The sequence below is a fragment of the Diceros bicornis genome, chromosome 9, assembly GCF_020826845.1.
Source record: "Diceros bicornis minor isolate mBicDic1 chromosome 9, mDicBic1.mat.cur, whole genome shotgun sequence".
Classification (NCBI taxonomy): domain Eukaryota; kingdom Metazoa; phylum Chordata; class Mammalia; order Perissodactyla; family Rhinocerotidae; genus Diceros; species Diceros bicornis.
Window position 1 is genome coordinate 25046657 of NC_080748.1, and position 144179 is coordinate 25190835.

General features: G+C 39.9%; 4 protein-coding genes across 9 annotated transcripts in view; 2 read left to right on the forward strand and 2 right to left on the reverse strand.

Moving 5' to 3' along the window:
* Positions 1-38309: 38309 nt before the first annotated feature.
* On the reverse strand, positions 38310-61077 carry THSD1 (thrombospondin type 1 domain containing 1). The gene is made up of 4 exons (XM_058548080.1): positions 60929-61077; positions 55024-55989; positions 45796-45954; positions 38310-39946 (listed from the first exon to the last, which is right to left on the reverse strand). The coding sequence occupies exons 1-4, from the start codon at positions 60984-60986 to the stop codon at positions 38568-38570; spliced, it is 2562 nt and encodes an 853-aa protein (XP_058404063.1). The 5' UTR covers positions 60987-61077; the 3' UTR covers positions 38310-38567.
* A 6745-nt stretch (positions 61078-67822) lies between these two features.
* On the reverse strand, positions 67823-99342 carry VPS36 (vacuolar protein sorting 36 homolog). 3 transcript variants are annotated; one of them, XM_058548092.1, is made up of 15 exons: positions 99216-99341; positions 90202-90270; positions 88698-88768; positions 85333-85447; positions 84179-84268; positions 83360-83446; positions 76945-76977; positions 76749-76826; positions 75965-76099; positions 74547-74612; positions 73083-73147; positions 72379-72463; positions 71118-71194; positions 70930-71025; positions 67823-70473 (listed from the first exon to the last, which is right to left on the reverse strand). In XM_058548092.1, the coding sequence occupies exons 1-14, from the start codon at positions 99309-99311 to the stop codon at positions 70932-70934; spliced, it is 1161 nt and encodes a 386-aa protein (XP_058404075.1). In that variant the 5' UTR covers positions 99312-99341; the 3' UTR covers positions 67823-70473; positions 70930-70931. The 3 variants fall into 3 exon arrangements, with proteins under 3 accessions (XP_058404075.1, XP_058404074.1, XP_058404076.1); XM_058548091.1 differs by having other exon boundaries at positions 67823-71025; XM_058548093.1 differs by lacking the exon at positions 75965-76099 and having other exon boundaries at positions 67823-71025; positions 99216-99342.
* A 14476-nt stretch (positions 99343-113818) lies between these two features.
* Positions 113819-132223, forward strand: CKAP2 (cytoskeleton associated protein 2). 3 transcript variants are annotated; one of them, XM_058548082.1, is made up of 9 exons: positions 113819-113954; positions 114922-115006; positions 119680-119758; positions 119865-120733; positions 121762-121966; positions 123486-123656; positions 125631-125700; positions 129838-130093; positions 130588-132223. In XM_058548082.1, exons 1-9 carry the CDS (start codon positions 113885-113887, stop codon positions 130841-130843), a joined length of 2061 nt encoding a protein of 686 aa, XP_058404065.1. In that variant the 5' UTR covers positions 113819-113884; the 3' UTR covers positions 130844-132223. The 3 variants fall into 3 exon arrangements, with proteins under 3 accessions (XP_058404065.1, XP_058404066.1, XP_058404067.1); XM_058548083.1 differs by having other exon boundaries at positions 119686-119758; XM_058548084.1 differs by lacking the exon at positions 113819-113954 and adding an exon at positions 115744-115804 and having other exon boundaries at positions 114960-115006.
* Positions 132224-138872: 6649 nt separating this feature from the next.
* NEK3 (NIMA related kinase 3) overlaps positions 138873-144179 on the forward strand; it is a 21630-nt gene continuing 16323 nt past the window's right edge. For both annotated transcript variants that reach the window (XM_058548085.1, XM_058548087.1), the window contains exons 1-4: positions 138873-139078; positions 141307-141480; positions 143038-143131; positions 143219-143316. In XM_058548085.1, the coding sequence (XP_058404068.1) occupies positions 141364-141480; positions 143038-143131; positions 143219-143316 (309 nt within the window). In that variant the 5' untranslated portion in view covers positions 138873-139078; positions 141307-141363. The remainder of the gene's footprint in view (positions 139079-141306; positions 141481-143037; positions 143132-143218; positions 143317-144179) is intronic.

Consider the following 144179-nt stretch of genomic DNA (forward strand, 5'->3'; position numbering starts at 1 on the left):
TAATCTTAGTAATTTTTATTTTATTTTCAAGAATAACTGATTGTTGGCAGATAGGGCCATGAACACACACTCGTAACATGGTGACAGCTACACAGGAGTGGTTAGATCGTGACCTCTTTACTCGTACAGTAAGGAGATAGAGCACGAGTCCCTACACAGGGAAATTATCCACCCCCACCTCACCCCCCCAGTTCTTGGCAGCTCAGACTTTGTCCTGCACTGAGGCATTGCCATGGGTCCTACACTTGCATGATAATCTACCTTTCTCCAGTGCCCAAAAGAAAGAAGGAACAGACCTTGCGACTCGGGGACAACGGCCACAAGTTCCTGAACTGCCACTCAGTCTCCCTAATAAAACCCAAACTGGTTCTTGTGACGCGGGCAGGCTAATTCAGGCTCTGGCTTCCAGTGCCCGTGGAAGTTCCAGATGACAGGTCTCCAAGAGAAGAGGTCCTTTCCTTGCCTGGGTCCCTGCCCTAAGCACGAAGACTCATATTCGATTCTCAGTGTTAGTAAGTGCCATGAAGGCTGGCGCTCCAGTGAGCCCAGCAAGAAAATCTAGTCCCAACAGCTGGGCTCTGGGCTCCCTGTTCGCACTCCACACCCAAGATGTCAGCCCATTCATGCGTTTTGGTTGCCCTGATGGTAGGTGTGGAAAGTAGGGCTTGGTATTGTCTAACTCCAGGGAGCCCTATTCCTGTTGTATTCTGTGTCAGCGGCAACTCCTGGAACACAACTCTTTTTGAAAAACAATCGATTCCAAAGATGTACAAAACTGTGAGTGCTAGGTGTGAGTTCAAAGTATGTTTTTGTGGGTAAATAGTTCCTCATCCCCTCTCTGTAACTTGGCTAATGAGTTTGGTGTTTCCCTGAAACCTCCTCCTTTCCCCATGGGCAGGAGGAGTATGGGACAGGGGAAACAGTGCTGGAAACAGAGCGAGAGTAGGGCTTCCCTCCAGGATGGGCCCCAACTTCACTTGGGATAAGTCAGTTACTAGCTCCCTTGTGTGTGCAAATCCTGATCGCCTCTTCCCCTGTGTGTCTCCAGAAATAAGCCAACACCTGCGAGTCAGGTATGCCTTGCTGTGTGACTCCATAAGCCCTTTTAAGACGTTACTTCTCTCGCTAAAAATTTCGGGGGCCATGGGCAAATCGGGGGAAAATCATTGGATTTGGGTTCTTTGGTCCTGTCTTTTCCATCTTTTAGGTGACAGCCTCCCTGAATTTCAAACTGTGAGAATCAAACAAAATGATGGATGTGCAATATTGTTAAAGATATTATTAAGAGCAGACATTATTCATCTTGCTAGCCGTAAGGTTTGGCTCTCTCTATACGAACTGAAGATTGCTGCTGTAGTCCTGAGATCTGAGAGCTAGAGCAGAGGAGTATGGGTCCAGAGCTACGTGCCCCTAAGTTGTACACCTCTCTAGGCCCAAAGATAAGCGATGTACAGGATCCTGTGGTTCCTTTACTACGTCTACATGCTAACCCCCACGTCATCTTTGCCTCCTTCTTTTGGTGTCTCCAACTCCTTTGATATCTTTTCCGCCCAGCTTTATTGAGATATAGACATATAACATTGTATCAGTTTAAGGTGTACACAGTGATGATTTGATACACATATGTATTGTGAAAGGATTGCCACAATAAGGTGAGTTAACACATCTAGTACCTCATATAGCTACTATTTTTTTTGTAGTGAGAACATTTAAGATCTACTCTATTAGCAAATTTCAAGAATACAATACAGTATTAACTATAGTCACCATGCTGTACATTAGATCCCCAGAACTCATTCATCTTATAACTGGAAGTTTGTACCCTTTGACCAACATCTCCCCCTTTCCTGCACCCCCCTAGCCTCTGGCAACCACCATTCCACTTTGTTTCCATGAGTTCAGCTTTTTTTTTAGATTTCACATAGTGAGATTATACAGTATTTGTCTTTCTCTGTCTGACTGATTTCATTTAGCATAATGCCCTAAAGTCCCATCCATGTTGTTGCAAATGACAGGTTTTCCTTCTTTTTATGGCCAAATAAAATTCCATTTTTTATATATATATAATATTCCATTTTATATATATATAAATTATATATAATATTCCATTTTATACATATATATAAATTGTATATAATATTCCATTTTACATATATATATATATATATATATACCACAACTTCTTTATCCATTCTTCCATCCATGGAGACTTAGTTTGTTTCCATGTCTTCGTTATTGTGAATAACACTGCAGTGAAGATGGGAGGGCAGATATCTCTTCAAGATAGTGATTCCAGTTCCTTCAGATATGTACCCAGAAGTGGAATTGCTGGATCATATGGTAGTTCTATGTTTCATGCCTTGAGGAACCTCCATACTGGTTTCTATAGTGGCTGCACCAGTTTACATTTCAACCAGCAGTGCACAAAGCTTCCCTTTTCTCCACATCCTCGCTAACACTCCTTATCTTTTATCTTTTTTTTTATAATAAGACATCCTAACAGGTGTGAGGTGATATCTCATTGTGGTTTTGATTTGCATTTCCCTGATGATTAGTGATGCCGAGCATCTTTTCATATACTTGTTGGCCATTTGTATGTTTTCTTTGGGAAAACGTCTATTCAGGTCTTCTGCCCATTTTTAATCAGATTATTAATCTTTTTGCTATTGAGTCATATGAGTTCCTTATATACTTTGGATATAATCCCCTTATCTGATATATATAGTTTGCAAATATTTTCTCCCATTCTGTAGGGTGCCTCTTCATTTCGTGGATTGTAACTTTGGTTGTACAGAAGCTTTTCTGTTTGATGTAGTCCCACTTGTTTATTTTTGCTTTTGTTGCTTGTGCTTTTGGTGTCGTATCCAAAAAATCATTGCCAAGATCAATGTCAAGGAGATTTTCTATATGTTTTCTTCTAGAAGTATTATGGTTTCAGGTCTTACATTTAAGTCTTTAATCCATTTTGAATTAATTTTTTGTGAGTGGTGTAACATATGGGTCCAACTTCATTCTTTTGCATGTGGATCCCCAGTTTTCTGTTGCCCTTTTTCTTAAACTGGATGCTTAGCTCGTTAATTTTCCGTTTTTATTCCTTTCTACCGTCAGCATCTGAAGAAATAAGTTCCCCTCTAAATATCACTTTCTCCACTGTGTTGGGGGACCCCAAGACCACTCTCGAGTTCAATAATTAGCTTTAAGGACTCACAAAAGTCACAAATTCTGTTACACTCATGGTTATGGTTTACTACATTGAAAGGATATAGAATACAATTACCAAAGGGAAAAGACACATAGGACAGAGTCCAGGAGGTTACCAGGCACAGCTTCCAGTTGTCCTCTCTCTGTGGAGTTGTGTGGACTTACAGAGCTTAATTCTCCCAATAATGATGTGCGACAACGTGTACAAAGTACCTCCAACTGGGGAAGCTCATCCAAACTTTAGTGGATTTTACTGGGGGTCAGACACATAGGCTTGGAGCCCTCATGTGACTGATGTTAACTACTCAGTCTCTAGTCCCTCCCAGAGGTCAAACCCATACAGCATGACTGAGGGCCCCAGGTGAACGAAAACAGGTGTTTACCATAAATCACATTATTTGCATAAACTGTCTGGCATGGCCCAAGGCCCCAGGTATACAGACACTCTTATCAGGCAAGATATTCCAAGGCTCATTGGTTATCCCCTGGGAGATTTCTTTGGAATGTACAAAGTTTGAACATCCTAAATATGCTGAGTTAAACATTTACTACTCACATTTTATGAGTTAGATTTATTATTCTACTTTTAAATTTTATTTATTTCTGAATCTATTAAACTATATATTATTTTTTACATTAAAAAATATAAGTATATATTTATACTATATACTAATATACTATATACTAATACTACTATACTGTGTACTATATACTCATCGACACTTTGCTTTTTTCACTTGAAGTTGTTCCATATCTGTAAAAAAAAAAAGAATTTTTTCATTCTTTTTCATAGCTGAATTTTATTAACCAATTTTCTGTTGATAGATGTTAGGAGGTTTTTTTTCTTTCAGTTTTTTGCTATTTCAAATAAGACTGAAATTAATAGTCATATATGTATAATTTTACTCATGTTCTAATATATTTGTAAGATATATCCCTAAAAGTAAAATTATTGGATAAAATTGTATGTTCATCTCTAATACTGATAGATATTGCCTATCAAAATAAATTGTTTTCCACAAAGGTTTCACCAACTTTTAGAGTCTCCTTCTAGCAATGTGAGCAAGTGCCTGCTTCCTCATGCTCTTGCTAAGTCAATGTATGGCAAAACGTATTTATGTTTGTCAATACTGTAGGAGTGATATCTTTGTAGCATTACTTTTCTTTCACTCATCATGTGTAAGGTTGAGCATCTTTTCACATGTGTGAGTCACTTTTATTCTCTTTCAATGAACTGTTTTCACATATGCTTTGTCTAGATTTCTGGTGGCTGATTGATCTTTTTCTTGTTGATCTGAGGGAGCTTTTTAACACCAGTGATATTGGCCATCTGTATGTATTGTGAAGTGGAAATATTTTTCCCCATTTTTTGTTGACTTTCTTGTTTATGTTGGGATTTGCTACACTTTTTTTTAGGTTTATATGGTTTAATTGACCAGTCTTTTATTTTTTGTTTTTTGAGTTTTTTTGTTATATTGCACTTTATAAAACCTTCTCTACTCTAAAATTATGAAAATATCCTCTCAGGGTTTCTTTTACTAATTTTATCATTTTATTTAAAAAATTTAAATCTTTGGTCTGGAATGTGTTTTGATGTAAGATATAAAGTAGAGCTGAACTCATTTTTGTTCCAAATAACTACCCAGTTATCTCAACACCATCTATTAAATAATCCATGTATTTTTCACTAACTGGAAAAGCCACCTTTACATTGTATAAACTGACACATGTATCGGGTCTATTTATAGACCTTCTGTTCTGTTTCGGTTGGTCAGTCTCTCATCATGTGTCAGGACCACACTGGAGGTTTTTTTTATGGTTGAGGGGATGCAGATGAGGAAGACTGATGTTGACTTCTGTGGGGTGTAAAATTTTGGTTGAGGTATAACAACATACAGAAAAGTGCACAAATCACAAGTATAAAGCTCAATGAGCTTTTACATTGTGAACATACAGTAGAGTATGTACTCAGTACGCGTAACCAGCACTCAGATCCAGAAGCAGAGCATTACCAGGACCTAGAAGCCCCCTTCTAGTCACTTCCCTTGTGAAGGTAACCACTATTCTGGATTAATTCTGACTTCTAATAGCGTAATGAGTTACACCAGTTTTAAAATTATGTAAGTTGAAATATTCAGTATCTACTCTCATGTCTGGCTTCTTTCCCATTACATCTTATTCAACCTTATGTTTGCGAAATTCAACTACACTGATTCATATAGTTGTAGTTCGTTCAATCTCATTGCTGTAGTATATTACATTGCATAAATATGGCACTTCTAATTTGTTCATTCTACTGTTAAGGGACATCTGGGAATTTTCAGTTTTTGCTATTATGAATACTGCTTATATGAACATTTTTAATACGTTATTTGGTGAATACGTTCATATTTCTATTGGATATGTAGCTAGGAATGGAAATAACTGGGTCTCAGAGTGTGCATATGCTCAGCCTAAGTAGCCAGTTTTCCAAAGCGATTGTACCAGTGTCTGAGAGTTTCCGTCACTCCACATCCCAGCCAATACTTGGTATTTATAGCAGAAGCTGTTGATGGCCCACCCATTACGCCTTAAGCTTTCCCACTTCGGTGCACGCCAGCATCTTAAACTCTTTCCCTCAGAGTTTCCCAGTCCACCAGAACCCCTTCGGTCTCCACTCAGAACAGGTGAGAAGGGTAGGGGAAGCCCTGAGCAGAGATCTCAACTAGCGACTGATGAGAGGTCAGCTCCTTTGACCTTTGGGTAGTGTAACTCAGAAGCACATCTACACTTGCTTTTGGAGTTCCCCAGCAGGATAAGCTCCAGTTGGCAACACCCTTAATCTCTTGCTTTGCTTTACCTTCCCTCTCTTTTCCACTCCCCTACTGGTGTTTTAAGTCCATGTCCCAGGGCCTGCTTCTGTGGGAATTCAAACTAAGAAAGTCTATTCTTTTTCATTTTGGCCACTGTGGAGGGGAGGTGATTGGGGGAAAAATAGGTCTCAAAAAGCTCCTAAGGGGAGGAGGTGGTAATGAAAAAAGGGTTGAGAAACATTGGTTTAGATATATGATCCATCTCAAATTTATTTTTGTGCATAGTGTAAGGTAGGCTTCCAGTTTCTTTTTTTTTGCTTATGTTTATCCAGTTTCAACAGTACCATTTTTTGAAAAGACTTTTTTTCCCCATTGAATTGCCTTAGCACAATTGTCAAAATAATTGACTATAGACCCAGCCCTGATGACCTAGTGCTTAAAGTTCAGTGTGCTCTGCTTTGGCAGCCCAGGTTCGGTTCTCGATTGTGGAACCACACCACTCGTCTGTCAGTAGCCATGCTGTGGCAGCAGCTCACATAGAAGAACTAGAAGGGATTGCGACTAGAATATACAACTATGTACTGGGATTTTGGGGAGAGAAAAAAAAGAGAGAGGAAGATTGGCAATAGATGTTAGCTCAGGGCGAATCTTTCCCAGCAAAAAAAAATTGACTATATATATGTGGGTCTCTTTCTGGACTCTATGCTGTTGCATTGGCTTCTTTGTCTATTATTATGCCAATAACACGCTGTCTTGATTACTCTAGTTCCATAGTAAGTCTTAAATCAAATAGTATAATCCTCTAGCCCTTTTCTTCTTTTTTGAGGTTGGTTTGGCTAATTTTGGTGCTTTGCCTTTCCATATTAATTTTAGAACCAGCTTGTTTTCTACAAAAAGTACCACTGGGATTTTTATTGGGGGGTATGTTAAATCTATAGATCAATTTGGGGAGACCAAGAAACTTGAGGCTTCCAATCCATCAATGTGACATACCTCTCAATTTATACATGCTTGTGTTTTTTATAAATAGTTTTATGTATTTGATGCTATTGCAAATGGTAATTTTTATTTCATTTCTCAATAGTTTCTTGCTAGCATATAGAAATACTATTGATTTTCTTTTACAATTTGATGAGTCATGCAATTATCCTTCTAGCTGCAAATACTGGATTCATAACGATAATAATATAGTTATTTATTTGTGTAATCTAGTAATGCAAAACAAATCCAAAATACAGATGAACAGCATTATTTACATTGGGTTTGGGGTTTTCATTCTTTATATAAAATATTGTTGCAGGAACAACTACCAATTCACACTAAAGTGAAGAAGAAAATACTACAGAACATTGTGTTCCTATAATATTCAACAAGGATTATTTTAAACTTTAAGTCTCTTAAGTCCCCATATGAAAGCATTGTAATTCATTTATCTCTTTTTTATGCCACCAGACTTTCTCCACGCTTTCATATTCAATGTTCATCAGCATAATATACCTTATTATATTTATGCACATGTATCTAGTTATACCAAACAATATGCTTAAGTTATTATATTGCTTAAAGTTTTAAAAAAAGTTTTAAAACATAAATAATTTTTATTGAAGCATATCATATCATAATGCTCATAATATTTATCATTAAATTTTGCCTTTATGAAAAACCAATATGTATCACACTTAGATAAGAGTACAAAATTAGGGTATACATGGAGCTTATGCAACAACTGTGTTCATTTCTTTCTTTTTTCTTTCTTCTCCCTTTTTTATGCCTAGGCTTACACACTGGTGCTTTGTTTCTGTAGGAGATATTCTCAAAAGTAGGATTACTGAATCACAGAATATGTGTGTCTAAATGAGGAAGCATAACAATAAAATAAACATCCATGAACCCATGACATCACATGGAGTGAAAACATTCCTAATCCTCTAGAAGCTACTGGAGGTTGCTCCCTGATCCATTCCCCTGGCCTCTCCATAGAGGTGACCACCATCTGAAGGTTATGTTCATAACCCTCTTGCTTTTCTTTATAGTCTAGAGATAGACAGATAGAGATGTACCTAACAATACATTGTTTTGTTAATTTATTTTTAAGCTTTATAAAAATGGGTATCATGATGAAGGAATATTTACCTTGAAGCATATCTTGATCACTAAAAAAACCTCAGTAAACATTAGTTTAATTAAATTGCTGCTATTGTTTCCATAGTTTACAAAAATGTTACTCTATAAATATATAAATAATATTCTGTGCTAATAAATATCAATAGCTCTTTGATTTAAAAGTGGTGGAAGACAGGCTAATTGTAAATGCTTTTCGTATGCCCACATTATTTTCCAGGGGCACAAAACTGTCCAGATACTTAGAAATAGGCTATTGTGGTGAGAAAAAACTTGCTGAACTCTGGAAAGCACAAAGTAGACACAATGGAAGGTTTTTGAACCTGGAGAATGAAGGATAATTTTCTGTAAATGATTTTTCACAACTATGTTTCTTGTATTCACACATGAATATCTTAACTGCTGTATTACCAGTTTGCTTCACTAGATGGAGATATGAGACATAATAATTACAAATGCCTTCAAAAAGGAAAAATAACTCGATATCTTGAGAAAATAATTATTCATAGAAGAGAAACTATTGCTTGTAAGAAGTCGTCTTAAAGAATATGATCTTCCATGTAATGAATTGTCAGCTCCAGGGAGAAACATTTGCTGGGCATTGACAATGAGTAGTTTATTAGTTAATAATTCATCAGTGAACTGAGTGGACTCCTTCATTTGTTCACCCACTCATTTGTTCATTTTTTCATTCATTGACAAAGCATTTATCAAGCACCTAGAGTGCCTAACATTGCTAGGCACTGCGGATATAGAAATAAGAGCACAATCCCAGTCCTCAAGGAGCTCACAGACTCAGTCAGGTAGGGGAGATCAGTATATAAATGATCAATTAGAGGGCCAGCCCCGTAGCTTAGCGGTTAAGTGCGCACGCTCCGCTGCTGGTGGCCCAGGTTCAGATCCCGGGTGTGCACCGACGCACCACTCCTCCGGCCATGCTGAGGCCGCGTCCCACACACAGCAACTAGAAGGATGTGCAGCTATGACATATAACTATCTACTGGGGCTCTGGGGGAAATAAATAAATAAAATTATTTTTAAAAAGTGATCAATTAGAGTACATTTGGGGAAGAACCATAGAATGGGTTAACGCAAGGTTCAGTGGTGGCCTCAAGAAGGAAATGGCTAGCTCTTATTGAGTAGGAAGAGATGCTTGGGATGAGTTTTAAGGGATGAATAACTCAAGGATAAGAAGAAGACTATAGCAATAGTCCAGACAGAACTTGGCGAAGGCCTGAACCAAGTGAGTGCCTGTGGGGATAGAAAGGAGGAGATAAATGTACAAGATGTGGAGGAGGCAGAATAGGTTGAACTTAATGACTAAACAATTGTGGGCATCAGAGAGGAGGAGGAAATTTCCTAGATAGTTTAAGGTAATGACTGTGGAGGTCAGGATAAAAATTCAACATGACTATCAGAAATTGAAAATATTTTAATAAAGCACCTCTGCTCATGTCTTAAATTGTAAACTGCCTCCCCACCCTTTCCCTCTTCTTGAGACCTCACCCCATTCTCTGTTTACTCTGGCGTGTGAACTTGTTCTTCCTGCCAAATGAGTCAGTCTCAGTTAGATTTGTGCTGACATGTATTAAATTTCCTGTAAAAGTAAGAAACTAGCACGTCATATCTCTTTCTCTCCCTCTCCTTCTCCCTCCCTCTCTCTCTTTCTTTCTTTCGTTCTCTCTTTCTCTCTCTCTCTCACACACACACACATTACACACACACACATATACAAGTACACATACACAGAGACAAGTTTATAGAAAAAAGTATAGTGTCATTTGTAGAAAATTACAAATAAAAAGATATGGAATGACTACTCATACAGTGGAAAAACAATCTTACACTCATAATGGACCCCAAGAAACTGCGATTTTTACCCTTAAGTGTTCTTAAATCCTGGAATGGAAAATGGGCCTTCCTGCAAGTATTTAAATCATGATACATACTCATCTATTTGGAATAGTTTTCTAAGTTGATTTTTAAGTTCTATTATTTTATGCCAAAGATGAGAAATCTAGAATTTTAAAGTTTCTGTTTTCAGTCTTCCTTTTAATTTCCACTGTGAACTTAGCTCTGTTTTCGTTTAACATCCGTATGTTGAATTTTATCCATCCCTAACACAGAGAGTATAATAATGCATCCTCAATGAGTGTATGAGACTCAGAGAGAAGCAGACTTGCCATGACTCCATAAATCAGCCCAGACAGCTGCTGGAGGCAACTTGAGAGAGTAAGAGAGAGGGAGGAGAAGCTGAAGTCACAAAGAGCACCTTCCGAACGGGCAGAGTGGATTGAGTGGATCTGGCTCAAGTGGATCAGCCAGAAGAAAATTAAACTTCAAAGATTCTGACTTGTGGTTGAAACTTTTGTGTTTTTTTTTGATTTGCATAGTGGTGGAGCAGAAAGAATTCAGATGCATACATTTGAATGCCAACCAGGGATGCTCCCAGGCTCCCCATTCATATCTCACCTATATCCACATCATCTCTGTCTATATCTACGTCCTTATCCACACTCAAATCCACTTCTATATCTTCTCATCTTCCTGCCACCTCATCCCAGCGGTACAAACAGAGTGGACAGAGGAGCACTGGGAGTAACCACAAGGCAACGCTGGATAATTAGAACAAACTCGACAAGTGCAAATTCCATCGACCTTTATGGTATATTTCCGAGAAAATTTATAAAGAGTTCAAGTCAAAATTGTTTAGGATATAACATGAGCTGGTGGAAGGAGCATAAGAGGTTTAGATCAAAATGTCTTGATTCATAGGGCTCCTCAGAGAAGTGGCTAATTCTAGAGCTGGGGTGGGGAAATCTAATTGAGCCTGGAAAATCTTGTGTCAGAAAATAAGGCAATACTCAAAACAACAACAACCCCACAATGACAAGCCATGACAAAAAGATACAGGAACCAACTTAAAGGAGTTCCCAACGGTCAAAGTTGAAACAATTTGAGCAACAAAATAAATAATGATAGTGTTAGGATATATCCATGGAATAAAATAAATATCTGTGAGTCCATACATATCAATATAAATGCATTACAAAATCTCCACTAGGTAAGCATCACAATATTAATTGTTGCAGGCAAGATCCACCGATAGATACTAAAATCGGTGGGTGAAAGTTTGAGGAAAGACAGGATATTAGCATAGTTCTCAATGTATCTTCTCCAAGATATTGATCAGTTACAAAGGAAAAATAGTAAAACAACAGTGGAGAAACCTGGCAGATACCATCTTAACCAAGTGATCAAGATTAACATCACCAGTAATAGGACATATCCACATGTTTATTTCCGGATATAATGCACTGAGCAGGACACTTCGCCTCTGTCGTATTCATGCGAACAATATATAATCTTAGTGTAATCGTGGGAAAACATCAGACAAACCCTAACTGAGGGACATTCTACAAAATACCTGGCCAGTACTCTTCAAAAGTGTCAAGGTCATAAAAGCCGAAGACGTAGGAACTCTCCCAGATTGGAAGAAGCTAAGGAGACCTAATAACTAAGTGCAATGTGAGAATCTGGACTGGATCTCAGAATGACAGAAAAAAAGACACTAGAGGGAAAACTGATGAAATTCAAATAATATCTGTAGTTTAATTAATAGTATTGTACCAATGTTAATTTTCTGGTTAGATAATTGAACTATGGTTGTGTAATTGTTAACATTAGGGGAAGCTGGATGAAGGGTCACTTGAACTCTATGTGCTGTTTTAAAAACATTTCTATAAATCTAAAATTATTCTAAATTATGAGTTTTATTTTTAAGAGCTTGATTCAAATCTCAGCTCTAGCATTTTTTAGTTCTGTGACCTTTCTGGTTCTCCTTTTCCTTATTAAACAGGGAGCTAGGACGATGATCCCTAACCCATTCTGGACAACTTTAGAAATGCTTTCTTACCCACAATGTTTGCCTTCCTTTACATCAGCTGGCCAAAGGACCATGATCAGCAGTTGTTGAAAGGCAGAATCTTGAAAATAGTTGTGAAATGATATTTGCAGGTAATTCGTCTCTGCAATTCAAATTTCCAATTTAAGGCAGAATGAATGATACAGGACTGGAGAATTGGAGAATTACTCCCAGCTTATTAGCGGTCAGAAGCTGCTTTAATAGATATTATGACCAAAGGAAACTTCCTCACCCAAAAGTATCGCTAAAGAAAGAGAATCGTAGTCTAGAAGAAAACAGAAAAATAGAATATTACCAGTTAAAGAGTAGTGGAATTATGAGGGGTCATTTTGTTTCAAGGTTTCTTTAATGTCATCACTGTCTTTTTAGAATTAAAAATACATCTGCCAAAAAAAAAATGCTTGTACTTGTAATGGATAAACATATTGTTGAAACTGGCCATCTTGCTAATCCTAGCATCCAGAGAGAATGTCCCAGGAATGCTTTGGCAGTTAGAAAATAAATCAGCTTGGCAGTGTTCATTTCCCTTGATACCCTCCCACACACCCACATATGCATTTCTCTTGACCCCTACGGACATTCCATGCTCGCTCCTTCCAAGGGTATCCGCCTCCCTGTTCTCATTTTCGGTGGCCCTTTCTTCCTGCAAATACACAGCATCTAATTCAGGCATGAATCTGAGCTCCACGATACAATACCTCAACTAGGATGAATCCCCTTTTCATTATGCTTTCCAAGTTCAGCCAAGTTTTCTTGGGTCACTGACAATCAGAAAATTTTGTCCTCTTGACCATTCCACCTTTTTCTCTTGTTTTGAAGTTCTACTCATCAAGGTTCTCCTTCAATGCAACAACCAAGTGTTTTTAATACTTTGCCCCACTTGGCACAATTTCTAAGTGTTATAGGAAGTTGAGTTTTTAGGTTTTTTTTTTAAGTTTACTGGAAAATTTCTGCAATCAAATCTCTGTAGAGTAGAAATCACCCAGAAAACTCTTTAGGAGCCCATTTAGAATGATTTACTTTCAGAAAAACTAGCAAGATCTTTTCCTGGGCCTCACCCTATGGAGTTCTTACAGCCATGTGCCCCAAGGAAGGTGCATGTTTTCAGCGTTACTCAGCATCATTATAGCGGTAGGAAATTACATGTTGGTGATAATGGTGTTAGGTCAGTACTTGCTGGGATTGCATGACCCCTTTCAGTTGCCTAGAGCTCCGCTCAGTTGTTTAAAGGTAGCCATCTACTCGAAGGGGGCTCCTTTGCCACCAGTCCTAGGTTTTACTAGGGAGTGGTTTTACTCTCTGACTAGAGTAATCCAGATATTTGAAGTTTTATCCCTTTGAGCACTAAAACAAAAATATTATTTAAACTGTTCTCAATGGAATGTTCATGTATTTATCCTTACTTGCATTTAAAATAGAATATATTGCATATAATATAACGTTTCTGGATGAAACCTCTTATAAAATGTGATGCTGTATAGCTAGGGGAATGTATAGCATTGTCTGATTTTGTTTCAATTATTCCAGGCCCACACTTTTGAATTTTTAGGTCATACTGTCAGTTTTTCTTTTTCTCCTTCACTGTGAGTGTGTCAGCCTGTTTACTATTACCAATGTGCCTGCCTGTGTACTTTTCAGCTACTTCTAATCTGATGTAGGCTTGGGAATGAGATATCTGGGATCATAACATCACATGTGAAATAAGAATCTACAGATCCAGGGCCGGCCCCATGGCTTGGCGGTTAAGTGTCATAGTTGCACATCCCTCTAGTTGCTGTATGTGGGACGCGGCCTCAGCATGGCCAGACAAGCGGTGCGTTGGTGCACGCCCAGATCCGAACCCGGGCCACCAGTAGCGGAGCGCCGGCACTTAACCACTATGCCACAGGGCCGGCCCCTACATAATCATTTCTTAAGTGTTATTGATTGGCTTTTAATTTTTAGAATTAACCTATAAACAAAGCAAGTGAAATATAACTATAATTACAGAAGAGAGAAAAGAGTGGAGAAAAGAGTATGGTAGGTAAAAGGAACAGTACATGCAAAGGCCGTGAGGAAAAAAATATTTGGTGTATTTGAGTGAAGGCCATGTGGCTGGAGCATAGTGTTTGAAGGGAATAGTGGCAGGAGGTGAAGCTGATGAAGATGGCTGGGGTCAGATTATGCAGGGCCTGGCAGGCTGCATGAAGCATGCTAGATTTTATCTTAAATGCACCTTGTGAATGGTTTCAGAAAGGAGAGTAATATGGTCCATTGTTTTCCATGGAGGAGATGGAAGTATAAAGGGAGAAGCAGACAAAGCTCCATTAGCAAAGCTTTGGAGATGCGGGCATGGCCTTTTGTAGGCTAGAGATGGCGAAATATGTGCATATTTGACAGATATTTTGGAAGTAGAATTTGAGCTCATGGCATCAACCAAATGAATTTCTATGTAAAAAATACAGCAAAATTTTAAGTAAATGTCCAGGCACTATTTTTGAAATCTTAAATTTATCATCTTTTTGGTGTGGGCTGATTTTCTGTGAATCGTTAAAAGGTACTGCCAGGACAGCTAAAAGATATGAGACTAAGGAGAAAAGGAAAATAAAAAAGCAAAGAATGTCATAGAAAAAGAGATTATTTATTTATTTAACTTTAAGTATTAAGAAGCCAGTCCTAAAACAGAGAAGTGGGGGGGCCGGCCCCGTGGCTTTGCAGTTCAGTGCATGTGCTCCACTACTGGTGGCCCGGGTTCGGATCCCGGGCGCAGATCCCAGGCACACACTGACGCACCGCTTCTCCAGCCATGCTGAGGCGGCGTCCCAGCAACTAGAAGGATGTGCAACTATGACATATAACTATCTACTGGGGCTTTGGGGAGAAAAAGGGAAAAAAAGGAGGAAGATTGGCAATAGATGTTAGCTCAGAGTCCGTCTTCCTCAGCAAAAAGAGGAGGATTGGCATGGATGTTAGCTCAGGGCTGATCTTCTTCAAAAAAAAAAAAAAAACAGAGAAGTGGGATATCAATGACTGATGCCTTTTTGCAGCCCATATTTCATTAAGCTTTACTAGAAGGATGGGCACAGAAACCTGTTTCTTCTCTTGGTTTCATATCTACCTCTTTGATGAAATGGGGAAACACTCAAGCCCTATACTACGCAGTGGTGTATAAATGTTGCTGTCCCCAAAATACATTTCATAACATGAACATATGCTTCTGAGATCACTTTAAAATACATTTATTTCAGTGAAATAAGTCAGACAGAGGAAGACAAATATTGTATGATATAACTTGTATGTGGAATCTAAAAAAGCTGAACTCAGAGATACGGACTAGAATGGTGGTTACCAGGGCCTGAGTGGTGGGGAAAAGTGGAGAGGTTGGTCAAAGGGTACCAACTTGCAGTTATAAGATGAGTAAGCTCTGGGGATCAAATGTACAGCATGGTGATTATAGCTAATAATAATGTATTTATATTCTTGAAAGTTGCTAAGAGAGTAGATCTTAAATGTTCTCACCACACAAAATGAATGGTAATTATGTGACGTGATGCAGGGGTTAGCTAAAATCATTTTGCAATATTTAAGTGTATCAAATCAACATGTTGTACACCTTAAACTTACACAATGTCAGTTATATGTCAATTAGATTTCAATAAAGCTGGAAAAAATAAGAAAACACATTTATTTCACTAGATGCATCCAATTTGGGATCTAGCCAGTGGCAGTGCCAAGGGATAGTGTAAGGAGGCTTTAGTCACCCCCATAATCTCCTTCAGTCCCCCATCAGGTCTCCCAATAAATATATAATCTAGAGAATAAGATACATGCTCCACAAATGAAGCTTCGTGTCCTATCTGCTAACCCCACTGAATTAGTTTTCTAGGGCTGCTGTAATAAATTACCACAAACTGAATGACTTAAAACAACAGAAATTTATTCTCTCACAGTTCTGGAGGCCAGAAGTCTGAACCAAGATGTTGGCAGGGTTGGTTCCTTCTGGAGCCTCTGAGGGAGAATCTGTTCCACGCATCTCTCCTAGACTGTGGCTGCCAGCAATTCTTGGCGTTCCTTTGCTTGCAGATGCATAACTCCAATCTCTGCCTCCATCTTCAGATTGCCTTCCCTGCTATGTTTCTCTGTGTCTTCTCCTTTTCTGTCCATTATGAGGACTTTCATCATTGGATTTAGGGTGTACCCTAAAGCCAGGATGATCTCATCTTGAGATCTTTAACTTAATCACATCTGCAAAAACCCTATTTCCAAACAAGGTCACAATCACAGGTACTGGAGGTTAAGACTTGGGCATAATTTTTTGGAACCACAGTTCAACCCACTACACCCACCTTCTAATCTGATTGCTGCCTCTAAGCCTCTCCTATAGAAATTCTGGAGAAGCCTCTGTGTCTGTCCTAGTTCTCATCTACAGTTCATCATAAACCATGAAAATGACTACCAACTACTGAGTCTTTACCAGTGACAGGCACTGTATATGTATATCTATATATGAAAATAGCATTTATATTTTAAATTAATAATTGTTGCTAAAATCATATTTGTACATAATTTTTAAAAAGCAAATAGTACTATAAGATTTCTGATGAAGAATAGCAGTCCCTTGCCTCATCCTTCTCTAATCCCATCCTGTTCCCCAGAGGAAACTGCCTTCAGTTCATTTAACTTTCTTCTAATATTTACATCCAATATTATAAATAATTTTATTTATTTATTTTTCCCCCAAAGCCCCAGTAGATAGTTGTATGTCATAGCTGCACATCCTTCCAGTTGCTGTATGTGGGACGCGGCCTCAGCATGGCCGGAGAAGCGGCGCATGGGTGCGCGCCCGGGATCCAAACCCCGGCCGCCAGCAGTGGAGCATGCGCACTTAACAGCTAAGCCACAGGGCCGGCCTGACATCCAATATTATAAATAAAATCCTTATGCTGCTATTTCTTGATTTTTCTATTTCAGACAGTATTTATTGACTTCCTATTATGGACTATGAGAATTTAGCCTCACCTCCTTCATTTCTTTTTCTCATCCTCCCAATGGGGTATATGACAATTTTGTTTACTTCTGAGCCAAGCAGAGTACTATGATCATGATGTTTTTTGCTTGTGCAGATTTTTTCCTGGAGTTAATAATTGCCTTGTTTTAGGTTTCTGTGTATATACATTTGCTATTCCCAAACTCTCAAAATCATTGTAAAATCCCTCTTCATACTATTTTTCTCTTGGCCAAACACATCAGATAATCTGTCAATTCCATTTTTCTTTAGGGGAGGGACTTTTTCCCAGAACTGTCCATTGTCCTGCTCAATCGAGGCCTTGTGCACAGTTGTCCTGGCACTTTCCTTCTCCACCTATTGGGAATTCCTTCTGTTTCTCTTCTATATTGGATTCCTCATTTCCTGCCCTTTGTGTCTTCCTCTATCTTGGTTTGCTCACTCCATTTTCATAAAGCACATTATCCAGTAACTTCTTGAGAAAGAAAACATAGTAAGTACAATTTCTAAGACCTTTTGTGTCTGAAAATGTCTTGATTGATAGTTTAATTTGGTATAGAATACTTCATTGAAAAACATTTTTCCTCTACATTTTGACAGAGTTATTTCATTGTCTTATTGACTGCAGAGTTGCAGTTAAGAAGTCTAATTCTGAGTCTAAATCTGCTCCAACACACATTTTTTTAGCCAGTCTCCCTGTTTTGAGCCCTTATTCCTCATCCTTGTCCTCCACATCCACCATGGTTTGCTGCTGCCAAATCCTGAGCTTTCCCAGTGTTCTCTGGAGCAAATCAGCTTCTTCTTCCCTGGAGCAAATCAGTTTTTTCCTCAGGCACTTAGGTTCAGCTTTCTTAGGTTTAGGTTTCAGCTTGCTAAGTCAGTTACATTCCTCCATCCAGGGGTAACCACGAAAATACTTAACCACTAGGAGGGCATGAGCACGGAAGGGACACTGCCTATGCACAACCAATAGGGTCATACTAGTGCAAACTGGTGAGTACCGATTTAATATCTGCTCTGCCTCCATCCAGTTTCTTTTTTCCAAAACTCTGGTAGCATTTCTTGTTTACTGTTGTCTCTTTTCCCATTCTCCTTGCCCCTAGGTGTGTATGCCTTTTTGTATTCCTTTACCACTATTTTGGTGAGATTTCAGCATGAGTGGAAATAAATGTACGTGTTTAAAAGCTATGATTAGCAAAAAGTCTACAAGAGACTCTATTCTGTTATCACATTTAATCCTTACACCAACCTTACCATGAAAGGTATTAGCTTCATCTAACATAAGGAAACCGAGGTACAAATATGGTTACAACTCTTGCTCAAGATTGGATAGGTAATTAGCATGGAACAAAGTTCAAATGAGTTGGTCTGGTTCTAAAGTCAGGCTCTTGCTTCCCAAAGAGCAAGCATGTCTCCAAGTCCATGAGTATAATTCCTATAGCCCTCTCTCCATATTAATATGCTTTTCTAACCTTCTGCTGGTTGTGTGGTTTTCAAAGTAGATCAGCTGTCCACTTGTATCAGAAGCGCTTGGGGGTGATTGTTCTAAATGTGGATTACTGGGTTCTACTCTAGACCTGCTGAATCTCAATCTCAAGGAGGCTAGGGATTGGGATTTGCATTTTAAATTAGTTTCCCAGAAGATTATGATTCCCAGACATTTTGAGAAGCATTGCTCTAGTCAATGTATGCCTCTCCAGAGCAGGAACATCCACTATGCCTTACTAACCAGAAATCCTTTTGCTGTTGGGTGAGTTAGGTAGGTCTTGATGAGTCCAAGCTGTTACACAGTAATATTAGAAAAGAGCATCTCAGATAATTGAGGGTCAATATTGAGAAATAAACATTCAGAGTCATTATTTCCAGTATAGAATATCTAAAAATGCTACTACAAAAAAATCTAAATATGCTACTACAAAAAGCATATTTTTAAAAGCTAGACTGGGATAAAAATAAGGCAAATGGTAAGAGGACCAGAAAGGACTAGAAAAAAAATCCAAAGGATAAGCTCATGTTTGCACTGATCCTGGTGGCTGGGACATCCCAGGGAGTTAAGAGACAAAGCCTGAGGACTGAGTGGGTGGAAGTCAGACTGTACCCCTCAACGTAAAGTCAGGCTAAAGAGGACATCTCAGTGAATGAACCAGATAGATTACCCACCACAGTAATGTTAGTTGTGAATCTGTTAGAAGGGAATATTGTGAGTTAATCTGCTGTGAGCCCTTTCAAGGGTAAGCATTGCTTAGACACCACTCCAGAAGCCACACATCAGAAAGGCAGTTCTAATCTGATGGTTAAGACTGTGAGCTCTGGAGGAAATTGCCTGGGGTATGATCTTGACTCCATCATTTTCTCAATGTGATCTTGGACAAGCTCTTTAACCTCCCTGGGTCTCAATATCCCTGTCTGGAGACATGTAGCTCACAAAGTGAGTGTAAAGATTAAATTATTAGATACACGTCAGGTGCATTTACCAATGCCTACACATAGCGAGCTCTCAGCAAATCTTAGCTTGGATTACATACCGTGGTTCCCTGACAGCAAATGCCAAGCAGACTAGTCTCTTTGGACTTAACCTTTTAATGTCCAAATCTCACCTATTTAGCTCTAATATTTAGAAATACAAACAGTGGTCCTGATTTCTGGTATAAACATTGGCAAGTTATTTCTTTAACATCCTAGAACACTGTAAGTATAAATAGTAGATGGGCTCACGGCTACTTCTTCATAGATATGTAATTCCACATGTTAATTTCAGGGCCTAGTTTATTCCAACCGGATCTAGTCCCTCCTTCTTGTTCTCTGTTCTCATCTCCTGCCATTGGTCCATCACTGCCAACTCCGGAGACACAGCCTCAACATGGCTTACGGCCCGTCCCAAACTCAATCATTCCCCAGTCCTGCTGCTGCTATTTATTACCAGATTGGCTTCTTTAATACTTTCAGACATTCTGCTTTGCCAGGCCTGTATAACTTCTACATACAGTCAACAAACAGCCGTTTGATGTTTATGGTCACCCACACCCTCTCAAACTCTAGAAAATACTCAAATTCCCTGAAAGTAAATTTTGTATTTAGAAATAGTTTTTAAATGGAAAAAAAAGCCCCCTCTTTCACTTGAGTGGTGTCTTATGGGATGGGTCATAAAACTTAAACTCAGTAATAGCACTTTGGATAGGTTATCCCTAGCACCATAAATGTATCCTGCACTATATCTAGTAATAATTCACTGATGTCACAGGCTGGAAAAGAACATTCAAAACTGAAAAACGGTGTTAGGGATCTGTGACATGTATTTTCTTCTTCAAAAGCTTCCTTTCGTCTTAAATCAAATTTTAAATATATGGAAATTAAGTTAAAATTACTCATTAATGACTTTCCTCTTTTGATTCATATAACTTTCAAACAATCATTATTTATGAATATCACCTTATGAATCCCCAGAATCAATTGGTTTTTAAAAAGTTAGGTCAAGTAAACATTCTTGTCATAATGTTATTTTTACAACTGTGAGCAAGGAACCCACAGCAAGTTCCTGCTACCTCTCATATTTTAGAAAGAATTTTTCCTATAGTATTCCAAACTTGAAATTTAAATATTTTTTTTCTGACATGCAAAAACGAAAGTTTAATGTAATGAATGAGGGGGCCATGTTACTAATTGAGAACACAGCACAAAAGCAACAGAAGAATTGTCTTTTAATAATAGATGGCTCAAAACAGCCAAAGTCCAACCTACATAAAAGATTGCTCTGCCTTGATTTGCTTGAACAAGAAGTTCCAATCAGAAAACATTCACTGTGGGGATGGTGCTCAGAGGATAAGAACATCTGGACTCAGCCATAGTAGAGTAGAAACAGATGGTGACTTCATGGAAGGAGAGCTGTGACTCTTCTACTGCTGAGAGCTGCTCATCCCATGTTTTTTTCCTTGTTTTCCTAATAATAATAAACAATTAGGAAAACAAGGAAATTGTTTAGGTGTCTCTATCTAATTAGCGTCAAAAAATATTTTATAGTTCTAGAACTTTCCAAAGAAATTGTACATTTGTATCACAAGATGGCATAGTAATAAAACATTGAATGCCAATCAAAATATCAATAAAGATCACATCATTGTCTTTATACCAGAAATATTTCATTGGATTTTGAATGCTGGCTAGTGCTTAATTTGCTGTCCCCCCCCCAATTAAATAAAAGTGAAATAACTACAACATAGTTTATTGTGTATGTATGAACTTTGAAGTTGGACTGCCTGGGTTCAAATCCTGGTTCAGCAGTTTACTAACTGTGCCCTTGAGCAAACAAGTTATTTAACTTCTTTATACTTCCCTTTCTTCATCTGTAAAATGAGAATAATATCTTACAGAGTTGATATGAGTATTAAATGAATTACCTTAATACATGTAAGCACTTAAAACAATGCCAGCACATAGTAGGCATTCAATAAATATTAGTTATTTTTATTTTGTTATAATCTTGCAACAGACCTTTCTTCAGGCTTATCATTGATAAATTATGAAATTCCTATCCTTCTTTTCGGTGCCCAATGTGATAAGAAATCATGTGTTGCCTCAGGGCCCAGTGGAAAGGACATGGTGTTGGGATCAGGAGATTCTTCCTCAGCCATGGTGACAGTTTGTTCCCTTGAGCAAGTCCTTACTCTCTGAGCCTCCCACGGCCACGCAATTCAATGAGACATCATTCACCTGTGCACGTAAGCTGCTACAGAGAACTCATACAATAAGCAGTTCTTGATTACTGGAAAAAATGCATATCTGTAAGCTCCTCTGGGAAATTACTCATAATGAGCCCTTCTTTTTTAAGTTTTTCACAAGTTGTATCAGTCAACAAAGCTCTTAAGAGAAATTAAATAAAGAAACAATGCCCATCAGTTCTAAAAGCTTGGTTAAACCAATTTTGAACTAGATTTTGAAGACTAGATTCTAATTTTAGGCCAGTTGGGCACCCAAAGGTTTCTCCCTGCTTTCTGCTCCCTGTAAGCCAGGGGTTCCTGCTTTCAGGAATCTCATGCGTTACATAAACGAGTGAAGCAAGATAATAGGGAGTGTTAGCAACTGTGGAAAACTGGATTGCGTAGGCCCCATCAAAGAAGGATTCTAATTAAAACATTTTGTCCAAAACTCATCTGTAGGTGAGAGTCAATCTTCAGACAACCAGAATCAGCTTTTGTTTTTTGTTTTTAACTGGTATACCTAACTGAAAGAGGTTTACATTAACTGGTATTTAGCCTTATTTGCAATTTTATGCAGTTCTTTGGTAAACTTCTCTTACTAAATTCCTAGATATTTATTTAGGATTGGCCTTTCTCCTCTTCCGTGATCTAGCAATCATGCTAACACCATGCATATCTTGCAGCTGTCAGCGCTAAGGCACTATTAAGGGATATGGCTAACTGCTCCTAGGAGCTCATTAAAGCCAAATCCAGAGGAGTAACTGGAATCATTCAACATTCATTCAACAGGTATTTATAGAGCACCTACTCTGAGCATAACCAAACATTACAAAGGCTTTTAGACAGGTTTTTCCATTTTCCAGCCCCTATTTTACTAAAAGGATTTGGATTTAGTACATCATGTCATCAGTTACCTTTCTTATTCCTTTAGATAAACTGGTGCCTTCCATTTATCAGAATCAAAATATTTTTTTCCTCGTTACTTATGAGTAAAATCACAGCAAATCTGCTCCTTTTTTTTTTTTTTTGTAAGGAAGATTAGCCCTGAGCTAACATCGTTGCCAATCTTCCTCTTTTTGCTGAGGAAGATTGGCCCTGGGCTAACACCCGTGCCCATCTTCCTCTATCTTATATGGGACGCCGCCACAGCATGGCTTGACAAGTGGTGTGCCTGTCTGCGCCGGGGATCCGAAGCTGGGAACTCTGAGCCGCCAAAGCGGAACACGCGAACTTAACCGCTACGCCGCTGGGCCAGCCAAATCTGCTTCTAATCTTGCCACTTCTGCATTTCTGAGCTTGCTCGAGAGTTGTTCTGAACTCTGTTCAAGTCGCCTCAGCCAGTATCTATGAAGCACCAGATACTCTGCTCAACCACACGCTGAGGGTAATAGGGCTCTTTGCCCTTCTGGAATTTGTAATCTAAAATGACCACCTGTGACTCTGGTAGATATAAAATGGATGAACAGAACTAATTGCAATACAAAAACAGACAAAAAACAGAGCTGATTTTAGAATGGTAAAGCTTGTAAATTGGTTGTCATAGCAGAATCATGGCTAACCGTTACTTTAGTCCCACTTAACAGTTTTTGCTCTCAGAACTCAGGTTCTTCCTGTCCTCATTTTATAGTTGAGGAAACTGAAGCCTGATGGGTTACATGCCTGTCAAGTCCATATAGAGGCTGAGCGACAAGAACTCAAGATCCTGACAGACAGGCCATACTCTGCAGTGCACATGGACGGCTTCCTCCTTTCTGCATTGAGTAACAATTGCCAATTGCCCAAAACCCGGAGAGTGTTTTAGGAACACTTTAAATAAGAATGTCGTGTTAGATGTGAGACGATGATGATGATGATGAAGAGTAGGGATTTTTTTTTTCAATTTAATAAATGTGATTGAGTGAAAACTCTGTGCCAGCCACTAACCTGAGCCCTCAGGTAACAAAGATGATTTTCTTGAGGAAAACAAACATGTGAAAAACAACTCCTGCAATGTAATCAGTGCTATAAGGGAGGTACTTAATGGTGGGAGGGGACACAGAGGAAGTTCCTCGTCTCTGCTGGAGGATATCAGGGAGGACCTGAGGAGTTCACCAGATGGACAAAGTATGGAAGGGCATCCGTGCATCAGGAACAGCATATGTGAAGTTGGGAAATGAGAAAGAGTGTGGCTTCCTTAAGGAACTGCACACAGTATGTGGGATATTTGTGTCAATGTAGGAAATGTGCCAGATCTTGAAGGGCCTTCCACACCATGCCAAGAAGTTTGGATGATTTCTGCAGACATTTGGAAGTCACTAAAGAGGACACCCTAAGTGGAATGTCACGGTCAGATTTGCATTTTAAAAAGAATGCTCTGGCTGCCATGTATAGGATGAATTAGAGGAGGGCAAGATAGATGCAGAATTTTAGAAAATTAATGACACAATACAAACAAGAAATGATAAGGCAGTGCAATAGGGCTGGAGCAAGCAGGGGTAAGAGTGACACAGTTTTTGATGACCTACTAGACGCAGGGAGCTGGTGAAAGAAAGGAGAAGTTCACAGCGACTCCTAAATTTCTGACTTGAGGGGTCAGTTGTGTGATGGTGCTTCCAGAATATAGAGCAGTTTGGGGAGAAAAGAGGATGTGTTGGGATCCAGGTTGGGATGACCATTTTGAAGATGGGAGGAGCAGAGTCAAGAGCTGGAAATACACATTTGAGAATTTTCATCTTATGAATGGTAGTTGAAGCTCTGAGTGTGGATAGGCTTACAGGGAAGAGTGTGGAGAGTGAAAAGAGAAAATTACAAGGACAATACCAGAATGGCCTGGTATGGAGTAAGAAGAAAAGAAGCTGACAAAGGGAAATAAGAAGTGATCTGAAAATAGAAGGAAACCCAGGAGAGCATGTGGTCATGGAAGCAAGGAGAAACGAGTGTCAAATGTCACCAGAGGCCAAGTAGGACACAATCTGAAAAGGAGACATGGAATTTGGAAACCAGAAAGTCATCTATTTGTTCAAGTCAGTGAATATGCATTAAGCACCTATTAAGTGCATATGCTGCTCAAGGCACTGGGGATAAATCAATGAACAAAATGGAAAATAAAAATCCCTGCCCTCTAGGCTTACATTCTAGTGGGAGACACAGACAATAAACAAACAAATATGTGAAATTTTAATATATTGGATAAGCACTATGGAGAAAAATAAACTAGGAAGGAGGTACAGAGTTGGGATTGGGAGAGGTGTGGATGCAACGTAAAATAGAGTGATTAAAAGGTTTTAGTGAGCAAGTGCAAAGGTCTTGAAATTAGAGTGATTTTTACTGGAATCAGTTTCAATCTAGTGAAAGTAAAAGTAAGACTGCAACGAATGAAAGAGTGAATGGGGAAAAAAGAAGAAAAGAGCTGATAAAAGAGAAGGAAATGGAATAAATAACTTCTCCAAGAAGCCTAATGCTAAAGGCAAGGGATGAGATCCTAAGCACAGGTAGAACGGACGGGGAAAGAGTAGACGAAGAAAGTTTGGAAACTGATAATTTCGTAGGTGGGAGGCCAGGAAGTGGGGCTGTGATGCTGCACAGTTCCAGGGACACCGTTGACTTTGTAGTCCATTGCTCCCTGGAGTTGTGAAATGGGGTGTTCCCAACTCTCTTGCTCCATTAACTCCATTTTTGCTATGAATTAGGAAGCAAGAACATCTATTTTCAATAGAGAGAGCACGGGGATATCATGAGGGGTTTCAACTAGTTGGGACACAAATAACAAAGAAATAAATAAGGAAAATTCATTGAAAGAGCTGATGTCAGAAATGGAAACGAAAGTTGAATCTAGGGACAAGCAAAATGGTGGCCAAATGGCACTGAGAGCTGGGAGGACGGTTGGGCCACATACCGCGTCCTTCACTCACATCATCTCACTTAATGCTGTCAACAATCTAGCAAGAAGAGCTTATTCTGACTTTATGGATGAGAAGTCTGAAGTCCACAGCAGTGAAGTACCAGGCACAAGCTCACGCAGCTGGGAGGTGGTAGAGCCAAGATTTCAGAGACAATGAACGTTCCCCTACAACATACTGCTTGTGATACTAAGAGGAATGGAATATACGGTCCCTGCTCTCAGCTCTCACACACTATTGGGAACAAAAGCATATAAATAACTATAAAGCAATGAGATTAATGTGAAACTGGTTTATGAGTGAAGTACTGTGGGAATACAGGCTTATAAATTCTCTCAGGCAGCTGTATATTTATGGTCGGCAGGAAGGGAGAACAGGAATGACAAAGGCAAAATATTAATAAAGTCTCATGATGGTACAGTGAGTATCCTTCACTGCCACTTTACATTAAGATATGTATTCAACTTTTCTCATTTAGAATCATCAATGTCTTTAGTTTATATGTAGTTGATTATTATGAGCCTTATTTTCAGGGGTTTTTTTTTTGTTTTTTTTTTGGTGAGGAAGAGTGTCCCTGAGCTAACATCTGTTGCCAATCCTCCTCTTTTTGCTTGAGGAAGATTGTCCCTGAGCTAACATCTGTGCCAATCTTCCTCTATTTTGTATGCAGGACGCCGCCACAGCATGGCCTGATGAGCGGTGTGTAGGTCTGAGCCTGGGATCCAAACTCATGAATGCCAGGCCATCGAAGCAGAGCATGCGAACTTAACCACTACACCACCTGGCAGGCCCCTTTAGTCGCAGATTTTAAAAGTGGAGAGTTTAAGATTTGTACATTTAAAATGAAGTGGTTCAAGGGGCCAGCTTGGTGGCTGGTTAAGCGCGTTAAGAGGTTAAGTGCATGTGCTCTGCTGCGGCGGCCCGGGGTTCGCCAGTTCGGATCCCAGGCTCGCACCAATGCACTGCTTGGCAAGCCATGCTGTGGCGGCATCCCATATAAAGTGGAGGAAGATGGGCACGGATGTTAGCCCAGGGCCAGTCTTCCTCAGCAAAAAAAGAGGAGGATTGGCAGATGTTAGCACAGGGCTGATCTCCTCACAAAAAAAAAAAAAAATATATATATATATATATATATAAAAATAAAAAATAAAATGAAGTGGTTCAAGATAACAAACTTTTACATTTTGTGTAAAGAATGAGGGAAAAAAGAATATAAATGTATAGATACAGACATATATCTAGTTTTTGCATAAACACTAGAAGGACAAATCAAAAACCTCTAGGGTAGAGGTATGGGGAATGGGTTAGAAGGGATAGGGGTGGAAGTGAAACTTCTCTGAGTACATCCTTTTATAGAGTTTTTATTTGTGATCCATGTAAATATTTTACATTTAAAAAAAAAAAGCAAACCCTAAAATTAAAGGCAGACTGAAACAAATTAACCAAACTGTGTATCAAATTGGGAAGATAACCATACAGAGACAATAATTTTGAATGCATTTTTTAACACAATGCTCTGATTATATATCTTACTCCTATATATTCTAAGGACAAAAAGAACTTTGAAGACATCTTAAACTGCATCCTATACTTCTATTTTGAGTTGTAATTATAGCATTTTTTGAGACTACTTTGTGTATATTGTAGAATAAAGCAAAACAGTGTACAAAACAGTATACAAATATCAAATTATAGAAGAAAAAATGTAATGTTAAAATCTGAATTGATCTGTGCATCAAAGGACACAATCAACAGGTGAAAAGGAAACTTATAGAATGGAAAAAACAAGCCAGCCCTGATGGCCTTGTGGTTCAAGGTCCGTGTGGGTGGCGGTCCAGGTTTGGTTCCCAGGCACGGAACCACAACACTCATCTGTCAGCAGCCATGCTGTGGCAGCAGCTCACACAGAAGAACAAGAAGGACTTACAACTAGAATATACAAGGGGCTTTGGGAAGGCAAATCTTTCCCAGCAAAAAAAAAATAAAAATAAAAAAGAATGGAAAAAAAATTTGCAAATCATATATCTGATATGGGATTAATATCCAGAGTATATAAAGAACTCCTACAACTCAACAACAACAACAACAACAAAACAAATAACCTGATAATAGAATGGGCAAAGGACTTGAAGAGACATTTCTCCAAAGAAAATATACAAATGGCCAATAAGCATATGAAAAAATGTTCAACATCACTAATCATTAGGGAAATGCAAATCAAAACTACACTGAGATATGATCTGACATCCATTAGGATGGCTACTATTTAAAAAACAATAAAACAGAAAATAACAAGTGTTGACGAGGATGTGAAGAAATTGGAATCCTTGTGCACATTGTTGATGGGAATGTAAAATGGTGCAACTACTATGGGAAAAAGTGTGGCCATTCCTCAAAAAATTAAACATAGGATTACCATATGATCCAGCAATTCCATTCCTCGGTATATACTCAAAAGGACTGAAATCAAGATCTTGAAGAGATACACCCATATTCACAGCAGCATTATTCACAATAGTGAAGAGGTGGAAGCAATCCAGATGTCCATCAACAGGTGAATGGATAAACAAAGTGTGGTATACACATACACTGAAATATTATTCAGCCTTAAAAAGGAAGGAAATTCTGACACATGTTCCAACATGGATTGAACCTTGAAGACACTGTGTTAAGTGAAATAAGCCAGTCACAAAAAGACAAATGATGTATGATTACACTGATATGAGAAACCCAGAGTAGATAAATTCATTAGAGACAGAAAATAGAATGGTGGTTGCCAGGGGCTGGGGGGAGGGTACAATGAGGAGTGGTTGTTTAATGGATATAGAGTTTCAGTTTTGAAAGATGAAAAAGTTCTGGAGATTGGTTGTACAACAATGTGAATATACTTAACACTACTGAACTGTACAGTTAAAAATGTCTAAGACAGTAAATTTTTTGTTATAGGTATTTTACCACAATTTTTAAAAATCTGAATCAAAATAGCACTATGAACTCATGATTTTTAAAAACATATTTCTTAGTGCTATCCTTTGAAAAGACTACAAGCAATGGCACCCTTGATCTTGGTTTCTAAATAACATTTCCACCAGAAGGAACCAGAACTCCTTAGAGAAATGCCTGATTGCAGCCCTGGGCACAGGAAACACATGTTGAGTCCAGGACATCTTAATGTGCCAAAAAGCAAGACAGCTCTGAAAGATGTATTGGGACGTGCCAAAAGGACACAGGCACCAGTCTGAAGAGGTTCCCACTGGACAGATCCAAACAATTTGGACATCAAAAGGAATAGTTGATTATAAAATACTAAATTTTTAAAACTCCATGAGTTCATGGAGACAGAAATTCTTACACCACCACCTTACTCTAATATTTGATAATTAAAGGGGAAGAATTAAGTATTTAGCCTACCTTTTGGTAAGGAACTGTAGTTCATTCCCAGTGGATGAGGGGAAGCTCTACAGAAGAATGCAGTTAGTACATGTGGAAAGAATAATAGAAACGGAAAATCACCATTTTGCTACCTCCAATAAGTTGGTTGATTCAGACAAAGATTATAAATGGAATCTAAAACCACTAGGTAAAATGTCGTGGGGGAACAAGATATTCACACAGTGCTGATGTATCACCCACAGATGACTCACTAATTGCAAGGGAAACATTATCAGGAACTGTGAAGGATCTGAGAAAATCCTACTTGCAAACTGACAAGGTAGCCTGCCAGTTTCTTGGATGCATTTAAAAGACCCAGGACTTCTGGCTTCCTTAGAGTTTATTCCTCACTGTATATCATCATTTTTGTTCTGATTCCTCAAAACCCGCGGGGCAAAGCAAAGAGGGCCAGATGACACCTGTACACCATGGGTTGTATGACAGTAAAAGAACCCTGAGCTTAGGAAACCCTAATCTTTTATCCTGGCCAGTAAGCATGCCTGCCCAAGGCTGCAGAGACTGACAGTATCTCTGCCTTCCAAGGCTGTTTGCTATCCAAACTTCCTTGAAAACATAGTCCAGGGGGGAAAAGGGCATTCAGTGCCTTGCTCACAAGTTGTCCAGAAAAGTGAGAGACCTGTGGAGAACTGTCTCTCCATACATACATAAAGCGGAGAGGCCTGGCCATTGCCACCTTAATCAAGTGTTCAAACTTAGCATCGCCAATAATGAGACACCTGTGCCTCTTGATGGGATGCAACATGAAGCACACAGACTCCCTATGAGTCTTCACATGGAATCGAATCAAGTCTTTAGACATAACGTCCAGGTTACAAGAAATACCGGGAAGAGAGGAACAAGTTACCACCACCAGGAAGCAACCAAACAAATCTACATTCGACAAAGACAACTGGCCCAGTGGATTAAAAAAGGTCAATGTTTTTTGTTAAAAAAGTGTACGTGGAGGGACAATCTAGTATAAAAAAAGACATAATCAAATGCAATGCATGAATTTTGATTGGGTTCTGAATCAGAAAAAGACACTTTAGGGACAATTGGGGAAATCTGAACATGGATTGGATGTTAGATCATTTTAGGGAATTGTTTTCTTAGGTGTGATAATATGGGTTTTGCAGATGAATATCCTCATTCTTAGAAAATACATTTTGAAGGGTTATGTATATCTGCAACGTATTTTCAAATTGTTCAGCAACACACCCACTCACTCACAGGTTAGATTGAACTACAGGAAATTTTTTCTATTCAACCATTTTCTGTTACAATTTCATATGATTTAACCCAATAAGTAGATAAATACACCAAGTATAACAAATGTTAACAGCTGTTGAAGTCTGGTGGTGGATATATGAGTGCTATACTATTCTTTCAACTTTTCTGATTATTTGAAAATTTTATTAATAAAATTTTGAAAAAACAAAATAAGAAAAAAGACAACAGTTTGACATAAAAACTCACTGAGGAACTGAATCCTGCCTTTGCCATTTATTAGCTATGTGACAGCAATGAAGCCAAAAGAACATTCTTGGGGAGGGGAGGGGAGGGGAGCTGGGGAGGCTTGATTCTATCCATATCCTCCTTAGGGCTCCCACCCATGCCACCCTAATAAGCATAAACCTACCTAAGAACAGGGTGCTTTAGCATTAGGTTCCTAAACACTAGATCTTGGCTCCTAAGGGCCACCCACGAGATGCTATGTGACCCGGGAGAGTTACAATTTCCCCAAGGACTTAGTATTGAGTAGATCTGAAGAATGAAGAGGAAAGAGGCGTTTAGGATGACTTCCAGATTTCTGGCCAGAGTGACATCTCAGGAAGAGGAGGCGTAAGAATCCCTGGAGGGTTGGGAGGTATTTCAGGCCAAAGGATTCAAAGAGGAAAGAGAGACCTTCTCTTTAGAAGTGATTTGGGGACCATTTAATTTTAACAAAATGAGGTTTCTTTCTGTACTTCAAGCTGATGAAGAAGAACAGAGCAATTATGTCTATTTTTGAAATGTTCTATGCTACGCACATATTGCTTTACTTTTAAAGAAAAATTATAAAGCAGTTCTGGTGTAAAGCTTAGAAACAGCAAAAACTGATACAAGGCTTTGTATATTATGAGCTATATTTTTAATTGAGTAATTATATGATTATAAGCTAAATAGTAAGTTTTCAAGTTCATGCATTTGAACTTATGAAATATATTTACATCAATCAATGTATAATAATAAGATGCAGCTTGGTGTGTTTTGGCAGCAGCTGAGGGAGAAACTGACAACAGCAATAACAGCAGGATCAGGGGCACCCACACCAGCAGCGGAGGTGGTGTCCGGAGGAGACGTGGATAGTGAGAGACAACTCACAGCTGCAACGCCAGGAGAAACAGAAGACATGACAGGGCAGCTGGGGGTATGAGCCGTGCAAGATCCCCAAGGCAGGAAAAAACATGGGTGGGGCAGGCTGGAGGTCCAGTAACAACACCAGGAGCGAATTCTACTAACAACAGCTACAAGGCAGTTCCCTGATTAGATTTTTAGGCATTAGTAATAGATTATCCCTGACCCTCACCATAACTCCGTAAGGCAGGATTGTTACGTTTGGTTTTTGTTTTGTCAAAGTTAAAAAAAAAAAAAAAAAAAAGAAGGCAAATAGTACAGGAGGATTTACAGCAAAAAGCAATGGTTCCTTGCTTTTTACTTTCCAGCCTCAGTCCTTTGCAAGTGTAACCACTTTTACCCTGCTGGCTTTTAATTCTCCTGCTGATGCTCTCCAACAGTGTATATATGATTGAGCTGTTATTTTATGACATTACTTATGGACTCTTGCAATGACAGATCAAGATTCAGCTTACTTAGTATCATGCCCGCACACGCAATAGTTACATCACTATTTTTAGTTCTATTGTTCACTTTTGCAACTTTGATTTCCTTAAACTTTTGTTTTTGGTTCTCTCAAATACAGACAGCATCTCTTGGCTCTCCATTTTGTGAGAGGAGGATATTTGAGCTTCCACTTCTCCTAGACTCCCCTCATCTACTTCTACCTCCAAACTTTTCATAAAGCTGGAATCTAACTGAGATTGCCACCACTGAGTACATTTCCATGCCATTCTGTAACTATAGTGAAGTCTTCTATAGTATGTCCTTAGGTTAGAGTCTGGTAGAGTCTAACAGAGAGTAACCAATAAACAGCATTAACACCAGTATGTTTACAAAAACTTTCCTTCATAGCAGAGCAAGAAGTGTGTTTCCATCTCAGTGTCACAATCTGTGTGCTGCCCAATTGCTCAAAATCATGGCTAGTTTGATTTCCTTTTCTTAGTGTTTTCTTCTCCTGTGGAAAGGGGACACCTGTGCCATCTTGTCGGTTCTATCTACTGGATTCCATTTTTTTTTTTTTGCTTTGTGAAGCCCATTGACATCCTATTCTAACTTGATTCATATTTGTATTGGGAGTTTCTTATAGTCTTTTTTTTTTTTAATTTCTAGTTGCTTTTCTTCTTTTCATGCATTCTTTGCCTACAGTGTATCTTCGAGTTCCTCCAACTCTATGTTCTATGAAATTTCTTTCTTTTCTGGAGCCCTATTCTTGCTCATATATGAACTGGTGGCTGAGTCACCCACCCAGATGACATTCTTGGTCACATCTGCTGTTTCCTGAATCCCACATCTTCATTGTGTTACTTTTTTGTTTTACTGATGGAGAATATGCTCAAATAACTTCTCAAGAAAAGGTGTATAGCAAAGAAGCTGCCTGAGTCTTTGCATCTCTAACAATGTCTTTGTTTCGCCCTTACAAGTAATTTGACTGGGTATAGGTTTCTCAGGTTGAAAATAATTTTTCCCCTGAATTTTGAAGCTATTATACCACTGTTCCTAGTGTAGCTAGTAAGAAATCTAATGCCACATGATTCTTGTTTCTTGTAGGAGTTGGTGTTCCCCTACCCCAGGAAAGCTCTTGGGATCTTCTCTGTATAACTTGTTCTAAAACTTCCAAATGATGTGTGGCTTTTTCCCTTCCCCCTAATGAAAACCCAGGAGGCCCTTTTTAATTGAAAGCTCACATCTTTAGTTCTGGAAATTTTCATTATATTATTTCTTTGGTGTCTCTCTCCCCTCAGTCTTCTCTGCTCTTTCCAGAGTTCCCACTGGTCTCTTATTGAACCCGTCTGGATTGATCTTGTGTGTGTGTGTGTACGTTTATACTTTCATATTTTACATATTCTTACTCCAAGTTTTGGGAAACTGCCTCTAATTTATCTTATAATCTTCTACTGAATATTTCATTTCCAAGGGTTCCTTCCCATTTTTTGATTCTTCCTTTTTATAGCATCATATTCTTGTTTAATAGATGTAATATCATTTCATATCTCTTTAGTAATAAATAATTGGTTTTGTAGGGTTTTTATTTGACTCTTCTTGTATTCCCTGAATTATATCTGTTTCCTCCAGGGTCAGTTTTTCTCTGTTTATCTTTCTTCATCATACTGTAGGCTTTTCTCAAATGTTTGGTGATTCTCAGTTGTCAGGCTATTCTTAAGAATGAGACAGGAGACAGGCTGACTAGGAACTCGAAGCACATGAGTGGAACTTGCTGACTGACAGGCTTCAATTTAGGGTAGTCAGAGATCTGATCCTTGTGCTGAGGCCTCTCAAATACCAGAATGTAGTTGGCTTTGTGCTGGGGTACCAGTGACGACTCAAGATGCCCAAGTTTTCTCAGAAAGATCTTTCAGTGTCTTTAGAAAAGTCCCCGCTGGTCATTTTTCGGTTGATTGGTTGGTTTTGTTTTTTTCTGTGGTCAAACGCTTAGTTGCAGGGGGTTCTTGACACCAGAGTTGAGGAGCAGTGTGGAGGAGGACCATTTCATATCCAGATTTTCACTGTCTTCCCTCTTCTCTTCACTCCAGTAACTTCTCTGAGTCCCCGGCCTCTGCAAGGTTCTACCACATAGGGAAGCTCCCTCGTTTTTCCGCAAGACCCTTCAATCATATCCCGCGCTATAGCTTCTTCTACTCAGTGTTCTTCCATGCACCTTGTTTCCCAGAAATTCATTGAAATCACTTATCGTCTTGTTCTGTAAACTGTTTTTGGTATTGTACTGTTTTGGTATTTATATTCCTTTACTCTAATTATAATTGAGTCTTAGAAGGGAGAGGAAATAAATGTGTTCAAGTCCCCATCATGATCCAGTAGCAAGGGTAGGTATTATTGTTCCCATTTTACATATGGAAAACAGATGCTTATGTGATTAAGTGATTTGCCTAAGATCACGCAGCTAGAAAGGGAAGGGCCAGGATTAAACGTGTATTCTTTTGACTACACCAAACTACTTATTTTTGTCCAAACCATGACTCAGTTGGTATGATCTCGAAAAATAAGAACTTACATAATACTATGAGTTTTATTTTATTTTATTATTTTTTTTTGTAAGGAAGATCAGCCCTGAGCTAACATCCATGCTAATCCTCCTCTTTTTGCTGAGGAAGACCGGCTCTGAGCTAATATCTATTGCCAATCCTCCTCCTTTTCTTTTCCCCAAAGCCCCAGTAGATAGTTGTATGTCATAGTTGCACATCCTTCTAGTTGCTGTGTGTGGGACGCAGCCTCAGCATGGCTGGAGAAGCGGTGCGTTGATGCGCGCCCGGGATCCGAACCCGGGCCGCCAGTAACAGAACGCAAGCACTTAACCACTAAGCCATGGGGCCGGCCCAATACTATGAGTTTTAAATATGCTGTCATTTGTGTAAAAAAATGACTCAGAAACTGCCCAGACTAAAAACTGTGCAACATCATTTTACAAATTACATATCTAGAATAAAATGAGACATCATCAAAGTCATAAAATAGCAATTTTATATTTTGTGGGTCAGGTTGAAGTGGACTAGAACTTGAGGAGAGAAAATTGGTAGGAAAGGCTGGATTATCATTTGGGTAGTGGTGGCAAGGGCTTGGAACACTGGAGTGCTCTCAGCTCTATCAAATCTACTTTAGAAGTCACAATTGGGGAGCAATTGCCCCAAAGAGGTGGTGCAGACTCCAGAACAGTGGCATGAATGGAATAGACTTGCTAGGAAGGCAGGGCACCCTGTCCACTTGGAAGCCACTCTCTCATAAACATTTAATTACTTATTAAGTGACTACTGTGTACAGGCACTGCAATAGACTGTAGAGACACCTTCACCTTCCGCCAGGGTAATATCTCCAAAAGATGAAAATCTCTTTGTTTTTGGAGACTTCTAGAAGTTAAAATCCCACAGTATCTCATAGGAACACATCCCATTCGTAATGGTTTAAGATTTAAAGCGTTAGAATTGTTCTAGTTCAACTGCAAATATAGTTTTGAGGGCTTTTGAATAGCTAGTCATTTATTCAACAAATCTTTATTGAACTCCTACTTAATGGCAGCCACTAGGGCTAGGACCTAGGGACACAATAGTGAAGAATAAGAGATTACTTCCAATGCAGTTTACCACTTATCCACCAAAGACAACGCTGAGGCATCTAGTTTTCTCTTTCTCAGAGGCAGAGGCCAAGTTACCTTCTAACCGTGAAATGCAGAGATTGATTCTTGTTAGACCCACAGAAAACTGGGCTGGATGGAAGGTTAACGTGTTATAAGCTGGTATTAGTTCACTGTGATATTAATTTAGATGCATGATATACTAGGGAAGAACAGAATTGAACAGAAAATCTTTCTGTTCATAGTGTTTTTCTCTAATTTTTACCTTTACTGTGACTGTTTTGGTCTCATTCTAACACTGTAGGAAAATTCACTATGAAATCTGGAACAAGTGAGCATGTACCCTCTGTCCTCAAAGGTTGGCACACAAACCTGTGAACTTGGAAAGAGAACAAAGTTTTCTAGTATGATAAACAAAGAAAATGGAGATTAAAAAGTCTGGTTTCCTCTTCTTTGCATCAGCACATACCAGTTGTCAGATACCTCTGAATAATCTATTTCTCCTGTTCCTGAAAGGTAAATAGTTATTATTACAGCATTTCCAAAAGGAAGTATATTTTAATTTTCAATAAAAATGGCACAAGTGAAGTAGTAATGCAAAGAATATAAGACGAACTTTTAAAGCTACAGTATTTACATTTGTGATTTTTTTCCCATCTAATTCCACTCTTCCCAATGATCCCTGAAAACTCGCCAGCAGGCTGACACCCTGATAAAGTCCAAAAGGAAGAAGGAAAACATAGTCCAAAAGGCAGGGAGGGTGTGGTAGCTAGAAGGGTTGTGGTGAACAAGAAGAAAAGTGCAGCTACTGAAGTGCATGTAGATAAGGCATTAGATTCAAGGGCTGAAAGGAAGTATGCAGATTGCACAGTGCCCATATGGTACTGCCGACAGACTTCTAAGGAAGGAGCCCAACCTTTGGGTTCTTTTGTTTAGCCCTGACTTCCAAACAAAGCAAGTTGCAAGTCCTAACATTAAGCAGCAGAAAGCTTCCTTCCTTTGGGAAAACCTAGCAAAGGCATCTCTCTATGCCCTCTTATTGCAAAAAGGGCCAGCTTTCTCCTGAAGTTTCTACTGTTAGAGAAGACTTGCAAAGGCTGTGACAGCAGAGTGCAAAGAGTTGGGCATTTAGAATAAAAATATAAGTCTATGTCCATCCAACCCTACAGGAGTTAATTCCCCTCCCTGAGCCTCAAATTCTTCATCTGTAAAATGTGGTCAGGAGATTGAATCAGAAAACAAAAGTGATTCTAAATTTCTAAAAGACTTCTCTATTTCCCTCTTTACCTCTTTCTTCCAATTAAAAAAGCTTAAGCTGTAAAATCATAATCTGGGGCCGGCCCTGTGGCTTAGGAGTTAAGTGTGCACGCTCCACTACTGGTGGCCCCGGTTCGGATCCCAGGCACGCACCGACGCACCGCTTGTCCGGCCATGCTGAGGTGGCGTCCCACATACAGCAACTAGAAGGATGTGCAACTATGACCTACAACTATCTACTGGGGCTTCGGGGAGAAAAAGGAAAAAAAAAAAAACGGAGGAGGATTGGCAATAGATGTTAGCTCAGGGCCGGTCTTCCTCATCAAAAAGAGGAGGATTGGCATGGATGTTAGTTCAGGGCTGATCTTCCTCACACACAAAAAAATAAAAATAAAATATTAAAAAAAAATCATAATCTAGTCTACCTACTCTCCATATTTTTTTGTTGTTAATGCTTTGGAGTCAATTCTGACTCCTAGTGACCCTGTGTACAGCAGAGCAGAACCATGCCTGGTTTTTTTCTGCACCACCTTCTAGCTCTATATTTGACAATGCTCTGCTGCTATTCATAGGGTTTTCACGACCAATTTTTGTCGGAAGTGGGTGGCCAAGTCCTTCTCCCTAGTCTGTCTTAGTCTGGAAGCTCTGCTGAAACCTGTCCACCATGGGTGACCCTGCTAGTATTTGAAATACTGGTGGCATAGCTTTCAGCAACACAGCAACATGCAGCCACCACAGTACAACTGACAGAAGGGTGGTGTGATTCCCTGACCAGGGGCCGTGGGGTGAGAGCACTGAATCTTAACAACTAGACCACGAAGGCTGGCTGCTTTCCATATACCTGAGATTAATTTAAGCACAGTATGAGTAACATGATAAAAGTTATCTTTAGAAACATACACACACCAGTTTCAGAATGACACCCCCTGGGGTCTCTGCTGCCAGTTTGGTCCAGGAGCACAAAGTCACCATCCTGACGCCAGGCAGTGTCCTGGCCATCACCCACTACTCATGTTTCAGTTGATGCTTTTGCAGGAGACAAAACCTTCCTTCCCAAAATGTTTACATTTTGCTCAGAACAGTGATGGATGCATGGATAGGTCTTCATTTGACTACCTGAACAATCAGCTTCTTACGTTATTTCTCCAAAGCAGAATTAACTCACATAATTTTGCGTCACATCACCAGGGCTCTTCCTGCATAAAAAAATTACGATATCACCAAACTCTGGCCTGAAAGTTCTTCTGGAATATCTTGTGGTTTCACCATTCCTAGGTGGCCTAGTACGTAATAGTCATAATTGACTTCATTGGCCAAATATGAAACCTGTTCAATACCGCCCCTGTAGGAGTCAAATTCTTATGTATTTATAACTTAATAAATTACAATTCAGAGTTGTGTTAGCAAGTTCACTTTGTTCCAGCCCTTTTATAGTTGAGGCTTACAAATTTCTGTTTCCGGTGGGAAGCTGCCAATGAAGTATTAAAAGCATTTCATCCTCACAAGTCACATCTTGTCATCTTTCATATCCACATGAGAGACCAAACCCTATTTCACTCTGGTTTAAATTTTATTATCGTTATTAGTAATAAACCAACAGAAATAGGATAACAAAGGGAAAGTCAGGATAAATAACTTCTTCCTTATGAATTAAAAGACCTGGGCACACACACATGCTGGTCTGCGTGAGTTATCCCCCCACCATTCTGTCCTACTGAACAAATAGTTATACAAAACAGTCTACAGAACAATGTGAGCAGCTGATATCACAACCTGAGCACAGGACCCCAGTTGTGTGAAGTCTCAGGCTGGTTCTTGGTCTAGATGACCAGCTTCTCCACGCTAAGAGTACTTGTGGTATCATCCTCTTCATTTGACCCAAAATACCCCGGGAGGTCCAGCATCCTCTGCTCTGCTTCAGTGAGGCCGAATGATGTATTGTCGTAGAAGGCAAATTCGGCGTGGGCCGGGAAGCTCTGACACTTGTCTTTCCGACATTGAGATGGGCTCAGAGGACTGACCCTCTGGTAGCTATCTTTGGGGGCCGTGGGGGAAGGCTGCTTCCTTGAGACACTCCTGTGACTGGGGGACGGTCCCCTCCGAGCTCTGTGAGGCTCCGTTCTCTCACCTCCTGCCACCAATCCCGCCTGGCGATCCCCCAGGTCTGGTTTCCTGGTGGGCTGCCCCAAGGGGTAGGATTTAGGGAGAGGGCTTAATGAACCACCGGTTCCAACTGCCCCTTGGAAATGGTCCAGTTTCTCAGGAAGCAGGGCAGCACCTCGACTCTGAGGCCGAAGTCTGTCTTCTGCCTGGTCCCAGGTCCGCGTCCTAGAACTGTAGGCCGGGGCCTGCCGCGGGCTCAGAGTGGACAAGCTCCTCTCCCGGAACGGCCGGGCCTGCTTGGTTTCGTGGAAACTAGCCGTCCTCCGGAAATGGGAACCCCTGGGGTGGCTCCGCTCCGACAGCCCCCCTCTGCTGCCCACGTGCCTCATCTGGGACTTGCGGATCAGGGTCTGGCTGGGGCTCACGGCGCAACTGGCCTGAGAGACGGTGAAATCCAGCCTGGAGGGGGGCCTTTCCCCGGCACTGACGGCAGGCTGGTCCAGAAATGGGGATTTGATCCTGAACTTGTTTGCGGCAGCTTCCTCTGGGCTTTCCAAGTCTAAGGGGGGCGCGGCGGCGGCGTCGATGGCAGTGTCCGTCAGGGGACTCTGAGACACGTGGTACACCTTAGTGGTTTCTGTCAGGCCTTTCTTTTTCATCTCCTTCAACTGCTGCTGGGCCAGGCGGTAGCTGAACAGCGGCGGGATTATCTTCTGGGCGTTGGACTGGAAGCTGTCACTGCCGGAAGCGTCGTCCTCGGGAGCGGCCGGCACACTCCGCCTGTAGGTCAGAGGGATGCTCATGTCCCCCGGACCCCCCGCAGGCCCGTCCCCCGCATCGGAGAAGCTCCCGCGCTGCTCGCTCAGCTCGCAGATGTTCTCCTCGTCCGAGTTCTTCCGGAAGCTGGGCGAGTGGATGGAGTTGTGCCGAGCGGGGGTGCTGCACTTGGGGGGGCGGCCGAACTTCCTCCACAGCGTGATGAGGACGGTGGCCACGATGATGAACAAGCACAGGGAAATGCCGGTGACCGTCACAATGTTGTTGGACTTCTCTGGGCCCTGGGGCTGAAGAGGAGACGGACTGGATGGCTGGAAAACTATTAAAAAAGGAAGAACAGATGTATTCTCTAGTATTGTTTTCTCCGGTGGTTTTAAGGTCGCTGAGTGGCTTGCTCTAATTATCTAGCAGATAAAGGAAGAAGTAAAATAAACAAGGACTAGGATTTCTGGTTCTGCTACGTGTATCTCTGCTGGCAGCTTAAGCCAAGCTAAGAAACAGAGACCCAGAGAAGTGAGGTGCCCAGTTCAGCCACAATCAAGGTGACTCCTGAGCTCCTTAGCTCCTGCTGACACTTGTCTCAAATTTTCTACATAGAAGCAGCATGAGGAAAGTTCCAAGGAAAAATCCAGGTTTTTGCTTAAGATAACGTAAACATGGGATATCTGAAGTTAAATGTACCTTCAAAATGCACATCAGAAAATTCTAACCAAGTATAAAACTTGGAATGCAAAATAATTTCGGTAGGTTGTACCTAAATTTGCACATCTCGAGAGACATTAATAGGTGAAGGAAGACTTTCGGCAATATAATACAACTCATTCCTCCCTTCTAATACCCAGGAACTGTCTTTCCTAAATGTTGAAATGTTCCTCTGCTTTCTCACTCTTTTATTTTCAGCCGTCCGCTCCTCTTGCTACCTTCCATGTGGCGTTCATTTTTCCTCTTCTTCTCTGCTTTCTCAAACTGGTTTGTCCTACAGTCATCAAAAAGTTTCACTAAGACTCAGAGGCCAGCTGGGGCCTCAGGTTGTACTGCCACTGAAATACCTGGGAACCTGAGACCACCTAATGCCACCAGGCCTCACCTCGCTTTCCTCCTTGGTCACTGTCCTCCATTCAAGCCCTTCCAGTCACCTGTCCTATCTCTTCTTTCCCACAGTCTTATCACCACCAGCTCTGTGCATCATCTCCTGGACCCATCCTCCCACCCTCCCCTCTCCTTTCTACTGAACTCTATAGGACACCTGATAACCAACCTCCTCACATCCACAGCCTCTCCACCAAATGCTCCCTTTGCCTCCTTGCCTTACCTGACGACTGAATAGCCTGCAGGGCACAGCTTCCCCCTGCCCATCCTCCTGGGTGGAAGCTGTGGCACATACTTTATAAGCAAAGAGGACCAGCAGCACAGCGTGTCCTCAGTCTCCTCATTCCTGATTGCCATTTTCAACCAACTCTTTCACCTCTGTATAAAACTTCTACTCTTTTGATGCCCATGCCATCCACTCAGACCAGCCCCCTACTCGTCCTTCAACCCTGTCATCTCCCAATCTTGTGGCAGCCATCAGTCACTACCACCTGGGTCCCAGTCTTCCTCACCATCCCATAGCTAGGACCAGCTGAGTGCTTCAGTGTCCATCCAACAGATCACGCCTTCCATTGTCTACAGCTGCTCCTCTTCTGAACTCTTCAACTTCAGAGCCCACTTTCTGGCTATATCCGGTCCTCTCTCCCACTCATGATTACTATACCGGGTATTCAACCTCACTGCAACTTCAGATTCCCCAACCCCTCCATTTTTTCCCAATCTGCCAGCCACCTCCTGGCCTCACTTCTCTCCCTACACCTGTGATCCATCACCTAAACCATTCTCCTGCCAAAACCTCAACTCTCTCACCGCTAGTACTGAGATATACCCCTTTCCCTGCTCTGCAGCAAAAGTCCATCTCTAGATAAACCCAGTCATGTGGATCCTCTGCTGCTGCACCCAGGCCCTGAGCTCTGGCGGAGAAAATAAGGCACCCACGCAGGCCAGCGCCTCTGCGTACTGTCAGCGCCCAACCACAGCTGCCCACAAATCCTTCCACGGGTCCCTAAGCGACTCTCTCTTCCATCCCCTACAGTACTGCCTCAAAGTTTCACCACTTTCCTCAAGCCCCCTACCTAATCCCCTTCCTCAGCAGTCTGCTAGGTCACAAAAAATAGAAGCTATCAGGCAAGCACATCCCCAGCTTCTTCTGCCATCCTCTCCTCCCCTATAAAACTTACGAGCAGCCACACCTGGATTGACCTCTTTCTCTGTGGAATTAGTGGGAGAAGTGTCTTCCTATAAAGCGAGTCCACCCAGTGCTCTCAAGGCCACCCTTCTCTAGGGGGATCGTCCCTCTGTACCAATTATCTCTAGCTTCTCCTCTGTGCAGCTCCACAGAAACACACTCGGGCTCTTCTCACTTTAAAAAGACCTTTCTAGAACCCTCTCACTACTGCCATAGCCAGATCTTGCTCCTGGTCTTCCCAGCCAAGTTCACAAAAAGAGGAGTCCACATTTGCTGACTTACTGCTTCACATCATCATCTCTGGCTCCTGCAACCTGCCCCCAGGATTCCAATGAAATGCATCCTGTCAAGGTCATTAACGATCTAATAGCTAAATTCAAAGGAGTTCTGTCCTGATATTCCTTGACCTCTGCAGCACTGGCTACTGTCTGACACTTCCTGTGACTTTTTCTCTGCTTAGTTTCAATGATAACATTCACTTAACTAACTGGAGGGAAGAACATGAACTTTGGAGCCAGGGAGACTAGATCCCATCGTGGCTCTGTTAGTTCTGCTCTCTCCATCAATGTCCCACCAACATCTTCACATCCACATGCCCAAGACTCATCCTCCTCCCCCCAGAACCTATGCCTCATGTGATATATCCAATCTCAAGGGCATGGCCCTGCTGTCCATGCAGTTGCCAGTACTAGAACCTTGGGTTTCATCCTTGATGCTTCTCTCTCCATCACTCACCACATCCAGAGTCTTTGAATCCGTCTCTCCTCTGCAACCCCACTGCCAGCTCTTCATTTTTCAGCTGGGTTCCTGAAAAACTCTTAACAGCCCTCGCTGCTGCCACTCCTACCCCCTCTGATTTGTACTCTACACTACAGCTGAGAGATCCCTCTAAAATACAGGTCCAAACCTTCAAGGCCCCTCAGGATCTGGCCCCTGCCTACCTGTTCAGCCTCATTTTTACCACTCCCTCCTGACACACTATGCTCTAGCCACATTAAACTATTTTCAATTCTTTGGGTCTCTTAATGTGCCATTCTCTTCCATGCTTTCATCCATTGCTCTCTTTGCTAAAATTCCCCTTCTCCCCTAGTTCACCTGGGTGACACCTACTCAGCTCTCAAACTTCAGCTCAAATATCGCCTCCTCCAAGAACGGAGATGTTCCCAGCACAGATTATCACCTCTGCAAGCATCTACAGCAAGCTGTGGGTACCTTCATCATTGCAGGCTCTCTATTGTACTCTGTATTACACCTGTTTATGTGTCTGTTGAGCTACTATATCAAGCCCCCTCCAGAGAGGGACATGTCTTATCCATATATTCCCAACCCCAGTCACAGTAACTTGCACAGAGTTGGTACTCAATAAATGGTAGATTAATTAATTTATTATTAAAAAGGTAACAGCAAAATGATCAATATCTCACCAGACAGAACATGGGTGCAATGGCGAATGGATCTTCTCACTCTTGTGTTGAACAAGATGGACCAAATTAATATAGAGCTACACTCAGATTTGGGCATAAAAATATCCTTTCAAAGCCAAACAAAACTCTAAACTCTCGACCAAGTGAAAATAGTTGAACAACGAAAGACTTGGTTCCTGACTTGTCACTGCTTCCATCTGCAGTGGCTGCTTACATCAGTGGGAAGCAGCATTGCAACTGCACACTATGGAACCCCTTACTTAGCTGTTATCTCTGACTCTGGCTAGCTCCCTGCAAAACCACGGCTGGAGAAAAGCCCAAAAGCTGCTGACCTCTCCCATCTCTGCCTCATCTAGTCTTTCCTCCTTCACCTAAAGTGATGGAGATTTCCTGATGCTAAGTAGCCCGCAAACAGATCTTTACATTTCCAAAGAGTGGAAAATAGGGTAAATAGGAAAAAGAGAACACTTGGAAGAAATGATCATTTTTACCAAGATAAGCACTTATGTGAGAACCACCTATAGTAGAAGTAGTGGTGTCTATAGCACTTACCCTTTTTGCTAATTGGTAATGTAAAAATTTCTAGTTCCCACCCGATATTAAAGAGTTAAGATACCACAACATGACATGAAATAATACCACATATCCTCAAAAATGATTGCAAATTCCGGGTTGTTGATGCTTCTAGAAAGCTAGACTGGCCTTTATATAAAGGCAAAGTAGTCAAGATAGGTAGCTTAGTATGGGGTCAGATCTATTCCCCTGCTTTCTAGCTTTATGGTCTTCAGCAGGTCACTTACCCTCTCTGGGCCGCAGAGTCCTCATCTGTATGTGGAGATCATGATGCACCTACTTCATATGTGCAAGGCACTTAGAAAAATGCCTGGCAGACAGCAAGCTCTCAAGATTTGAGCCCACCATAATAATCCTTACCTTGTAGAGTTATTGTGGGCTTTAAGTGAGATAATGTATTTAAAGTGCTGGCATATAGCAGATGGTCAATAAATGGTTGATACCATTGTCACTTCCAAAGGTGCAGTAGAAGCCAGTGGCAATTGATTTTAAATTCATTTAGTATTATGGAACTCTAGATGGAATATCTTAACACCATATGCTCTCCCAGAATTTAGAGGAGCAGGCGTATTTGAAGGAAGTTATACACAAGGAAGGAGCTGTGGAAAGTGAAGAGAACTTATAAAGAAAAGAGTAGACACAGAAGAGAGCCTTAGACAACAGCATGAAACATAATTGGAGAAAGAACAGATCTAGCGTGGGGCCCAGGGATTACGAAAGAAGGACAGGCTGAGGATTAGGAGAAGAGCCTAGGACTGAGGCTGTAATAGGAAAAACTCAGAAGTGAAAACATCCTCAGGATGCTAGAATAAAGGCAACAAGGTGTATAGCACTGCTGGAAAAACAAGATAGCAAGAATAATCTTCTAAGGCCACAGGCAGGGACATCAGCCAAGGTGTTGCTAGCTGCCTGTGGTTTCGCCTAAAAGGTGCTCTTTAGCCAAAAGGTATGTTGAGAGCTAAACAGAGAAAAACACCGAACTCCTCCAGATCCCAAAGGGACAAGGAACTAGGGATGGCTTTTTAACCTGGAATTAGAGAGTGGAAGAAGGCAGGATTTGACAGAAGGACTTTATCTAAGAGTCAGGACCAGAGCGAAGGCTGGCCAACTAAATAGGGGGCTGACTGTGTATCAGAAGGTGGGATGGTGTGTGGGACGAGCAAGGAGTCTTTGTTACTGTAACCTGTGGCAAACGAATGGGATGCAGCTCCATAAGCTGAAGCAAACCTAACTGAGCTATGTGAGCATCACATCTACGGACCATTCACATCAAACACTCATTGAGCACCTCCTAGTGTGTGCCTTCCAGATGCTCAGAGGATCAAGGAAAAGTTAGTCTCCAGGTGATGGAAAGAAGAAATCTCCCCACCTTCTCCTCCTGACTAGGGGTGGTAAAGAATATATGTAGAGCCATTCAGGGGATAAGGCAGGGTGTCTTCCCCCTTTTTGACAAATAACGGTTTATGTGGTCCCCTGGGGCTTCTCTGGGATGATGAGGAGAAAAAAATTTTTTGTATGTTTTTCCACAATTTTGGTGGGAGAAGTAAAGGAGGGAGAAATAACAAAATAAAACAAAACAATCTGGGGAAGAAATAACCATCTCTCCTGTTTTTGTATTTTTAAAAATTATTTAATATGTCTGAATCTTTAATTTAGATAGATTTCCTTGTCCTTTCCTGATCTTCTACAGTGTTAAATCCCCTGTCATTCCACTGGCCAGCTACTCCCAGTCATAGACACATTAAGGAAAATAGGGTTAGCACAGCCAACAGCAGTAACAGAGGGTTAATGAATCCACTCCTGAACTCAGACTGGTATTTTCAGGCAGGCCTGGGTTCAATATTCCCTCTGATGGAGGCTCTGAGGAGAGATTCCTGAAAGAAGAACACCTACCAGCACAGTCCTCCAGGGAACATGGGGAGGTCTCCGAGGAGATTCCGGGGCAGCCAGGTCTGGAGGAGAAGGAAGTCAGGCACACGCGGCGACGCTCTCTGACACCATCCCCACACGTGGCACTACACTGGCTCCACGGCTGCCACAGTCCCCAAGTTTCTGCAAGGACATTAGCCATGCTTTTAATGCTAGTTCATTTGAGAATCACCTGAACTGCAGCCAAATGAAGCAGCAAAACTCAAACCTCAGGCCTTGAAAAGTCAGTAAATAAAAACATTCCTAAAGATGTGAAAAATCTGGAAAAGAGTGCTGCTCCTATTCTTAAAACAAAGAAAAGCTGTATAATCTACAAATTACTAACCTTTCTAGAACCCACCACAGAGCTAAGGTCACAGGGCAACCAACTAACCCGAAATACAAGGAAAGACAGGATGCAAACACTGCTTACTGGGGCAGACATCAGGCCTCATACAAACTGGTGAGAAATCATCTAAAAATGTAATGAATTGCTAGAGGCCTAGTGTGGGCTATCATGAGAATATAGAACCCCTGGGAGCCACATACACAAGGGGAATGTGTACCCACTTGCCAGCTCTTCTCCATGGTTTTCACCAGATGCTCACAAGAAGGACTGAGCACAGGCACAAGACAAGAGAAAGCCTCCCTCATGGTGGAATCCTGAGGAGGGAAGGAGCAGCACTGTGGGAAAGATGCAAACCTCACCCAGATCCTCCTCTACATCAGCTCTATCAACAAAAGTCTCAACCACTGGGACAAGACAGCAAATACCTGTTACTCTAAGACCACTGGCTGAGACCCAGTGCCACTAGGGAATGGAAAAGGAAGAAAACCCTTCACCCCAGAGAGGAGCAGAAAATATCCTGGGCCAGACTATTAGAAGGTTTCTACCACTGGGGAGGGGCAGGATCATCAAGAAAGCCCCATCTCTGAAACTCAGGGGCACAGCACTTGCCTAAGATTTTAAGGCTGAACTGGAACAAAAGGTTGCTCTCCCATTCCCATAGCCCACCCCTACCCTGCACCAGGGCAGCAATTACCAAGTATCAAATAACAACTATCTACTGCTGAGGCAGGGGCAAGAGTGACAAGAAAACCTCTCTGATGTGCAGGCTCAACCCTAAAGCTGAGGGTGCAACAGAAGCATGGAGAAAACCCCTCTGGCAACCAAACTCCTACCCTAATCACGAAGTAACATTAGAAAATTTTGAACTCGGTCACGCACTGCGGGTAGCCATAGCAAGAGCAAAAACAAAAATGGCTCAATTTCTTACCACATTGACCCAATCCCCACAATAAAGACCTAGCAAAAACAAAATACGCCGATTTCCAAACATAAATACTATTTATCAGTCTCTACAGTTCTAAAAAAGATGTCCAACTTTCAACCAAAAATTATGAGATACACAAAGAAGCAAGAAAAAAACAAACTATCAAGAGACAAAGTAATCAAGAGAACCAGACTCAGATGTGACCCAGATATTGGAACTATCAAACAGAGAAGTTAAAATAACAATGATTAATATGTTAAAGACTTGAGTGGAAAAAGTGAACAAGATGCATAAACAGACGGAAAATTTCATCAAAGAGTTGTGAACTAAAAAGAGTCAAATGGAATGAAATGAAAAGCATGATAACAGAGATGAAGAATGCTTTAGAGGCTCATCAGTAGACTCAACACAGCTGAGGAAAGAAACACTGAATCTGAATATAGGTCAATAGAAATCACACAAACTGAAACACAAAGAGGGGAAAAAAGAGTGAATAAAACAGAATAGAATACCCAAGAGCTGTGGGACAATATCAAATAGTCTCTTATACAAGTAACTAGAATCCCAGAAGAGAAGAAGAGAATAGAATAATGTTCAAGAATTCTCCAAAATTAATGAAAGACACCAAACTACATCCAAGATGCTCAGAAAACACCAAGAAGGACAAATACAAAAAAGCAAATAAACAAAAAACTTAAACACACTATATGCAAAGTACTAAAAACCAAAAACAAACAGAAAACTTTGTAGGCTATGGCAGGAGAGAAGGGGGAAGGTGGAAATACATCGCATACAGAAGAATAAAGATGAGAATTACGGCAGACTTCTCATGCAAACCAGAGATAATACAGTAATATCTCTAAAACTAAAAGTAAAAATGACCAACCCAGAATTCCATACCCAATGAATATATCTTTCAAAAATGAAAGAGAAATAAAGACTTTTTCAGACAAACAAAAACTAATAGACTTAATTACCAGCAGACCTTCACCACAAGAAATGTTAAAATAAAATCTTTCAGGCAGAAGGAATATGATACCAGACAAAAACTTGCATCTATCTAAAGAAATGAAGAGTGCCGGAAACGGCATTTATAAAGGTAAAGATAAAATTCACTTTTTCTAATTTTTAAATGCTCTAAAATATAATTGATAGTCGAAAGCAAAATACTAACAATGTATTATGTGTTTATAGCCTATATAAAGTAAAATGTATGACAACAATCACACAAAGAACAGGAGTAATGAATTGGGAGTGTACTGTTATAAGGTCCTTACGTTACCGACTAGGTGCCTGGAGAAAGAGTAAAGGGGCATTTGGAAGCAATTAACTGTTTTTCCAAGTTGTTTCTTTTCCTTTTGTAAGTTAAGGTGATGTAACCACCAGCCATCCTGAAACTGACCAAGCCTCAGCACAAGAGTTATGCCCATGACCTTTGCCTTATTTTTAATGCAAAGATCTCTCCAGGAGGGGCTTAGGCCTCATGTGGAAGCATGTTCTCCAGCTGAGCCTGTGCAAGCAAATACCCACCTCTCCCTTTTGAATATTCATTCCCCAACTGAAATAAAAGTTCCTGCTTCCCTTTGTTCGGGGATGCCATGACTTTGGAAATGATTCCTCATGGCCTCCTATTTGCTGCAAATACTCTTTACTTTGTGGACAACTTCCACTGGTGTAGAGTCTTATTTAACTCACCAGGAGGCAAGCCTACTTGGTTCGGTAATACTTAACACTACATAGGAAGCAATATAACATTATTTGAAGGTAGATTGAAAGTAAAGATGAATATTGTAAACTCTAGGACAACCACTAAAAAACTTTTTAAGGTATAAACAATAAAGCAACAGGGTAAAGTAAATCATAAAAAATATTCAATTAACCCCAAAGAAGGCAGAAAAAAGAGGAAAAAGAAACAACGAACAGATGGAACAGATATAAAACTACCAAGATGGTAGATCTTAATCCAATCATATAATGATTATACTACATATAAATAATCTAAAGACACCAATTAAAAGACAGATTGTAAGACTGGATAAAAAAGCAAGACCCAATTATATGTTGTCTAAAAGAAACTCACTTTAAATACAAATACATAAGGGCTGGCCCCGTGGCTTATCAGTTAAGTGTGCGCGCTCCGATGCTGGTGGCCTGGGTTTGGATCCTGGGTGCGCACCAACACACCGCTTGTCCGGCCATGCTGAGGCGGCATCCCACATACAGCAACTAGAAGGATGTGCAACTATGACATACAACTACCTACTGGGGCCTTGGGGAGAAAAAGAGAAAAAAAGGAGGAGGATTGGTAATAGATGTTAGCTCAGGGTGGGTCTTCCTCAGCAAAAAGAGGAAGATTGGCATGAATGTTAGCGCAGGACTGATCCTCCTCACAAAAAAAAAAAAAAAAAAACAAATACATAAAAAGGTTACAAGTAAAAAGATGGAAGAAGTTATACCGTGTGAACACTAATCAAAAGAAAACTGGAGTGGTTAAATTAATATCAGGCAAAGTAGATGGCAGAACAAAGAATACTACCAGGGATAAAGTGGGACACTACTTAATGATAAAAGGGTCAAGTCAGCAAGGAGACTTAACAACCCTAAATGGGGATAAATGTAACACCAGAGCTTCAAAATACATACAAAACACTCCCAGAACAGTCATTATTGATTGATAAATGCAAACTTCTCTTCCACGCATAGATGCAATCACGCCAGATAGAATAATTGAATAGTCCCCTATAAAAAATTATTCTAAGTCCCTTCTCTATCAGCACCCATCCAACCCCAAGACCCATCAGGTCATGCCAACACTAGGCACCAAAACAACCTCTGCATAAAAGTCTTTCTTCATTCTTTATGGACAAAAACTCATAATGCAGTCAAAGGCATACAAAGCACTACAAAAACATGAGGAGAACGTGGAGGGCAGATACATTCTCAGGTGAGCCAAGTGGTGCAATCTTTGGAGTGAGTGAGTCATGGAATATGACTTCTTTACAGCAATTAAAAGTCTCCGGGATTTTCACAAGAGTGGGAGCATTACAAACCAGTATCCTGGACCAACATCAACTGAGGTGTGGTAATTATGTTCCATCCAGAGGTCCAACTGAACACAATATTGGTTCTGTGCCTCCCAGATCACACTGCAGCTCCTCAAACGGCAGAACAATGGGCCAGCTTTGTCCTCAAGCTTCAGAGCTGTTCAGGCACTAAGCTCCCAGTGCTTGGAAAGCTTTGGGACTCTCTCATATTAAAGTCTCTCTGAGTTAAAGTATTATGATTTATTTTTCAAGTATGTACTGGGAATTCCACTGCTGTGAAATCTAAACTGAAAATTAAGTCAATGTATAGTTTATCCTTCCTTTGTGCTCATATTTAAGACCACAAAATGTAGAATTACAAAAGCTGAGAATCCTTTTGTTATTCTTTCTTAACTCTTTTTTCACTTTACATAATTTATTTAAATACCAAAAGTCATTTGTCAAACTAAAAACAATAATTTCATTAGTAGGTGCCAGAAAAAAATCAAAGTTTTAATAAAAGCATGCATCTTAATGTCAAAAATCTCATTTTGAAATGTTGTGTCCTTTGCCCTTGAAAGTAAAATCATGGCTTGTAGGATAATCAACAATAAAAAATAAACAAACATTTAAGCTACGTTTTACGTCTTTTTATTTCTAAGCCAAATTAATCAAACAGGAAACACAGGAAAACATTCAAATAAAGCAATGGACAAATTTAATCAGGCAAATAAAAAAACTGCCGTAAGTAACTCTATCTGTTCCCTGAAGATTTCTGCTAATAACTTTGAGGGAAATACTTGGCAAAATGGGAAGTCATTAAATAACTGTAGTTTATGTTTTAGAAATGAAGAGCAAGATGACCAATATTCCAAACAGTCCTACTTCATGAATGAAAGGTTGTTTGTTTTGTCTTGTTTACATGGTCACACATGCGCTCACACTATAGAACAAACCTGTTTGGCCAGGATAAATACCTTTCAGGCCACTCTAGAGGATATTAATTCTGAATGAGCAAAATTTGTCTGGAATAGGAGAAGGGAGATTTGTTTCCACTCCCAAGACTATCTGAAGGAACACAGCCTATGAAATATTCACATCTGCAAGACATTTTGCTCAAGAGACTAAAGTAACTAAACAAAACATGCTTATAAGAAAATTCTACAGACATTAGTGAGTAGCTACAAGCAGCAGCAGGAGCAAAGTCTCCTAGATAAGCAGTTCAGACTTTCTGTGCACAGAACAAGACTCACTTATATTGGACAAATCATGTTTACACCTGGGCCAGTGGACTCCAAAGTGGGTTACATGTCTTTCAAGAGTGTGGCAGCACAAGATGAACCAGTGAGTTGAGGAGGAAAATATTAGAACTTTTTTTCAATCTAAAAAGCCTTATATTGTTTAATACACGGATTGACAGGTAATTGTATGGAAGGCAGTACAGAACAGTAGTAAAAGCAAACTCTCGAGCCAGTCTAACCACCAGTGGTAGTTAAGCCACTTAACCACCATTGACCTTGGGCAAGTTACTTAACCTTTCTGTGCCTCCATTTCTTCACCTATAAAATTGACAATATAATAAGCCTAACTCAGAGGGTTGTTATGAAGATTAAGAGGGTTGTTATGAAGATTAAATGGGTTAATATTCATAAAGCACAGTGCCTCATGCAAAGTAATCACCATATAAATGTTAGCTTTATTATGTCAGATGATCACATACCGTATGTCAGATATCCTAAAAGAATTCCAAAGGAAGAGCGGGAGTTCCACTGGGTGAAAGGTTTTAGGGGTTCATTCACTTTTAGAGAATTGTGGAGTATTAAAGCATCCAAGATCTGCTTACATGAATTTTTTAAACTATATTTTCTAGTTTTAGGTAAACTAAATCACAAAGTAGACAAGTGGCTTTAAAAGATTCCAGCAAAGAATTAAAGATAACACTATTATTGCAAACAGCTGCAAATAAGAAAAAACTGACAGGTGACAGTACTCCTATTCTTCGTTAAAAAGCTCCTATTCTATCATTATGAAGTTAAAACAGGATCATCTAACCAGAGAAAACAAAAAGATGGGCAAAAAATTTAAATTATCAAGAAAACTGTGTGTTAAATATAGACAATTTTTATTTGTCAAAAAAATAGAAGAAAACTATGTGAATATGAATTTATACTGTCTATCATTAATAATTCTCAACTTAAATATACATATTTTTTGCCTTGAGATACAGGGTCCATACTCCCTTATCAGAAACCCATGGGGCAGACGTGTTCAGAATTTACAATTTCTCAATCTAGATTTTTTCAAGTTATTACAGTCCCTGTGCTGTATATTACTAACACCCCCCTAGTGGGATCTCAGGCAGTATCCCATAACCAAACACATTAACATTTCTGCAGAGAAAAATATAAACATTTACACTAAATAGGATAAATGAAGATCATAAATAATCATTTTTTGCAATCTCTAATATATTTGCTGTAAATTGTTATTTACATACTATCTTCAGGCTCCAAGGAGACCAAATCCATAGGTCTTAATGATTTATTATTTATAGCAGCTGAAGGAGAAGGGGGGGCACTCCTGGGGTTTCTGGTTTGAACAAGATGGGTGGTGGAGTCCTGCATTGAGGAGCAGGTTTAGGGGGTAAACTGAGTCCAGTTCCAGGTATGTTGCCTTTGAGGTGCCTGGGAGACATCTGAGGGGTGACAGCTATTCAGCAGCACTTGGATGCAGGAGAGAGACGCCAATCTGGAGTCGTCAGCATCAGGATAGTAACTGCTTAGCAAGTATGTGAAGAGTAAAAAAATGCAGAAGTCCAACACTTAACGGATGAGACGAGCTGGTGGAACTGACAGGCAAAGGAGGCAGCCAGGGAGGTAGGAGGTAAACAAGGTGAGTATGAGGTCACAGACGCAAGGCCAATGAAGAAGACTGAAAAGCATCCCCGGATTTTGGGACCTGGAAGTCATGTGCTGGCTGCTTTAGTGAGAGCATTTTCCAGGGAGGGGTGTGGGTTCGGAGTGGGTTGAAAAGTGAATGTGAGGTGAAGAAATGAACCCCAAAGTACAGGAAACCTTTCCAAGAACGTGGGCTATAAAGGGAAGAAGAGACAGAGTGTTACCTATGGGAGAACCAGGGGTTGAAGGGCGGGGTTTGTTTCATTTTTAGATAACAGAATTAAGTAAATGTCAAAGCTGATGGGAATGAGCCAGTAAAGAAGGGATAGTGAAAGACAGAGAGAGAGGATAATGATTAACAGAAGTTTCCTGAAATGAGCAGAGGAGCTGGAATCCACAGCGGAGAGGAGGGCTGACCTTGTACTGGAGGAATGACACCTCTTCCCCGGTGACAAAGGAGAGGGAGAGGATGGCACAATGCCTGTAGGCCTACAGAGTCTTCAGCAGGAGGGTGAGGGCACTCACATCTGATGGCTTCCAGTTAGCCAGGGAATAGGGGGTGAGGTCCGCGGGGGAGGTCTGAAAGAGTTTTTGTAGAGAACAGGAGCAGAGCTGACCAGGGCGCCTCACTGGGTGGCACGGTGAGCCCAGCTGAGGGTGGAGGTATGACCCACCCATGGTGGCCCTGGTCTGCCCAGGTGTGACCTTCTCGTGCAGTCTGGATGCAGTGGACAGCCGCAGATTGCTGGATCCATGCAGAGCTGGGGTGTGGCCTGGCAGGTACAGCAGCAGGACAAGGGCAGAGGAGTTTAAGCTATTAGTAGGAGAGTGAGTAAAGGGATGGGCCTCATAATCTAGGCCAGATAGAGAGGTAAGTGCAAGCAGGGAAGTGGACAATGAGTGGGAAAGGAGTCAGAGGAAAGGGACTTCTTCTAAGAAGAAGAAGTGAGTGAATCTGGAGCAAAAAGACACTGGGGTTGGCTAGCCCTGGTGGCCTAGTGGTTAAATTCGGTGCACTCTGCTTCAGCAGCCCGGGTTCAGTTCCTGGGCATGGACCTACACTACTTGTCTGTCAGTGGCCACGCTGTGATGGCAGCTCACATACAAGATAGAGGAAGATGGGCAGAGATGTTAGCTCAGGGCAAATCATCCTCAGCAAAAAGAGGAAGATTAGCAACAGATGTTAGCTCAGGGCGAATCTTCCTCAGCGAAAAAAAAAAACACAACACTTGGGGTTACAAAGATGGTCAAGGCTTGGGCCGTCGAGGGGCACTTGGCTCAGTGGGGATGAATACAAGAGAACACGTAAGCGAACCAGACAATCTCTGCCAGATTAACCTCTTGCCAAGATCAGGCTTACACCCAGGAAAAGGAAAAGAAATGCAAAGAGGAGCACGGGGGTGGAAGGGATGGTGATAACCTCGCTTCCTTGTGATTAGGTAGGTCATTAAACAAAGAATTCAGAATTTGAAGTTTTTAGAAATCTTGCTTTCAGAAAGCTCACTAAAGAGACTTCATTCCTACAATGAAGAACATGAGAGGAAAGAGACGTGCTTAGAGGAAGCCGGAAGTTACTAAACACGATTTGGGATTTAGCTTTGAATTCTGATCATACCTGCTATGGATTTGCCATATGATGTAATAATAGAATTTTTAAAATATAATGTAGTAATGGCTAATGTTTATTGGTGTTTCCTACGTGGCAGGCACTATGCTAAGAACTGTATACATTTATTTCATTCAATTCTCACAACTCTGTGAGGTACATACTAATTATCCCCCTTACTGATGGGAAAACTGAGACCGAAAGAGGTTAAGAGTGAGCCGGGTACCCTTATCAGTACTCTTAATTTTTCAGATAAGGATGATAATACCATTTGAGACACTAATGGGGAGTAAACCATAAAAATGATCATATATAGTTCACAGAAAATTAAGTTCACCTAAATTCAAAATAATAATTTTGATTGCATGAAGGCATCAATGTGATTAAAAAAATTTTTTAATCTCAATACCAACCTATATTTCTCTGAATTAGCATGCACTCCTTCTCCTTTGCGGAAAAATGGCTTCTGCTGGAAACGCCAAAGTCAAAACAGTATTTATTCCTCCCCATGTCAAACAAAGTGCAGTTGAATACTGTTCTCCTCTCTCCCAAGGTCAGGCTGTTTTCAGCCAGTCGAATGGTCCTTTCCCCGGGGGGTCTGGGGGCCTCCTTGAAGACGGCGATCACTCCTTGGACGAAGACGCATGGCGGGGGCAGTACCATCACCTCCACCCCAGACTCACACGTGAGTTCCGGCACCATCACCAGTTTGTATCCAAATTTCTGGGCCAGGTCAATGGGTCCTGTGGAGGTAATGACCGAGTCTCGGCCAAGCAGCTTCAGCACCACAGTGACATAGGCTTCAGGCCCCACGGGTGCACAGCCAAACTCAACCCATTGGCCTTGAGAGAGTTCTGTCTTCTTGCTGGTTCTTATCTCCAGTGGCTGTCCCTGACTTGTTCTTGCCTCGGGAAGACTGTTGGTGAAGATCACATCCACCATGATGTCGGGTTTGTCCCCAGGGAATGGGCACAGTGGCTGATTGGTAAAAAGCCCCACCTGGAAGGTGCCTTCTGCTGCCTTGGATGTCCTATTCAAGTCAACGTGAAAGACAGGCCATTCCACCTTCAGAAGGGCACTTTTCTCCCACCAGGGGACTGGAGTGCTGTTATCTGTCGCTTCCAGAGTCATCGTGAACCAGTAGTTGCCAGCCTCTTTGAAGTAGAAGCACTCAAACTCGAGAGTCCCCTGGGACTGGTTGGTCAGGAGGTACTTAGTGGTAACAGTCTGATTGGTATTGGCCTCCAACAACAGGACAGATACATTCCTCAGCGTCCCATTAGCACCATCGAAATAATGGAAATCCACAGACACAGTGTTGTTGCTTAGCGCTACATGGCCTGGCTCTCCCAAGAGGAGGTATTCGGTTTCTCCAAGAACTGAAATGAAATGGTCAGAATGGGTTTTAAAAAGGTATATTTGAGCAGCACTATTGGTGACATCAAAGAAAACATCATTTTAGACACAAGAGAAGTTTGAACTGAGCCAAGAATGATGTAAAAGGATGCTGAGTGCTTATCCTGGGAGCTGGGCACTGTGCTGTTGCCATTCTAAAGTGGCTCTGTTCCTACAGGTCATCTTTCAGGGTTATGTTTAAAGTAACTAATCAGCGAAAAATACTCTGAATTCACAACATTCAGCAATGTAATATATTTGCAGTGAAAATCTACAATGCAAGAAGAACAATTGACAATTCTCAAGATGAAAATCCAACACCTCACTTTTCTCATTGTAATCAAATTCTGGTGTTTAGGTATTTGGGGGAAATGGATTTACAGTGAAGTGAGAGAAAGTCTGGTTTAAATGATATAATATAAACTGCTCTAGACTATTTAAAATCTAAGACCCTAAATATACTTCAAAGTTGTTATTTTCTGACATTCAAGACAAGTACTTGGGCATTTTCACCAGTGAAGGAACCAGTGCCCTCGGTTTATAGGAGGCAGAAATTTTTTTTTTTTTTTTTTGTGAGGAGATCAGCCCTGAGCTAACATCCGCCAATCCTCCTCTTTTTTTGCTGAGGAAGACGGCCCTGGGCTAACATCGGTGCCCATCTTCCTCCACTTTATATGGGACGCCGCCACAGCATGGCTTACCAAGCAGTACTTCGGTGCGCACCCGGGATCCGAACCAGCGAACCCCGGGCCGCCGCAGCGGAGCGCGCGCACTTAACCGCTTGCGCCACCGGGCCGGCCCCATGAGGCAGAAATTTTTAAAGGAATAAGAAATGTTGACACTATTCTCCATGGATCATCCAAGGGATAGAGTGAACATTTAGGAAATAGCCTGGCTTATCCTTGGCAATTTTAATGACCTTACAGTAACTGCTACTGGCCTAGACAGGAAAGATGACTACTAGCCCACAAGTATCACTCAGTTAGGATCCATCATATCTTTTTTTTTTTTTTGATGAGGAAGATTAGCCCTGAGCTAATGTCTGTTGCCAATCCCCCTCTTTTTGCTGAGGAAGATTGGCCCTGGGCTAACATCCATGCCCATCTTCCTCTACTTTATATGTGGGATGCCACCACAGCACGGCTTGATAAGCAGTGCATAGGTCTGCACCCAGGATCCGAACCTGTGAACCCAGGCCACCGAAGCGGAGTACGTGACCTTAACCACTATGCCACCGGGCTGGCCCCCAATCATATCTTTTTAAAAAAGACTCAGAGCAGCTGAAGAGTGGAAAAAACACAGACACACAAGAATCCTTGTTTCTATTCTGAACACTATCCAAATATATATCAAAGGAGACAGAATTTGGCAAAGCAACAATCAACTGGCCTATGCCTAGGGTAAGAAATAATTCTAGACTTAGGGACTGCAGCACCCTTTTGGTTTGAAAAACAACATATGTATGAATTTATTATTCTTATTGTATATACATAATAATACAATATGTTATATTAATATAATAATAATATACATATCACACATGTCCAAAAGACTTCAACATGTTGTTTGGGTTGGTAGTCTTTATTTATTTATTTATTAAGTTTTAATTAATTTACTTTTTTATTGCAGTAACATTGGTTTGTAACATTGTATAAATTTCAGGCATACATCATTATACTTATATTTCTGCATAGATTACATCATGTTCACCACCCAAATACTAATTACAATCTATCACCACAGACATGTGCCTAATCATCCCTTTCGCCCTCCTCCCTCCCCTCCTCCCTCTCCTCCTCCCCTCCTCCCCTCTGGTAACCACCAATCCAATCTCTGTCTCTATGTGGTTTTTTTTTTTTGTGATGAGATCAGCCCTGTGCTAACATCTGCCAATCCTCCTCCTTTTTTGCTGAGGAAGACTGGCCCTGGGCTAACATCTGTGCCCATCTTCCTCCACTTTATATGGAACACCGCCACAGCATGGCTTGCCAAGCGGTGCATCCGTGCACGCCCAGGATCCGAGACGGCGAACCCCGGGCCACCGCAGCGGAGCGCGCGCACTTAACTGCTTGTGCCACTGGGCTGGCCCCTCTATGTGTTTGTTTGCTGTTGTTTTTATCTTCTACTTACGAGTGAGATCATATGGTATTTGACCTTCTCCCTCTGACTTATGTCACTTAGCATAATACCCTCAGTGTCCATCCATATTGTCACAAATGGCTGGATTTCATCATTTCTAATATAATAATAATATATATATCATACATGTCCAAAAGACTTCAATGTGTTGTTTGGCCTGGTAGTGTTTTTTTTTTTTTTTTTTGCAAGGCAGATCAGCCCTGAGCTAACATCCATGGTAATCCTCCTCTTCTTTGCTGAGGAAGACCAGCTCTGAGCTAACATCTATTGCCAATCCTCCTCCTTTTTTTTTTTTTTTTCTTTTTCCCCAAAGCCCTAGTAGATAGTTGTATGTCATAGTTGCACATCCTTCTAGTTGCTGTGTGTGGGACGCGGCCTCAGCACAGCCGGACAAGCAGTGCGTCAGTGCACGCTGGGGATCCGAACCCGGGCCACCAGTAGCGGAGCGCACGTACTTAATCGGTAAGCCACGGGGCCGGCCCTGGCTTGGTAGTCTTTAAATATACCCTTACATGTAGTCAATCAACGATCATTAGAATGAGCACATGAATATATCGGCACATAAAAGTTTGGGTTTTTTTTTAATTAGTTCAGCACTTCACCCATTTCTTATTTAAGATGAGGTGAAATAAAATATATAAAACTTGGACAGACCTGAATGCTTGATCACCACTTGCTTGAAAACCATAATAGGATAAAGTTCTTTTTTTTTTCATTTAGTCAATACAGAAGTAGAGGGACACTCCCTTTCAGATGGAGACGACTCAAGGTTGAGGAAGGAGGCTGATTCTGGTACAGCTTGTGCACCGGTTCAGAGCCCACCTGGTACCTTTTTGTGAACCGGTGGCTAAAGAGACTCCAGCTCTCACCATAGCCCAAGGAAGGAGCGAAGGCTGAGAACAAAGGTCATATTAATTTGAATCTGATGGAGCAGGATGGTTTTGTGTTCGTTTTAAGGTTGAGAGGCATACACCACTTAGTTAACTAATGAGAGCCTACTGTTAATGACAGGAACTGTCAATGAGGCAGATCAGATTCTGATTTGATGGGCAGCCAATTACTGAAAGAGACACACATGCCCAGCTGGAAATGGAGAAAAAAGATACAATTGATGTATTCCAGCAGCAGCAAAGAGAGAACTTGCTACTTTACTCTAGAGCTCTTGTTTTTACAAAGAGGAATACATTCTCATTTAGAAAACTACAATTTGGTTTTACCATATCCTGCTACTACAGTATAGTCATGCCTCGCTTACCGAGGATATGTTCTGAGAAATGCGTCGTTAGGCAATTTCAACATCATGCAAACATCATAGAGTGTACTTACACAAACATGGATGGTATAGCCTACTACACACCTAGGCTACATGGTACTAATCTTATAGGACCACCGTCTATATTTGGTCCGTCGTTGACTAAATGTCATTATGGGGTGCATGACTGTATAGTGTTCTCTATTCTTTCATTTCCTCTCTCCCCATTTCTTTATTGTATTTAAAGTAACTCATGTCTCAATATAAGCATGTGGTTTAAAAAAAAACTACCTGGTAGTGATATATTTTGATCCATATCAAATGAAGGGAAAAAATCCAGCTCTATGAAAATACTTTCTTTTCCATTAGTAGCTTGTACATTCAACTTCTATGCTCTGCTCTATTTTACACTCATTCAACTTTTATTTTTATATTCCAGTAAGATATTTTGCTCTCAACAATGACAAACATCCTTGCAGACTTTGTTTAAACAGAAGATTATGATACTTTTATCATTTTGAAACCACACTCTTATAATTTTTTGTATGAGGCTGTTACACATACAACAATCTGTTTAAGTAGGGATAAATGATTTTAAAAGAAATGAATCCCAGATTGGTTTTCAGTAAATCAAGCATCTTCTTCTTGTTTAAATAAACTTCTTACAAAAAAAAGACTAAGGAAGGAGATTCACTGGACAAAATGAACAGAACACACTCTGGTCCATTTAAGTAGATTTGCCACTGATATTACATGAGCCAGGATTCTCTATCTCTTGGATCATAATTTCTTCATCAATTTGAAAACAATTTCCACTCTCATACCATCAGCTGCTTAGATGTCTATGAAATATTTGGAAATCATCAAAAGAAAAGTAGTGAGTATTATATTCTTGAATCTATTGGTTCAGTAGTTGCATAAAACTCTCTGAGAAACGAACTCGATTTTTAGTTGAAACAAAGTGAATGAAGAAAACGAACATTAAGCACCTACTATATGCTCAGACATTCTTGATTTTATTTTAACATCACAACTACCCTGTGAAGTCAATATTATTGCTAAGGTTTAAAGAGGTTAAGAAACTTGTCTAAGGCATGCAACTGGCAAGGACTGAAATTCGGATTGGTTCCAAAGATACTCTAGTGGCAAAATTCTCCTGTCAAGCGAAATCTTATGTAGAACCCCAAAATGTAAAACATCATTTCATGTGTATAAGTGGAGTTTAAATGTATAATACTGAATTACTAGGAAATCAATCAAAGAGAACTCAGAGTCACATGATTGTCTCTGATTTGTTAAAATGAAAGTGAGTTGCTTTTTAGTATTTTTTTAAAGACTTAAAAATATAAAGTGAAATTTGAAGCAATAATGCAGTACCTTAAGAGAACCCAGGGTTGCAAGGATCACAGTTTAAAATGTACTGCATGTTCTTCACGCAGGGTCAACATCATGCATTTATACACCTCACACTGATGTTTAAATAAACATCAATTATTGATACCTATAGCATTAAGTATACTCACAATACTCACCACAGTCACAGAGCACCACCAACAATAGATTTGAAAAGTCTTTCAACATTTGTTTCATTCTGATCAGCAAAATCCCAGGTCTTTGGTCTCCTCATGTCCTTTCTCACATCCAAATTGTGATTTTTTTTTTTCAAAAACACCTGAAATTAGAACCTGAAAAAAAATGACGGCTCTGTTCAATGTGATTCATATAATAGTAATCATAAAATGATAAAACCATTCTAAGAAGTCAAACTTCCTAGTTGATACTGAAAAGAAAGTAAGGAGGACACTAATGTTCCCCAGGGAAAAGCTCTGTAATTCTACACGCTCCTTTTCTTCCATTATAACTTGCCTGTTAAGAACCTGCAGGTATGGGGCCGGCCCGGTGGCGCAAGCGGTTAAGTGCGCGCGCTCCGCTGCGGCGGCCCGGGGTTCCCTGGTTCGGATCCCGGGCGCGCACCGAAGTACTGCTTGGTAAGCCATGCTGTGGCGGCGTCCCATATAAAGTGGAGGAAGATGGGCACAGATGTTAGCCCAGGGCCGTCTTCCTCAGCAAAAAAAGAGGAGGATTGGCGGATGTTAGCTCAGGGCTGATCTCCTCACACAAAAAAAAAAAAAAAAAAAAAAAAAAAAAGAACCTGCAGGTATGTCCAACACCAAGATTATCTTTGCGAAACACCGTCTCTTCTCTTTACAGCACATCCTTAAGTGGAGAGTTTGCTGTTATTTGCTTAATTTCATCAAAACTAATAGTCAATCTGGAGGATACATCTGCTTAGCATTTCACACTGATCAATTTACTAAATTTTTGTCAAACTTTCATTTTGCATTATGCTGTGTAGACCTGCCTTGCTTCCAAATGGGCTTATTAATACTGTCTTTCTTGCACAATTGGTGTGTTAGCTGGCTTGCTTCATTTCTTAATGCCTAGGAGCTACATCAAAACTATTGGACCTTTAAAAAAGATACCCAGAGTATTACAATTAAATGTGAACTCCCTGTGGCCCGGACTCCCTTGTTTAGGGCACTCTAAAGAGAAAACATAAATAACAATTATCATCTCCTGTCAGTCTTCCAATACTTGTTCCTGCCGGTATGCATCAGGAGATAGAGATGATTTCATGCAGCAATCTTCCCAGACCACCTCAGAGAGCAGGAATAGACCCTGCTGGCCTGTGGTTCTTGCGAGAGGAGGGACTTACTTTGATACAGACAGACTATTAGACGATAGAATAAGACTTAGGGCATTTAAGAGCCAGTTTTTTCCACACCAGAGTCTAGTAAACTATGGGCTACTAAACATAACCAAATATATATTTTCTTAATGTTTACATTCCCCATTATCCACAGTTAATATATTTTAATAAGTATACTATATTCCAAATATATGTATGTTACATCCCTTCAGATAAGACAGAAATTAATGGAATTAGAAGGACTGATGAAAATATATTTTTATTTTTTTGTGAGGAAGATCAGCCCTGTGCTAACATCTGCCAATCCTCCTATTTTTTTTGCTAAGGAAGACTGGCCCTGGGCTAACATCCGTGCCCATCTTCCCCCACTTTATATGGGACGCTGCCACAGCATGGCTTGCCAAGCAGTGCGTCGGTGCGCGCCCGGGATCCGAACCAGCGAACCCCGGGCCGCCGCAGTGGAGTGTGCGCACTTAACCGCTTGTGCCACCTGGCCGGCCCCAGGACTGATGGAAATAATAAAAAATTCAATGGAAAGAGAACTGGTGTCTCTACGAGCTTTCTTTCAATAGAAATTGGTTGAACACAGGAAATACTGGACTTCCTTAAGGAAAGCGGAGATCTGAAGTGTAATTATGCAAATGATTAGGCTCCCTCCCCTCCCCAACAGAAAAAGAAAATTCAATTTTGCTGGATGGAATTAGGCACAGATTTGACCCAATCCTTTCCTAGTACATGGACTGGGAAACTTGGCCAAAGACAGCAGGCAAGTATCATCATATCTCCTGGGCAAATGTGGCTGCTGAGGGCAATTTAAACACTCCCTTTAAGTCACTGATCCTCAGTAACCAAAGTAAGGAAGAGCAAGCGACCCCCGCTCCCAAAAGTTGCACTCGGTTCTCCCAATTTGCTTGCTTCCCCATGACAACCATTTCTTAAAGAAGCTCCTGATCACAACTGATTTTGTGATTAAATGACCAGTAAAACACAAAATTGTGTGATAATCTACATTTAGAGCTGAATGGAATTATAAAATAAACCAGCCTACCTGAAAATCGTAAGGATGTTTTTTAAAATGTTCTCAAATTTTTGAAAATAAATGCTGAATTTTTACTAGCTCAACAACTAATGTGAAGACATTAACAGAGCACCCCAGAACGGAATGGAATGCTAGACAAAAAGCACTACAATTTTTTTTTAAAAGATAGCGTGCTTCTTTAATTTTCTTTTCTTTTTTTTTACCTTGCTTGCTTTTCTTCCAACATGCTGTTTCCAGTACAGTACTGGCTATTTAACAATGTTTGGCTTGAGAATCGTTTTGAGAAAATAAAAACTCAGGAATATTTCATACACATTTTTAAATACTTCTATACAGTATTTACATAAACGTTTACAGGCAAATTCTAAAGGTATCAGTTGTGAATATTCTCAATGGCTAACAGCATCACGCCAAGCTCAGATACCATATTTTTGCCGAAACCAGCTAAGATAAACCCCCACAGGGTCTTCATAGCTGCAGAAAAAGAAAATGAAGTACGCTAAGTCCATAGGACCAATGACTTATCAAAGAATAAAACGGAAAATAAAAATAAGCAAAGTAATTTTTGACCCTTCTGACAAACACGCACACGCTCGTGTGTGTGTATATCTAATAACAATATTTATTAGGAGGAAATCCCTAATTCCAACGCAGCTCGTGTAAACAAGCTTTATATATTCGATCGGCTCTGCCCTGGTCCCACGGGCTGGATGCAGCTTCCCTAGGAGCTAGGCGCTCCCCACCTCCACTCAGCTTCCTAAAGGCCCGCAAGTCAAGTTCTTGTTTGGAAATCCAGCCCTGCCCGTGTCGTCAGCACAAAGCCCTCTTAAAATGAGGACTGTTTTGAAATGCTTATATCTCAAAAAGGATTTCTATTTGGAAAGACGCAAACTTGCTCTGAAACGCTTAGCATCCCTACACGTTATTCTTCCTGGGTCCCAACTCGGACTCAACACCCGTCTCCGGTCAGCCTCCATCCCTCGGCAACACCTGCGCCAGGGGAGAGCCGGCTTCACGTTCCAGCCGGGACGCCGAAATACGGAGACGCACACTTTTTAAAGCGTGTTCCTCGGCGGCAGAGGCTGAGCACCAAGAAGGGAGGCAAGGGGACTGGGTACGTCCAGGGAACGGCACCGTCCACCTGTGCTTTCAAGCTGCGGGGAGGGTGGGGGCGGCAGAGTCCGGGCGCACTGCCCGGCGCCGGCGGAGCCACCGAGAGTCCTCGCGGCACAGAAGCGCCGCCGGATCGCGGAAGGCTCTTCTTACCTCTCGGGACGGGTGGGCGCAGCAGCCCGGGCCGGGGCGAGCGAGGTGGCGAGGAGAGCGTCAGGAAGGAAGCCTCGGGGGCCGCGAGACAGCGCGCCGAGCATCCCGCGTCCCGGGACTGCGCGCCCTGGCCAGCTGCGCTCGCTTGCCGCAGCCCCACCCGGGCCCGCCCCCGACGGCGCGGGGAGGGCGGCACCCGGAGGGCGGGGGACCTTGGCGAGCGGCGAGGTCTGCCCCCCGCCCCCGATCTGGGCAGCGCATCCTTTCCTGCCCGCGCCCGGCTAGCGCGCTGCTGGACGGGAAACCGGGCAGGAAACGCGCATGACCGGCCAGGGCCTGCGGGAAGGGGGTGCAGAGCCCCTAACGCACACAAACCCACAGCCCGCAGGCGGAACCCGGGTTTTAAGGGCGAGCCAGCAGTCTCCCAATATTTCAAATACAGTCACTTCCCCAGTGTCACTTTCTTCTGGGGGAACATGAAAGTAAGTGATTGAAGTGCATAATCGGTGGCCTGTAAAATTGGTTTCCCAAATGTCGTTAAAGAGTTTCAAAAGGAAGCAATTTAGGTAAAGTGCATATTCGTTTTTCTTTCTCAGGAGCCAGAACTGATTATTTAATTAAATTTAAAATAGCATTTTAAAAACTCTAATCCACAAGCATTGAAGTTGTCTTTTTGAAAGAACACGGGAGGATAGAGCTCCACCGTGTTTAACAGCTGTGGCTGCTTTTGAGTACGCTGTAAGGTGCCATAGAGTTTTGCATTTGCTTTTCTTTCACACAAAATATACCACTTAACAGGCAAAACTAATGTGTGGTAGTGGAAATCACAGCACAGTGGTGACCTTTGGGGAGCAGGTGATTGGAAAGGGGCACCAGGAAACTTTTAGTAAGGATAGATCTTGGTTGGTGTGAGTTACATGGATTTATTATGCATTTGTCAAAACTCATCCAACTTAAGATCTGTGCATTTCACTGTAAATTTTACCTCAATTTTTAAAACTCTTAAAAAATATAGCATTTGCAGGTCCTTGAATCTATCACTTAATCTTTTAAAAGGTAGCAGAATTATTCAATTAGAGTTTATCAGAGGTATCAAACTTGCTAAGTATTTATCTTGTCAAATAACTAATTCTAGCAGTACTAATTAAATCTATCCAAAGTTTCAAAAAAGGCCTGAAAGTCATCTTCCATTTTCACTGACAGTAGAATTATCTAGTCTAATATCCATTCATCAGCTCAAGTTGGGATTCCTTTTCAAATGCATGCCACAGTCCCTGGCATTTTCAGTTTTAAAAGCAAAAGCTCAGTAGAAAGAGTGGGCTTTGGGATTAGATAAAGCTGAGATTAATTCCAGCCCTGCCTCTGTAACCTTGGGCAAATTACTTAGTTCCTCCTTTCCTCCACTGTAAAAGGCATATAATATCGGTTATATCAAAGTTGTGTGGTGACTGAGTGAAACATATAGAAAGCAACTTGCTCTGTATTAACCTTTCAGACACACACTCTCCCTAGAAACCCACTCTTGTGGGGTGCAAGGACCTCAATCCAGGAGCAAGTGGCTGGATCAATGGGTCATTTTTAAAATAACAGCTTTATTGAGATGCTTGGTCATTATTGCCTTAATTAGAATTCTTGCCAAACTGTATTACTGTCTTTATTGGACAGTTAAAATAGTTTAATCTTTTCTAAAAGAAGGCACATTGACTTGAAAAAAAAGCTTTCAAAAGAACAGTGGAGGGGCCGGTCTGGTGGCGCAAGCAGTTAAGTGCTTGCGCTCCGCTGCGGCAGCCTGTGGTTTGCCGGTTTGGATCCCTGGCGGGCACCAACACACCGCTTGTCAAGCCATGCTGTGGCGGCGTCCCATATAAAGTGGAGGAAGATGGGCATGGATGTTAGCCCAGGGCCAGTCTTCCTCAGCAAAAAGAGGAGGATTGGCAGGTGTTAGCTCAGGGCTGATCTTCCTCACACACACACAAAAAAGAACAGTGGTATTGTCAGTATCGAACTTAAACAAGCTGGCTGTCCATGTATCTTGAATTCTCCTTCTGGGTCAGTGACTGGTCTAATGATCTTGTGCAAGCTGTGTGACATTGCTTCACTATCTCAATAATGTCCTTTATACAAATGGAGAGATCTTTTATTTCCCTAGATAATACCCTGAGAGAAAAGCTTTAACTGACTCATGAATATCAGGGCACAAGGAGGAACACGAATGACCCAGTTTTCTCACTGTAATAACAAGTTCTTACATGTGTGTTAACCTGACTTTTTTGGAGTGCTACGCAAATCATGGATGTGGCCCATGTCATGGAATTTCAGTAAGCGTATCTCAGACAGGCTGAGCCCTGACAAGCCTGGTTGAGAAGCCTCTTAGGAAGAGGAGTAAAGGACACTGATTTAGGTTTGTGAGTCACTCATGACACATTATAATCCAAAATCACTCAATTTGGTTAATACTTAACTAGGATCTACCTTGTACAATCACTGACTTAGGCCAGTGGGAATTCAAAAGAAGTGTTGTGTGACAGTCCTTAAACTCAAAGAAACCTGATTTCTCTATTTTCTTATGGCATCAAGACAACAGTTAGAGAACAAGATAAAATATAGTCAAGTATATAAGACAGACAATAACTCTTATGGAGTTTAGAAATAGTAGAGTTGTGTACTGGAAACAGATTTTTCTAGAGTGGCTGGAATTGAGCAAAGTATGATTTTGATTAGTGCGCATGGGGGTGGGTGAGTGGGAAGAAGTAATGAAAGAAAGTCTGGATAGACAAGGGAAAGTGTCCCAGGAACAAGAAGAGGCACACCCCATGCTGTTCCCTTGACCAATGCCTTCCACCTACTGACCATCTCTTGGTCCTTGTGAGCCTAGTTTCCCAGGCTCTTCCTCTCCCACAAGGCCTTCCCAAGTCCCTCCATCAAAACTAAGGGCTCCTTCCTTGTCTTCCACAGCATGGTACTTGTACCCCCTCCACGGCACATACTTCATTTCATCTTGAATTAAGGTTGCTCACATGTCTACTGCCCCAATAGGCCAACCTCTTTAAGGGCTGGGGCTGTATCTTATTCACTTTTGTATCCCCACCAGTGGCACACAAAGTTCCTCACACAAATTCAGTATGTATTTTAAAAAAAAGTGTTTTCTTTATTGAATTGAATGGGAGATAAAAAGTAGGATAAGGTGGAGCCAAATTATAAATAGGTATATACATCAGAGTTAATTCATTCAGTAACTATTTACTGCGTCGTACTGTGTGCCAGGGCCCTGTTCTGGGCTCTGAGGATCTAACCATGAATAAACCAGAGAAATATCTCTTCCTTGTGGAGCTTACACTCTAGATAATGGGATGGGATTGGCAATAAATTTACATAAGTTCAACCATACTGTTGGCAAAAAAAAAAAAGACATGCATTTAAATAGTTTATTGGTGCTATAAAGTCTATTGTTCATACATAGTTTCTATTACATACTGTACCTACTAAATTCATAAAATATACTCATGTATCACACCACAGGGATTCTAATTATAAGACTATACAGAGAACTTTATTGGCAAGTTAAGCGATTTTCAAGGATCATTTTGAGCATGCATGATTTCATCCCTAGGCAGTCTTCAGCACAGTCTTTAAAACCTGACCACCTTATAAGTTGTGTCTCTACTGTACCAAAATGAAAACTCTGAGATTGCTGGGCAAAGGAGAACCATTTTAAGTATCTGAGCATGAGAATGATGACGATGAATCCACGTCTGGTCAGATTCGTCAGGTAACAGGGAATAAGAGACAGTACATTCACATGAACACACATGGTCAATCAACACTGGAATTCACAGCAAGAATTAGAAAAAACAGTTCATGAGCCATTTCCCATTCTTTTAAAACAACTAAAATAGTAAGAGCTTGAGATCAAAAATATTTATAATCAACTCTTGATTATAAAATCTAAACGAAAAAATTGTAACATATTCGCTTATTCTGACTAAAGGTTTATCATTTTCATATATTTTTCAGAGTATTTAAAAAGAACACCAAGAAAAATCATTTTTAAATTTTGCAATAATTTTACTCTATATACATTAATACCAATCATTTAACCCTGAAAGCAATCTTCACTCGTACAATGTAAAAAAAACTTTTGACAGTATCTGACTAGAAATATTCCATTACCATTGAAAGCTACAAACAGATTTATGCTCCTAAGAGCAAAGTTAGGAAAGCAAAAATAATAACCATACCAGTGGTAAGCACCAATACAGAAAGAACTTTTTTACACTTAGGGCCTGATTGGCTGTATTTAAACATAACCTCTACCAACAGAGGACCAAAATAACATCTTATTTGGCAAAAAAAGAAAAGAGATAAAAATATACATACAGAGGTCTGGAAACAGTGAAGAATGCCCACTTTAAAAATAAAACAGTAAAATCAATCATATTTGTTTTTTAGTTAATGTGACATTTGCAAAATATATTCATGTTACTTTTTTTCCTCTTTAGTTCACTTTATACTATTCAGATTGTTCCATTTTTGTTAATGCGTTGTGACACTAATGTAAATCAATACGTTGAATTATGGGAGTTTTCTATAATGAATCCAAACCATTAGAGCTAGATCCCGTAGCTCAAACAACCTCAGTGGCAACTCATTCCAACTGCTGAAACACATACTTATCTTTGTAATTTTTAAAAACCTTAGCCAGATAAGATATCATGTAAGTCTGTGTGTGTGTGTGTGTGCACACATGCGTGTATGTGCACGTGCAAGTATGCCAGAGCAGTGTGAGAGAAAGAGTGCAACCCAGAGAGAGGAGTGACATACAAACAAGCTTACACAATGGCCCAAAAGACTTGGGCAGCCAGACACCGAAATGTCCCCAAAACAAACCTGAGGCTGAGCAGTGGGAGAATTAGGGGATCTATCATCACAACGGAGAATCAGTGACAGATTTGGAGAACAAAGACTAAGGCAGGATGCCTCGGCCACAACATTCCCATGACACTGGCAGATGCGAAGCAGCGACAGCCACTTTTCTGGCAGGGATCAGGGACTGACTCTGGCTGCACTTGGAGGGATTCCCTGGGTCTGCAGCTCAGGGTCCTGCAACATCCCCAAAGGGCATCTGCAGTAGCCTCTGGCAGTGGCCCTCCACCTCACTCAGTGAGAACGTCTTAGGGATCCCAGACTGTGGACCTGGGTATCCCCTCCTCCCGGTCTCAGCAGTTCTCTCAATATAGATACTATCCCTTTCAGAGGTGTGGCCAAAAACCATCCCTACCTTCCACTACCAACTCAGTCTGAGAAAGAGGGTCTCCTCTGTCCCTGTGGGGTCCCTGAGTTTGAGGTAATGCCATCACACTGTATGCTGTATAGCGGTATCATATGAAGGCAGACAAGTCTGCTTAAAAACTCAATATAAATTCAATATTAGCTGGTTTTTATTACCTCAGTAATAGTTTTTAGCGAGATAGTTTCTCCACACAACTTATGATGTGTGGGGTAAAGAAAAAAAAATATTGCTAGAATATGATAGAAAGATTTTTAAAAGTTCAGTGTTGAAACTCCCTAAGGGAAGGAAAAGAAGATGTTACTTTTCCACTCTCTATGTTCCTGTCCTTGACTTCGAGGTCAAAGAGCACCAGGGTCCCTGGTAAGCTAGTTAAAGGTCCTCCCGGCCCCTCGGCCTACACAACAATCCTAGGGAACTCCTGAGCCGTCTACTCCCCAAATCTGTAATCATATCTCTGGGCATGTCTACACAGCTCTTTAATGCAGTTTCAAAATCCACCGCATTTTTTAAACAAAATGACATAGTTGCATTCTTTAAATGCCAGCTATGAAATCATCACTTAAAAAAAAAAGAAAGAAAGAAACTACTCAGATTATATATACGTAAGTCAAATAAAATTCTCTCCTTTTTTAAGTGCTTTATTTGGTCTGTTGAAGACATGCTTGTGACTGCTTCTAAAGAAAAGCCCTTAGGAGGAGCCTCATTTGGCACTCTGCAGTTTGATATTTTGTTCCAATGTTGGCAGGTTCTTCAGCTACACCATAGGTATGACCTGCTTATGAAAACCCCCCAAAATGGGCACATTAGATACAGAAAAAAACCTCATTTATAATTCAGTGAATTTTAGTCACACCAAAATAATGACCTAACCTGTCCAAACATGCAACTTCTCCTTTATTCCCCCCGTGAACTAAATTCCCTTCTTTAAAAAATGGTCAGATTTGAGGATCAAGTTAAAATCCATCATATTTCAAGTTAAACTCTGAGGATTCTTTACAACTGTAGCATGATTTCAAATTCACATTGGCATTCATTTTTCTGTATTTTCCTATATTTATCCTAAATAAACTTCCTGAACCATTATATTTATGGAGAAATTAAAAGGGTTTTATATTATACTGCAAAGTTCCAGTAAATGCTCAGTTTATCAGGGTTTACCCTTAGCTCAATGTCAGACAACCTCCACATGATGCAAGTGTATGGACAAGAAGTATTTCAAATACAAAACCTTTAGCTCTGTGTCATAAATAAATTCGGGTAAAATCGCAAGCCTTCCACCGAATCATCTCGGCAAAGATGGCCCATCTTCTCTGCAAGAAGCAACCTAGAAATCAAGGGAAAAACCCACAGTCATCTGTCCGTTCAGAAACACAAACACAAACACAAGGTGTAATGAAGAGGAAGGGCCTTACTTACCTTTCCTTGGCCAGGAGGACGGACATTCCTACAAGCTTGGCAAACTCTTCTGACGTTAGGGATCCCTTTTCTGAAACCTAACAGAAACAGAGCAGAAAAAATATGATAATGTAGACCATCTAGGTACCAACCTAGGGACAATGTCTACCAGCATAATCAAGAAGTAATTTATTGAATTTTCTACTAAATCCACAGAATATCCACTACAGAACTAAATCTTCTTCACTAATGTTTAATTCTACAAAAGCTGAAGGACCCAGAAGAAATAGAGAAGTTAAACTATCACGAAGCCCTCTGTGATGTAACAAAGGCACTGTCATAAAGCCTAAAAAGAACTATTCGATATTCTGAAAAGGAACATATAACAAATTCTAATTGAGTGCCTATTATGTGCTCCAGTGAGGAACTTTATAGGTTCAGTTTAAAATACGTGGTAGAGGGGGCCGGCCCTGTGGCATAGCGGTTGTGTGCGCACTCTGCCGCTGGCGGCCTGGGTTCGGATCCCAGGCACGCACCAATGCACCCCTTGTCAGGCCATGCTGTGGCGGTGTCCCATATAAAGTGAAGGAAGATGGGCACAGATGTTAGCCCAGGGCCAGTCTTCCTCAGCAAAAAGAAGAGGATTAGCATGGATGTTAGCTCAGGGCTGATCTTCCACACCAAAAAAAAAAAAAAAAAAAACATGGTAGAAATATCTAGACTTGGGGTTTTCACCTAGCTTAAAATAAGAAGCATAATAAATGTGAGTTATTTAAATTATTCGGGCTCACTGCAGAGGCTATGAAGGCAGTACTATTTCAAGTATCCTAATGAGTAATATCAGCAGTTTGGCCAGTAAAATCCATCTAAACTATAGTTGCTTTTCATATTTTTTGGAAGCAACTATTTTGCAAAACAACTTGTGATGTTTTAAAATGCTGCTTATGTAGGTATTATTGAAAGAAAAAGTTCAATCATGGGTAACATTCTAATTAAAAAATTAAAAACTTGTTCTCAACACTGAGCTTCAAACGAAAAGAGAGCACCTCACTAATTCTAATTCTCCTTACTTAGAAGATGTTATGAGTGTCGGTAAGTTTCAAAAAGCTTTTAAAGTATAATTTTGATTACTATTTATTCCTTGATAAACCATCTTTAATCGGGTCTACAAATATTACTTTTTAGTAAAGTTAAATTCAAAAGGAAATCCTGTTTCTCAAGTTTCTAAGCATTCGGGTCTTGGTGGCAAGGCCTAATAACTGGAGGAACCCGGTTCACATACTGTCTCCAAGGCTGAGGCCACCATTTCCTCTTCCTTGTGGGACTGAAGCTCGATTACCATGACGCCACTGTCAAAAACTCGGAGCCTACAAACCGCAGACGGGAGAACAAAGCCGTGAGTATCTGGGATCTTCAACCCCTGAGGAGGTGCAAGTATTTTTTACTTTCTCTTATGCCCAGGTATCAAGGCAATATTAACACAAAACAACATTTAAAACATAATGACCACAAGCAACTACAGCACAACTGAAAAGCTCATAAATAAACAGTTACTAAAACTATGAACTATAATCCAGATGCTAAATAAAACGTCTGGCTACTTTTTTTTAACCTGAGGATAAGGAAAATGTAATTCACAATTCAACATTTTACTTCTAAGTCTCCAGAGACTAACACAAAATGTCTAGGGGAAGAGGGGCTGGTTATTCTGACCTCATGGGAGGTGCCTCCATTCTTCTCTCACTGCCCTAAGTCGACAACAGTTGGACTACTAGCCCCCTCAGGCCACGCACAGCCCCAGTCAGGATGGAAGCCAGGATGACAGAGATGCGTGAGTGCCAAGTGAATTCTGTTCACACAGAATGTAATTTCAAGAGGGGCAATATGTTGGCTGGCCCCGCAGGATGGTGCCTGGCAGGGCTTGCCTGTCTACTCTGTGAGGAATAGTGGCTATAGCCGGCAAACTTCCCGCGGAGGTTCTTTTACCTGAGGGGTAATTTCAGCGCTTCCAGCATCTTGCATGCATTCACTAAATCTTCTGGTGAGAGCAACTAATGGGGGAAAAAAATCCAGTTTACACTGCAAATCAATAGAATGATGCTATATAATTATAATGATCCCTAAAACAGAAGAGGAAATTTAAAAATTATCACTTATCAAGGATTTTAGGTGCCTTAATCACTATAAGGCAAAAAGGACTAAGCAGACTTCTATTCATTAAAGCAGTGTTACCCAAGAGAAATATAATGCAAGTCATATATGTAACTTTTAATTTTCTAGTAGCCACACTAAAAAAATAAAAAGAAATAGGTGAAATTAGTTTTAATACATATATTTTATTTAACCCAACAGATCCAAAATTTCAACATATAATCGACATAAAAAATTATTTATTCTGAACTAAATCTTCTAAATCTGGTGTGTAATTTACAATTACAGCACATCTCAATTTGGATTAACTACACATCAAGTTCACAATAGTCACATGTAGCTAGCTAGCGGCTACCCTTCTGGACCATGCGGCCTTAACAATGAGCCCAAGTGGTGGCTGACAAGCACAGCTCTGAGTCACACAGAATGGCTCCGGAGCCAGCCCCGCCTGGGTCCAAATCCCTGTCAAACCACTGTCTCTAGGTGCGGTTTGGGTCAAATTATTTAATCTTTCTAAGCCTCAATTTCCTCATCCCCAAATTATCCCCCAGAGGGAGATAGTAAAAGTAGGTGCCTCACCGAGTTACTGGCAGGATAAATGAGGTAACCCATGCAGTGTCTGGTGGACAGTGAGTACTCACTGATGGCAGTTATGATGACTATTCAAATAAAAACAGAGCAGAGGCTTAACTCATGGGACCAGGATGAGTGCTGGAGAGACAGGTGTGGGTCATCTGCATGGACACAACTGCTGACACCACAAAACTGTATTTGACTTCGAGGGCACAAAGAGTGCACAGACAGAACCGTGGAGGCCAAGGGTATGAAGGGGCAATGAGAGGTGAAGAATGGCCGCTGCTGATTCAGAGCCAAAGGAGCAGGGCAGCTTCCCCTCTGTATCATCTACAGGCAATCTGTATCCATCCCAGTTAATTCAAACAGTTAACTGCCACAGAGAAAGGGCATCATGCTCAACCTTATTAATCACAGTACAAACACAGAATATTAGAGCTGAAAAGTATTGGTGAGTCCAAACCCTTATTTTAAAGGTAGGAAAACTGAGTTCCAGAGAGGTTAAGTAAGCTACTCAAGGTCACTCAGCAAATCACTGGCAAAACCAGGAGCAGGATCCACCTCCTAGACCCTAGGGCAATGTTCTGTTCACTGGACCACACTGCTTTTCAAAATACTTTTGACAGTCACAACCCTTCCTCAAATTGTATTCACTATAGGGGAATTTGTATTACATTAAGAAAGTCTATATTTAGTTAAAAGAATATCTAAATATTCTATTCTTACTTCCATTCCTCGAGCTCGGTTTACTAAGCAGTACACCTCTGTGAGTGACATTATTCCCCCTCGTTCCTGTTAAAATATGCAATAAAAGAAGTATTATGTTATAATTAGCACATTAGCATTTCTTAACAGAAATCATAAAATTTCTTAAGCTTTTAAAAACTATATTTACAAACAGGAGAACCTGTTCAGATACCACGAGGCACTTCAGATTCAATATTTGGACTTTAATGTCATTATTACTGTTTTCACATTTACTTAATGAAAAGAGGGGCCCTATACCATGTTTCAGAAAGTGCATTTAAATGTTTTAAGTTATTCCAGCTAATAAATGAAGAAGAAATCATAGAATTAAATAAGAATATCACCATTTTGCAAGCCCTAACAAAGGAACAGATCTAGATAATGACTGTCAATGGCTGCTAACATCACAAAAAAAAGACAATCAGACGTTATATACCTCCTGATGGAAATGCACAACACCCTCTATAAAATATTCTTGTCAGGAAAAAAAAGAACTTCTGGATATAACTACCAGTTTACAAGGAATACATAGGACAGGGAAGCATGTTAATATACAAGTCAGCAAAATCCAGACTCTAAGACACTCTATAAGATAAACTACTAGTCTCTTCAATAAATAAATTATGGGGGGAGGAGGGAGACATGGGAAAAGGAGAAACACATGGAATTAAAAAAACAACAAAACCTTGAGAGATAAATCAACCAATTGCTATGTATCCTGATTTAACAAACCAACTGTAAGAAAAAATGTGAACACTAACCAGATAGTTGATAATATTAAAAAATTATTTTTAACTTTTAGGTGTGAAATGGGATTATAATTACATTTAAAGGCATATTTATCATTATAATTACATACTGAAATATTTACACATAAAGCAAGGTGATGTCTTGGATTTGGCTTACAGATGAAGCTGGATGGTGGGCACACAGGGATTCATTATATTATTCTACTTTATCATATGTGTGAAATATTTCTTAATACAAGCGCTTTAATAAATAAAAGTTTTGACTGCCTGAATAATGTTAGACTAGAATATGAGTCTGTATTATGAAATTATTAACAGTACACTATATATTAAGACTAGATATATGTCAATATATCTATATATAGAGAGATCATAGATTTCCTTTTGAAAATAAGAGATAAAAACTTCATATCAAATAGATTTCGAAAGTTATAGATATCTGAAATGGAAATTGAAAACAATTTAGAAGATTATTGACAAAGAATTCATTAATAAGTACACTGAATTAATTTAATATTCCTGAAAGAAAAAATAACGTTCGTTGACTAGTAACCATATCATGAAAGGAGTTAGGCTCTTCTTATGATTTCTGATGACATGGAAATAATTTAACACAATTTAAAAAGACTATTTAGGTTTTGTTTGTACCTCTAAAGGCGCCTGCAATATTCCAGCCAGCTGTTTGGCCAGCTGCATGTGGTACTGTGTGCCTGAGCCGTAGGTTTCCCTGGTAACTGGGTTAGCTATTCCCATGCTCAGCAAATAGGATTTAAACCTGATGGTCTATAATGAGAAAAGAAAATACACAAAAAGACTATGTAGAATCAGTCTATCCACCCCAACTTATGAAATCCTTCCATCATAAATTCAATTCTACTCAATTATTTCTATATCTACCCATTTTCTCTACTGTGTTTCTCTACTGTGAACTATATGGAAGTGAATTTCTAGCAGTTCCCTGCATAAATCCTGCATAAATCTAATTATTCTTCTTCCTTCTCCTATTTTGATATCGCATACTCCATTTACCTCACAAGTTTGGTGGGAGAGGAGATTTAGATAACAACTATGCTATATTTAATGCCAACTAAATGATACCACCGAAAACTTAGAAAGGAAAATGGCTGTGATCAGATGGTAGAAAAATCTAATGACACAGATATCAAACTTAGGGATGTGTATAAAACAGTCACTCATACATTTCAACATCTCTGTTTTCTACACCCCAGGAAAAGGTACTGAATATCCTTTAATCCTACTAGACCTATCAAAGCTTTTTATGGTTGATTTTTTCTTTAGCACTTTCATATATCCTTAAGTCCTAAAAGAAATAAAACACTACATTAAGAAAGCAAACTGGTAAACTACCAAAACTTCAGCGTGTTATTTGTGTAACCTAGTTTCTAATGCCTTAAAAAAGCAACCTATTTACCTCATCTTCTGTGATGTCACCTTGCTTGTCTTTTATCTTATTAGCAATTGATTTTGATAACTCCACCATTTCCTTAGCCTGTCAAGAGAACAGTAAAAGACAGAAAAGAAATCATGTCCCTAAAGTGTCTGCTAACAAAATATATTTTCAAAACTGTATAATTGGTATGAATTCACTGGGTGTAAATGACATATACCTTGACCATTAGCTTGCTGAGGTCTTCAAAGGCCTGAAATGAGAAATGAGTCTTTACTGGAATCTGCCTAAAGAATTAAAATGTTTTAAAGCAATAAAGCACTGTATTTTCTTCCCTATGATAAAAACTTGTAAAATTCTCTTACAAATATCAATTTATTTATATAAATATGTATACAAATAATAAATCTACCTTATTCTAAGAATTCAATTTAGCTAAGAAACCATACATTTTCCAAAACAAACCATAAAATACAACTTTAAAACAGTTATTGATTAAACAAACAAAAGGTGACATAAGTAATAGTTCAGAAAATATTATTTATTGTTCTTTGACACAACTAAGAAAATCTGTCACTGGTTTTTCCCAAAACCATTTCCTGATAGGAGGTCAAGACCAAAGGCATTGTAAAGCTTTCCTGGTTGAAAGCAGCAATACGCAGCTGCAGGAACACTCCTTTGGGCACAACAATTCTGGCTTTAATAGCAGGCGTGATTTCCTGAACCTCGGCCTCCGAATACTGAATAGGTTATACTTGTAGCTTTGGTTATAGTAGATATCACAAAAGAAAAACACTCAAATACCACCAAAATGTGTCTAAATGAAACCCATCAATTGCTAATTTACTACAGTGAATATCCACTTCAAAGGCTTCTTCAAACTTAATCAGCCACATTTAAAATAAATTACGTTATCAACAATATACTTCTAGTGTAGAATATCTTACATCTAATAGATGTACAGATGTTATTTTTTAAAACCTACTAAGCGACTAATTGTTAATTGAAAAATCTTTCAGTCCACATAGACTAGTGGCCAACAGGCTCTGATTAGCTCATGCCCATCTTAATTACATGCAGGAAAGTATCCCCCATCTGCAAAAGGATTTTGCTAGAAGAATAGTGTAAGATTCTTATGGCCTACCCACTAAAGCTAGTACTGAAAACAAAGGGGAATGTGCACACACCTAACAGGAATTTCCTCAGATAAACAAAAGGCTTAAACACTGGATTCTTATCAGCAACAGCCAGCAGATCAGGAAACCTTTTGTGGGAAACTCTGGGCACCAGCTCTGAAACTAAGTCAATTCTAACATTTAAATGGAGGACAAATCACACACCAACCTAGTTTTCAAAAATAAAAGACACTAACACTTTACAGACTTAGATTTTTACTTTGAATACATAAAATATTGTATATTTTTTTACCTATGTAATGGAAACTTGTAAGACAACAGTTTTAAAATTGTATATGGTAGGTAACTTTATTTACTGTTTTATATTTTCATAGAAAAAATATGCTAAAAGTAATAGTAAGTCCACATAGAATATATAAATTAGTCCATACTGCTTATAGTCAGTGAGAAATAAATATATTTTAGTGCCTTAGAAGAATTACCTATAAAATATTTTAAATAATTATAAAACACAAACAAAAGCTTCCTCATTTCTCTTTCTATTATTATTCTAAAATTTGGAATTAGCCAACTATCCAAAAAATGGGTGGAGAAACTACCTACAATAAAAATGAAAGCAATACGTGTATAAATGCAAAACAGATGCACATCCCCATTCTATTATTTTATCTGCCAGTTTACAGGACCTTCTATCCCTCTAGCACATTCGTAGTCAAATTTCCACTCCAATTTTGAGAAAAATGGCATCTGCTTTAAAACCATGGGATACACTCTCAAGCTGATTTATAGCTTTATTTCTTACTGACTTTCAGTCATTACTTTGGTCATTAGTTTCAGTAACTATTAATATATTCTTGAATTTTCAGTTTCAATATTCTTGATTCTGTTGCCTTTGAATATTCTGTTCCCTCTACCTGGATTCTCTTATCCCTATGGTCACCTGCCAGCGCCTGCTCATCTTTCAGGCCTTCACTTCCATTACTTGTGCTAACAAGCCTTCTCTGCCTCCAACAGAAGGTAGGGACCATGTTATGTTTTCCTATTACAGCCACTCTTTTCTCCTAACACAGTATTTCTCACAACGTAGAGAATGCCTGTTTGCCTGCCTGGCTGGCTCATCACCATACTATCCAAAACATCTGAGGCATGGCTCACGCAAAGTGCAAAATTAGTTCACCACTCCATGCCATCTCCAAAAGAGTCACAAAAAAAAGGATGACAACAAAAGTCACCGAAAGAGGACAGTGATAGCACCTTCTGGGTGTCAAAGAGAGTGGCCATGATGTAGCAAACTACACTTGCCTGCAAATCAGGAGACCTGAGTTCTCATAACCCTGGTTCAAATCTAGTCATGAGCTCTGAGATGATTACTTCTCTGGATAGTAGGAACCCAGGACTCCGGGAAGATGGTGGCTGTGGCAGCACAGTTTTTGAATCTTTCCAAATCCCAACATAAAAACAGATAGGCCAACTAGATCTCAAAACCAAAAACCCACAGCCCACATATACTACAAAACTAAGGGACAAGACATCCACAAAAACCTCAAGATACAAACAGGTGGGGACAAACCACCAAGAGCCACAAGACCTGCATGACATCACCACCTAGGTCAGAGAAAGAAAAGGGAAGCAACAGGGCGACTGATAAGTGTGAGAAGAAGAGAGCCCCAAACGGGCCAACAGGTGGTCACTGGAACGTAAACCAGGCCAATCTGAGGCCAGCAACTAAAACTGGGAAGGGTTTGCCCACTTCAATGGTGGGTGGTCCAGGGTGTCCTCAGGAAGGGGTAAAGCAGCCTATGAACTCTTGAAACTGACCCTGCAGGCTTCCCTTCCAGGACAGGCACCCACTCTGCGGAGAAACTACTAAGAGAGGAATCAGAAACTGAGTAAGGTAGGGATAATCGAGAGGAAGGGAAAAAAGGTCCAGATAGAAGCAGGGGATGGGAACAGGGCCAGGGAATCAGAGAGAGCAAGCCATCCCTTTTAGAACACATGGCATGAACACAGCAGAAAGTGAGCTCCGTGGAGGAAGAAAAGCTAGCCTGAACTAGATCTTCCTCTAAAAGGTCAGGAAAACTAATTTCACATGAAAATTAGCAACAGCAAAGTATTGAGGTCAAATCTCACACAAAGTTATTGTAAGAAAATAAGGAACATAATGACGTTACAATGAAAGCATGCCAGAAAGACATGATCAAAGATCAGATCAAAATTTAGCCTTTTATTTCAAAATGAGCTAAAAGATGTTAATAAAATGACACAAGCTTTGAAAGGGCAATATAAATGAGAAACGAGATGCCAGGATTCAGGAAAGAATTTTTTTTTTAAATCATTTCTGAAATAAAGACTACACTAGACAGAACCCAAGAGTACATAAACTCAACAGATAATATCTTTAGAAAAACAAAAGGTGAAAAAGAGGAAAATTTTCTAAATAAAGAAATGGAGATAAAAAAGGTTTGAAAGAAAGTCACAAATAGTGAAGACAGGCAACAATAGGAGTCTCAGAAGAAAAACATCAGAGCAATTATTGAAAATTATAATATAGAAAAACGTCCATGAAATTAAAAGAAAAAATTTCTGAAACTAAATATTGAAGCACATTGTGTACCTGAGAATAACAACCCAGAATAACTAAAACACAGACACATTCTTGTAAAATTACTGAGCTTCATAAAAAAAGAAAAAAAAAATTGAGGGGCATCTAGGAAAAACAGCAAGTGACTTTTAAGGGGAGAAAAATTAGATTATCATCACTCTTTGGCAGCAACACTTCATGCAAGACAAAAACCTGAGAGTAACATATTGAAGGCACTCAAGGAAAGAAAGTATAAGCCAAAGATTTTAAATCCACCAAAACTGACTTTCATGTGTAAGGAATACAACCACGCCAGACCCAGGGAATACTGTTCCCATGAGCACTTTCTGAGAAATCTCCTAAAGCATGAGCTTCAGACAACTAAAATGAACAGAGCAGGGCAACATAAGGACTGTGATTTTACACATGCAGTTGCTTGTAAAACTGAGACTGAATGCGAGCCAGAGGGGAAAGAGTGTCTGTAGTGGCTGAATGCTCAGACGGTGTAGATACGATACAACTATTTTTAAAAGGTGGAAGAATGGGGAGAATGTACACAAAAAAATTCTTTTTAACTGCTTTAGTAATTATTTGGTAGTGTAGTCCTGAATTTGAATAGGAAGTATCAGTATGACCTCGTGAGCCACTTATATTTAAACAAACCAAAAAATCCTAGCTGTTTGCACTGAAAAGGCCTAGAAATAAAGATCAATGCAGCAGAGATACAGATTCCTAGCAGGTAGATTGTGGTTCTGAAATACCATTTCCTAGCACAAGAAATCAAAGCTTCTCAGATAACGGTTGATTCCAGATCTTGGGCAAGAAATGTACAAGATGGTCCTGGAACTTTTGTCACACCAGATAGTGAAGAAGCTATCAAAGTCCACCAGGTCACATCAAAAGCACTCAGGAGCCAACTTGAAGAGACTCCCAGTGGCCAAAGATGGGACAATTTGAGCTTTAAATAGGATAACTGCAATTGATTGAAACCCATCAAATGTGTTAAAATTTATAAATTCATAAAAATATGAAAAAAACCTAAGTAGTCACCTTTGGGGGAGGATAAGGAACCAATTTATTACCCTGATGATAAAGGAAAAAGCACTTATCCTGGCTTCCCTATATGAACTATATCACTGAGTAGCCACATAGTAGATGAAGGGAAGCATCTCTTTAAAAAGTATTCTAATAAATGAAAAATAAATCACAGAATATAACCATTTGCAACCACCAATGAACCGACAGATCTATGCACTGAACACTAACAGCCGCTAACATCATAAAAAAAGACATGATGTGCCTCCTGATCAAAGAATACAGCATCACTTCTAGTCTTACCAAAGGGATCAAACGTGAGTCTGATCATACCTCTGGATCCAGCTGCCAATTTGCAGGAAATTCATAGAGCTGAGGAACACGTACAATGTTATCATAAATATATAATCAGCAAAACCTAGACCACGGGCACTTGATAGGTCAAATACCCTTGGTTTCTCAACAATAATCTGTCTTTTCAATTAGTGGGCCCAGAACAGGGATTATGATGGTTCATTTTATGTGTCAACTTGACTAGATCATGGGGTGCCCAGGTCTTGATCAAACCTTATTCTGAGTGTGTCTGTGAGGGTGTTTCTGCATGAATTGCATTTGAACTGGCAGACTGAGTAAAGTAGACTGCCCTCCTCTATGTGGGTGGGCCTCATTCAGCCCACTGAGGGCCTGAAGGAATGAAATGTTGGAGGAAGGGAGAACAGCTTCTTTCTCTGCCTGACTGCTTTGAGCTGAGACATCAATCTTATCCTACCTTTGGACTAGGACTTAACACCATCAGCACTCCTGGTTCTCAGGCTTCCAGACTCAGATTAGAATTTATATCACCAGCTTTCCTGGGTCACCAGCTTGCAGATGGCAGATTGTGGGACTTCTCAGCCTCCACTACCACATGAGCCAACTCTTTATACTAAATCCCATTGTGTACATAGAGAGAGGGATATAAACATAGGGATATACCTTTATCTATGTATATATATAGAGAGAGAGATGTAGTTATCGATATCTATATATCTCCTACTGGTTCTGTTTCTCTGGAGAACCTTGACTAATATAGCTATTCAATAACTATTTGCAGTTTAGACTTTATTTGATTGATTAGATCTTTGAAATTCTATGAACAGCAATAATCAACGGAATTTTACTTACAAACTATTATAAAAACTAAAGAACTACTTCATACTACCATTTTATAAAAATTCAAGACCATTTTTATATAAACATGGAAAAACGAAGGATGTGTTTAGATGTATTAACTAATTGCAGAATCTAATGCATAACTGGTTTTCTTAACTAGAGTTCTTTCTCCTTCACTTGAATTTCCTCATATATGGTGAAGTTTCAGAAACACTGTAATGTACATGCTCAGGGTCATTCTCCTGTGGAAGTGATAGGCTAGTTTGAGCCATTCTTAACTATCTCTCTATCTGGTCCCTGAGTGGTCAGTCATCAGCATAAAATTTTATGGTGTCTGGCCAGGGTTAAGGGCCCCAGAACAGCATTTTTCCCTCAACTAAGTTAATCAAACATCCAGAATAATTATACAGAGGACCTTGAACTCATTAGGAGTATTCGCCAATCAATTCCATCTAGACTTTAAAATTTACAGACAACAATCATGATGTTTTCTAATATCACAGAAAACAAATTTGTGTCTCTTTTTTATTCCTCTTTGGAAAAGGTTTTTAAAACACGTTTTGGCTAAATTATGCCAATCTGAAATAGATCTGTTAAATGGAATAAGAGACCGTCTGGCTTCAGGCAAACTAAATATATTCCAATATACAAAATGGAATTAGTCAAAGCTGTATTCAAAAGAATAAATACAAATGGCTGAAAAAGACAGCTGAACGGAACTTGTGTGGTACCTCAGAAATGTTTTTGTCGGTTTCTTTTCTTTTTTCTTCCAGTTTCCTTTCAATACCTACAATTCCTACAGCTCTTATTCTTCCTGGCTGAAAAACAAAAGCAGAAAATAAAACATACAAAATAGGAAGGATACAATCTTTTATAACCCACCAGTTGTGTTTTCAATGGTGGGAAAGGACCCACAAAGAACCAAAGAAAAACAGCATACAATTACATTCAGTTTCCTTTCAAAACATTTGTCAGTTTCTTGCCATACATAATGACCTCCAAATTATTATATGGAATAACTGAACATAAAATAAATGGCATATTTTACTGTGTATTTTAGATATAAATTAAATTTCCTATTCCTTTTTGTTCTTTGGCAAGCTGTTATGTATGCATCAGACCTTTAATAGGGTCTCAAATGTGCAAAAAATGGTAGTTTAAAAGTTGGCACTTGACAGTTAATCAAACAAGCTACTTTTACACATTTGAATGTCTGTCTACAGTTGGTGGTTAATTTAGACTGGCCTGGAAACATCACCCAGTGGTACTGTCTGTTCTCTCAGATGGCACAAATGATTAGGAAGAACAGAATGCAGTAAGTGGAATCTAACCTCTACCACCCCAAGAATCACTCTAATAAGTAGTCATTTATTTTTACTACGTGTTTACTGTCTATAGAGCACTAAATTAGGTTCTGCGAAAATAAATTTTTAATCAGAATTTCATCATTTTGTTCCTGGCAAGTTCTATAATCATAGAAATCTTTTCCCTTAATGAAGATGCAAGTAAAATGCTGAAAATACTGAATTAAGAAACAATTTAAAAAATACCTGGGGTCCTCTATTTGTTTGTAATGACTGGGAAACTGGCATATTCTCCCATCTTCTCTGTGTCATTTCCTCTGACAAACGCCTGTAAAACTGTTATGCACATACATACACTTTAAATGAGTCAGTCAGGCTGTGGCACCCTCATACAAATCATTACTTAACATTTCTTTAGTTGAAAGGTCTGTTCAGTCACTTCCAACAAGCCTAGAATTCTCAGAGACATCAAAGGAAATCAAAGGAAGTTCTTTTCTTGGATCAACTTCAGAAAGCACAAAGGAATAAAAAAAGGGAACTGACCTTCTATAGAATGTGAGCAATTCTCAACAAAGAGATGAGTGACAATGAAATAAATAGACTTACTTTAAACAATCCTGCATATGTGGATTGTTTTCAATCTATAGGGAAACAGACACAGTGCCAAGAAAAATATACAACCATTATCCACGAAGGAAGCAGAGAATAATTTGTCTAGTTAAAATGTGAAGCCAGAACTTAGGGCCAAAACATGCCTATGCTCACAAAAAAATCAATGATATTTTTCTCCAACAGCGAGAATGACTTCAGTTAGTAACTTATACTTGCTTAGTGCCTACTGTGTGAGGAGCACTAGTTGAGGTGCTATAGAAAAAACAACATAAGTAATTTATGATATCAATGACGAGATAAATACACACTGGCAAATGTCTAAAGAATACTTATACAGCAACTTATTAATCAGGACATAGAACCTATTATACTATGGAATAAGTACTGAAGTGATTAGAACTGTATGGAGTTAATCAAGATAGACCGCCTGATTTAAGGCTGGTGAGCTTTCAGATATTGAGGTAGTTTAACATTTCACTGCATTATACTCTGTCCTTTAATCAAACTATACCACTAAAAACTTTACTAGTAGTCTAATGGCATGACTTCGCATATTTCCAGCCTCTGCTCTTTCCGTGTGACCACACCCTCCTGCTTCCTGTTCCCACTGAAACCTAAACTTCATATTCTCCACTGATAAGGCTTAAGATATAATAAAAATTTTATTGTAAAAATATGGTGAAACCTGGTGTGTTGTACAATATTGCCCTCCATCATAATAACAAACAACAACAAAAATACATACAAGCACACATTTCTAGTCCAACTTTATTCATATAGAAACTTACCTCAATCTGGCCATGTTCTTTGAAGGAGAGTTTGATGTAGGAGTTCTTACTACTCTGGAATGGACCAGGTTCTTTGTTCAGAGGAGCTGGATGAAGATGAACCACTATTTTGGCACTAAAGAAAGAATGAATATAATGTATTTAATTGTCTTTTAAAAATCACTAATTCTATTTTCATAACTTTTAATATATTCCAGATCACTTTTAAAGTTCAGGTAGAAACAAAGAACATCCTAAAAGGAATCCTTTTAAAGTTGGTATTCATTCAGTATTAATGAACTTTTCAAAAATATCTCTACTTAAAACTTACAAGCTATGAACCAAAAAGTTCAAGTTACTAGCTCTATAGATTAATAAAAATGTGGTTTTAGGAAATAAGTTCAAAATAAATTTGCAAAACTTGGGGTGGTTTATGATTTTGGTTTATGATTAGTGATTTCCATCCACAGAGTCATCCCCAGAGGTTAGCAGGGGGCCTATCATCTCTGCCAAAGCATACTACTTTACTCATTTGAAAACAAAATGTGAAAACTTATCTGGGTAAAACCGGCCAGCTGACATTTTATTAAAACTCCATCCAAAACTAACACTCTACAGTGTCACTTATGGAAAATGCCACTCAATCAACAGCATGATCTAGAAAGATATCCAATAGCAAAAACAATTCTCAAAACACTGCTGCTCTAGGAAGACAAACTACCATAATCTTTATGACTACCATTATCTCCTATTCTATTAAAAATATCGTTATATTTGTTCAGTTTTACAAGTCTTTCTTCCCAGCCTGCTCAATAAACAATCTTCTACAAAGATTAGCAAAACCAAAAAGCTCAGTCAAATACCTTGGATACTTAGCTTAGAGCTTTTTCTTTATGACCACGTTATAGATTCACCTATTACTCAATTTTATTTTGTTATGGTTACCTAAATATCACTGTAAAATTGAAACACCATGCGTGGGGTCTCCTTAATGTAACAGATGCTTTGGTTAGTGACCTGGGGCCTATTCCTTCATCGCTTCCTTTGTGGTGAATATCTTTTATTTTTGGTGAGGAAGATTAGCCCTGGGCTAACATCCGTGCCCATCTTCCTCTACTTTATATTTGGGACGCCTGCCACAGCATAGCTTGATAAGCGGTGTGTAGGTCTGCACCCAGGACCCGAACCCATGAACCCCAGGCCGCCAAAGTGGAACATGCAAACTTAACCACTATGCCACCAGGCCGGCTCCTGTGGTGAACATCTTTAAGTGGAGTGAGTAAACAAACCGTGCAAGCAGAATCACAGGACTCTTTGAAATGCACTGTCAAGTACAGCAACAAAACTATGACAATTAGGATAAAGTGATTGAGCAAAAGCATTACACAATCTTTAAAACTATCAGATTTTGTCAAAGAATTTTGAGCCCTACTATCAGATTTCGTCAAAGGAAACCCAAAGGAAAGCTAAAAGATTATGCTATAAAGTGAAGTTTAAAAATCCCCAAGTCAGCATAAAAGAGCCAGGCCAATTTTTTCATGTATCCATTTCTTGGGTCATTCAATTACCATACTTCATCAAGTTTAAAATCTTCCAAATCAAAGAAGTATCTTGGGTTCAGAGATGTTAAAAGGTGAAAATATATATATACCTTTGAATCAACGAGATACAGAAATTGTTTTGAGGGGAGGAACTAAAGAGAATATTTGAGGAAAGTTAACCTGGCCATATTATTGAATTTCTCCTCATTGGAGAAATAAAAATAAGACACTAATCTGAAGGTAAATATTCTAAATATTTTTGTTATAGAGTTTATATTTCCTTGGAATACAACACAGAAAAATTCAGATGATCTAGAACACCCTTAGTTTGTTTTTTTTTTTTATAATTTTTTATTTATTTATTTTTCCCCCCCCAAAGCCCCAGTAGATAGTTGTATGTCATAGCTGCACATCCTTCTAGTTGCTGTATGTGGGACACAGCCTCAGCATGGCCGGGGAAGCGGTGCGTCGGTGCGCGCCCGGGATCCGAACCTGGGCCACCAGCAGCGGAACGCGTGCACTTAACCGCTAAGCCACGGGGCCGGCCCTAGAACACCCTTAGTTTTACTTTGAGAACTTAATAAGAAAAGCAATATATACAAATATCGAATCATTATGTTGCACACTTGAAACAAATATAATGCTGCATGTCAATTATGCCTCAATTTAAAAAAAGGAACTTAAGAAGATGGAGAAAAGTAACAAGGGGGAAACTATAAATTAGAGAAATAGCCTACTCTAAGAATCTATGCCTTATTAATCTTTCCAAAATGTTGGTTAGTTTCTTTTATGTCAAACAGGGAATCTTTTATGCTAGCTATAGCATTATAATTAAGGCATGCACTGCATTTCCAGTGAAGTTCAACATTTGTTTAACCTAACGCAACTAAAGCTAAAGATGAGCTTAGAAAAAATTTTCCTTATCAGCAATATTTGTTCATAAATTGCCCTCAATTACATGCACTTAAAATATGAAGCCAGAATTTTTGATATACTTGAATAAACAGAAACATTTTAACCTGTGGCTTTAAACCAGGGGGACCACATCTCCTGGGCTGCCTGGGATAGAACCATTTTATGCTTGCCCTGGTCTAATTGTAAACAGCTCCCACTATTACTCTTATAAATGTACCAGTTTAGACAATAACTATTATGATACTCTAACACTGATATCGGAAAAAGTCCAAGTTGAGAAACTTAATGATCAACTAGAAATAGGAGCAAAGTCAGTTATTTTCCTCAGATGAATCATTTCTGATTTTAAGTACTCAATGATAGATAGACATGTAAAACCACGTCTGTGGAAATATATATAACGACACCTGGCCCACATTTATTTATTATCACCCAAGGATATTATAGCAAACCTTAGTACTTGATTCATGCTTTAAGAACGACTTCCAGGGGCTGGCCCGGTGGCGCAGCAGTTAAGTGTCTGCCCTCTGCTTCGTTGGCCCAGGGTTCGCACCAACACACCATTTGTCAAGCCATGCTGTGGCAGCGTCCCATATAAAGTAGAGGAAGATGGGCATGGATGTTAGCCCAGGGCCAATCTTCCTCAGCAAAAAAGAGGAGGACTGGCATCGGATATTAGCTCAGGGCTAGTCTCTCTCACAAAAAAAAAAAAAAAAGAATGACTTCCATTCATCAATGAGTTGAATGTAGGAAAATACGTCTAAGGGGAACTCCTGACACACAACTGTTATTTATAAAGCCCCAAAACACAATCCTTAGATTCACTCCCTCATGTGCAGTCGTGGCACAGCAATAGAGCAACTAAGTTAGCAATAATAGCTTGACTGGAAACATCTTTTGTGAATAAAGCCTGTAATATATAGACCTTACCTTTTCCCAATTCCAGCTGCCTGTTCTTCAATAAATACAATTTGGGAAAGAGGAATGGCCATGCAGCATTCCTAGGAGGAAATCAATAGAAAACATGATTCATAAGACTCATCAGAAATCCTTGTTTTATAGCATTTAATACAGTGCCATATACCTTTAAGGTACTTAATAATAAAAACAAAAAATAATGTTATTTTATTCCTTAAATAAACTTAATGAAAAACTGTATGAAAATAATACTGTGGTGTCATTTTGCTGCATGAAAGAACACACAGGTTTAAAAGCAGCTGTAACTACCTTTTACGGTATGTACATCTTTTAAAAAGTAGTATTTATATGAAAACTTTTTATATATAATATATTCTTATATAGAAAACAAAAAATAGAACAAGTAAATCAAAACAACTTTAAGGAGTATATTATAAAGGTGATTTTTCTTCTTTATGATTTTCTATACTTTACTCATCCACCCACAATTCATTTTTAACAGAAAATACTGACGTAGCTTCCCTTTATTAGTACATTTAATTTTAAAAATTATTATAAATGACTGGCATTTAACAGGTCTAAAGGATTTCTAAATTAGCCTCTTTATATGATAATCAAAAAATTATACTAAGATTAATTAATTTATAAACATGGTTTAAGGACACTGATCCCTCCAAAAAAGATTTCTTTCCTGAATGTATATTTCTTTTAAAAGAATTAGACAACATTAACAGTTCTAAGATATACTTATCAACAAGGGCAATATCGCCAGTAAAGGGGCAAAAATTGGTTCTTGAGGGGCAAAAAGAGTCAGATTTTGCAATGGTTAGTGGCCTTTCAAAAAGCCTCAGTATAGTATATAGCTTATCTGTGAATTAAAATTTCACGGGGAGGGGGCAGCAATTATGAAAATAATGTAAAAGAGATTGTTTAATTTACTGGCAATGCTGAAATTTACACACACACACACACACACACACACAATTTCAAGTTAAAGCTCTTTGGAATAAAGATATCAGTTCCATACACATAACTTGTTCTCTCTTCCTCAAAATGAAAAAATGAGGGGGTTTCTCCTCTTGCTGAGTGACTTGAAGCAGTTCTTAATATCTAGGTAAAAGCATGCCCTTCACAGCAGACCTATCCTCCTAATTCTCAACAACAATCAGGGAGAAAGGGTTGTTTTGAGGATGTATGAGTTTTTTTAAGGACCCCTGACAACTGATGGGAGAATCATTCCCATTGCACACGGAACATGCATTTATGAGGTAGGATCTGGCTGGTGTCACCGTGATTCTCTATTCAGTAACTACAGACTTTGCTGGAGCTGAATGAGGGACACCTACTCTTCTGTCTCTACTCCATTCAGCGAGATCATATGGGTCACACTCTTTCAACATTCTGAAAATGAAAACTTACTGCATCTATTTATAGTTTTCCCAGAAAGGAAAAAAAAAAAAAAGAAAAACTTCAGTGATTTAAAACTTAGAACAGATGGAAAAAACTATTATCTTACATGATTTTTTTGATCTCTCCAAATTAGCCGGTGTGTACTAAGAAGGAGGGTCCCAGCATCAAATTTTATCTAGAAAGACAAGATTATCACAAAATATTACTAATATATCACTCAATGTGGTTCAGATTTTCTTCCTCATGGATTACACAAAAGTAAATCATATAAATAAACATTTTAAATGAGGCTTACCACAAATTAAAGAGAAGCAATGCTACACACTTCATAAGCTATATATACAGCCTTGCTAAAATCAGGAAAAAATTCCCAACAACCTACAAGTATGACAATAGGTCAGTGGTAAATCAAGTATGATACATTCATGTAAGGAATCCATGCATGTTAAAAATAAGAATAATGAGGGAGAACTGCATGGACTACCACAGAACTCTAAGACATAGAGTTAGGGGGGGGAAAAGGCAGCTTGCAGCAAATTACATGTGATAGGATATGATAGATAGGTATAGATAATCTCCATATTCCCCCAAATTACACGTGAGATATATATATACACACTTGTGATTTATACACATGTGTACACACAAGAGTAGTAGAAAAAGGTCTAAACGGAATACTCACTGATCTGTTAACAATGATTATCTCAGAAAAAGCAAGAAAATGGGAGGAAGAGAAGCAAAGGGCCCTTCTGAGAAACTGTACACTTCACCATTGGTTGCACTTTTTTACCATGAGATTGAATTCATGTATAATACTCATATAATTTTTTAAAATAATTTTTAAATAATAAGAAAATCCAGAAATAGATACGAACACATAAAAATAAGTATGGATGGATAAAGAAGGTGTGGTATATATACACAATGGAATACTACTCAGCCATAAAAAAAGACAAAATCATCCCATTTGCAACATGGATGGACATCGAGGGTATTATGTTAAGCAATATAAGCCAGAAGGAGGAAGACAAATATCATATGATTTCACTCATATGTGGAAGATAAACAAACACATGCATGAAGAGAACAGATTAGCGGTTACCAGAGGGGAAGCAGGGGAGGCAGTGGGCGAAAGGGTTAAAGGGGCACCGATGTATGGTGACAGATAAAAACTAGACTATTGGTGGTGAGCACAATGCATTCTATACAGAAACTGATATATAACAATGTACACCTGAAATTACACAATGTTATAAACCAATATGACCTCAATAAAAAAAAAAATATTGGGCCGGCCCTGTGGCTTAGTGGTTAAGTGTGCGCGCTCCACTGCTGGCGGCCCGGGTTCGGATCCCGGGCGCTCACTGACACACCGCTTCTCCGGCCATGCTGAGGCCGCGTCCCACATACAGCAACTAAGAAAGATGTGCAGCTATGACATACGACTATCTACTGGGGCTTTGGGGGAAAAATAAATAAATAAAAATTATAAAAAAAAAAAAAAAAAATAAGTATGGATGGAGATTCAACCAATGGCGCTGGGACAACTGGGTTGCCCAGTAGAAAAAACAAACAAACATAAGGCTGGATTTATACCTAACACATTACACCAAAATAAACTCTAGATGGATCAAATATTTGAGCTTAAAAGAAAAACATTATAAAAGCACTAGAAAAAATCATGAGAGAATTTTTTAAATAATCTCAGAATGGAGAAAGACTTTCTAAGAAAAACATTAAACCCATTAGCATCAGAGGAAAAGACCGATAAATTCAACTCCGCATACACACAAGCACACAAATTCTTGGTGCTTGCACCAAAGGCAAAGATGGTAGACTGGAAAAAATAATTGTAACTCACATCAAAGACAAAGGGCTAATTTCCTTCATATATAAAGTATTCTTATAAATCAATAAGAAAATAGCCTGTAATCCCTTAGAGAAATGGGCAAAGACTATTAACAGAAAGTTCACAGAAGAGGAACTACAAGTGACTCTTTTTTTTTTTTTACTGCGGTAACACTGGTTTATAACATTGTATAGATTTCAGGTGTACATCATTATATTTCTATTTCTGCATAGATTACATCAGGTTCACCACCCAAATACTAATTACGATCCATCACCACACACATGTGCCTAATCACCCCTTTCACCCTCCTCCCTCCCCCTTTTCCCTCTGGTAACCACCAATCTAATCTGTCTCTGTGTGTTTGTTGTTGTTTTTATCTTCTACTTATGAGTGAGATCATATGGTATTTGACCTTCTCCCTCTAACTTATTTTACTTAGCATAATACCCTCAATGTCCATCCATGTTTTCACAAATGGCTGGATTTCATTGTATCTTATGGCTGAGTAGTATTCCATTGTGTATATATACCACATCTTCATCCATTTGTCCCTTGATGGTCACTTAGGTTGCTTCCAAGTCTTGGGTATTGTGAATAATGCTGCAATGAACACAGGGGTGCACGTATCTTTACGCATTGGTGTTTTCATGTTCTTTGGATAAATACCCAGCAGTGGAATAGCTGGATCGTATGGTAGCTCTATCCTTAATTTTTTGAGGAATCTCCATACTGTTTTCCATAGTGGTTGCATCAGGTTGCACTCCCGCCAGCAGTGCATGAGAGTTCCCTTCTCTCCATATCCTCTCCAACATATAAGTGACTCTTAAACAAATTAATAGATGCCAACCTCACTGATAATAAAAAAAAAAGGCAAATTAAGAAAACATCAAGATACCCCTTTCATCCATAAGTTTGGCAGATGTCCAAGAAGTTTGATAACATTGTGCTGGTGAAGCATTGGGGAAATAAGCATTTGCACACATTGCTGAAGGGACAAGCTCTATGGAGGACAAGGTATTAACATCTATCAAAAATACAAATACCAGGGGCCGGCCCCGTGGCTTAGCAGTTAAGTGCGTGCGCTCCACTACTGGCAGCCCGGGTTCGGATCCCGGGCGCGCACCAACACACCGCTTGTCCGGCCATGCTGAGGCGGTGTCCCACATACAGCAACTAGAAGGATGTGCAACTATGACATACAACTATCTACTGGGGCTTTGGGGAGAAAAAGAAAAAAAAAAAGGAAGAGGATTGGCATTAGATGTTAGCTCAGGGCTAGTCTTCCTCAGCAAAAAGAGGAGGATTAGCATGGATGCTAGCTCAGGGCTGATCTTCCTCACGAAAAAAAAAAAATACAAATACCACATATCCTTTGATCCAATAATTGCACTTCTAGGAATTTATCCCACAGATGAATTCACACGTGCACAATGATATACTGCTGGGTTATTCACTGCTGTCTGTCAAAAGCAAAAGGTAGAAAACAGGGGCCTGCCCAGTAGCATAGCAGTTAAGTTTGCGTGCTTTGCTTCCAAGGCCCAAGGGTTCGCAGGTTCGGATCCTGGGCGTGCACCGATGCACCACTTGTCAAGCCATGCTGTGGTGGCGTCCCATATAAAGTAGAGGAAGATGGGCAGGGATGTTAGCCCAGTGCCAATCTTCCTCAGCAAAAAGAGGAGGATTGGCATCGGATGTTAGCTCAGGGCTGATCTTCCTCACAAAAAAAACAAAAAGTAGAAAACAATTTAATGTCCATCAACAGGGAAATGTACATCCACAAACTGAACGACTACTCAGTCATTAAAACGAATGAGGAGACTCCTTACGTACTTACTGTATTTGACAGAATCTAAGATGCTAGTGATTGTAAGATGCATCCTGATTCCAGAGTTGTTAAAATGTGTGTGTGGGGGGGGAGTGCACATTTAGAATTGATGAACTATGGTAAATTTTCCACATAGATTAAGTGAAAAAAACAAGATCAGAACTTCGTGTGCATAGTATATTACAAATTTATATTTTAAAAAGGAAAAAACAATATATTTTATACAAATACCTATGTATGACATATATGCACAGCTCTCTAGAATGATGTGCTGGTGGCCTCTGGGGGGGAACTGGATGACAAAGAGACACAGGTGGGAAGGAGACTTAACTTTATACTTTTTGTGGGTTTTTAATTTTTATCATGGGATTGTGTCCCTACTCAAAATATAAATGTAAAAATGTTTTTTAAAACCATAACACAATCACAAAAAATGCCAGCTAGGTCTTTAGGACCAAACCTTTAATCTTCATAATTTGTTATTATGCACTGAAAATATATAAGGAAGCAAATTTTAGAGTTGGAACCCAAGAGATTAATAAATCAAATCACTTCATTTCTGTTAAAAGCAAGAAATATATTGGAAGCGTCTATTAACTCTAATTACTAGAAAGCAGAATTTGCCATAAGGTAGGACTTGTTTGTATCCTTTTGAGAGTAATTAGTTATTTCAAAAGTTACAAGGTTGGTCCCATTTATAATGCCACCTTACAACAAAAACTCAAAGGAAGGCATTTTAGAGAGAGTCTAGTTTATTACAAATAATCCTTTTGAATTTAAAATAATCTGATTAAAAACGTTGGTCAAGTAAATAACCAATTAGAACATTATTATATATCATTCTTAAGTAAAAATAATCATAAATTTAATTATGTATGCAGCTGACAAAATATATTACAAGATACTTATGATATTAATACAGAAAAAAGTAGGTTTGAAAATAGTATACATAGCATGATTACACACACACACATACACAAACAGAATATGCCAAAAGTAATTGTTTACGGATAGTAGGATTACTGACTATTTCAAGTTTCTTCTATTGGCTTACCCATATTAAACAACTTTATTATTTGTCTAATAAAAAAAAGATAAAGAAATCTGTTACAGGCATATATAACTTCATGTAACTCTGAAACGTATATACATTATTTCTTGTTAAATCAAACATATGCAGAAACACTTTTTTTTGCCAAAAAAGTCTTTGTATAATAAATAACCAACATACTTTTGACATGAATTTTAAAAAATTATTTCTATGAGTAAGGTATGACTGTATTACTAATATCTTAATATTAAATAACATGGTGAATAAGCTTTAATGGTAAGAGACCTCCTGAACCATCTGGTTGAAATACACTCTGTGAGAGATCATTCCACCAAAGCGCTTCAACACTTCCCAGAAAAGACTTCACGAATTCTATGTTTTCCTCTGAATCAGAAGTAAAACATACATACTCTTGGCACTTAAATCAGTCTGGCTTCAAATGTTTTGGTTAACCTTGTGTCTGAAAAACTAAATAATTGAGTTTAAGATATTTTAAAAATCTCCTTATTGCCAATGAGTAAGATTTCCCTTTTCCAAAAGCAAATATTTTATCAACTTGAGAGTACATGATGCTACATTTGAGCATAATAGTTCTGATAAGAACTCGCACTTCAGTTTACTGAAATCCAAGCATAAGGATGTGAATTGAAAGCTGAAGCCAGAGTATGTTCCATTGCTGTGTCAATTAACAATGTGCAAACGTAAAATGTTGCTGCTCTAAGTGAAGACATTGTGTAATAGTTCCCTTCAGGGATTCCAAGGGATTACGAGCTAAACCTGACAGACAAGTTTAGGCTGGTTTGCTTCCACCTCTCAGAGCTAGAATAATTTTAACTACTTAAACAGTTGATCTAATTTAGACATTCGCTGAATAGGCTTTTACTTTGTATGTTTCGTTTTTTATTTAACAATTTTCTTATAAAAGTAATACACTGTTGAAAATCTGGAAAATATTTTTTAAAAGTCTAAAAAAGAAAATGAAATCACTCATAATCAAACTAGCCACACACGTATACACATATATGTATACACACATGTGTGCATATACACACATGTGTGTATACATATATGTGCATGTATATATGTGTACATGTATACATGTGTGTGTGCATGTGTGTGTATAATCTTTAAATAAAATGAGGCCGTGATATTTAGTTTTATAACTTGCTTTTTTCACTTAGCCGCCTATCATTAGCAATTCCTCATACTGATTAGGGCATGTCATATTTAATTAACCAACCGCTATGGTGGACATGTAGATTGCTTCCAATTTTTCCCTAATAGTATATAATATATGATACCGCTGAGATGAGCATCCTCATTCATTACCTTTTTATGCATCTCTGATTCAATTTCCCTAGGGTGAATTCCTAGAAGTAAAATAGCCAGCTGAAAGAAAACAAACATTTTCTAAACTCTCTAGTATATGCTGCCAACTTGCCACTTTACCCACTACTAACATTATTTTAACATGCTTCTTACATTATTTTTTCACTTAGCTGAGGCTATAGAAGCTTCTATGAATTGAAATAAACAACCTGTCCACGCTGCTTATGCAAACCACACATTATCTGGTCATGATGGCCCCACGGAAACCGGGCCTCTATAAACAAGCAGGTGCGCCTTTATTCACAAGAGGCACCTGGGCAATGGGAAGAACACAGTCTACTCTCGCTCCACCAGTTACTAAGCATGGACCTTGGACGGGTCACAGTTTCCTCAACTATCAACTGAGGGTCTCTGTCCTCATCTTTGGGAGGATTAGCTATATTAAACATTACATAAAGAGGCTAGCACTGGTGACTGCTGTATTTTTTTTTTTTTTTGGTGAAGAAGATTCACCTTGAGCTAACATCTTTTGCCAATCCTCCTCTTTTTCTGCTTGAGGAAGATTAGCCCTGAGCTAACATCTGTGCCAGTCTTCCTCTATTTTGTATGTGGGTCACCACCACAGCATGGCTGACGAGTGGTGTAGGTCCGCACCCAGGATCCGAACTGGTGAACCCAGGCCACCGTAGCGGAACTTAACCACTATGCCACGGGGCCGGCCCCTGACTGCCGTACTTTTGAAGCACTGCGGCACAGTGAACAAAGCTTTGGGAGTCTGATCAATAGAGATTTAACTCCTGTCTCTCCTAATAATTAATTCTGTGGATCTTAGGCAAGTCACTTTCTCTCTGAGAGTTATTTTTCTCATTCAGTAAAATATTCACCTCATATGCCCATTAAGAGGATTAAATGAGATCGTACATAAAGCTCCTGGTACACAGTAGGTGCCCTAATTATTCAGGGTTTTTAAAAAATGTATTTCATACCCACAATAAGCCAGAAGATACAAGGATGAGTAAGGTACACTTTCTGCCCTCCAGGAGCATCCAACTGGTCTACTAGACAGCCACTGCACCCTTGCCTGGGGAATGTGTTGGGCTGCAAAGCTATGAAGGCTAAGCAGTGTGGATGGCAGTGCCTAGATCAAGGGAGCCAGAGAAAGATTCTGCAAGGGAACTTGATCAGATCTGGAGGCTGATGTCCAGCTTCCTAGAGTCCTCAGACCACGCGAGGTCTGGAAGCCTTCCAGTAGCTGGAGGAAGCCAGAATGCAGGACTTTCCCTAGGAATCAGTCTGGCCCTCAGTCATACTAGAGACAGGTCAGCAAGTGACTGAGTAGACCAGCCTAGGGACCACAGTGGTGAGCAGGCTTGTTTGAGAGCTGTGCTTCAGCTCAAGACACCTACACCCTTCTCTCACCACTCCTAGCTTTTGGAACAGTTAAGAATTCTTGACTAGATCAAAGGGTCTCAACTAAGTGTTTCCCATGGCTTTTTTCTTAATCCTCTGATACCTATATCTACTTATCTGCTAAAAGAAAAAACAAAAAACTTAAAGGGAAAACTAGAATTTGCTGAAAGGGAAAACTAGAATTTGCTGGTTTAACAATGGTTTTTCACATACAGGTAGCAATGGTTTTGATTTTTTATTGTTTTAAACAGATCATAGTTACATTATGTGCCAGCCAAGGTGTTCCTAACTTGCATACTGGAATTGCAAAGAACAAGAGCGTGGTGCTCTGCGAGAGCATGACTTCCTGCAGGGAGTGGCTTTGGAGAAGTCTTTGAAGACCCATCACCGTCAGCATCCACTTCTGAGAGTGAGGGCATATTAAACCCGCTGATGGACGGGAGGTTGATTATGCTTCCCATTTAAAACAGTTCCAAAGCTGTAACCTTGGTTTAAAAAACAAAAACACTTAACTTGTCACTCCAGCCAAAAGATGCAAACTCAATTTGAGAGCAAGTTAATACAAGTGCTGAGGCCATAAATGGAGTAAGTCCAAGTAAATTATTTAAGAAAAAGACCTTAACTCAATAATGGAGGCAACACAGTACACAGAAAATGCCCTAAGGGAGGCGGAGCAGCCGGGTCCCATGTCACCTCAGCCCTGCCTCTAGACAGCAGTGTAACCCCTGCCCTCCATTACCTAGGAGGAAGGAAGCCCCAAGCTTCTGCAAGCACCGACCGGGAAAAGCTATGGGTCAACGAACGGATGCAGAAGTACAGAAGGAGTTGCATTAACAAACCTGCAAGGAAGGAGCGGGAGCAAGTGAAAACTCCTGGCAACTAAAAGTGCTGGTGAGTAAATGCGGTTTTTACGTTTTTCCAATTCCAGCTTATACATTTCATCCAGAATAAGATGAAATTTTGTAGTTTGACGGAAGTCTCCATCCAATGTTTACATACAGTTAATACTTCTCCTCTCAATGTACAAATGCATCTCCTAAGGTTTATGCTTGGATTACAAGGTACAGCCTACTACATCACTTGACAAAACTCCTTTCTAAAGTAATTCCAAAAAAAGTCCTTATCAAAGGCGTCCCAACGAGACAACGACACCGCTTTTCAGAACTCCCTTCAAAGTAATCCGTCACCCGCCCTGGCCACGACTGGGATCCCGCCGGCTCCCGCCAGGTCGCCACCGCAGAGCTGCCCCGGGCTGGGGAACGCAGAAGCACGCCGGCTCCGCAGGCAGGAGGCGGGGCCGGCCTGCCCCGGCCGAGACGCCGAGATCGGGGTAACAGGGACCTGAGACCGTGCCCAAGGAATCTGCCGTCGCTGTGGCCGCCCCGAACGCGCGCGGCACGCGCCCTCCCCGGCCTGCGCAGGCCCCGCCATCCTAAGGGGACATTCGGGGGCGGGGGGAGCAGCCGCCGCCCCGCCCGCCCGGACGGTTCCGAAGCCGGAGCCGGCGCCGAGCGCTGGGCGGGCGCCGACGGCGGGGGGGCGCCGACGCTCAGGCCGCGGGCCGGGGCCGGGACACAGGCGGAGGCCCTGCGGGCCGGCCTGACTGCGCGCCGCGGGCCGGGGAGCGGGGCCGGGCCGGGCGGGCCGCCCTACCTTCTCCTCGCCGTCGTAGATGCGCACCCCGCGCTGCTGGATCACCAGGGTCTCGTTGATCTCCAGGAGGCCGCTGGTCCACACGAATCGGTCCATGGCCGCCGCCAGGCCGGCCTCCGCCGCTCGCCCGCCCGCCCGCGCCGGCGCTCCGGGGCGGAGAGCCGAGCGCCGGGCAGCCTGCGGCGCCCCCTGGCGGCGGGCGGGGCGGAGGCCGGCAGGGAGGGACCCGGCTGCGGGAGCGGCGCGGCCCGGAGGGCGCCCAGGGACGTGGAGACGTGTTTGGAGCGCCCCCTGGCGGCCTGTGCGCTCATGGCCCGACCGGGACGTCCACCCCATCCTTCGTCCAGCTCAGAGCTTACAAGGTACTTCGAGGGAGTCCAGACCGCAGCTTGGACTTCCTTATCGTGCATTATTCCTGCATGTTTGTGCCGTTTTCTTGTCAGTGCCCAACATGTTGCCATCTTCATTAAAGGCTGCAAATAATACCTTTTTTCCAAATGAATATTTATAGCCTGAATTGTTTTTACATAGCTGCAATCAGTACCTAAGTACTATTTTGTGCCCCTCTTTTTTCTTCCCATTCAGATCGCTTTTGTTTAAACATTTCCAATATTAACGCAGACCTCATAAATTTACTGTAGACAATATTTCAATATATAACTCTCCCATAATTTGCCTGTGGGTTGGTCCCCACAAAACAGTCAATGGCGGCCGCTCCCACCTGCTGAGCGTCTGCTGCTGCCTCTTTCATATTATTTATATATTTTGCATTACAAATGGAGCACCTATATTTGTACTTCTACAACTGATATATTTTTTTTCCTTTAGGATTATTTTCTTAGAGTGTCTTCCCAAAATAGAATTACTGCTTTAAAGAATTCAAACACACTTTAGAGAGCCTGCTACATATTGGGGACTGACTTAACCAGGATGCAGTGCCACCAGCAAATTGGTGTTTTCCCAAGTGATTTAAGAAAATTTTTATATATTGAGGTGTATGGGGAAGCCATTCTGGTTTAAACTTGAAATTTTATTTGAAGCAAAAGGCCTGACTTGCAGCTTGTCAAACATTCATTGCACATCTGCTTTAATCATTATCCTAAGAATGTACTCTTTGAAGAGAATTGATGCCTCCCTTCCTATGACGTCAGCATTCTTTGAAGATAAGTCTCCCTTCCCTTGACTCCCGAGTCATGTTGGCCTGCTGTGTAGGTGCTAATTTGTAACAAAATATCTCCTTGAACTCTTGAAAGAATGTACTCCTGTCATGCTTGGTGTGTGTCTCTTTGTTTGGAAATGTATATAACTGTGCTGAAAATCACTCTTCTCTGGAGCACTTTCTTCCTCGCAAGGGCTGTGGCTCCCCGGCTACAGTCCTCAGTTTGGCTGGAATAAAATTCTCACTCCCCTTTTCTTTAACAATAGAATGATTATTGATTATTTGCATTGACACAAGCCAAGTAACCCTGGCTACATTAGCCATTATCATTTTTGTTATTTTTTTCCCACTTGACAGTTATTTTATTCTTGTTTCTTCTTTTCATTTGCTGATGAGGCGATTTCTCAATACCTTTTAATCAAAAGAAAATCATTGTGCTGAAGAACGTCTAACACTGTATAAAGTTGGACGGCCTCCACTGAAGAACATAGGAATATTAATTTAAACCAAATTAAAACAGGTCAGAAGAAGAGGCGTGGAAAAGGAGATGGGGAAGGAGCCGCTAGTGAGGTAGGAAGACAACCAGGAGAGTGTGGCATCCTGGAAACCAAGGAAAGAGAGTAAACAGGGAGAAGGAAAGGTGGACCGTGGGGTCAAGTGCTGTGGGACTGAGGACTGATCACTGCTCTCACCACATGGAATTGGTGGTGGTCTTGACAACAGTGGGTCCAATGGAGTGGTGGAAGAAAAAGTCTTAATGGAGTGGTTTTAAAAGAGAAAAATAGGAGGAACTGTAGAAGGGGAATATAGAGAACTGCTTTGAGGAGTTTTGCTGCAAAGGAGAGCAAAGAAATGGGTTGGTAACAGGAAGGGGAAGTGAGGTTGAGAGGGAGGTTGGTTGGTTGGTTTTTAAGGTAGAAGAAGTAATAATATGTTTGAACGCTAATAGCCGTGATTGAAGACAAAAAATTGATAAGACATGAGAGAGGGGGGAGGCTTGCTTGAGTGATGTCCTTCAGTAAGTCAGAGAGAATGCACAAGAGAGGATCAGACATATTTCTAATATCAGAGGAGAGCAGAGTATGTGGTGCAGATGCTGAAAGGTGGCTAGATTTTATGGTGGGAATCTGCACAAATTCTCTGGATTGTTTTAGTTTTCTTAGAGGAGGAAGCAAAGCTGGGAGAGGGGAGAGAGGAGGTATGGATGCACGAGGGAAGGACAGTATGATTGCCTGACCCACTTGAAGTTTCCTAACATGCAGTTAAAGGGAAGCCAGAGTGGGGATACTCCAGCCCCGTTCAGCGGCAACACTGAGTGGGAGAGTAGGAGAGATGTGGATGTCTTTAGGCATGTGGTGTTTCCACGCTGTGGATTGAGAGAGGCAGGGAAGGGTATGAGCAAGCCCAGCACCAGACTACTTCTTCCTCTGTCAGTGACCTGTTCTTTCTGCCTGGAACCTGTAAGATTGTCTCATTATCCTTGAGGTTCAGAAATTTCACCAGGTGAAAGATTCTAGGTGTGTATCCTTTCTCATTGTCCTGTTTGTGAGTTGATGATGCTTTTCAATATGAAGACCCAAGTTTTTGTCCTCTTCAGAAAAGTGTTCCTCTATTACTTATTTGATTATTACTTCTGGTCTGTGTGTTCTTTTTTGCCTCTTTGGGACTTTTGATTATTTGTGTATTATAAGCCTGTCAGAACTGTCTCCCTCCCATGACCCCTACCTTTTTCCTCATTGTGTTGATTTCTATATATTTTGGGGCTGAATTTGTGTTTTTAACAGTGACCATTCTCTTTTCTAATTCTTTTGTTGAATTTTTTTAATTGGGAAATTTTTTTAAGTTCTAGAATATTTTTAAGTTCCAGAAACACTTGACAGAGTGTTCTAATTACATCTACTTAGAGTTCTCATTACATTTTTAATGAAGTTTTCTTCTACTACATCCCTGAGTTCTGCCCTCCACATTACCCTCCTGATCTAATTCATCCTGTTCCTTCTCCTTTAAGCTGCTCTTTCTTTGAGTGTCTCATGCTCACTTTGCCTTTATCTATCAGTGTATGTGAGGTCCCCCAGCACCTGTGCAGGGCAGCCTATTGGGGTCTCACATGACATGGGTTGACAGGTGGTTTTTCCCAGGGGACCAGAGGCGATTAGGTCAGTAAGCTGAGAACTCTCTTCTGAGTCACTTCAAGTCAGGCCTCTCAGTCTCAACCTACTCACTCATTCAACAAATATTCAAGAAACATTTATTGAGTACCCACTATGTGTCAGGGCCTGTTCTAGGTATTTCAACTCCTCTCCTATACTGGCAAGAAAAGCTGCTGGTTTCACTCAAGTTGGATAGAACTGGGACTAGGGTGAGGAGATGAGGCACAATGAGGGAAGCAGGTGCAAAATTTAAGGGGTGCCAAAAAACTCAGTGATCAAGATAAATAATATTTTAAAGTAATATGCTTAAAAAATCAAAATGAATTCAAAAATCCATGATGAACAAAATACCCATTTTAAATAAAGGCAGGATCCAACAGGCCGGGATTAGGGCAAGGAGAGCGAGGCCAGGCCAGGCAAGTGAGCCCGCTTGCCTCACCCGAGTCCCAATCTTTCGAGTCCCAAAGCTGCCTGCCCACGCGGGCACAGGGGTGGAAGGCAGGCTCCCTCCCTGCTCCTGGGGCTCCACGTCTCCCCAGTCGTGGCGTCAGGGGTCTGTAGCGCAGGCTTTATGAGGAAGACAACACTTTTTCCAATGAACGGAAGTAATCTTTTCTCCACTGAATTAAATTGCCACCTTTGTCATGTTCTAAGATCCTGTGTGTTCTTGTCTATTTCTGATCCTTCTCTTCTGTATTCCGTATTTTTCACTTTATACCATGGCCATAGCCCATATCACTAAAATTGTTTGACTAATATGCCATCATTACATCACAATTTACTGTCATTTCCTGGTTTTTGAATTAGATTATAATTTTTTAGTCTTTTTTTCTATTAAAAGTAACATCATGTGACCTAAGTGTCCTAGTCCCCTGTGGAACAGTGCAGATTTTTCCTGGGCTTTGCGATGATCAAAATGCTGGGCAGTGGGGTCATAAAAACAAGGTATGTGCCTTTCTGCCCCCGAGGGCATAGAGTCTGTAGTAAACAAATAAGAAGCCTGACATATGACAGCTTCTGGGATAGACAGGTGTATGAGGGTTTTCTGTTTCAGGTTGGAGCAAGGAGAAATGCCATGTGTCTCATCTATGCCACGGAGTATGCCAGAGCAGCTGCCTGGTGATCCATCCGGGCACGAGAACAGGGCGTCCGTATCAGTCAGAGTTCTCCAGAGAAACAGAACCAACAGGAGAGAGAGAGAGATCTATTATACAGAATTGCTTGTGCAGTTATGGAGGCTGGCAAGTCCAAAATCTGCAGGGTGGGCAGGCTGGAGACCCAGGAGAACTAAGGCTGCAGTTCAAGTCCAAAGGCCCTCAGGGCCATCAATCTGGAGAACTAAGAAGAGCAGAGGTTCTAGTTTGAGTCTGAAAGCCATCTGCTGCAGGATTTTCTTAGCTGGGGTGGGAAGGGAGGGTCCACCTTTTGTTTTATTCAGGCCGTCAACTGATTAGATGAGGCCCACCCACATTATGGAAGGCAATCTACTTTACTCAGCGTCCACCAATTTAAATGTTAATCTCACCCAAAAACACCCTCACAGAAACACCCAGTATAATGTTTGACCAAGTATCTGGGCACCCTGTGGCCCCGCCAAGTTGACATATAAAATTAACCATCGCAGCATCTAACAAAACAGAAAGACCTTGAAATCCAATGGACAGGGCTGTCAGGATTCCCATGGGTCATTCCTCAGATCCCTGACTTGCGAGAAATGTCCACAGATGAGAGCCAGGGAGAAGGAAAGCTGAGAGGCCAGCAGGGACAAGAAAAAGACCCTCTCTTCCTCAGGATGCCGTGATCAAGATTAAGTCTGTCCACCATGGTCAGATCCCTAAAGAGAAAAGAGATAATAAAAGTATCATGGGTGGGCTCTGTTATCTGAGCTTCCCACCACATATGGGGAAAATGGTACAGGATTCCCCATTTCCTGTGAAGGAACTCCTATGGGAGAGAAAGCCCTAAAATGCAATCCTATGACCAAAGCTATATATATGACCTATATATACCCATATAACCTATATATATATATAAAAAAACTTATATAAAGCTATAGCTATAGATATAGATATAAACCTTTCGAGCTAAGTATCTTATATATCACAGCTCATAAATTTTGAGACCAAAACCAGAGCAGAGGTATGAAGCTAGAGATACTAGAAGTAAAGCTTAATTTTTGAGTTTTGTTTTTTTGTAGGCATTTTATTCTCCTTCTAAAATATAATTTTTAAAATTATGATATTCTTTTGTAAGAATAGTAAAATGTTTAAAACAAGTGGTACATATATTGCTATTATTGCTACTTAAAATTATTCCATGATATGACTTTTTTTTTTTTTGGTGAGGACAATTGGCCCTGAGCTAACGTCTGTTGCCGATCTTCCTCTTTTTGCTGAGGAAGATTAGCCCTGAGCTAACATCTATGCTAATCTTCCTCTATTTTGTACGTGGCACAGTGCCACAGCATGGCCTGATGAGCAGTGCACACGTCTGTGCCAGGGGTTCGAACCTGCGAACCCCGGGCTGCAGAAGCGGAGCACACAAACTTAACCACTACACCACCAGGCCGGCCCCCACATTATGACTTTTTAAAAGTATATACTAGGAATTTTTTCTTGTTATTATAAGACTGTATAGATCATCATGGTTTGTATATTATCTGGAACTCCAGTTCTCAACTGAGATCATGATGTGTTTTTGCCTCCAGGAAACACTGCCATTTTCATTCAAAAAGAAAGGAGTCTCAACATCACTAATCGTCAGGGAAGTGCAAATCAAAACCACAATGAGATATCAGCTCACACCTGTGATAATGGCTATTATCAAAATGACAAGAAATAACAAGTCTTTGTGAGGATGTAGAGAAAAGGGAACCCTGGTACACTGCTGGTGGGAATGTAAACTGGTGCAGCCACTATGGAAAACTGTATGGAGATTCCTCAAAAAATTAAAAATAGAACTACCATAAGATCCAGCAATTCCAGTTTTGTGTATTTATCTGAAGAAAATGAAAACACTAATTTGAAAAGATATATGCACCCCTATGCTCATTGGAGCATTATTTACAATAGTCAAGATATGGTAACAACCTAAGTGTCCATCAATAGATGAATGGATAAAGAGATGTGGTGTATATATATACATGGAATATTATTCAACCATAAAAAAAATGAAATCTTTCCATTTGAAAAAACATGAATGGAACTTGAGGGCATTATACTAAGTGAAATAAGTCAAAAAAAGACAAATACTGTATGATCTCACTCATATGTGGAATTTAAAAAAAACAAGCTCATAGATACAGAGAACAGATTGGTGGTCACCAGAGGAGTGGGAATGCAGGGGGAGGGTGAAGTGGGTGAAGGGGGTCAAAAGGTACAAACTTCCAGTTATAAAATAAGTCACAGGGATATAATGTACAGCACGGGGACTATAGTTAATAAAACTGTATTGTATATTTGAAAGTTGCTAGGAGAGTAAATCTTAAAAGTCCTCATTACAAGAAAAAAAATTTTTGTAACTATGTATGGTAACGGATGTTAACAGTCATTTTGGTGATCGTTTTGCAATATATACAAATATTGAATCTTAAGTTGACACCTGTAACTAATATAATGTTATATGTCAATTATACCTCATTTTTTTTAAATGTTAAAAAAAACACACAAAAAGAGGATCCAGTGCTTTGTTTTGTGCTTCCCTTTTGTTGACTTGTGTGCTACTGCTTGATGAACATGCTTTTCACTGGACCAGAAGTAAGGTCCATTTCTTAAAAGGCAAAAAAAATAAGTAATAATAGTACTGATATTGTATTTGAGTGGGTCAAAAACAAGTAGCATATTTCAAACTTGATTTTGAAAAGATACTTTCAATACTTGCAGGATAATGAATCTCTTCAAATCTTTACTCAGAAACAGCCTGAAGAGCACACTTATCAATGATTTCAGCATGGGAATACCAAGGCCTTTGCATGACGCAGTCTCTGCGTCTTATTTATAAAATTCCTTTGTCTTTTGTGGGTCTTTGAAAGAAATCCATCTGTGTGGAAATAAACCAAATCTAAGAGATCTTCCTTATTGAAATGGCAGTAGACTTTTCCTCTGTAACCTTCCAGTTTTCTAAAAGAAGAGATGAAACAAGTGAACATTAAAAATTGCTCATCTTGGTAGCTACAAAGTGAGACTAATTACACAAAGTACCCTCAGATAAAAGTTTTATTCAAAGAGTTTAGGGGATTAAAAATAATAACAACAATTTTCTCAAAATCACCATCTTCTTTAGTTCCAGTTGAGACGACATAACCCAGAGTAAAACAAATTTTTACTCTGATTTTGCTAACATTTTTCTCTCCTTTTCTCAGGTTCGTGTCTGCTTCTCAAACTGGCAAAAATTAAGACCCTTCATTCAAGTTTAGCAACCTGGAGCTCCTCCTGTTTTTTTATTTGTAAAACTAAACTTTCATCATTAAAAAAAAAGGTAACATAAAGTATATGCACCTTATCTAGTTCAGTTAATTTCTTGATGCCTTTCCCAGTGATAAATTCTATAATCTGAGTTTCAGAAAGGTGAGTTTTTTTCTTTTTTTGTTTTTTTTGTGAGGGAGATCAGCCCTGAGCTAACATCCATGCTAATCCTCCACTTTTTGCTGAGGAAGACCGGCTCTGAGCTAACATCTATTGCCAATCCTCCTCCTTTTCTTTCCCCAAAGCCCCAGTAGATAGTTGTATGTCATAGTTGCACATCCTTCTAGTTGCTGTATGTGGGACGTGTCCTCAGCATGGCTGGACAAGCGGTGCGTCGGTGCGCACCCGGGATCCGAACCCGGGCCGCCAGTAGCAGAGCACGCGCACTTAACCACTAAACCACGGGGCCAGCCCAGAAAGGTGAGTTTTGACTCAATATAACAATATGCTTTATCATACTTGGAAATTCCAAGATGGGAAGGGGCTGCCTCTGAAAGTCCTCGATTCCTTTTCTAGGGTTATGTTGTCTCAACCTAAGTGTATTCAGCTGTGAAGGAACTAAAGCAAGATAGTGACTTTGACTCCTTCTCCCAGGCTGTGTGCAAGCACAGCCCACATAGTCACTTATGGAGACCCTGTAAGTGACACAAACTCAGACTGAGCGTCTGTGCTTCTCACAAAAGATGTCTCGCAAAGCCCTGTGCAAATGAATATGAAAACTTGATTGAAGTGGGTGTTTGGAGAATACGAACATTCAAATTAACCCCAGAAAAGAATTTTTAAAACCTAAAATTGAGGGCCGGCTCCATGGCTTGGCGGTTAAGTGCGCGCGCTCTGATGCTGGCGGCCCGGGTTCGGATCCCGGGCGTGCCCCGAGGCACCACCTCTCCGTCCAACCCAAGGCCGAGTCCCACGTACAGCAACTAGAAGGATGTGAACCTATGACATGCAACTATCTACTGGGGCTTTGGGGGGAAAAAAAATGAATAAATAAAATCTTTAAAAAAAAAAAAAAACCTAAAATTGAGAATGTTATCAAAGAGTTACCAAAAAAAAAAAAAGCCACTTCCATACCAAACAATTTCACAGGCAAATTCTTTTAAACATTGACAGAACAAATAATTATATTACCACTTAAACTCTTCCAGAGCACAAAGAAAGAATGTTTCCAAATTCTTTTTATGAAGCCAGAAAAACACTGATTCCAAAACCCAACAAAAATACTATTAGAGAGTATATAGAAAAGGGTCACTCATTAATATGAAGGCAAAAGCTTATATAAAATATTAGCAAAAGCAAATAAACAGGATATTAAAAGAATAGTATAGCACAATCTAAGTGCAGTTTATCCAAGGAGTGCACATACAACTCAATATTAGGAAATCTATCATCAAAATTTAACCAATGAATGGATCAAAGAAGAAAAAAATAAATAATTAAATAGTAAAAGACATTTGGCAGAATTCAACATCTATCCCTAATTAAAAAAAAAAAATCTTAGGAATAAACAAATACTTTCTTAACACATTGAGAATCTCGTCCAGGGGGCCGGCCCCGTGGCTTAGTGTTTGAGTATGCGCGCTCCACTACTGGCGGCCCGGGTTCGGATCCCGGGCGCGCTGACGCACCACTTGTCCGGCCATGCTGAGGCCGTGTCCCACATACAGCAACTAGAAGGATGTGCAACTATGACATACAACTATCTACTGGGGCTTTGGGGGAAAAAAAAAAAGGAGGAGGACTGGCAACAGATGTTAGCTCAGAGCTGGTCTTCCATAGCAAAAAGAGGATTGGCATGGATGTTAGCTCAGGGCTGATCTTCCTCACAAAAAAAAAGAATCTTGTCCAAAAACTCAGTTGGGCACAATTCCCTTTCTTCCTTCTTTCCTTCCTTTCCTCTTTCCTTCCTTCCTTCCCTCCTCTCTTTTGGGTTCTTTTATTTATTTAGGGATAATTTACATACAATAAAACATACCAGCTTTTAAATATGCAATTTGATGAGGTTTCTCTACAGTCATATAAACACAGTCATTATATACAGAACATTTTCATCACCCCAAAAAGTTTCCTCAGCCCCTTTGCACTTAATTCCTCTCCCTACTTCCTGGTCTCCAAGAACCACTGATCTGCTTTCTATCACTATTGTATTGCCTTTTCTAGAATTTAATGCAAAAGAAACCATAAGGTATGTAGTCCTTTGTATCTGGCTTCTTAATTGTAAAGCCATGTTTTTGAGACTCATCCATCGTGAGATAATAGAAAATATATATTGGTCTCTACCGTCAGTTCCAGGCACAGAACTCCTAAAACACTTGTAAATTCCTAAGTGATAAGAGCACTGGGAGCCTCTTTTGTTCTGTTGAGGTGACTCTGGGTGGGCTCCTAGATGGCTCCTGGGTGGGGGCTGGTCACCAAAAAGACCAAGCCATGAATAGAAGCTTGGAATTTTCAGCTCCCCTCCCCCACTTCTCTAGAAAGTGGAGAGGGGCTGGAAATAGAGTTAATAATGGATCATGCCTACATGAGGAAGCCTCCATAAAATCCCAATAGCAGGGCGTTCAGAGAGCTTCCATGGCAAACATATCTGCACCAGGAGGGTGATGCACCCCAACTCCACAAGAACAGAAGCTCCTGCACTCGGGACCTTCCCAGACCTCGCCCTATGGATCTCTTCATCTGGTTCTTCATCTCTATCCTTGATAATACCCTTTAATAAACTGGTAAACGTAAGTAAGTGTTTCTCTGAGTTCTGTGAGCGGCTCTAGTGAATTAATTGAACCCAAGGAGGGGGTCTTTGGAACCTCCAAACTACAGCTGGTCAGACAGAAGCACAGGTAATAACCTGGGCTTGCCACTGGCATCTGAAGTGGGTGTGGTAGGATGACAGTCTTGTGGGACTGAGCCCTTAACCTGTGGGATCTGACACTATCTCCAAATAGATAGATGATTTTAGAATTGAGTTAAATTATAGGACATCCAGCTAGTGTCACAGAGAATTGCTTGTTGTGGGGAAAAAACCTCCACACATTTGTGAAGTGTCAGAAGTGAAGTGTTCTATGTAAAAGCAAAGGAGACACACAGGAAGGAAGCACAGTAGGAAAGAACTGGGTTTTTCCCTACTTTAGGAAGGAAAAAACTGAGGTTTTCTGTTTTATCCATGTTGTTGCATTTATCAGTAGTTTGTTCCTTTTTATTGCTGAGGAGTGGTCAGTTGTCTGGCTATGTCACAATTTGTTTATCCATTCATTAGCTGGTGGAGATTTAGGTTATTTTCTGCTTAAGGCTATGATGAGTAAAGCTGCTCTAAACATTCGAGTGCATATGTTTTCATTTCTCTTGGTTAAGTACCCAGGAGAGTAATTGCTGGATCATATGGTAAGTGCATATTTAATTTTATAAGAAACTACCAAACCGTTTTCTTTAAGTAGCTATATCATTTTGTATTACTACCAGCAGTGTATGAGAGTCCCCGTTCCTCAGTGTGGAGTGGCAGTTCATTGTGATTTTAATTGCATTTTCCTGATGACTGATGATGTTAGGCATCTTTCCATGTGCTTATTTTTAGTTCCTATATCTTCTTCGGTGAAGTGAAATTTTTTTGCACATTTAAAAAATTGAATTGTAAGAGTTCTTTTATATTCTGGATGAAAGTCCTTCATGAAATATGTTTTGCAAATATTTTCTCCTACTCTGTAGCTTGCTTTGTAGTTTTCTAAAGTGCCTTTTGAAGAGCAAAAGGTTTAATGTTGATGAAATCCAGTGTTTTCTTTTATAGCTCGCGTTGTCTCCTACTTAAGAAATCTTTGCCTAACACAAAGTCTCCTATTTAAGAAATCTTTGCCTAACACTGAGATTTTCTCCTTTATTGTCTTCTAGAAGTCTTATAGTTTGGGTTCTTACATTTAGGTTCTTTACATTCAGAAGCTAGGAGGTTTTGGCAAAAACATTCTGTGGAAAAGAGCATAACATTGCTGAGAGAAATTAAAGAAACCCTAACTAAATGGAGAGATATATTATGCTTATGGATTGGAAGACCTTATATAGTTTTATGTTCCATTTTGGGCTTTATTTTTTTGTGTTTTTTGAGTTTTGTTTTGTACAAGGGGTGAGGTGAGGCTTACGGTTAATATTTCATATGTGGATATCCAGTCATCTCAGCACAATTTGTTGGAAAGATTATCCTTGTCCTCCATTAAGTTGTCTTGGAAACTGTAGAAAATCAACTGGCCAGAGAGGCTTGAGTATATTTCTGGAATCTCTATTGTATTCCATTGATTTCTTTGTCTTTCTTTACACCAATACCACGCTATCTTGATTATTGTGCCTTTATAATACATCTTGAAATCAGGCAGTGCTAGTCCTCCAACTTTGTTCTGTTTCAAAATTGTTTTGCCTCTCTAGACCCTTGGCATTTTCATTTAAATTTTAGAATCCAATTGTCAATTTCTATAGAAAAGCCTTCTAGGATTTTGATTGGGATGGGACTGAATAGATCAACTTGGAGAGAATGGACATCTTAACAATATAGAATCTTCTGATCCATAAGCATATTATATCTCTTCATTTAGTTAAGGTTTCTTTAATTTCTCTCAGCAATATTTCATACTTTTCCACAGAATGTTTTTGCCAAAACCTCCTAGCTTCTGAATCCAATGGTCTCCTTCAGTTCCAATCCTACTAGACGTCTTCAGCGCCCAAGACTGGACCATTCCCTCTTTCTTGAGGCTTCCTCCTCCCTGGACTTTGTGTCCTCACCCTGTCTTTGCCTTCCTTCTATTCCTTAGATCGTCCCACTCTGTTCTCTCATAGGCCCTTCCCTGTTCCAGGTGACCACAGGAGAAACAACTGAAGCAGATCATCGATACGCCAGGTGGCTGCAATTTCATGGTCAACTGTGTTAGCAAAGACAGCTGGAAGGAAGTATTCTCTTTGAATTTTCTAGAAAACAGTATGCCTTCCCTCCAACAATTGTGGGACGATGATATAAAAAAAGTATCTTAAAAAGATACCAGTCTTCAAGTGGATGAGTCTGGAGATTAGGGGAGAATTGCCACGGTGGAAAACCTAGCAGTTTTGCAGGTTTTCCTGCTCACCACCTCAGTCTATTGAGATCTCCATGGTTTTCTTTGAGTCACTTTCTTTTTTTCACCATGCCCACTTATAAAAAAAATACTGAAATTCACATAACATAAAATTAAGCATTTTAAAGTGAACAACTCCGTGGCATTAATATATTCACAATGTTGTACAACCACCACCTCAACCTAGTTCCAAAACATTTTCATCACTGCAAAGTAAAACCCCTAACCTGTTAAATGGTCTCTCCCCCTTCCCCCTACCCCCAGCCCCTGGCAACCACCAATCTGTCTTATGTCTCTATGGATTTATCTATTCTGGATATTTCATATAAATGGAATCATACCATATGTGTGACTTTTTGTGGCTGGCTTCTTTCACATAGCATAATGCTTTGGAGGTTCTTGAGTCACTTTTTAACTGTTCTATTTTGTTTAACTGTTCTCTGTCACTTAATGGGGATCCCTGGTTACCCAATCTGTCTGTTGAAACTTTAGTAAATAATCAACAATATTAAGAGTACTATGTAAACAGCAGTGATGTCTTAGGGATGGTGATGGGTGCTGTTTGGCTGTTGGTTCTCCCAGAGTTGACCTTAAGTATAGGCAAAGATACACTAAGAATGGGACGTTTCATTAAGAAAAAAAACTACAGAATATCTCAAACTAACTTTCTTATTAGCAAGATGCCACTATAAGATGTCCGAAGAAAAAAGCAGAGAAAGATGGGGAAAACTGACCACAGTTGAGAGCCAGCTGTGAGGCCCTCTGACCTGGGCAGGGGAGACAGAAATTACATCCTCCCGTCTCTATCTCCATCCTTAACACCTGTCTGAAACAGTCCAGCCCAGCCTTACTCAGTGATCAGGCAAGACAGAGAAACGCTGGGAACCCACTGCTTAAAAACAGAAAGTCACTGCCCAGAACTCTCTCTAGCTTTCCCCCACCGCCATCCCCCAAAACCTTCTAGCTCTGAGCTGTTTCGTTTGTCTTGTGGATTGGGTGTTTGCTAGGGTTTTATGAAGGTGCTATTTTAGATGAGGACTGAAAGATTATGGCAGCACACAAACTCACAAACACAAAATGTCTGCAACGAATGCTATTTTATCTTCACAAGAGGATTATAAGGGAACGGTCTAGCCTCATTTTATCCCTTTCTTTTCCTCTCCTCTTTTTTGCATCTGATAATTGTGTAGTACAAAGGAAAGTAGACCCTCATTTCAGTTCCCATTTGCAAGCTGTGCAAATGTGGACAAATACCTTCTGAGCCTGTCACCTTATCTGTGAAACAGGAGATGATAACGTCCCACTTCAGAGCTGTGATGCGGCAGTGAAGTAATATTTGTGCAAGGGAAATACACATGCTCCCGGTACAGTAGTCAGCGATTATAGCTTCCTCCTCTTCAGTGACCACGCCCATTTTTAACAAGCGCATCCAAACAACACTTTTCTCGTCCGCCTTCCTCAATGCACTGTGAGCGTCTAAAGACTAGTCTTATCTGCTCCATAGCAGGGACTCTGCAGGCCGACTCCTCCCTTGCATGCCCAGGACGAAGAGCGGTGTTTAAGTTTGAAACCCTAAGGACTCAGTCCAAAGGGCACTAACCGAATCCGGCAGACACAAGACCCGCCCGGGCAACCGCAGCCCAGGCTCCGCCCCCCTGCGCCCATTGGCCCATTCAATTCACGCTGGGCAAATGGGCGGAGGCGGCGGCCGCGCCGCCTAAAGGGCTCCCCGGGCTGTGAGCCCGGTGTGCGGCGGCCTCAGCTGGAGGGAGTCGGGGCGGCCGAGACGCAGACGCCTGCTGTGCGCCGAGCGGCGATGAGCACCCCAGCCGTGCCCTGCGATCTGCAGCTGCCCCCGAGTCAGAGGGTCCAGTCCGCGTTCAGAGGTGAGGCCGCGGTGGCGGGAGCGCGCGAGGCGGCGGGCGGGTGGTTGGCCTGAGGGCGGGGGGCGGGCGTGGGGGAGATGGCCGGGGCTCAGCGGTCAGGGCCTTGGGTCCGCAGACCAGCCTCAGCCCTCACCAGTTGTGCGAGCAGCCTGAACGGGTCTCTCGGCCTTTCGCAGCCACATTTTTGGCATTTGTGAAATGGACAGAGTGGTGCTGGGTCGGTGGTGTTAGCGTGCGGGTTGAGCGCCTAACGTGCGGTCGCTACTGGCGGGCGTAGCCCATTGGCGGCGGAGACGGGCCTACACTGGAGGAATCGGTTTAGGGAGGAGGCGTGTGCGGGACTCAGGCTGGGACCCGCGTTCGGGGTACGGGGCTCGCGGGGGCGGGGCCGCATCTGCGCCGAGAGCCCACTGCGCCTGCGCGAGGCGCTCCCCCCTCCTGAGACGCGAGTGAATTTCTGGAGGGATGGGATTGCCTCGTCGGATGCTTCAAATTTAACGTCTTCGCCTTTGACTTTACGGAAATCCAGGATTGGCTGGTCTTCAGAAGTAATGTTGTTATTTCTCTGTCCTACACATGGGAAAACAGAAGAAAGAAATTCTCACCCAACCCAATTCTCGTAAATTAGACAGAACTTGTAGTCTAGTGTCTCATCTCTACAGTTTAGTTTCTTAAAGCTTGGCTTTCAGTAACCGTATGTTGAAAATGATGTTCTCCAGATTTTTCACTTCCACACAGTAGAGAATGTGATTCTTGTGCAGAGTGCTTGTGAGGACCCTTTATGGTAACAATCTCTTAAAAATGGGATTATTTCTCAAAGGCAATACTGAATTGGGAAATTTTCTGTTATATACAAGATGTGTGATCTCACGTAGAACATTTTTCGAAGTAAAATCTTCATTTAGTCAATATTAATTTGATACTATTGTTGTAATTAATGTTGACTTGTAGCTCTTTTGTTATTTAGAACAAAGAAGACAAAAACTCAAGGAGCATCTGTTAAAAAGAAAAACTTTTTTTGCATCCAAACAGGAAAATCGGATATTATTCAGGTAAGGTCACATTTTTTCATTTCAGATCTGTAAAATTATATCAGAGCTGCCTAATAGAAATGTAATATAAGCCACACGTGTAATTTAAAATTTTCCAGTAGCCACATGGAAAATGTTTTTTTGAAAGATGAAATGAATTTTAATGAAATTTTATTTAGTCCAGTATATCCCATGTTATCATTTCAACATGTAATACTTAAGAATTACTACTGAGATATTTTACATTTTTGGGTGGGTACTGAGTTTTCAAAATCTGGTGTATATTTTATACTTTCGGAAAATCTCAATTTAGACTAGCCACATTTCAAGTGCTTTATAGCCACATGTGGCTGGTGGCTGCCTTATTGGATGGCACAGCATTAGATCATTGTTTCTTGTGTAAATTAATTCACACTCTAAGAGGAAACAATTTTAAAGCATAGTGTGAGTATATACCAACAATTGGCTTATAGTTTATACGGTATACAGTCTTTCTATAATGTAGCAAGGTTTTTACTCAGTTGGGAGGAGGGGGCTTGTTTTTTGGGAGGTAGCCCTCCCAAATGTTTGGAGACCATTTGTTTTAGTCTCAACCCTCCATAGGAATATTTTTGTATTATTTTGTTAAAGTTTAAAAAATAGTACCTGGTTGTGGCTGAAACAAAAACCCATGAATGTACATAAAATGTACATAAATGTACAGAAAATCAAAGGGTCCCCTCACTCTCTAGAGATAACTGCTAGTAACATCCTTCCAGGTGCTTCCTGTGCAGTCAAAGAGCGTGGGCTTTAGAGTGATAGGGACCTGAGCTGGAATCTGTAAGTCTGCTGCTACAACTATGTAACCTCAGGGGAGTTACTTGGCCTCTTTGAGTCTGTTTACTTATATTGAAATGGGATAGTAATACATGTTTCTTGGGGATTAAATGAGATAGTGAATGCATTGTGCCATGCCTGGTACATAGCAGGAGCCCAATAAGTGGTAGCTGTCATTTCCTGATCTCTCAAGTGGCTTTACACACAGTGGACGGTTTCTTGAAATACTTTATTCTCCCGGTTTCCCTGATTTCCTCCAAAGATCATTGCCATCCTCATGGGTTAAAAAAAAATCTTGTTTTAATTTGCATTTCTTTATGTTAGGTACTTTACTTATTGATATATTTTGTCTTTATGAGTGCTTCCTACCCTTCCTCATGGTAGAAAGTGTCAGATTTTACTTATATTTAGGAGATAGAGCTGACAGGACTTGGTGATGGGTTAGATATGGGATGTAAAAAAAAAGAAGAGTTAAAGATGATCCTGAATATTCCAGATTAAAGGAGGCTAAAGAGATGTGACAACTAAATTCAATACCTGACCCCTTACACTGTATCCTAAAGTAGAAGGGGGAAGTGCTGTAAAAGACATTTTTAGGTCAGTTTTCTGAATAGAATGTGGACAATAGATTAAGATGGTGTATCAAGGTAAATTGATGAATTTGATAACTGTGCTGTGGTTATGTAAGAGAAAATCTCTATTTTTAGGAAATAAACACTGAAGTATTTAGGGGTAAAGGGCCATCATGTATATAACTTAACTTGAAAGGTTCAGGTAAAAAATTGTATATGCTCTACACACATGTTTAGAAAGAGTGCACATAACGCAGATGGGATAAAATGTTAACAAGAGGCAAATCTGGGGAAAGAGTATATGGATATTTTTGAAATATTTATAATTTTGTAACTTTATATGTTAATTTTTAACTTTACATTAATAAGTTGCTTTACTTTGGAGTAAACATTTTCTTTCACAGATGGCATATTTCAGATGACAAAAGGATGATCCTAGACTTTTGATTTGAATAACTGAGTGGATAGTGACACTGTGTATTGAAATGGGGAAGACTGAGAGAGGAGTAGGGGAATCAAGAGTTCTGTTTTGACCATGTTAAGTTTGAGGTACCAGTAAGACATCCAAATTGGAGATGCCAAATAGTTATGTGTCTGAAGTTCGGGGGTGAGATTTAGACTGGAGGTATAAACTTGGGAATTGCCGATGTGTAGGTGATAATTATTTAAAACCTTAGGGTGTAATGAGATTACTAGAGAGTAAGCAGAGAATATTAATTTAAATAAGACCGTGACTCTTAACTACATATTTAAATAAGGAATCTAACTGGGTCATGGGGTTTGTAATACTCTTATACACAATGAGAAGAAAAAAATTTTTTTTAACTCTTTTCTGGCTTTACCAAGAAACCTCACAAGTACGGTATTTACTCCTTTTGAAAAACAGATGTTGGTTTAAATATTATTGCTTGAGCAACAAATTAATTATTAAATAGACGACCAATCAGAGTTGCAGCTTCTCAAAATTAAACAGTAGTAGTTTACAATCGCTAGTGTATTTATTTATTTATTTATTTTTGGTGAGGAAGATTAGCCCTGAGCTAACATCTGTTGCCAATCCTCCTCTTTTTGCTGAGGAAGACTGGCCCTGGGCAAACATCCATGCCCATCTTCCTCTGCTTTCTATGTGGGACGCCTGCCGCAGCATGGCTTGATAGCGGTGCATAGGTCTGCGCCTGGGATCCGAACTCACAAACCCCAGCCCAGTGAAGCGAAGTGCCCGAACTTAACCACTATGCCACCGGGCCAGCCCCCTCTAGTCTATTTTAAGACTCCTTGTTCAGATAACCCTTGAGGGCAATTTTATCTTAACAAGACAGAATAGGATTATATATTTTCCTATAAGTCTTCACACTGAACAGGTGAATAAGTGGATTCTTCTTATCATCCTGAGATTTTTAGCTAGCGGTTAGAAAGGCCAGCAATTTCAAGACTAAGCACTAGAATTCTGTTAACACTGACAGAAAAAGAGGAGTCCCTGAGAAGTATAAAACTAAAAAGGCAGAAGAAAAGTTTAAAATTTGTATGCGGCTTTGAGCCGCAAGGTTAGGAAGAGAGAGAGACTTAAAAGAAGTGGACCACTGAGGTAGGAGGAAAAGTAGAAGAGTTGGTGATCCAATAGCAAAGTGAAGAAAGTGTTTAAAGACAGAATGACTACCTGTATCAAGTGCTGTTGAAAGGTTCAGTAAGATGAAGACAGAATTGACCATGAGTTGTAGAAATGTGGAAGTGAATGGCGTTAGGAGTTTTAGTAGGGTGGTAGGGGCAAATTCTTGCTAGGCATAGGCTGAGGAGAGAATGGAATGTGACCACATGGAGACTGTGTGTATAGATATCTCCTTTTGAGGAGTTTTTCTATAAAGAAAAGAAAAATGAGGCAGTAGCTGCAAGGGAATGTGAGGTTTAAAGCTTTTTAAGATGAGGTGTAATACATAGTGTTTGTATGCTGATGGGAATGACCTAGTAGAGAAACAAGTTAATGATGGAAAAGAATGAGCAGATAATCACAGGGAAAAAGTCCCTGAGAAGGGAAGAGGGAGAGCACAAATGGTGAGTTTGACCCTAGATCAGCATGGTGTCAGTTTATCCATTAGACTAGGGGGAAGGCAAAATATATGGATACAGAGGCAGATAGGTTGGTAGTCTTTGGTGGAGGAAAGATAGGCTAATTCTTGTTAAGATTACTTCTGATTTTCTCAGTGAGATAACATCCTAGTCTACAGTAAGCCCAGAAGTAATAGAAGCTGAAATCAATAGGGAGCCTGATTAGTTGAGGTACCACATTGCGGGCAACCTGGCAGGTTGTGAGCATCATCTCCTCCCACGCAACACCATACAGCAGGCCAGGGAATAATGAGACAAGTTTTCGCCGTCAGGTAGTGGATGCAGGAGCTTAAACTGGGGAGACACTGCTATACTCTGGGCGACTGGCAATGCCTGGGAGGAATAGGAAGCACCTACGCTCAGAAGATAGCCTGTTAAGTGGCATGTTTTGACCTTCTCTGCCATCATTCAAAATGTGTAGTACAACCTGTGTCAAAGTTCTGCCCTTTCTCCAAGCAGACTGAGCAAATAGATGTTAAAGGCACCGTAACCAAAATTATCAACTACAGAGATATCAAATTTTGTTGACTCTAAAATGTCCGTTTTTTCACATTTTAACATCTTTGAACTTGGGATCTGTCTTAGAATCAATGGCATGTCTAATTGACCCTGTTGTTTCCTTTCTTCATGGAATGCAGAATCATCATAATCACTTGCCAAGAGATTTTCTCGGCCTGTACTAACCAGTCTATGTCTTTGAAAAAGAGTTTAGGTCAAATTCTTGAGGAAGCATTTGCTTTGGATATATATTCTAAATGCAATGCCATCTAGAAACTAAAGTCCATCTTCTTGATAAATTAAGCTGTGAGTGTACATATGGAAAATTTTGGTCTACTTTTAAATTTTTTTCAATGTAAATCTGTTACTAAGTACTTAAAACTAACCAAAGAAAGTGTCTTAATAAAAATTTATGAAGACTTTTTTGAATGACTAGAGAAGAATGGTTTGGAATGAGATTATCAAGTGTTTATATATCCTGTTGGGGGAGAGCGTTAAGACCTTTAAGAAAATATCTTGCAATTCCTCAGCCATCTTGTTTACATTATTAAATCACCCTATAATAGAGAAAAGTTTTGCTTAGGACAAATAAATCTCAGCACAGTTCTTGCCTCAATTTAAAATTACACAGTCAGGTAATTGTTAATAGCCTTCTCCCAAAAAAGAAACTTCCTTGGTACGGGGTTAATTTTTTTTTTTTTTAAGTTATAGAGACCAGAAGGTGATGACATCTGAGGGCCAGGTCCGAGAAGGGACAACAGCTCTGAAACTTAAAACAAAAATGGTAAGACATGGGCATAGCCCTCATAAACTGTCCCTTTCCCTTTCCTAAACTCTTTCTGAAAGAAATCAGTTCTGAAATACTGATTTGTCTTCAATAATTCTTGTAGGCTGATAAAGAAAATGTCAGTGGACCCACAGGGAACAAAAATAATATAACAATGGAAAAAAATTGTACTCCTTTAAAACCTTCTAATGAATTAACCAATTCAACTATAGCAACTGATTCACATAATTTTGAGAGTAATAATCAAACTCTGCAGTTGTTACCAGTTAAAGATGATACCCAAAGTCAACATATGACATTAAGCCAAGCATTTCACTTCAAAAACAATAGTAAAAAGAAACAAATGACTACAGAAAAACCAAAGCAAGATGCTAACATGCCCAAGAAACATGTGCTTGGATCTTATCGTGGCCAGATTGTTCAGTCTAAGATTAATTCATTTAGAAAACCTCTGCAAGCCAAAGATGTGAGTTCTGCAACGACAAAGGAGCGTACAGCTACTGCCTCTGAAGCTGCTAAGCCGCAGCCTGTCGGCACCAGCAGTGTCCCAGTGAACAGTGGTAAAGCCTCAAAGCTGATGACCACCACTAAGCTTGTGAACACTGCATCCCAGAGCACACAACTTGTGCGACCTCCTCTTAGAAGTCGCCATGATGATACCCAGAACACCATGAGACAAGGCATCAGTAGAACCTCTGCCAATGTTACCTTTCAGAAAGGGCCTCATGAGAAAGAATTATTAAAACCAAATACAGTTGTATCCAGTGTCAAAACCAGTTCTTCTCAGGATGTAAAAAGAAATAAGACACTGCCAAGAAGCATGACTTCTGAAATGGTGGTCAGGCCTGCTTCATCTTCCAATATGAAACCGATAGAAAAGTCAAAAACCACTGACCAGCGCAGACATACTATAGCAAAAGCAGCTGTTGATAGTAGATCGACTCAGCCCAAAGAAACCGCAGAAGAGAGAAGGTAAGTAGATGTAATTGTGTTTGCTTAATTTTCAATAGAGTACCATTTGTGAATTTGGCTTATAATTTTCTTGAATGTATTATTCGAATTTTGTGTGTGTGGATTTTCTTCTGTCATATGCAGACAGATTTAAGCAAATTTATAATTTGGAACACGATGATCTAAGTTACTGTGCTTGAGTGCGTTTTATTAGGTTGTTTTATATAATCTAAATTAAAATGCTTAATAAAAATGGGAAATATTGGAGCCAGCCCAGTGGCGCAAGCGGTTAAGTGTGCGCGCTCTGCTGCGGTGGCCCAGGGTTCGCCGGTTCGGATCCCAGGCGTGCACTGATGCACCGCTTGTCAAGCCATGCTGTGGCGGTGTCCCATGTAAAGTGGAGGAACATGGGCACAGATGTTGGCCCGGGGCCAGTCTTCTTTGGCAAAAAAAGAGGAGGATTGGCAGGGGTTAGCACAAGGCTGATCTCCTTACCAAAAAAAAAGGAAATATTTTATAACCTCTCTATTTAAAATTGCATTCTTGGGGTCTTTGAGCATATAATTAACATTGATATGTTCAATATTTCTTTTTCTTTAAGCTTGTGAACTGTGTATGTGCCACTGGCATGGAGCTACTTAAAGACCTGAAATTTTTTTCTTTTTTTTTGTGAGGAAGATCAGCCCTGAGCTAACATCCATGCTAATCCTCCTCTTTTTGCTGAGGAAGACCAGCTCTGAGCTAACATCTATTGCCAATCCTCCTCCTTTTTTTTTTTCCCCCAAAGCCCCAGTAGATAGTTGTATGTCATAGTTGCACATCCTTCTAGTTGCTGTATGTGGGGGACGGCCTCAGCATGGCTGGAGAAGCGGTGCGTCGGTGCGCGCCCGGGATCCGACCGAACCTGGGCCACCAGTAGTGGAGCGCGTGCACTTAACTGCTAAGTCACAGGGCCGGCCCAAGACCTGAAATTTTTTAACTTTTCCTCTATTTGACAGAATTCTATAATCAGTATCACAGTAATGTTTATATCCTGCTTCTAACTGTAGAGCTCGTCTGAATGAGTGGAAAGCTAGTAAAGGAAAAGTGCTGAAAAGGCCTCCCAGCTCAGTAGTTACCCAGCCTGAGCCCAGAGAACAAAGTGAAAGACCAGTTGGGTCCTTTTGGACTACCATGGCAGAAGAAGATGAGCAACGGTTATTTACTGAGAAAGTAAACAAGACGTTTTCTGAATGCCTAAACCTGATTAATGAGGTAGAGTCTTTATCTTATATTTATGTACTAGTTTATAGTTTGCAAATTACCTTCATAAACATTATCTCATTAAATTATGTTGTCAGTTGTTTTTGACCAAGTGATGTGTCAGTGGTGTTATGTAGACTTAATGTTAATTGTGAGATTGTTTCTCTTGAGCCTTTTATGGACTGCATTTTCATTGTTCATGTAAATATATCAAAGGGATCATTAGATTTTTTACTTGAGTTATAAATATTGTATTCCTCTAAGGTTAATATATACAGTGGGCTAGGGGTGGAAATTCACTGATATTTCTGTTTCTTACATTCATTCGACATATTTACAAATTATTTTTTCCACTCATTACATATTTTACTAAAGACTAGCAACACAGATTAGTGAGTCATTGTTATCACAGATTACATTCAAGTTAACTAAAATATTTGCAAACAGAATCCCATTAATCTAAACCAACATCATTATGGTCTTGAACTTATTGTAGAGTTCTACTATTTGGACCAAAATCCTATGGAGTATAATAATCAACTCCAGAATGTTTCCTTTATTTTCTGACTACTCTTTAATTTTCCTTTGGTCACCCACTAGTGTCTAAGATCCATAGCAAGACTGAATTATATAGACTATGATTTCAAACCTTACTCTAGTCTTCATGAGCATCTTTAAATTTTTGTGATTCTGATGACCAGTGAAAACTACAATCAGAGAAACTCTGGTTCTATTCTTATATCCTGCTCAGCTGGAGTTTTTGTTGATGCTAGGGAATTTTCCTGCCCTACTGTTTAACTATATATATTTCTTACTTACATAAACCCTTCCAGATTCATTTTACCCTTAATATCAAATAATATCAAAACCTGACAAAGGCAATTTTTAAAAACCATTATTACCAATAATATCAAAACCTGAAAAAGACAATTTTCTTTTTTTAATTTTTATTTATTTATTTTTCCCCAAAGCCCCAGTAGATAGTTGTATGTCATAGCTGCACATTCTTCTAGTTGCTGTATGTGGGACGCGGCCTCAGCATGGCCGGAGAAGCAGTGTGTCGGTGTGCGCCTGGGATCCGAACCTGGGCTGCCAGTAGCGGAGCGCGTGCACTTAACCGCTAAGCCATGGGACCGGCCCTGACAAAGACAATTTTTAAAAACCCCTGCAAGCTATTCTCACCCATTAAACATTTGGTAGATGCAAAAAGTCTAAATAAAGTATTAACAAACGGAATCCCACAATATATGAGGATAAACAACAAGACCAAGTAGAGTGTTAGTCATTTTTTGCTAATATTTTTCTGAGCTGGTATTTGATTTTTTTCTGCCTTATACTCATGATTGATGTGCTTCTTGCTAACCATTCAGAATAAGTTTGGAGTAAGGAGGATATTAGTGAATATTTTTATGAATAATTTTCTATCAACTTTTTCTCTCTTTATCATTGATCTTGATTATAGTAAGCTTACTTAATTGTTCGTAGTTTGTAGGCTAAAAGATATCACTCACTTGGTTTCTTGCTATTTTAGGGATGCCCAAGAGAGGAAATATTGGTCACACTGAATGACCTGATTAAAAATATTCCAGATGCCAAAAAACTTGTTAAATATTGGATATGCCTTGCACGTATTGAACCGCTCACAAGTCCTATTGAAAATATTATCGCAATCTATGAGGAGGCCATTCTGGCAGGAGCTCAGGTGAGATTAAAACTTACTGATCTCTATTATTACGGTGTAAGTGATTCAGCATAACTTGATAAAACTGTGGTTATATATGTAATAGTAATGAATGTTTAAAGGCCACAAGGATTGCATATGATAAAAGCTGTTTCTCAACCTCCTAAAACTTGCTCATGTACTAGGAATAATCAAACCTTAGAAAATGGATGTAAGCTGAAATGTACTTTTAATGCAACCTGTTGTGAGAAATATTTTAGCACACCACATCATGTAGCACATTTCCTAGTTGAGAAATCTACTGGGAAACTGAATTTTTTTTGTGAGGAAGATCAGCCCTGAGCTAACATCCGTGCCAGTCTTCCTCTTTTTGCTGAGGAAGATTGGCCCTGGGCTAACATCCGTGCCCATCTTCCTCCACTTTATATGGGACTCCGCCACAGCATGGCCTGACAAGCGGTGCATCGGTGTGCGCCCAGGATCTGAACCCAGGCCGCCAGCAGCGGAGCACGCGCACTTAACCGCTACGCCACGGGGCTGGCCCAAGGGAAACTGAATTTTTAACGTTAAAATTTATTGAATATAAGCAAACGAAATCATATTAACTTTTAAATGTTAGCAAGCTCTGACAGCTTTGTGAGACAACTCTCCTTCACTTTAGGAGTGGATCTTAATGTACTCATATTTATATGCCCTATGTTTGGTCCTGTCCACATATAGAAAATGGCAATGAACCAGTTTCTTGGACATTGTTACCACCGTGGGGTTTAATACCGTGCCTCTCACCTCTTCCTAGTCTGTTGCTACAAAAAGCCCTGGGTGTAAATAAATTGTATCTTGATGTTTTTTTGGTATGGTTGGTTTTTATGGGCAGATGTTCCTAAAATGTGTTTCCTTTTGACCAAGTTTCTCAAAAATGCACTCTTGGAGATTCTTTATGAAGTGAGTTTTAAAAAAATTCTTCTTTTTAGCCTTTCCATAAGAATTGTCTATTTACTTTATCCTCAGCAAAGCCAACAAATGCTATTTGGCCTTTCACCTGAATCAAAAAATCAAATATTCAGCAGATATTATCTCAGTGGCTATTATGTGTAAAACACTTTGCTGAGGAGTAATTGTGTTTGACAGAAGCACTCCTGGAAGGGAGTTTTAGGTCCCTACTGCGTTGAACCAGAGGAGAGGTTACTCAGGGAGGCTTGTGGCAGCGTAGCTAGGATGCATAACTGGACCCAGGGCTCACACAGAAAGCAGTAGTGCAAAGAGAAAGATGTGACACCGGAGCGGAAATTGGAAAACAAGGATCAAAATTAGCCAAGAAAATGGAAGGCAGGATGTGTAAGTAGTCCAGGACTAAGTTCTAGAACTAAGGCTATGAGCCAGGGCTTCTCCTTTATACGATACCTTGAATATGATGCATTAGTAGGCATGGTAGTTTAAAGGGACATAGTAGGTGCGTCTCATCTGGAATATAATGGACACAGTGAACTGGTGAGTTTTTGAATGAGTGAAATATGTTAAGCTGATCAAGCTTGAGCTATTCAGAGATGCATTTAATAGCATGTGAAACCAAAGTACAACCATGGACTTAAATGTAAGAGAAAAGGAGTAAACTTAATATGAATTTAAAGTAAACTTAATATGATTAGCTCTTGAATAGATATTAATAATGTTAATTTGCTACTTGTTCATTAATTTTGTTCGTATCAAGCAAGCAGTAATAGTTACCAAAGGCTTAAGAAAAATTACAGGGAAAAAATTTAAACTGAGAAAGTCTATCCCTTAAGTTCAATTTTATTCTATAGATTAGAAGACAGCCATTTTTTCCATTTGAGTGGCAGAATAAGTGTTCTAAGAAACGTGGTCTAAGAACCATTGCCTTGTCTTAAAATATGAAATTTAATCACTGGTTTTAATATTTTCAACTTGAACAACCTAGTTAATGTCTGAGAATATAAAACTTATATGGGTCTGCTTTCTTCATTTAAAAAAATTAAGCCTATGGAAGAGATGCGACATGCAATTGCAGATATTCTAACAATGAAGAGTCAAGAAAAAGTTAAATTTGGTAAGTGAATTGTGATTTTATTAAATTTCTTTGCTGAATTATTTTTCTTTTATCTTTTTTGACTTTTTAAATACGTAGGTTATTTCTTTCCTCATTCGTCTGTTGATGTACCTCTGAGATTCAGTGGCTTTGTGTACTATAAAGAATTTTTAATTTGGAGGTCTGGTTCAAACCCAAATTTGTCATTGAGTGTCTGTGAAAGTTACCTTACCTCTCTAGGCCTTAATTTCCTGTCTTAAAAGTAAAGCAGTTTGACTACATAATCTCTAAAGACTTGCTACCTATTAAATTCTATCATCTGTTCTGTGCTCTAGCGAAGCTTATTCAGGAATTCTCTTTGCTAGGGATAGTAGATAAAAATGAGATAAGAGATTCGTTAACTATCAGGTATATAAAATGTAAACACTTTCTAGATTCAGATATAGGTTGTGCCAATTACTGTGACCTTTTGCAAGAAATTTAACCTCTTCCTTATCTGTAAAATGGGATAATGTTAAGATCTTCCTCAAGATCGTTGGGACCATTGAATGAAATAATGTATATTACTGTCACGTCTGTGGCACATAGTAAGTTTGTTAACTTTAGCCATTATTAATTAGCTTAGATGAAAGGAGAAATCACTACTTATAAGTGTAAGCTAAATTGTTTCCTTGTCTAGAGTTATTTGCAATTTTTTACTATAACTCTATATATCACCCAATCACAAATATTTGAGCACCTATTATATACCATCTATACTTGTATCTGCTTATTTTCTTTTGATCAGTTTTAAGAAGAGTCAAACAGTGTGAATTTTTTAAGGCTCATGATATACGCTGCCAAACTGCTTTCCAGAATAGTTAGAAGTATCCTTATTTTATTTAAGTACACGACATGAATTTAAAATATAGAGATCTAGGTCAAGGGCTAAACATTAAATAAAATCAAAGATCACACTGAAATTCTAAATGTGTTAAGTTTTGGTTACATGTTACCAATAAAAACTGTTCAGTGGGGTTAAAATGCTAATGGCTTATCTGTGTGCAAGGGGGTCATGCTTCTATTGGCAGTATGTTTAGTTCAACAGAGAATATTTCAGTTTATGGTTGCTGTTAATATGCCCCAGGGGCACATAGAGAAGATCTATATGATCTGATCTTACTGGTTGTATTTAATGAAGGAGCTTGAGAAGGAATAGTCAAGGAGACAGGAGGAAGAACCAGGAAAGACTAGTATGCCACCAACAAAAGGAGGAGAAAGGTTTAAGAATAACCCCACCTGGGAAAATGGGTGAAGGGCATCCAAAGGTACAAACTTCCAGTTATAAAATAAATAAGTCATGGGGACATAAAGTACAGCATGGTGACTAGTTAGTAATACTGTATTGCATATTTGAAAGTTGCTGAGAGAGTAAATCGTAAAAGTCCTCATCACAAGAAAAAATTTTTTTTCCCAACTGTGTGGCGACAGATGTTAACTAGGCTTATTGTGGTGATCATTTCTCAGTATATACAAATATCCAATGATTATGTTGTACACCTGAAACTAATTAATGTTATGTCAATTATACCTAAATTTTAAAAAATTAAAAAAAAAACCCCAATCCTTTGTCTTAGTGCTGAAGACAGCAAACTGGAAATAAGAATTTCATAAAAAGAACCTTCTTCCTCATAATTCTCACTGGCTCTAGAGAGAGAGATCTAGAGATATGTGAAAAGAGAAAACCAGTACAGTTATGTGCCAAATAACAACCGTTTTGGTCAGTGACAGAGCACATATATGACGGTGGTCCCACATGGTCTAGGTGTGTAGTGGGCTCTACCATCTGGGTTTGTGTAAGTACACTCTGTGATGTTCGCACAACGACGAAATCGCCTCACAATGCATTTCCCTGTCATTAAGAATGTATGACTGTATTTAAATCTGATTCAGTTATTCTATCTTATTTTTCCTTAGTAGAATAATATTAGTTAGTGGAATCTTTTCTAGTGGGTAGAATATTTGTCTTTAGATGGAAAAAGAAATGCTATTTATAAACTCTTGGCCTTCTGAAATGTGTAATTATAAGTTCTAGACATAAAATCAATTTTATAAATTAAAATTATTTGTAAACAGCAAGAAAACATCATTGGGAAATATAAGACAAATAATAAGAGACAAGCATCACTTGGGTGTCTCTCAGATACCTCAATCCCACATATCCAAACTTGAGCACATCATTTGTCCCTAAACCTTATCCTTCTTTTGGTTCCTTATCTCAATGACTGACACTGTTGTGTTCTCCACACCAGAAATTTTGGGGTTCTATTTCACTTCCTATCCCTTTCCCACCTCCCCATCTGTGTTCCCCAGCCAATCAAATTCAGTTTAACTTCCTAAGCATCTCTTAAAATCCACCTGCTTCTCCCCATCCTTACTCTCATTACTATAGTCAGGATCACCCACAGCTCTTACCTATACTACAGCAGTAGTCTCCTAACTGAGTTTCCTGCTTCTCTGCTCCCGCTTCAATCCATCCTCAACACTGCAGCCCAAATGCCCTGTCACTCACCTGCTTAAATTCCTGACTCTAGCCTCTTCTTGTCACTCTCCCTCTCCTCCACATCCCTGAATTTCTTTCTTTACTTTTATTTCTTAGAAGGGGCTATATGATCTCTCTTGCCCCTGGGTCTCTCCAAGCCAGTCTTATATTTTTAACCTAATTCCTGCTTATCCTTTAGACATCAATCCAAATGTCACTTCCTTGGGGTAGCTTTCGCTGGTGTCCACCTTTCTTCCTCACCCAGCTAGATCAGATGCACCTGCTTTGTGCTCCCTGTTTTTTCTCTGTGCAATACTTGATGCACTTGTTTGTCTTGTCTTAAACGACCAACTCGATGGACAAGCACTGTGTCTGATCTTCCTCACCATTATATCCCCAGTACTAATGCCATGCCGGGCATATATTAGGCACTTGAATATTTGTTGAATTAATGAATCGATATTCCCTTTCTCCCCACTTCAACTTGCCCTTACTAAAAGAACCACGTTCACATTTATCATGTAACTGAAACATCATTAAGTAAAAATCTAATAATTTCCTAATAATAAAATCTAGACGTCTTTTCAGCTCAGTGGATTTACCAGGATGTCTCAAATATTTCACATCTAACATGTTTTATTTCAAACTCTTTGTCTTCCTTCACTGCTTCCCCATACCACCATCTCTTCCTCTCTCCCCCCACCAAAAAAGGAAAAAAATAACCTCCTCTGTTATTAAAGACTCCTCAGCAAGAAATTTTAGAAGGGATGCCCCTAATACACATGCACATTCATTCAGACATACACATGCATCATTTATTTATGAAGTCCTAACTCAGAAATAACTCTTAAATATCGGGCCCTTCCTTACCGCCTGCCTCTGCCACCTTGCTGAGACTATTAAAACAGTTGTGTCTTCTTACCATCACAGATCATTACTTGTCATTCCCTGCCGTTCTAAACCATCCTTTATGGTAACCAAACCTAATTGTATCTCTGTCTCTCCAGTGAATTTTTTTTTTACCAAACTTCTTGCATATAAAGTTCATTGTAGTCCAGCCCCTTCTACCTATCTGAACTCATCTCCTCCTCTCTGCATTTCCACTTCACTCCTTACCCTATATTCTAAACACACTAGCCCTTTAATGTTGTCTTACTAGGTCATTTTGTTTTAAGCTTCACACCAAGATTGTCTTCCTTGGTCTTGTCAAGTGCTTATTTTTCAAGACCCAGCATAACTGTACTTGTGAAGCCTTCCCTAGCCATCTCCCTGTCCCACAAGCAAAGTTAGTTATTCCTTTTTATGGGTTCCCATAACCCTTTGTTCTTACCTCAATTATAGCATTTTTCTCATTTTATAATTAATTATTTTCAAGCATGTCTGTTCTGTGGAATATAAACTTCTTAAAGGACAGGGATGATGTCATTCTTATATTTGTATCTATAATCCCTGACACATAGGAGATAGTAAATATTGTTAAATACTTGTCAGCAGTTGCTGAGGAAAAGTAGTGGCTAGGAGATGGCAGTTTTGTTCTTTTATTTTGAAAATCTGGCCAACTATGAATAACTTGAATGTCTTCTAATTTTGTCCTTTAAATTTGACCAAAAACTTAATCTATAAATGTTTTTCTATAGGAAAAAATATTGAAGAGGCTTGTGCAACCAAGGAACAAATCCAAGAAGTCAACATTGATGATATAGATGTTAATCTAGAGTCAGGAAAACTGGAAATGGAAAATAGACATCATAGAAATGTGGTGTTTCAAGATTGTGAAAAAGAGCAAGGTGACAAAACAAAAGATCCAACCAATGATGTTAAAACCCCCAATACAGAAACGAGGGCGAGTTGCTTAATTAAATATAATGTGTCTGCTACGCCATACTTGCAAAGGTAAACTTTTAAAATGTAATGTGTTGTGATTTGTTTTTGCGCTTAGGGATAATAAACATGGTATTGTAAAATCTTTAAGATAACTTGCAATTAGAACTATCATTTGTTAATAGGTTTCAAACAAATCAAATGTCATTGGGACATTTCACCTTTTAAATACTGTGTTTGCTCTACTTTTCCCTAAATATTGCCATTTTGGGGGAAAAAACTTTTATATCAATAATTTTAGTTTAATCTCTGTGTATTATTGGTAACAGTAGTTTTTGGAATTGAGCAATTAGCCAATTCTACAAATATTCAAGAATCTACTGTGTACAAATTGTAACAACAAATAGAGAAAAAGAGTGAGTTCTTGACTTCCAAGGAGCTTGCATTCTCTAAGACAAGCAATCATGTGGTTGTAACATACAAGTTATAGTGTAATAAGTAGCATAAAAGTCCAAAGTAAAAATGTTCACATTTTTAAACTCTGGGAATAATTTTCTTTTTTTTAGTGTAAAAAAGAAGATACAGTTTGATGAAACAAATTCCATGTTTAAAGAGCTGAAGTTTCTAACACCAGTTAGACGTTCTCGACGTCTTCAAGAGAAGACTTCTAAATTGCCGGATATGTTAAAGGACCATTATCCGTGTGTGTCTTCATTGGAACAGTTAACAGAATTGGGACGTGAAACTGATGCTTTTGTATGTCGCCCTAACGCAGCACTGTGCCGGATGTACTCGGAGTCTGAAATAACAGAAGAGAAATAAAGCTACAATAAGGAATGGGGTTTTTGTTATTCCTGCGGTATTTCGTTTGTTTCTTGTGGCTTTGTATGTCTCTTAGGTCAGGAGCTGGCCAAGTACCTAAGTATTCATGGCAGTGGGCTCTTACTAACATTCACGTTATAGCACGTGTTGCCTTCTGTGAGTCAGAAGGCTAATCCTGCCTTGTCCATCTCAACAAACTGAGTTTTTCTCTAAGATACGTAAATTTTGTCAACTAGTTTACCATGTTTCTTAAATATAAACAAGTTTCATCGTAATATTAGCTTATTTACTCTACTTTTAGTAGTCCTAAATTACAGAAAAATTATGTCATTAAATATAAGTACAATAATGCTGCATCATCAGAAAATGAGGGGTTCTAGATAAAACTTATATTTTTGCATGGCCATGTTTTTAAAATTTATGATATACATCCCTGGCTTTAAACAGAATACTGACTTGTTTGCCTTTCCTTGATTCTGGCTCAGTATGAAAGTCAACAATTGGAATGCATAGAGTAACTCCCTTTAAATATTGAAAGAGAGAATTTAGCTTGCTTTTTCACCTAATTCTTATTACCCAGACTGCTGTGGTCTGTTGTGTCCCTTGGACTGCCTGTGGTTCTTCTCTGTCACTTTCCATCTATGCTGGTGAGTCTGCGTCTGTGGTTTCTTGGCCTCTTTCTTTTTGATTGTAGCTAGGTCACTAAGGAGGATAGTTAACTAAATACCCCATTTCTAAGAGAAGCTACTTTATGGTAAGAAAAAAAAGGTGCCAAACTTAGTGGATATTCGAAACTTTAAATCTGAGTTCCTTTCTTTAGTTCCTTTTGTAACTTGACTAATCTAAAATGTTAAAATTTTAACTTCATTGCTTCATTTGATATAGTTTATAGACTATTAGAATGGAGTTATAGAAAGAATATATAATTAATAAATGTCATTCTAGTTTAAGTAGTATTTCTAAAATAACTAACACTTAAAACTTCTTTCTTCCTTATAATATAAAAACTTACTGTTAAATCATGTCCCCTGAAACATGATAGTTATATACAGTAAACATTTCTCTTCTCCCCAGACATAAATACCACCAATAAAATTGTTGTATAAGTCTCTGAACTAATACTTAAATGGCATACATCCTCTACCAGCTCTACAGTTGCAAATAAGTAATTGGTCATTGTAAAGAATTTTAGATAGTTTTAAAACTGTGTAATATGAGTATCGTTGAAAGTCACATACTTAATCTTGTGTATATTCATTCATTCCATTTGTATAATAGCACCAATCTTTGTTCTATTTGTCGTCTCATGTTCTAGAGAATAGGATTTTTCTTTTTTAAGCTGTGTACTTAATATGTATACAATAAATTAAAATATCTGCATTACGATGTTTCACTGACATTTCAACAAATATGAATGCAATTTAAGCACAGTGGATAAATTTGAACTTTGCCTTTGAAATGCATTATAGTGCGATTTGACTTGAGGTTTTCAACACTTAATAAATGTATGATTAATGGTGTATTTCCTTTTGAAACATTATCAATCTACATATCTAAAAATTTACCTTAATTTTTACCTTCTTTAGTTTGTTTTTTTCATACTTTGTATGAGTGGTGCACAATATGCCATTTTTGAAATAAACTTCAGGTTGACCTATACTCGCAGCTTTATAATAGCAGTACCATATGGTTCATTCAACCACATGGCATAGCTTGAAATACCTCAGTGAAAAAGAACTTGAGATAAACTGTTCTATGTTTAGACAAGTTTCAAAGAGTGTTTTTCTTTTTCCTCCTCCCTTAGCTGAGGGAAAATCTCTCTCTCTCTAAATAGTCCAAGTTCTAACATTTACAGACATAGGTCTAACTCCTCTTCAAATGCTTAAGAACAGTTACCATGTGTCTGACCTAGGTTTGATGCAAGCTAAATAGTTCCAAGGATGTGATGTATGGTGCATGAGCTTTGAAGTCCAACAGACCTACATTCAAAATCTCAGCTCCTACCTTCACTTAAAAGTTATGTGACCAAGGAGAAGTTATTAGTTGAGCCTCGTCTTTTTGAAGGGTAAAGTGGAAATAATCCCCTCTAGTCATTTTGTCCCCTGTTATCTGCCTGTCCCCCTGACTGATTGGCCAGAATGGGCACCTGACCCAAGCTGGACTGTCAGAGTCCTTTCCATAGGCATTTGGAATCAGGATTGAGAGTCTTTTCTATGTAAGTTAGATCTGAAATATGTAAATATGAGGTGCTGGGTGACCATTTGAAGGTTGGGGAGCAAAGGTCACCAGTCAACAGAACAATGAAGTAACTATCCAGGGAAAAGCAGAGAGAGACTTCCGCCTCGGGTTTTCTATAGGCTATCAGTTGTGTATCCAAATTTATTCTTAAATCTGGATACAGATAAAGCAAAATTCCTCCACTCCAATCCCACTACCCTTTTTAAATGTATTATTAGTATGGTAACCTTCCTAATTCTTTTCTGTATATTTAACATATATACACAGACGTAAATACATGCATATAAACGTGTGTGGGTATGTGGATTTTGTTTTGCTTGTTTGGATATAAATGGCACCATGCTTCATGTTTGGTTCTGCAACTTGCTTTTTTTTTAATTTACTGAGTCATAAGGAACTTTCATTGACATAGATCAATGTCACGTTAATTAAGACTACATGGGAGTTTAGTAAATGATAAATTATACGTTTCAAAATAGTAGAGAAAATAATAGCTGTGAGTCAGCTCTCCATTTTGAGAACAAGAAATTTCAATCTCTACACTACTTGCAAACATAAATTCCAGGTAGAATAAATGGTTAAATTTAAATATATTAGAAGGAAACGTAAAATTTTTTCATTAGAACAGGGAGGGTTTTCTTCAGCAAGATACTTTTTATAAAGGCATCTTTAACTCGGAAGAGTGTGGTGGAGGCAGACTGCAGGAGCTCTTAGTAGCAGCAGGACTGGTTCCACCTCTGTGGGTACAAGCGCAACACCAGTTAGCACATCTGAGAACTTCGAAATTCTGTAAGAAAATGGATTGTGAAGCTAGAATTCTAAATTCTATACCCAAGTTATTCAAGTTTGAGGGCGAAATAACATTTTCAAACATGCAAGGCTTCAGGTTATTGCTCATGAACTTATCTGAAAGTATTTGTAAAGTATTCCACTGAAATAAAAAGTAAATCTAAGACTTAAAAGAATTGTTAGGGACACCGAATCAAAATAAAGTGAAGTCTACATAATTGTAGATTACAAAACATTAATTACATGAAATGAAAACAATGATTTCAACAGGAGAGGTGTTGAAGACAAAGTAGAGAATTAGCTTTAATTCTAGCTAATTTAATTAGCTAACAAGCACATCATGTTTGGGAGCAGGTTGCAAAAATTCATGTTTATTCTTGGTCTATTAAGTACTAGGGGTTTAAATATCAAAGATATAAAATGTAAGAGTAAGACCCAGCAATTCCATTCCTAGGTATCCAGGAGAAATGAAAATATACCCCCAGAAAGATTGTACACAAAGACATTCATAATAGTCTGTTCATGTTACCCAAAAACTGGAAACAACCTAAAAGTCCATCAACTAGTGAATGAAAAAACATTGTTATGCTTTATCCACACAGTGGAAATCAAGCAAAAAGAAACGGAAGTTAAGAAAAAGGAGCAAACTGATAAACACAACACTACAGATGAATCTCAAAAACACATCGAGTAAAAGAAGCCAGACAAAAAATTACATACATGTAATTCCATTTATGTGAAACTCTGGAAAAGATAAAATTGTATTGACAAAACAGATCAGTGGTTACCTGGGGCCAGGGGTTGGGAGAAGGGACTGACTGCGAAAGGACATGACGGAACTTTTTGGGTAATGGAAATGTTCTATATCTTAATTGTGGCTACACAGCTATACATTTGCCAAAACTCACTGAGGTGTACACTTAAAATGGGTGAATTTTATTATGTGTAAATTATACTTCAAAACAGTATATACCCTTACCTTTAAAAACATAAGGATACCCACTAAAAAAATAAAAATATAATATGTAACTCCAACCACTGTGGGGATGTGGGGGGTGGGATGGGGTTTTCAGCTCCGAGGAGTTAACCACGGAAGCGTGAGGAGCCCCAGCTGTTCAGCCCCCAGCTGTTTGAGTCTTCCCAGCCCAAGTGCCAGACGTGAATGAGCGAGCTCTCAGATGACTGTAGCTCCCGGCCTCTAGGCTGCCCCAGCTGATGCAAGGTGGAGCAGATTCTCAGGACCAACTTATTCTCTTCCTTTTCATCAACGTTTCAGAGGCAGAGCAGTTTCATGCCTGCCTGAAACTGCCCTTATAGCATCCCTCATTTCTATATACATGGCTTCTAGTGAAACTATATTAAGACCTAACTCACTTGATACATAAGGGAAGGGGGAGCTCATAAAATTAAGACAATCTTTTTTTCTCTATCAACAAGGCCTGGAATTTGAAACTATTATCTTATTAGGAACTCAGGAAAATTAACTTTGAGATTCAAAGATCATTGGGCATCATATCAGTTTAATATTTTAAAAATATTTGTTGCATCTACATGGCTTATCAGGACAGAAACCTGGCTCTCTAATCTGTTCCTACCTGCTCATCGTACACCGTCTACTGCAAAGCTGAGAGGTGATGCCTGCAATTCCCTGCCATGTTATTATCACATAAAGACAGTTACTTTTCCACTTTGGTCTTTTAAGGCTCAGAGCATCCAGTTAGATTGGTGGTTCTCAACCAGGGGCAATTTTGCAATAACCCCCCACCCTTGGACCTTTTCAGTGTCTGGAGAGTGTTTTAGTTGTCATGACTGAGGGCGGGGGATACTGCTGGCATCTAGTGGGTAGAGGCCAGAGATACTGCTGAACAACCTACAAAGCACAGGACAACCTTGCCCCCCTCCCTTAACAAAGAATTATCCAGCCTAAACCGTCAACAGTGCTGAGGTTGAGAAACTCTAACCTAGATTACCATCTCCTCTCTCCGCGTTAATGCCATCCAAAGGCTTCTCAGTCACTCCCTCACCACTCACTCCAGTGAACTTGGTCTCCTACTTCAGCAACTGATTCCTAGGCCCCAGCGTGGACTTGGGCATTGCTAAGACCTGCTCCACTCCTGAAATCTTAAGACTTTGTGGTCCCGTTCTCTTCACAACTGCTCTCTGCCAACTTCCTTTCTCCCTGGCTTCCTCCGTTCTTGTTCTTTGACTTCATTCAGACCTCTAGTTCGTCAAATGCTCCCTTTCCCCCATGGTGACCTTCTAGACCAGCACTAGAAATAGAAATATATTGCAAGCTACATATGGAATTTAAAACATTCTAGTAGCTATGGTTTAAAAAAGTAAAAAGAAACAGTTACAATTAATTTTCATAATATATTTATTTAACCCAATATAGTCAAAATATCAGTTCAGCAATATACAAAATTAGTAAGTTAATAATTTATTGTTAATTAAATTAATAAATTAATCGACATACAAAATTATTAATGGAATATTTTACTTTTTTTGTACAAAGTCTAAAATCCTGTGCGTATTTTATACAGCACATTTTTATTCGCACTAGCCACTTTTCAAGTGCTCAATAACCACACATTTCTAGTGGCTACATGTGGAATGGCACCAGTCTAGGCTTCACTTCCTTCACAGGGATATTTAGCCTAGATGACAAGGTGTGTCACTTCAGCCATCCTTACGTCAGCACCCTTTACTCGCTCACCCCCGTGTACTTCTGCTTTGCTTACCTGCATAATCTCAATTCTAGATTAATCCAAACTTCTCACTATGAGAGACAATTACATAACTGGATTGGCATCACCTCTGAGCAGCTCGATAGCCTTTTTCCCCATTAGCTTCATCTCGTATTCTAACAACAATAATCAAAACTTCACTACTCAGAATTTTACTGTATATAACTAATAAACAAATATAGAAATCTTGATTAAAAAATAAACTTTCCTCTTCAAGATTTTTGTCCCAACACCCATACTCTACAAATGATTTAATTTTCTATTTTGTAGAGAAAATTGAGGCTCTCAAGATTCCCTCTCCTTCTCTAATATTGTCTACATCCATACACATCCTTATTTCCTCCTCTGGTCTCAGAGGCAAATCTGTCTGTCCCTAATCTAGCCAAGGCTAATCCTTTTACTGGGCGCTAAAAGCCATCCCTTCAGTCTCAACTCGATCTTCCTGGTCCCCCCCTCTCTCTAGTACCTTCAGCCTTTCTTTCCTTCCATTGGTTTCTTATCCCTCATGGTATAACTATATCTACAATTTCACCATTAATAAAACACTCTCATCATCTTGTGCTTCCCTCTACCCATCCTTATCACCCTCTCTCCTTGCCTTCTTGGCTAAGATTCTTGAAAGTATCCTACACTTCTTGATTCTTCTGACCATCCCACCTCAACTACAGCAATCTGGTTTCTCACTCATCACATCATTGAAACTACTCTCTTCAAGATTGCCCATGACCTCCTGCTGCTAAATCCAACTGCCCTCATCAGACTTTGTAACTTGGTGAGCTTTGGACACTGTTTACCATTGCCACATCTCTAACATTATTACAGTGTGGTGGTAAGAGTCAGACTCTGGAGCCATACTGCCTGGGTTCAAATTCTAGTTCTACCACTTATTAGCTATGGGACCTGAGGCAAATAACTTAACCTCTCTGCGCCTCAGAGATAATAATTGTATTTACCTTTAGGGTTGTTTTGAAAATTAAATTAGTTAATAGCTAACACTTACCTAGTCCTATCTTAAGCACTTTACATCTATTAACTCACTTAAAACAGTGCCTAGCCCCTAGTAACTTGTATATGTTATCTATAATAATAGTATTTTATTATTTCCAATCACTACCCAGTTCAGAAGCTCCCCTGGCTGGGATCCACAGCTTGGCAACAGCTGTAGAGGAAAGGGGCCAGATCTGTTCTCACTATACCCTCTTCCCCATCCTCACCTGTCTATGCTTGCTGATTGTTATGGGTTGAATTGTGTCACTCCCAAAAAGATATGTTGGAATCTTAATGCCCAGTACCTCAGAATGTGACCTTATTAGGAAATAGGGTTGTTGCAGTTGTGATTAATCAAGATGATGATCATTAATTAAGATGATCAGTTTAGGGTTGGCCCCTAATCCAATATGACAGGGAAAATGATGTGAAGAGACACAGGGAAAAGACGGTATTACACAGGGAAAAGAGGGCATTCCACAAGCCAAAGAGAGAGGCCTGGAACAGGTCCCTCCCTCCATCCTCAGAAAGAACCAATCCTGCTGACACCTTTATTTTGGACTCCTAGCCTCCAGAACTGTGAGACAATAAATTCCTGTCGTTTAAGCCACCCAGTTTGTGGTACTTTGTTATGGCAGCCCTAGCAAGCTAATACAATGACGGAACAAGGGAAGGAGTCTCTTTCATGACTGTCCCTATTGGGGGGGAAAGAAAAGAGTCAGACACTTTTATCACCTTCTCCCGATGCTGTCATGAATATAAGGTGGCTGAGGTCTGCGCCTGGTGCTCAAGCTGCGGGAGCAGTACTTCATCGAAACTGAAGCTGGAGCACCATTCTGAGTATACGCATGTGAGGTAGTTCTGTTTTGTTTTTGTTTTTTAAATTGAAACCAGTCTTTTTTATTGCGAACAAAGAAAGCAAGCAGTGCAGATGTTGCAAATATTGACCATTTGGAACGTTATACTCCAGAGACCCTACTCTTATCACCCAACAGGATAATCTAAAATAATCTTCATATCTTAAAGTTAGCTGGTTAGCACCTTAATTCTATCTGCAATCCTAATTCTCCTTTGCCGCGTAACCTAACATACGCACAAATTCCAGGGAGTAGGATACGGACAAATCTGAGGGGCTATTGTTCTGCCCGCCACACTTGCCCAGTCACACAGCTAGTAAGCTGAGCGCTGTGCCTGTGAAATTAATCTACATGCGCTGTTCGCTTAAGCTGGAGGCAGAACTCATGTTACTGGGGGACACTTTCCCTCAATGTTATTGGCATTGTTCTAGAGCAACGTGGAACAACAGTTTTAAAACGCGCCCTTCGTAGGCCCGACTACTCCGAGAGCAGCGCCTCCCGCCAGACCCGGGAAGCTTTCTTCGCCGGCAACCAGAGAGACGACCAGCCGAGCCCGCCCCGCGGAAACGCGCCAGTCTCGGGGGCGGAGGAGCGGACTCCGGTCGCCGGGGACGCGGGTGAGCGGTCCCGCCAGGGGCAGGCGGCCACAGGAGGCAGGAGCGCAGCGGGTGGTCGCAGCGAGGGCCGGGGGGCGGGCGGCGCCGACGCGGGGTGGGGGCGGGCGGGAGCCGCGCTCCGGGCGCTCGAGGACTCGCCCCAGCTCCGCCCCGGGGCTGCCTGGGCCGCTTGCCGCGCGCCCGCAGCCCCCTCCTCCCCCCGAGGCCCCCCGCAGCCCCCCGCAGCCCCGGGGCTCCGGGCGCGGCGCCGGTGGGCGACTGGTCTCCATGGGGCGGTCACGGCGCGCACCTTCTAAACCTAGCCTGCATCTCACTGGTGATCCCGCTTCTGGACTTTTGCAAATCATTTTATCAGTTTTTGGTTGGTATAGGCATGAGAAGGGACACTTCTGCCACATTCAGAGCATGTACAGGTCTTTTAATGATCTTATGCGTGTAATATTGAGTAACGAGCAAATGTGGACAGAAAGGACCAAATGTGGTTTTCAGCTAAGAAAAGTCAGTGGTTACTCGAGCTTATCAGTTACTGTCCATTACATAGAATAAAGACCCTGAAGAAAAAAAGAATGAAGTGTGAGAAAACCTGGCCTCCTTATTAAATCGTGTAATGCCACGGATCAGTTAGAATAGTGGCAAAGAACTTTTTTCTTTCAGGTCCCTAAATATAATGAAAAACCTAACTGCACTTGAAAAGAATTGTTTTTGAAGGCAATGCGTCTAATTTGGTTATATGGAGAAATTTTTTCTAGAATTGCCTGGTAATTCTATGATAAACAGGAATACCAACGAAGTTTTACAGGTCTCTATACTACAGGTTTTGTTTCGTGATTTTTGCTTTACCTGCCATGCTCTCGGTGCCTCATAATTCTTTGTGGTGTGATTTGTAAAAAATAAAACACTACAAGTAAGCTTTCTAAAAATCAAGTAAATTCATTCCAGTGTTTTTTTCTGTAATGAAAAAAATTGCATCACCTTTCTAAGGTTTTGATAATACATGATAATAGCTCCTGTTTATTCAGGGCCTCTTATGTACCAGGCAAAGTGTTAGGAACTTTATATTCATTCTCTCTCATTATTAAGCAGTCCAACTAGCTGCTTCATCTTGGAAGTATAGAAGCGGAGATTGAAGTTCAAAGACTGTGTAACATTTCTTCTTAGTTCCAGGCACCTCCGACTCATCATGTCCCAAAAGGAACTTGTCTCCTTTCTCCATGCCTTTCCCGACATTCCCGCTGCCAGAAAAATCAAAGAAACAAAAAACCACGCACACAGCCATTGTGCCTTTTCTTTCTCTCAAGGAATGGTATTACCATTCACCCAGTTTATGCCAGAAACCTGAGAGATTACCGTGCCCTCTTCTCCCTACTTGTCCCCTGTAAACCTGTCACCAAAAATCTTGGCAATTTTTTCCACGTATCTCCTTCCCATTTTCTTCATCCCCATTGCTACCACCCTATTCCATTCCATCATCATTTCCCTGCCTTTCCTGTTGATTCCATCATCATTTCCCTGCCTTTTCTATTGATTCCATCATCATTTCCCTGCCTTTTCTATTGATTCCATCATCATTTCCCTGCCTTTTCTATTGGAGCCTCTGCTCTCACCCTGCTACCCACTCCCTTGTCCGATCCATTCACTGTGCAGCCAGACTGCATGGTTTTTCTAATATGCAAATATAATCATATTGCTCTTTTGGTTAAAACCCTTCAGAGACAGCTCATTAATTACCCCAAGGATAAAATACAGCAACCTAAACTTGACTGAAAAAGGCTTCAGATAGGGCCCTGTCTGCCTTACTAGCCTGCTACAGTCCTCTTGCAATTCCTTAAACTGAACACAATCATTTTGCCCTTAAATACGCGATTCCCTCTGCCTTGATCTCTCCCTCCTCTTTGCCTAGCCAACTTCCATTCATCCTTCAGGCTTCAGCTTGAATATTCCTAAATTTTCCTAACTTTCCCGGGTATTTCTGCTGTATGCCACTGCAGGTCTTTCTGTAAGCCTCGCTGCCCTACATTTGTTGGAGTCTGTGGTCCCGTTTGCATTGGGGCGTCCATGATGGAGGGACCGTGAGAAATTTGTTCAAGATTATAACCCCATGCGGGTGCTCAGTACTCGGTGTCTAAGGCAATTGCTGGTGTCCTACCATGGTGATTAGAGCTACTTGGAATTAATTCTACCTTTTGAAAATGGATTTAATTCTCAAATGTTTCTGTTTTTGAATACAGTTTGGGAGAGCCGGTGGTGACCGCGTGAGTGGAGCCGGGCTGTGTGGGTGCCCCAGCATGGATGGCTACAAAGTCCTGAGAGTGATTGGGGAGGGCTCCTTCGGCAGAGCCCTTTTGGTTCAGCAGGAAAGCAGTAATTGGATGTTCGCCATGAAGGAAATAAGGCTTCCCAAGGTCACTGCTAAAGCAGTTAGCTCATGTTGAAAGTGTACATGCAATTTATATAGGAAAAGAAGTTCCTGAAGTTTAATATGGAATTGCTCCTTCATGCAAAAGATGTAATGGGTTTATTTAGTAGCTTTACAAGGTGTTGATATATTTTATATGGTTTTTAGGATATTGTACTTAACAGGGGCCAGCCCGGTGGTGCAAGCGGTTAAGTGGGCGCGCTCCGCTGCGGCAGCCCGGGGTTCGCCGGTTCGGATCCCGGGCGCGCACTGACGCACTGCTTGTCAGGCCATGCTGTGGCAGCGTCCCATGTAAAGTGGAGGAAGATGGGCACGGATGTTAGCCCAGGGCCAGTCTTCCTCAGCAAAAAAAAGAGGAGGATTGGCAGATGTTAGCACAGGGCTGATCTCCTCACACACACAAAAAGAGGATATTGTACTTAACAAAAAGAGAGAAAAGTAGTGAAAGTTTAGGTGGTGATTGCTGTTTATTTGATCTCAAAGTGAATAATTTGTGATAGTTTCCAATTTTGTACACTTAAGGGTATAGAGAATCTTTGCCAAAAGCAACTCAGGTGTGATATTAATGAAAAAAGAACATAATATAATGAAGAGCAAAGACCTAAAATGCTAACCTTTGGTATCAGGGAACCTATTCTGTGGATCAGTTTACAGGTTGAATTTCCTGTAAGATGAGGAAGGTGCTGACTTATCACTATTTATCATTGTCTATCATAGTTGTCCCCATATAAAAGAATCCATGCCTTGGAGGCTGCTTAATACTGTTTTGATCAATTTTTAAAAATACATTTTAATAAAATTCTCAGAGTGCTAAGTATTTTTTCCCCCACTGCATTTTTGACCTTGTGTAGTGATTCTCAAGTGGGCATCAGAATCACCTGGAGAGCTTGCTAAAACAGATTGCTGAACCTCACCCCTGAGATTCTGGTTGAGTAGGTCTGGGCGGGCCTGGGAATTTGCATTTTTAGCAAGTTCCCAGTTGGTGCTGATGCTGCTGGTCTGAGAACCCTTGTGTTGGTACATAATCAATAGCAGTTGCTTAATTGTAAGATAAGTCATTCGGGATTTCATCCTCATAGAGTAAGTTAGGGGATGAACAGTTTGGAAACTTACTTTATAAATCGTCTTTGTCCATCCTTGCTATAGTAATACACCAGTCTGTTATTTCTCATCTGGGCCAGTGGACTGATAAAGTGATGCAGACAGTAAAAACATGAATTCCCTCATTTTTCTTTAAGGATACACTGTTGTTAATTGCATACTGGCTCTCTAAGTCAGGTTATGCTTAGGCGGATGTTTAAACTAGTTTACATTCTATACTTGTAATGGTATAAGGGATCAGCCTAAGCATGCAAAATATAGCCATAGTTGAAAAATCACCACATTTTCTCTTGGAGTTTGATAAACTTATGTTGGGTCAAAGTGCAGGGCTACAAAACTTCATCTGGCATTGAAGTATCCTACAAACCATACTATAATGTTGTAAAGCTATCTATTTTAAAATGAAATATTACATGTATGCTTATTTTAAATCTTTTTCTAGTCTTTCTCTGAGACACAGAATTCTAGGAAGGAGGCTGTTCTGTTAGCCAAAATGAGACACCCCAATATTGTTGCCTTCAAAGAATCATTTGAAGGTAAATACGAATTCCCCCAAATTCGTGCATTTCTGAATTTGATTTATGGCCACTACAGCTTTCCTAAAAGTCTTATATTTGCTTTAGCTGAAGGACACCTGTATATTGTGATGGAATATTGTGATGGAGGAGACCTAATGCAAAAGATTAAACATCAGAAAGGAAGGTTGTTTCCTGAAGATATGGTAAGAGACTGACTTATGTAGTTTCCTTAAGGGTTTAAAAGTAACTTTTCTCATAAAATTTGTGTAAGTTAAAATAAAAGCATTGGTATCTGTGATTATTTGACACACTAGTTAGAAATGACTTATTTCTATATCCAGGCTACTGCTTAATGTTGTCGGGATGTGGCTGCCTAAGATGTTTTTAGGAAGTAAAATAGATACAAGTTTATAAAATATCAAGGACTAAAACTTCCACGTTTAGAAGAATTTCAAAATTATATTACTCATCGTGTTTTATACTAGTTGTTTAAATTTTTGATTTTGTTGTATTGAAATTTTAGAAGGCAGATGGATTTATTTTGTATTTCTGTATCATCGGAAGAATGAGGCCTGCATTTCTGTTTCTTGGGAAGACCTATTCTCAATCTTTTTCCCCCTAAAGTTTAGCATATTCCCTTAAATCTAGAACTTCCTGCCTTTTTAATGGAAAATTGCGTACTAAATATTGGAATGAATTGACTAAGGAAAATATTTAAATAAACTGCTTTAATGGGGTTTAGTTTGATTTAGAGTAAACATGTTATGAAAGTGTGTTGGTATAAATATATTTCATTTAGAAGCTGTTATTAAAAATATAGGTTCTGTAGAAGGAGATCAACCTTGGCTTCAAATGAATGAATCTCCATAGCAAAAAGGAAAAAAAATCAGTTTGACATTTAATTCTAGGCCCCTCTTGGCACCTGGAAATTCTAGGTACTATTGACTTGGGATTTATAAGCAGAAAATGCTGATCTCAAAGGATTGTTGACAATATAATGAAATCTTTTAATGTTAACGTGAATATTCTTAAAAAGTAAATGAAAATCTGATGTAATTATTACACT

Bases quoted from the DNA above. Each gene is read 5' to 3' on its own strand.
- THSD1 (XM_058548080.1), bottom strand. From the start codon at position 60,986: ATGAAACAAATGTTGAAAGACTTTTCAAATCTATTGTTGGTGGTGCTC. The intron at 55,990-60,928 runs GTGAGTATTGTG...ATTTCATTTCAG, and splicing joins GGTGGTGCTCTGTGACTGTG to TTCTTGGAGAAACCGAATAC. The intron at 39,947-45,795 runs GTAGGTGTTCTT...CTTTTTTAATAG, and splicing joins TTCCCTGGAGGACTGTGCTG to TTTTCCAGCCATCCAGTCCG.
- VPS36 (XM_058548092.1), bottom strand. From the start codon at position 99,311: ATGGACCGATTCGTGTGGACCAGCGGCCTCCTGGAGATCAACGAGACC. The intron at 85,448-88,697 runs GTAAGGTCTATA...TTCTTTCTTTAG, and splicing joins GCAGCTGGAATTGGGAAAAG to TGCCAAAATAGTGGTTCATC. The intron at 83,447-84,178 runs GTATTTTTTAAA...TTTGTTTTTCAG, and splicing joins AAACAAATAGAGGACCCCAG to CCAGGAAGAATAAGAGCTGT.
- CKAP2 (XM_058548082.1), top strand. From the start codon at position 113,885: ATGAGCACCCCAGCCGTGCCCTGCGATCTGCAGCTGCCCCCGAGTCAG. The intron at 119,759-119,864 runs GTAAGACATGGG...TAATTCTTGTAG, and splicing joins TGAAACTTAAAACAAAAATG to GCTGATAAAGAAAATGTCAG. The intron at 130,094-130,587 runs GTAAACTTTTAA...TCTTTTTTTTAG, and splicing joins GCTACGCCATACTTGCAAAG to TGTAAAAAAGAAGATACAGT.